At 54.2% G+C, this 123,491-nt stretch overlaps 2 protein-coding genes and 1 long non-coding RNA gene across 15 annotated transcripts; 1 reads left to right on the top strand and 2 right to left on the bottom strand.

Moving 5' to 3' along the window:
* The first annotated feature begins 7,792 nt into the window (after positions 1-7,792).
* On the top strand, positions 7,793-19,008 carry LOC123479131 (uncharacterized). Of its 2 annotated transcripts, none has more exons than XR_008426369.1 (4): positions 7,793-7,847; positions 16,195-16,314; positions 17,381-17,545; positions 18,873-19,008. It is a non-coding gene; the product is annotated as an uncharacterized lncRNA (long non-coding RNA). The 2 variants fall into 2 exon arrangements; XR_006654657.2 differs by having other exon boundaries at positions 7,824-7,877.
* Positions 19,009-19,208: 200 nt separating this feature from the next.
* Positions 19,209-81,740, bottom strand: AHDC1 (AT-hook DNA binding motif containing 1). 7 transcript variants are annotated; one of them, XM_053920397.1, is made up of 8 exons: positions 81,722-81,740; positions 80,951-81,045; positions 68,276-68,390; positions 39,980-40,157; positions 34,742-34,853; positions 34,559-34,596; positions 29,252-34,168; positions 19,209-19,455 (listed from the first exon to the last, which is right to left on the bottom strand). In XM_053920397.1, the coding sequence occupies exon 7, from the start codon at positions 34,092-34,094 to the stop codon at positions 29,295-29,297; it is 4,800 nt and encodes a 1,599-aa protein (XP_053776372.1). In that variant the 5' UTR covers positions 34,095-34,168; positions 34,559-34,596; positions 34,742-34,853; positions 39,980-40,157; positions 68,276-68,390; positions 80,951-81,045; positions 81,722-81,740; the 3' UTR covers positions 19,209-19,455; positions 29,252-29,294. The 7 variants fall into 7 exon arrangements, with proteins under 7 accessions (XP_053776372.1, XP_053776371.1, XP_053776370.1 ...); XM_053920396.1 differs by having other exon boundaries at positions 80,951-81,048; XM_053920395.1 differs by lacking the exon at positions 81,722-81,740 and adding an exon at positions 81,284-81,688.
* A 7,628-nt stretch (positions 81,741-89,368) lies between these two features.
* FGR (FGR proto-oncogene, Src family tyrosine kinase) lies at positions 89,369-108,399 on the bottom strand. 6 transcript variants are annotated; one of them, XM_024554753.3, is made up of 13 exons: positions 108,207-108,399; positions 100,796-100,858; positions 99,569-99,798; positions 98,973-99,075; positions 98,088-98,186; positions 94,726-94,829; positions 94,293-94,442; positions 93,556-93,711; positions 93,286-93,465; positions 92,642-92,718; positions 92,243-92,396; positions 90,306-90,437; positions 89,369-90,196 (listed from the first exon to the last, which is right to left on the bottom strand). In XM_024554753.3, exons 3-13 carry the CDS (start codon positions 99,786-99,788, stop codon positions 89,988-89,990), a joined length of 1,584 nt encoding a protein of 527 aa, XP_024410521.1. In that variant the 5' UTR covers positions 99,789-99,798; positions 100,796-100,858; positions 108,207-108,399; the 3' UTR covers positions 89,369-89,987. The 6 variants fall into 6 exon arrangements, with proteins under 6 accessions (XP_024410521.1, XP_045046922.1, XP_053777389.1 ...); XM_045190987.2 differs by having other exon boundaries at positions 99,569-99,801; XM_053921414.2 differs by lacking the exon at positions 108,207-108,399 and adding an exon at positions 108,016-108,036 and having other exon boundaries at positions 99,569-99,801.
* Between the last annotated feature and the right edge of the window lie 15,092 nt (positions 108,400-123,491).

The raw sequence follows: 123,491 nt of genomic DNA on the forward strand, positions 1-123,491 counted from the left end.
TATACTGTAACTCTGTGAGCTCAATGCTTGTGACTGCCTTTTTAAAAATCTTTTTACTGAAATATACATTCAGGAAAGTGTACACATCAAAATATTGTGTTGGCCAAAAAGTTTGTTTGGTTTTTTTTCCTTAAGATGGCTCCAGTAGTGCTTAGTTGTCTTTAACTTCATTTGAAACAATTTTGTTAGATTGCACTGTGACAGCTGTCATATCAGCATGCATTTAAAAAAACTTATCGAAATTGGTGAATTTTTGTGCAGCCATTTTCATATTGAAGATGGAAGAAAATATGCAACATTACTGGCATATTATGCTTTATTATTTCAAGAAAGGTAAAAATGCAGCTAAAACACACAAAAAAGGTTTGTGCAGTGTATGGAGAAGGTGCCGTGACTGATCAAACACATCAAAAGTGGTTTGTGAAGTTTTGTGCTGGAGATTTCTCCCTGGATGATGCTCCACGGTCCGGTAGACAAGTTGAAGTTGATCGTGATCAAATCGAGACATTGACTGAGAACAACCAACATTCTACCACAAGGGACATACTCAGAATATCCAAATCAATAGTCATTGGTGAAAATGAAAAATGTGTCTTTTAATTTACGGAAATAACTAAATGGACTTTTTGGCCAACCCAATATATAGCTTGGTGAATTTTCACAAACGGCACACACTCTGTAATGGTACCCAGATTAAGACAGAACATTGTGACACTGAACGTTTCCTATACCCAGAAGCCCCCTCATGTCCCTTCCCGCTATAGCTGTTCTTTCTTTTTTAACCCTTATATTTTCAGCACCCAGCACAGATATTATGAGGCTTTCCAAAAAGAAATCTTTGTTGAATAAATGAATTAGTTGGTGATGCTTAATTCTTTTTCAAAGAACTTGACGTGGAAACTAGTATCTCTAGCTCCAGTTCTGTGTGATCTTGAAGACACCCCTCCTGCTTTCTGGGTCTCAGTTTTCTTATCTATGAAATGGGGATGGATGGAGACAGGTTGGACTAATAATCTTGCAGATTTTCCGGATATGCCATTTGGGGCAGAATTAACCCCCAGGTTCTGACAGTACACTGTCAGGAACTCTTTTGGTCTCCTGCCTGATAAAGACGACCTGGGAGGATTAGAAACTGATCCATGTGGAGCATCAGACGCTGGGGCCCGAGAGTCAGAGGCCTGGGTTTGAGTCTTGGCCTGACCTCTGGGTGACCTTGAACAAATCTCTTCCCTTCCCTGGGCTTCCTGCGTCTCTTCACTTAAAAAGAGGCATAGGTTGACCTTGAGCATTTGAAGAACAGTGATGCTGGCTCTGGGCCTCTGAGCACCAAGGGTCAGTTCCTGGAGCACAGGCAACCCTGGCTCTGGGCTCCTCCCTGCCAGGCACTGTGAGGGGAGAGGGAAGCACACTATGTGATAACCGCCCTCGGGAAGGGAATTCAGTCTGGCCAGGGGGACCCAATGTTCAGCCAGGAACCAAATGGAAAATGGGCTGATGGTCCAAGTGATTCTCTGTGTGTGGGGCTGAAGGGAGAGGAGCTGGAGTGTTCCAAGTAGGGGTAGGAGACCTGGGGTGGGGGTGGGGGGAAGACAGAAATGGCTTCCTGGGGGAGAAGCCTTTGAAAATTGGCAGGGCAGCCTAGGGGCGCTTCCCAGAGATGGGAGGAGGCAGGAAGGAGGAAATTGGGTCCAGGTGACCACAGAGCAGCAACTTGGCCAGGGAGTAGGAGAGGCGGGGCTGGTGGGAGCTTGGTCAGCAGCCCCACAGCTGGGCCTTCAGGGAGAGGGGGGCTGCTGTCTCTGCTTTGGCCTGGGAAAGCACCATCTTCTCAGGCCACAGGCTGGGAAGGAGGGCATAGTTGCAAGCTCAGGCAGAGAGGCCTCTGTCTGAGCAGCCCCAGGGCCCTGCCTGGCTATCCTGGGGCTGCAGAAGGTGAGGAGCGGAGTCAAACTCCAGTGCCCCGGCTCCTTCTATGTGGCCCTTCCTCGGCTTAGATCACATTTCTGCCTCTTCCTGGCTTCACAACCAGGGGGCACTCAGAGCCCCCTTACTGATTCCCATTCCTTAGACAGATCAAGGCAGAGCGATCACTAGCCAAATCAAGGAAATGAGATGTAACTATGATAATAGTAACACACAGCAAACACTATAGTTAAAAGCTTGACTGCCAAGGTTCAATTCTCAGACCTGACACTTACGAGCCGTGTGAGCTTAGGCAAGTCCCTTAACCCTTCTGTGCCCTAGTTTCCTCATCTGAAAAGTGAGGTGATGATATTGGTTGCATCATGGGGTTGTGAGAATGAAGTAACAGATGCAAAGCGTGTGGATACGAAGCATGCCACTTCAGAGGCCATAAAAGGAACAAGTTTGGAGTCACTCCTCTAGTCCAGGCCTCAGTTTCTTCATCTCTAAAATACTGCTCATAATTCCTGCCTTCCGGGGCATTTGTGAAGATTAGTAAGGGCAAGCTGGTCCTGAATAAGAGTACATCAGAGGCCCTTCTCCTCTCCCATCCTCTCTCTGCCCCACCATCCGCAGGTTCAAGCTCTATTCACCCATCTCCAGAACAGAGCTGCCCCTTGGCCAGCTCTCAGGCCTAGGAATCCACACTGGCAGTGGGGTCTGGACTAGACAATGGCTCATTCAGGCCCCGGAAGCTAGTCCCTTGAAAGGGACTCTAGGATCTGAGTAACCAGACACAGTCTAGAAGAGATTGAAGGTGGGCGTTAGGTGGGCACGGCCTCCTGGCTTCTCTTACTCCTCACTTCACGGACAAGGGCCCAACAGAGCTGGGCTACAGTGGGCCCTCTGAAATGCAGGGGCTCCTGCCTCCCTGGTTGCCTGGGCCTCAGGGCTAAACTAAAAATAAATGACAAAGCCTGGCACAGTGCATAGCAGGCACTTGGGAGAGAGTAAGAATGGCTGCCATCCATTTTCTTCACCACAACTCTGAAAAGCAAATACTACTGAGCCAATTTAAAAGATGAAGAAACTGAAACTCAGAGAGGTAAAGTTGCTGGGGCTCACACAGCTCTATCTAAGGGCACAGCTGAGACTTGAAGCTGGATCCGATTCTGAAGGGGCTGCTAGCCAAGGGATGGGAATCTCAAGGTCGCCAGCGGGCGCTTGCTGGGGCTGGGCCAGGAGCCAGGTGCTGGGCTGGGCATGCTCTCTATCCCAGGCTGACGGCCAGAGCTACGCAAGGTAGAGGGGTTTACTTTACCTTCGGGGACCTGTCTGTGAGCCCATCTCACAACCCTCTAGCTGAAGTTGTTTAGTCATCCTGCACACATGTGCACACCCCTCCAGTGTGTGGAGCTATCTGCCGGGCCTTGGGGACCCTGGATGAGTCAGACTGACTACCTTTGGTAGTAACTGGGCCAGTCACGCTTCACCTTTCTGAGCCTCGGTTTCACACGGGTAAAACAGGGATGATGATACTTTCTTACAAGGTAGCCGCGAGGATTAAATATCATGAACATAAAATTCTTCTATAAAGTCTCGCACATAGGAAGGAAGAAGCATTCAGTGAATATTAGCTATCTGTAGTTAAGTGTAATGGGTGCATAGAGGAAAAACAGATTCTTCTTAGGGAGCAGGCGTCAGGTCCTTCTTAGAGAAGGGGGTGTCTATGCTGGTTCCTGGGGAATGAAGACTTCACCTGGAGAAGTGTGGGAAGGCCTTCCAGGAGGAATGTGGGAGGATATGACCTGTCTGGGTGTGGCTCGGCGGAGTCAGCTGGGAGGAGTGGTAGGAAATGAGGCTGGAAAGGCAGTTTCAAGGGCCTCAAGGGCCTGGCTGCCGAGTTTAGACTTTAAAGGGCTGGGGACAGAGCAGGACTTTAAGAGCTGGGCAGGGATGTGATTGTGCCTATTTTAGAAAGATGATTCTAACTGTAGCGTGGAGAGTGAACCGGAAGGGGAGAGACTGGATGTCGGGGAGAAGATCTGAGCATGCTCCCTGTGGGTTCAAGTCCCTCAGTGGCTCCCCACCAGCCCGCAGGTCAGGCTCTGACCTCTTACATCCTGTCCTGTCCTGCCTGCCCACAGGCCCTTTCCTCTCCACGGGACATCTTTGCCCTTCCTTTGTCCAGCCACTTCCTTGTCCTCCTTCAGGCCTCAGTTCGCCACACTTCCTCCTGGAAGCTTTTCTAGGCACCCCAGAGTAGGGGTATCTAGATTAGGTCCTCCTCTTCCTCCTTGGGACTGTGGACTTGCCTGTCTCCCTGACTGGACTGTGCCCAGGGCAGGGACAGTGTGGTCCTGCTCACTGCTGCATCCACAAGTCCCAGCAGAGCGCCCGACACACAGGCGGCATTCAGCCCATGAGCAGATGAAGGAATGAGGCAGCGTGTGAATGGGCAAACCTGTTGGGGCAGGTGTGACGCTCGGGATGAAAATATGGGGTCTGCAGTGGCAATGAGGGGAGCAAAGATGGTGAAGGACTGGCAGGACCAGGATTGAGGAGAGGTGAGCACGGCAGGAAAAGAAAGGGTTAGCGGCCACTCAGCGGTTTCTCCCTTGGATAAGCCCTGACCTTGAACCCAGCTAGGAAACATGGGTGGGGGTGGAGCTGGGGCAGGAGCAGAAGGCCAGGGCTGAAGCCTGGAATGCTCTTCCTCCCTCTCTCCCCACAAGTTGGTCCCCATCGTCTGTGACTCTGTCAAAATGTGGCCTCCTCAGAGAAGCCACGCGGACCACCCTCGGGAGGCTGGCCCCCACAAATTATTCTTTACCAACACACCCTTTCCATTTCCCTCCCAGCCTTCCTCACAAGTGTAATCATGTATCTGTTGATTTGTATTTTTACTTATTGTATATCTTCCTCACTGGATTGGAAGTTCCTCAAGGCAGGGATCTTGCTTGTTTTACCGACCGTATACACCTGTTGTACGAATGAGTGAACGGGTAAAGGAAGAAAGGATTTGAATGCCAGGATAAGGAATTTGACTCTTAGCCTCAAGGGAATGGGGAGCCATGGAAAGTTCTCGGGGAAGGCAGTGTCAGAATTCAGCTTGTGTTTTAGAAAGCTCACCCTGAGGGCTGTGTGGAAGATGGATTAGGAGGGAAGGCAGGAGGAATTGAGGAGCCACAGGGGGAGACAAAGACAGAGCACCTGGGGCCGGGCTTGGGAGCCCCCCTGCCTGTGGGAGCCCAGGGCTCCCTCCCTGTCCTCCCCCACCCCCGTTCAGGCCTGTTGTCTCTGAGCCCAGCGGCTGGCGGTGGGAAGAGCAGGGCTGGCAAAGCTGACACTCACTAATCACGGCCCTCACCCCGGAGCCTCACCGACTGTCTGGTCTCCATGGAGACACGGCAACCTCCGGCCACTTGTTAATGGCAGCTCAACAAGGCTGCAGCAACTGGGACGGGCCTGACCAGAGCGCCCCAATCCTGTACCACCTGTCCCCAGCCTAAGCCTTTGCAGCAAAACCCAGGGGGCGCCTGAGTTGGGGGACAGGACCAGAGGCCCAGTGGCTGGGAGGCTCCCCCAACCCCTCTGCAGCCCCGCCTCCTTTGGCACTGCCAAGAAGTCAGAGGGCAGAGACAGCCTCTGCTCTAGCTGACTCCTCCGCAGGGCTGCTGGGAAGCTGAGCTCATGCAGGTCACCCAGGCAGGGTCAAAGGGCTGGAGGGGGATGGTGAGGAGAGTGCGTGTGAGGGACCTGCCTGCATCCCACACACAAGAGGAATGGAGGGGAGGGCGCTTCGCCTGCTCTGACAACCCTCTGCTCTGCTTGCCCGAGGCAGGGACCCGATTGAGAACCATCTGTCCAGAACCTCTTCCCTAGTTTGCTGTCACTACATCTGAAATCTGAAATGCCACCATTAGCAATTCACTCCTTCAGGAGCCATGGTGGCATAGCACAAAAAACATGCGCTTTGCAGTCAGTCGGGCAGGCGTGGGTGGAAGGCCTGGCTCTGGCTCTCCCCCCTGAGTACTGATCTCTGTAGAAGGGATAGTAGCTGCACCTGCACAGATACACGTTCAAGCAGGCACACTGCACCGTGCTCACTCTGCCTTACCCTCGAAGCCTGAGCTCAACACCTGTGACTCCTCCTCCTGGAGGCCTTCTTCGCCCCCACAGGTGAGCCGGGTGCCTCTCCTGTAGTTCCCAGGACTGATCCCGCAGCATTCACCTCCCTGCTGATCCATCTCTCCCACATGTGTCCTCCCCACAGACTGCCCTGTAGGGTGGGGCAGAGTGAGCATAGGGAGAGGGAGAGGTAAAGGTTATGGAATAAACAAAGGAGATGGCTAGGGGGAGAGCCTTGCCCTTCCTTTTGTCCTCCCTCCTCGTGGGGTGCTAAGCCCCTAGAGCACTACTTGAGGGCCTATCTTCCCTACTTTCCATCATACCTTTGTCCATCTGTCTGTCTATCCGTCCATCCTGCAAACTCTCCCAGAGTGGGAACTCAAATAGGGCTTAGATGCAACCTCAACCTATAGGGGAGGAAGGGGCCAGATTCCCCTGTTCCAAATACCTGAGACACACGCATGGCCGGCTAGGGCCAGCAGGGACCTTGGTCTAGCTGTCTCCCCCATTGTGTTTCTCCTTGGTCACTCCCTAGGCAACTATCCAAGCTGAAAGGTCCCTTGGAAATGGTTTAGTCCAATCCACTGCAGCCAGATGAAGAAACCAAGGCCCAGAGAGGACTGTGGCTTGCCCAAGATCCCACAGCAGCTCTGTTTTGAGTTGACAATGTACCAATTATGTGGGCCTGCTTGGGAGGTGGCTTTTGGCTCTCTTGGCCCTGCTGACAGCTGTGTTCCCAGTGGCAGCTGGAATGCTGGTGGGAGGCCTGTCTGGCCTTTGCACCCTGACTCCCCAGGGCAGAACCAGGTGGCTCGGGTGGGGCCCAGGGCTGGGGGGTTGGGGGGGTCTCAGAGGGGCAGTCAGGGGGTGTGAGATGACTGGAAGATAGGGAGACAGCATTGATTTTAGAGATTAAATCAGAAGTCCTGAGTTCCTGTCCCAGCTCTGCCACGCACTTGCTGGGTAACGTTGGGTGCATCACTGACCTTTCTGAACCTTAGTTTTCTTATCTGTAAAATGGTGTAGCTTTGTAGAATGAAAACATTTTGTCAACAGTGACAGCTTACAGAGGTGAGGAGTTTTTACTTCTGGACAGAAAGGCTGAGTCTCTGAAAGGGGAAGGGACTAGCCCGAGGCAACAGAGTGAACCCACGTCTCCTTCTTATGAGTTCTTTGCTCTGAATTGATAAGAGCTTTGGAGGCTGGAAGAAGTGTCCAGCTCCAGACTGTTCACTTGCTGAAAGGGGAAATAGGGCCAGAGAGAGAAGGAGCAAGTGGCCCAAGGTCACCCGGTGAGTCTGGGACCAATGTGGGCCCAGAGCCCAGGCTGGGCACGAGGTCCCCCTGCCCAGCTGCCTTGCTTGCTCATTCAGCCCCTTTGGTTTTGTCTCCCCCAGTGAGTGGGCGCTGAGTGGGCCCAGCTTCCTTCCTGCTGTCCTGCTCGCCGTCTGCCACGTTGGCAGCCGCCCGCAGCCTTCTCGCCCCTGCTGCTGCTGCTGCTGCTGCTGCTGCTGCTGCGGCATCAGCCGAGACCAACCCGTGGAGAGTTTGCCCAGAAAAGCCAGGGCTGCTGGAGCAGGGGCTGGGCTGGCTGACTCTGCCAGATGGGAGGGAGCGGAGTGAGCCAGCGGGCAGAGGGAGGGAACAAGGGCTGAGCCAGCCCCTCACCTTCCCAGCCCTCCCCACTGAGGGAGGCAGAGGCTGGGGTTAGGAGCCTGCAGCTTGAGTGGCTGTGTGTGAGGTTCAGATAGCTGGGTCTGTTTTTGTGAGCCAGCACTCTTACGTGTGCAGGGAGGAGCATGTTGGGGCAATTTGTGAGTCTGCGTTTGCCTCAATGTGCAGAGGTGATGCTGTGTGTGTGTTAGTTTGTGCTGGTTTTTGCATACACAGGGGGCCACTGTGTGTTTGTGTAAGCACAGGGAAAGCTGTGTGTGTCCTGATTTTGAACACAGGCCTGTTTGTGCACTTGGAAGACGACTATTAGTGACAAGGAATCCAATCCGTATGTGCACAAAAGGGTCAGCGTCTGTGTTTGAGTTTGTGCACTCAGCTCACGCCTGGGTGTGTCGGGGCCCCTGTGGACTTGTCACTGGGTACAGGAGGGGAAGGATGTAACTGTGAACTGGGGCTCACCTCTGTGTGTGTCAAGGGACAGTGATTCTGTGCGCACAGGGAAATACTGCATGCAGCTGTATTTTACGCATGTCTCTGTGCCCAGGGGGACACTGTGTAACTGTGTGGGCTAGTGCACATGTCCAGGGCACGGGCACGCGGGGTCTCTGTACCCAGCAGACCTGGTGTTATCTCTGGCGACACAGGGGGTCACCCTGTGTGGCCGTCCGTGTATGCTTGGCTGTGTGCACAAGAGAACAGGCGGCACGGTGTTGTGTGCCTGTGATGCACCCGCACAGGGCGGTGGTGGGAGCGGTGGCGGCGGTGGCTGTGCTGTGCAGGGAGGCAATATGCTGCGGGTTTGCACTTGTTTCTCTGCATGGCACGGCCTGTGTGTGACTGCGTTTGTGCGTGTCTGTGTGCTGGAAACCGCGTGCTTGAGTCTGCGGTAAGCTGAGGGTAAGGAGTGGGAGTACATGGCTGTGTTTGTACTTGTCTGTGAGCTGGGGTCAGATGCGCTCCATGTGCTGCCGCCTGTGTGCACAGGTGGCCGCTGTGTCCAACCGTGTCTTTGTGTGTTTCGGGTCATCTGAATGTGCACAGGAGGAGGACATGGAGGGAGGATTTGAGTGCGTGCCTGTGCAGGCACCTTTAACGTGGCAAGTCTAAGAAATGTCGGCCTTCTTGGCAGCAAATCTGGGCTTGGTTCCACTGGGGGTGTCTGCAGAGAGGGGCTCTTAGAAGGGACGTGCTTGAACGAGACAGGAAGGGAAGGGGGGGCCAGCCCCAGCTTGGGGTTTCCAGGAGGGAAAGCCAGACATTGGAACTTGTCAACGCTACCTCCTTCCCCACCCCCACCTCCTGACTGCTGCCTCCCCTCCTGGCGCCTGAAAGCTGCTGGCAGCTGGACAGACAGAGAGACAGCGCACACACAGACCGGCTCATCGGCCCAGAGCCCGAATGTGAGCCCCTAAATACACAAGCCTGCACACCAAATGTCCAGAGAGGGCAAAGGACGTGGCTGAGCCTTGGGGAGCACATGCATTTATATGTGTTGGGGGGCAGGGGGTGTTAATGGCTTCTAGTGCAAGAGCTCAGGCCTAGAAGGAGGAGGAGGCTTCAGGAAGGGTGTGGGGGAGAAGAGAAACCTCAGGGAAGGGGGCTGTTACTGCTCTAATCAGACTCCCACGGCACTCAGGCCCCCTCCCTGATTATATAACAGCTGCAGTGTCTTTGAGAATCTCTGCCTCAGAAATCACTGACTGCAACTTCCTCTTTGTACAGAGCAGAAAAGAGGCCCAGAGAGGGACAGCAACTGGTTTGGGGTAGCACGCAGGACTGGAACATAGGGCTCCTTCTCCTAGTTCTGTCTGCTGTGCATGCTGCATGGGCCAGTCGGTCCTATTCTTCTCTTGGTTCATTCTTGGTTCAGCTCTTTCTCCCTCCCAGGTCTTCAGGATATGATAATAATCTCTTGCTTACCCCCCCACCCCCCGCCCCAAGTGACCTGTCTGTTTGCTCATTAGTCCATCTGTTTGTCACAAGGGTTCCAGTACTTTCTAGGGCAGACAACCCGGAAGAGGAGAGTTTGGTGCTGTGCCAAGGGCAACTGGGGAGGTGGGGGTGGGATGAGGAGATAGAGAAATAGAAGGAAAGGCTCCTGGCTGGTGTGGCTCAGTGGACTGAGTGCCGGACTGCAAACCAAATGGTCACCGGTTCGATCCCCAGTCAGGGCACATGCCTGGGTTTGGGCCAGTGCGGGGAACGTGAGAGGTAACCACACATTGATGTTTCTCCCCCTCTTTCTCTCTCCCTGCCCCTCTGTGTAAAAATATTTTAAAAAGAGAGAAGGAAAGGAACTCGAGGCGGGAGTGTGGAGGGGAGGAGAGGGAAGGGAGAGGCCTGGGGGAAGGCCTGGGAAGTACAGACTCTCCTTTGTCTCCACCTCCAGCCTGGGCACCAGGGGCAAAGTCTGAGCGCAGAAAGTCCTGCTTCTTGGGGTCTGGGTTAAGTACCTTAGGGTTTCTCCATGGCCTGGACTCAACCCTATAACCCTGGGGGGTTCTTGAGGACAGCATTCCGGGTGCTTGTGCGGTGTGCAGTGACCACACTCACCTAATGAGAAAGGGGAGAGGGGGCCGTGGGGGCAAAGGGTGAGTGTGACCCTTGGTAAGAAAGGGTTTGTGGCCTCTTTGGAGCATGGGAGTTGTATGTGGAATTGTGAGTGTTGTGCTAGGGCTCTGTGTACACCTATGAATGTGTGACAGTGTGACAAACAGGTTTGACTTCCCTGAAGGATGGGGACATATGCAGGAATGTGTACACATATGTGATAGGCAGAGTTGTGTGCACATGTGTGCGGAGTGGGAGTGCGGAGTGCATGAACCTGGGGGCTGTAATCATATAGTTATGTACAATGTGTGACTGGTATGTTTATATGTATCATTCGTTTTTTAAAGAAGGGAAGGGAGGGGGAAGGGAGGGGAGAGGGGAGGGAGGGGAGAAAGAGAGGGAGAGAAACATCAGTGTGTGGTTGCCTCTCGCATGACCCCTACTGAGGACCTGCCCCACAACTCAGGCATGTGCCCTGACCGGGAATCGAACCAGCTTTTGGTTCACAGGCAAGCACTCAGTCCCCTGAGCCACACCAGCCAGGGCACATCTGTGATGGTTTTGAGGTACACAGTGAATGTCTCTATGAGTCTTGACTGTGGGTTGTGTGTGCAGTTGTATTTGTGGGGCAGTGAATGTTAGGGAGCTGTTTAAAAGTGTGGTTGTATATTTTGGGGGATTGGCTTATATGCGTGATTCTTTGTTTATTTATTTTTTATTTATTGTCAAACCTCCCCTGCCAGAATGTAAACTCTTTAAGGGGTGGGATTTTTTTGTCTATTTTGCTCACAGTATCTTTAGTGTTTAGAATAGTGCTAACACAGTAGGCACTGAATCACATTTCTGGAATGAGTGATGAATGAGTGTGTGCATGCTTAGCTAGGTGTGGGAAGTGTTTCTTTTAAATGTATATGTATGAGTTGTGTGTACATGTATCTCGGTATGCGAATGGATACATTTTGTGTGTCCGGGTGTGTAAGGTTTTAGGCATAAGTGGCATGTGAACCAAGGGTGTGCACAGGTGCGTGCGTGTCTAGGTGTGAGACTGTGGACCTGAAGCCGTGCCACTATGTGGGCATTGGGAGCATTGGGGATGTGGCTGTGTGCGTGCACAGTTGTGTGTGCATGTGCAATGTGCATGGGGGCGGGAAGGCACTGTCGGCTTCTCCCAGCCTTCAGCACTCACTCAGCTTCACCCCAGGTCGCCTGCTGCGAAATGTCAGTGGCAGAGAAGCTAAAAATATCCCTCTCCTCCTCCTGCTCACTGCTTGGGCTGATGGGGCTGTGGGGCCCCAGCAGGCCCCTTGGGCCCTGGTGGGAGGAGGAACTGCTGGATGCGGGGCAGAGTGTGGGGTAAAGAGAAGGAGGCCCTCCTCGGCACACTCCCTCCCCCTTTTCTTTCGGGCTCCAAAGCCAGGCCCCAGGCTCACCTCTATCAGGAAGCCCTCAAGCAGCCACCAGGAGCTGCCACATGCTAGTGTACGCATGTGTGTCTGTCTGCGGTGTGCTGTGCTGCCAGGGAGGGAGATATGGCCCCCACCAGCCTGGGGTTCTTCTGGGCAGTGCCTCTTCTGCCAGTCCAGGGACTCTGGAGGACAGAGCCTCAGAGAGGGGGCTCCTGGGGATGGGCTGTATCTTTCTTCTCAGTCTGGGGACTCCCAGAAAAAGAGTCGGTGCTATTTCCTCCCTGAAACTGAGGGTCAGGGGTATAGCCCAGGCTGTACGGGCTCATCTGGCACCAGTCCTGGGGCCACTAGGGCTCTCTGACCCCATGGCACATCCGCTGCCGCTCAGAGCTTGTGGGCAGGGAGGAGTTTCAGCTCTGCCCACACCCTAGGCGGGCATGTGTTTGTTATGGGTATGCGTGTGGGTGTGGTGGGACATGTCAGGGCCCGTGGTCTTTCAGGGACCTCTTCACATGTTGGGGCTCCTGGGGGTGTCTCTGCCTATGTCAGGGGTGTCAGCCACTGCCTGCCTTGACCATGATGGGCAATCAATAAAAGTTTGGGGCGTTGTGTGTTTTTCTGTGTGCACGAGGGTGACTGCGTGTTGGTCTGGGTTTCTCCTTTTCACCATGCAGACCTGCAGACTCTAGCTGGGATGAGCTGTGTTCGTGGGAGAGCTGCTGGCACTGACACGTGGGCGGTTCTGTGTCCGTGTGTTTGAGTGTGTGTCTCTATCAGGTGATCAGTACCTGTGTGTCCTCTGTATCCAGAGGTTTGTGGGTGTGTCTGTGTTGGGGTTTCAATCACTTGACTACTGTATTTGTGAGTCTGTCAGCCTGAGGATCATTACACCGACAGGCATCTCTGTGCCTGCGTGTGTGCCTAAGTCAGTTGGATTTTTGTGAGTCTGTGTGTCCGTGAGCCCCTGTAAGTGTCGGTGCTCTCTGTGTGGCCCAAAATCTGTGCACAAGCTGGGCATCCCCTCCTCCGGTCCTCGCTTAGTCTCCCGCCATTTCAGTGTTGAAGGCCTCAGGTTGTGTCTGTGTGTATGTACATCAACTTTCTCCAGCACTAAAGCCTTCAGCTCTGAACTCCACCCTCCTACTCTCTCCTATTGGACTTGAGGTAGGAGCTGCAGCAGAGGGCAGGCAGGCACGAGCCCACCGCAGCTGGGTCCAGGGCCAGGCTGCCACCAGGGCCCTGCCTCAGCTTTCCTCCAAGCAAGCGCTAAGCCAGATCCTCAGTTACATGTAAACACCAGCTGTGTCAAGAAGGCGCAGCTTCTTCTAGGTCAACAGACAGCTGTGGGGTTGCTAGGCAACTGCCTGGCTCCCCCCCCATAAGGCCCCCCTCCCACTGTCTCTACCTGCAAACCCTCTGCTGGTTACCCCCACACCAGGGTACCGCTACTCCCCTCCATGACAGTAAAAACAGTGGGGCTGAGGGGGTGGGTGGTCAAATCTGCAGTGCAAGTGGGGTTCTGAGACTGGCATCAAGGTATGGGGAGGTGTTACCCCTTCTGATGCTACTGTCCCCCTCCCCTTAGGGCTCAGTGCACTTCTCCTCACTCTACCCCACCAATCACATTAGAGCAGAACCCAAGTGATGGTAGCTGATGCCCCCTCCCCTGTACTGGAGAGATGCAGCTGGCGATGTGGGTAGTAGTAGCGATTGGTCAAGTGCTCTGCCCCTTCCCAGCCTAGCCCAGGGAAGACAGACTGGAGGGCCCACTGGCAACAAAAGGGTTAAGTTTCCTTTATTTCCCCCCTCCCAGGGTAGCCACCCCCATTTCCAAAGCAGCACCTGTGCTCTCCGCTGCTGTGCCCTCTTGATGTCTGTGTCTAGGTTGGGCAGCCCTGCAGCGCCCCAGAATCTCAACCCAGCCGGGCCTGGGCCTTCTCTGTGGGCAGCCAGGGAGGCGAGGATTTTGCAGCCCTGCAGGCCTCCCGACCACTTCCAGGCCCCAGGCAACAGGCTCAGGCCCTCTGAGTGGAGTGTAGGAGACCAGCTGCGGCCTGGGTGACTTCGAAGTTGCTGGAGGAAGCAGTGGGAGGAGGCAGTCAGGTGGTAGGGGGGCAGCGCCCCTGACCGCCCCATTAGTATGCGGCCGCGCTTCACGCGCCATGGCAACCGCTCCCCCGCGCCTCGCATCAGGGCCGCCCCGGGGCGCAGTGCGCACCTCTCCTCCCACAGGTGGCGACACGCGCCGGTGGGCACGCAGGCACAGGCGTGCACACTTGGGGCGCCGGCGGGTGCCTGGGGGCAAGCTGGGGGCTTCCGGTATGCTGGGGCCTCTCCGCACCTCCCCCCCGCCCCGCCCTATGGGCGTGTCTCCCAGGTACTCCAGAGTGAGCCTCAGGGGGCGGGGGTGTACCTGAGGAGGTTCAGCCCGTGCCCAGGTGTGTCCCTCAGTGTGCCTGTCTCTGCTGTCCTTGAGGGTACTTGCCTATCTGTGCTTATGTTTGTGCCTCCTCATTCCTGAATGTACAGTTGTCTGTGCTCTCTTTGTGCCTGTATAAAGGTGTGTGTGTGTCTCCGTTTGCGTGGCCATGGCCCTGAGTTTCCTCTGGATGAATGCCCCAGGTGTGCTTGTACCTGGATGCGTAATCCTCAGTGTGCGCGTGTGCACCATCCCTTGGTGTCTGTATGTGACCCTCCCTGTCAGGCATCCGTGTGTTTCTGGGGACAGCTGCGTATTGCATTGTGTCTCTGTCCGTGTGTATGTCCCTGTGGCTCCCCGAGAACCCAACTCTCCATGTTGTTATGCCTTCCTGTGAGTGCCCTGAGTGTGTGTCCTGGAGTGTGGCTGTGTGTCCAGGGGCTGCTGGCTCTGTGTCCTCAGCTTCACTCCCTGCTGCCTGAGCAAGCTGACACCTGCTCCCTGAGCACTGGGCCCCCTCCCCCTACCTGGCAAGGACAAGGAAGGACACAGAGACAGAGGCAGACATGAAGGCAGAGACAGAGTCTTGGAGGAAATAGAGAGCCAAGTAGGCTGGAGAGCTAGTGACCCAGAGTCATGTGATGAGCCTTATAGTCCAAGACCCAGAAAAGAGACACGAAGATGCCAAGATCAGGACATTAGAGAGGGGAAGACCCAGAGTCACACAGAGAGCCAGAGCACCAAGTCCAAAACTGCTGAAACAGACCAGAGATCAAGACGTGGGTCCCTGGCCTCCTCTGTCTCTTTCCCTCCCTCCCTCCCACTCTAGTTTCCAGCCCTAGCTACGCCGCCTCCTCCTCCACATACCCACAGCAGCTCTCCAGGCCCTGCGGGTCTGTGCCCTGGGGCTGGATGGAACTCAGCCCCTTCCTCGCAGCAGGCGGTTGTGTGTGTGCGTGCATGCATGTGCCACCATCTGTGTGCTGCTCTGGGCTGGCGACTACCTTGCCAGCCCAGAGCAGCGCCCCCCCCCAACCCCCCGCCACTTCCCATATACTCATTCAAACCCAGAAACATTCCCTGGACCTCCCTGGTTCAAACAATTTGCACGCAGGGCCAGAAGGTCCACCACGTACATAGCCACACCAGCAAGTTCCACCTTCCTAAGCTCTCCCAGCTGGCCATTCACTCCTTGTGTTCTCCAGGGGGCTCCAAACCTGGGCTACCCACCGGGAGGGGCGGAGGACCAAGCTGGTCAATTCCATCAGCCTACACAATCAAAGGCATGCCCCGATCTCTTCTGTTTACAGTTGTATCCCACAGTGCCTGGAATCTTGTAAGTGCTTAAGAAGTATTTGTTAAATGAATGTGTTCAGTGTCACTCAGAATCCATAGTAATTTACAGCCTTCAGAGTGAAAAACACGAATTCATGCCATAATGTACACAGAAGAAGGCGTCTGATATACACCTAGGGCACCTTAAACATAGGTGTGCACACAGGTGCCTGCTTGTGTGCAAACACTCAGCACAGTAACTAGATTAGAGGTTCTCAACTTTGGCTGCACAGACCCACCTGGAGAGCTTTTAAAAATTCTGATGCAAAGACCCCACGCAGCTCAACAAAACCAGTCTGGTGTTTGGGTTTGAGCCCTGGCGTCACTGTTTACTGAGTGGTCTTCGTAAATCCTCTCTCTGCACTTGGGTCTTCTGTCTGTAAAATGGGGACAGTAGTCATTACACTAAAGCCTCACAGACTGCTGTGGAGACGGGGTGATTTTAGGTACGTTTGCGTATGTGAAGTGTTTATAGTATCTGGTCCATAGCATTATCATTATTTTCTATTTTCATGTCAATAATTTAAATGTTTATTATAGAATGAGTCCATTTTTGATGAATTTTATGAGAATTTTTTTCCTTTAAATTGTTATGAAAAGCAAGGGCTCCGTGTCAGATTCTGGGCCAACCTACTTCTGCTACTTTCCTTGTGATCTTGGACAAGTCTCTGAAGCTGTCTTTTCATTTGTAAATGAAGTGAATCTCTCTCTACCTCCAGGGTTGTTGTTGTTGTTTTTTAAATCCTCATCCAAAGGCACTTTTTTCATTGCTTTTAGAGAGAACGAGGAAGAGGGGGAGAGAAACATCCACAAGAGAGAGGACCATTGATCCGTTGCCTGCATGCGCCCCAACCAGGATTGCAGGCGCCCAGACTGCGGAACGAACTCATAACCTAGGTGTGTGCCCTGACCGGGAATTGAACCCTCAACCTAATGGTTACAGGATGATGCTCCAACCGACTGAATCACATAGGCCAAGGGCTCAACAATTGTTTTGAGGAATGAACACCTCTGGCAGCATTTAATACATGGTGGCAAAATCCAGATATCTAGGAGCTACGTGGCCTTGATACATTCTGGGATCACATGTGGGTCTGTGGTAAGAACAGATCACATAAGAGTACCACCTATTCCTTCTCCACCCACCTGGCAGTGTCTCTGCTGCCCGCTCCCCCCACAGCCTCAGGGCCCAAGAGCATAGAGAACCTTAAATCCCAAAGGCTGGGGCCCTTGGCCCTGACAGATCTCCCAAGTGTGTTCTCCAAAATACATCTTGGCCCTCCTTATCCCTTACTAAGCCACAGAACCCTGCCCTCCCTGAGCCAACATTCTCTCCTGGACCCCTCCTTTCAGGGAGCCCCGGGTCTCTTCACCAAGCCTGCCTCCCATCCCAGTAGCTGTAAGCCCTTCTCTGGGTTCCCATCCCTCTCCCGGTGCCCCTCTCTTTATAGTGAGTCCCCATCTCCCTTACAAAAAGCCCTCAAGTTAATGAGCCCCCTTGCTGGGCTATAATCCCCCATTTCCTTCATGGGTCTCCCCTCCCCACCCTCACTCCAATTCTGTGGCAGGCTACCCTTCACTGGCCTTCTTCTCCATCGCAAGTGGAGCCCTCAGTTCTGTCCTCCCACCCCCCACACCAGCATCCCTCATTATCCAGACTGCCTCACCTGGAGAGCCTCCCCAAGTCTCTTCTGCTTCCTCAGCAGCCACTGAACATTTTCTCCCTGCAGTGCATGAGATTCTTCAGGCTGAAAACAAGCTTCTGGCCTCCCCCCCCCCCCCAGTGGTTCCTGAGGTGCCACCCACCCCCTCCAACCAGCGTCCACCCTGCCCCAGACCTTGCCAAAGCTTTCTCCCCTCCCCAAACACTGTGTCTACTCCAAACAGACCTAACTATGTGTGGCTTCCGCCCCTGCCACCTCTCACATCTCCAGGCCTTTGATCATGCTCTCTCCTTCTGCAGGAACAAAACTTCCCTCCCCAACCTTCATGGGGTCCTACTGCTCCCTGCCCCCACTTCCAGCACCAAACCAGCTAGAGACTCGTGTTGGTGCCCTGACCATGCTGGAGGGTGAGAGCTGTCTGCATCTGATGCTTGGGGAATTCATGGAGGGGCCTCGTTTGGCAGGTGAGCCTTTACATCCAACACGGGCTGCGGTTTTGTTAACTGCCCCTATCTGAATCCTCCAGCCGCCTCTTTCAGACAGGGGTGTCCAGAAGGGGTAGTCTGTCACCCTCTCAGAGGGAGGGTTCCTTTGACTCACCCAAGGCCTGGACCTTGCTGGTTGTTGTCAGGCTGTGTTGAGCTGACCCTTGGGGTCTCCCTGAGCTTCAGCAGGGAGGGACCCAGAGAAACTACACTGGACCGAGTTTTAACATTTCAACATACAATGGATCTGCAGGGAAAGCTGCTTACTAAAGACCAGGGAGCTCAAGGTGGGCATTATTTGGTCAAGCAGCCAAGAGTTCCCCAAGGTCAGGGAGTAGGAAACAGCTCAGTCATTCCAGGTCCACCAGAAATAGGGACAGGATTGAGTTGTCTTTGGATTTCATGAAAGCTGGGAGGAAACCCAGACCCAGCACTTGGGGCTCAGGATGGACAGGGGAAAGCAGAGAAAGGTGTGTTGGGGCAAAAAGGAAGACATACAAACGGGGTCACTCTAGTCCTTGTGGGGAAGGGGGGTGTCCTACAAGGGCTGTTGGGCTTAGGATGGAGTATCTCAGACAGGTGTCCCTGAATCAAAGTAGAACGGGAGGACCCAGCGGCTGGGGAGACACACTAAAAACAAAGGGGCTAGAGTCAGAGACCCGAGATCTAGAGCGAAAGGAGGTGGGCTAGAAGTAGGGGATACCAGAGACTTGACTCCTAACAGGGTTCCTCAGGGAGCGGAAACTAGGACTTAGGGAGGAACAGGGGTCCTGGAGGCAGCTATCCCTGAGCTTTGAAAAGAATGGTGGTTCAGGGGCTGGGGAGACCTGGGGACTTGAAAAAGGGCCCAGAGCAAGGGAAACCCAGGACGTGGGATGGAAGACGGGCCTAAGTGAGGGGAGACCCAGGGCCTAGGGCAAAATGAAGAGCTAAGAGGCAGAACCCCTGTACCTGGGACCGAAAGACGAGATCAGGGACCAGGTGGCCCCTAAGGGGCAGGCTGGGAGCCAGAGGCAGGGAGACCCAGGGCCTGGAGGAATTGGGGTAGGGGGTCCAGTTGTGAAGGTGACTCAGGTCCCAGGCACAAGGGAAAACTCAGAGGAAGGGAACACATGTCAGTGTTTCAACTCCTCTGGGGACCCAGGGGCTGTGACGAAACCCTGGTGTGCCCCTTCCATTCCACCCACCCTCACTCACCCCCTTTCACAAGACACAACGTGTGTGTGTGTTTTTTTTTTTTTTTTTGCTTTTTTTTTTCATTTCTTTTTAATACAAACTTGGATCTTTGGGTGTGTCCTGCCAACAGAAAACAACAACAACAACAGAAGAGAAAACCCAAAAGAGTGAAAAATAAGAAAGGAAAAAAAAAAAAAGCTCCCGCAAGAGGTTCTTCTCCCTCCCCCCCACCATGCGAATTTGCACACCACGGGACCACAGCAGGTTTACAGAATGCAATATACAATCCACGATTTATAATAAAACAGTATATACAATAAATAGGATATTGTTCATTTTTGTCAAACGACCTGTAGATAAATTTCTCAGTGCATACTTGCAGGGCTCTGGACACCTCGAGGCCCCGCTTGCAACCTCTTGCACACGCTCGCTCTTTCGCTCGCTCTCTCTCTCTCTTTTTTTTGTCTTTTTCTAAAACTGTGTTTTGTTTTTAAGTTTTGTACATTTTTAAAAAGTATTTACAATTGCTGGTTTTGTGCAGAAAGGGCTCACCTTGGGCTTCTGCGTGGAGGAGATGGGCAGGGAGGGGTGGGGGGGAGAAGATGGGGCTGCAGGGGGTGCAGGTGGGGTGGGGTGGGTGGCAGAGGGGCAGGCGCTCCTGCCAGAGGACGATGTGGACGCTGGGAGGGGTCTTGGCGTTGGTTTTCTGAAAGCTGCAAAGAAACACAAGAGGCGAGGCAGAAGTCAGTGGCAGGCAGACACATTGAGTTCTGAGAACAGGGAGGTTAAGAGTGGGACCGCACCCAGTTCCTACCAGGATTCTGGGAGAAGCTAACCCCATTGTTCCTTCTCCCATAAAAGTTTAAACAGTCCCCCATGAGCCTCTGAACTGCTTCTGACTTTCTTTGAGCTCAGTTTTCCTCTCTGTAAATCAGTGTGTGGTCCAACACCCACCCCACTGAGAGGGGTAAAGGATGTGCCTGGCAAGGAGCTTGGGTTCCAGGCTGTGCAATTTGTTAAGAACTTGAACTCTATAGAGTCAGACACAGCTAAGTTCAAAAGCTAGCACCACCATTTAATAGCTCTATGACCTTGGGCAAGTCAGAGAATCTCTGTGAGCCTCAGTATACTCATCTATAAAAAGGGGTTAACACAACTATCCCAAAGGTTTGTTGGGAGAATTCAGTGGTTTAGGGCAGATAAAGTCTGGTACATAAATGAATAATAAATGACACTAATTACTACTCATTATTTTTGTAGGGCCTGGGCCAGCTAGGCTCTCCAACCTAGGCTGTTCTGAAGAATGACGTAATATAGAAGATGGGGCCTTAGCACAGCACAGGTGTGAACTGCAGCTTTAATTTCTTCTAAATCCAACCCTCTTTCCCCAGCCCCTACCAACGCCATTCTGTTCCTTAAGAGAGGTGAGGTGAGGAGGAAGTCTGTCTGAACAGAGGAATAAAGAAACTGCCTAACACAATTCATCTGTGTTTGGCTGCATCCCCTGCCTCCCTGAAGCTCAGGAACCCCCAAGTCCTCACTCCCTAGAATCACCAGACACTGGAAGTCTGAAGTACCCCCTTCCCCTGGGAGGCAGAATTATGTTTGCAGGGCCCTGGGGACCTTAGTTCCCTATCCAGACCCCAGGTTTGCTGGGATGAGCAGGAAGGCGCCCAGAAGGACAAGAATGGGCTTGGTCATTCTCAAGACATCCAGTCATTAGCTCGATCCTTTTCAGAGTTCTGGCCTCCTCTCAGGCCTCCCACACCTAGCAAGTGACCATCCCACCAGAACTCAGGGGCAGGGAGGGGGTGCTAAAACCACCTTCTAGGACTCCTCAGCAAGCCAGCCCACCATCCCCCACCCCTGCAGGAACTGGCAGCCACAGAAAGCCTTTCCTCCCTTGTCCTCTTCTTGGCTCCCATTTCCAGCAGGGCCACATTTAAATTCTGCTCAGCCTCAGCCGCTGTCTGCTGGGCGGTCAGCCCCAGGGACGACTTTCATCCTGAGGCTGGACTTGCCAGTACTCCCCCAAGGCCTGGGGACCCAAGTGGGTTTCGGGAAGGTGGGGACAGCACCCCCCCACCCCCGCCTCCGGTGTCTCAGCCCAGGTGGCAGGCAGAGGTGTGAGGGAGAGGGTGGGAGCTGCATCTCTGTTAAGCTGCCAGGTCTCCTACAGGTGACGGGAGGTTAGAACATTAGCCCTATAGGTCAGAGGTGCGCCCATTAGGGTGACAGCTCTACTGGGGTGATTGGTGGAAAAGCAACTCTTGTGGTAGGGGGTACGGTTGGGATGGATGTCACTTCTCCACAGGTAGAATTATAAACAGGAACAGCTGCAGAGATGAGCAAGGTATTTATTGGGGGCAAGACTATGGGACGTGGGGGGACAGGTTCGGCTGGAGGCACCTATCTGTAAGACGGTTTTATTACAGTTTAAGAACAGCTGCTAAGCTAAGGAACCTCCTGTTGGGGTGACAGGTATAATGTATTGGGGAGACAAGTGGGAGACTTACAATGGGCTGCTTCAAACCACTTAGCAAGTGAATTCTACCAAACCCCAGCCTTTCCTGCTCCCCCTAAGGGCCCCGGGGCAGGCTGGGAGCCTCCTCACAAATCCCTGTCACCCCCACCCCCTCTCAGCCCTTAGCCACTGCCAGTGACCCTCTCCAAGCCAGGTCTCCATGGTGATCTCAGCCCAGCAGGCAGCTCCTGCCAGAACCATTCCCATGGTGCCAGTGGCCAGGCAGCAGGGAGGCTTTCTCACCCTCTGCTAAGCCATCCCTGTCTCACCTTCCTCCTCCCACCGCCCTCCCCAGCTTTCATGACTTGGCCAGAATCTGGGGGATGATGGGGGATGGGGAGAGAATCAAACCCAGAGGTTCCTGAGCAGGGGAGAATGGACAGTGCTGTGGCTATGCAGAACCCTGACCTCGCCACGGTCTCCAGCGGTTTTTGTTCCACAAAAGGGAACCCAGGCTGACATGCCAGGTGGCCCAGGGCTGGGCGCTGGAGACAAAACAGAGAACTGCTAGGCCCTGCCCTTGAGGGGCTCACAGAGCAGAAAAGGAAACAAAGCGGAACCCAGACCAGGAAATTTCAATGCAGGGAGAGAGGACTGTGCCAAGGGAAGCCCTGGGGGCTCAGGGAGCACAGAGGGGCACCTGGCCCAGCCTTGGCGGGAGGGGCTGTGGCTCTTCTACCTGCTGCTGGGCACAGCATCCTGCATGTGCTGGGGTCGCATGTGCGCTGACTGTACGACCGTGAGGACAGCGAAGGCCAGTCTAAGTCCAGTCAGTGCGTCAGGGTCCAGCTCAGGCCCGGCACACCTCCTGGATGCCTCCTTAGACCACCCTGTTACCATAGCTACCAGTGCACTTGTCATCCCCTTCCCTGCTCCTCCAGGGCAGAGACCTGTGTGTGGCACCTCTGTATCCCCAACACCAGCATGCGCCTGGCGCCCCAGGACACCAGCCATTGTTCATGAGACTTAACCTTTTAATGCCTCCATAATAAGGACTGCAGAGCCACATGCTGCCGAGTCCCTGGGCTCCAGCGGTTTTACTGTCCGGGGTGCCAGGGCATTAAATGATCTCTGCCTGTCAGTGGGGCTGGCACTGGGGGGCACGGAGGGATAGCTGGGCAGGGACTCAAAAGTGCTGCAGATGGTGTACAAATCAGGTTGTCCAGAGAGAGCTGCTCTCGGCACAAAAGGAGCATTTTATTTTCCATGTTCATTTAAGCAACCAGCAGAGACATATTCACACCCACTAACTGCAGTCCATGAAGCTAAGCTCTAACCCCTACCTTCGAGTCACTGCCCTACAGAAGGGGGCCTTGACATTGAACAAGGCAGTAAACAGAAGGCTGAGAGAATACGTAGGGACTGAGACTATCTGCTGTGCGGCCTGGGACAAGTTCTTTCCCTTTCCAGCCTTTAGTTTCTACATAAAGTAAGGGGGTCAAGGTAACGGGAGAGATCTTCAGGCAAAGTGGTCAGAGACAAACCGCAGCTGCCCAAAGGCCAAAACCACCCCTCCGACACTTTCGGGCAAAGTCAGGCCAGTGAGCCCATCAGATGTGGAGAGGACACTGGTTCCCTTAGGGGCCAGACCACACCTGAGAGGTGGAGATGCACTGAAGGGTGAGGCTCCCAGCCGGGAACCGGCAGGGTATGGTTCCCCTCCCCATCCAGGGATATTTTTCTAAATCTCTACCCACCAGGCAGGTGCTTTTTAAACTCTAGCCTTCCCATTCATCCCCTCCTCAGGAGTCTTCCACCTCCTTCACTGCTGAGCATACAGGGATGCTATGGGGCCAGAGGTTTCACATCCATGGTCACCCACCAAGCCGTGTGACCTTGTGTCTGTCTCCCACTCTCGGAGCCTCATACTTCTTAACTGTCCCGGGAGGAGGGTCACCCATTAGCCCATACCCTCTCCAGCCTCCGCATAGGAGGTGCCTGTGCAGACAGGTGTTACCGACAGGTATGTGTTGGGATGGAAGTAGAGGCTGAGGAAAGAGCAAGAACAGTGGAACTGGGTGATCCCCGAGGGTCCTTCCCGGCTCTTCCATGCCGTGTTTCTCTGCCTGGGTGGCTGTGTCTTTGGGCGAGTCCCTCTGCTGGAGATCTCCAAAAGCCCAGTGAGCCCTGCTCCACTTTTAGGAGCATATCTGATGGGTAGGGGTAAGAGAAATCATCTACCCTTTCCCCAACGCGTACCCTGTCTTCTTACAATTTCCCCCTAGTCTACGTGCTGTTCTTTGACTCAAGGAGGAGGAAAAACAAAACCCTGACCCTGAAGTGCCCCAGGCGTGATGAAATACTGGGGAGATGGGGACAGTACACAGAGATGAGTAACCAGCCTAAAGGAGCTGATGGCATGGGGAGAACATTCCCAGGAAGGGCTGTCACGGATGCGTAAACGTTTGGAGATTAAATGGACCTGGGAAGGATCCTGGAATGCTTCTTGGAGGAGGTGATGTCTGAGTCTAAGATAGGAATTGACAGGTGGGAGATGGAGAGTGATAGGAAAGGGAAGCCCAGACCAGGGAACAGTTAAAGCAAAGGCACAGGGCACACCGAGGAAAGCCCCGGCTCCTTCTAGTCCAGAGCTGGAAAGGGAGGGTGTGAAAAGGAGGTCAGGGCCGAAAAAGAAGTCTTGAAACCCATAATACCAGCCTAGGAAGTTGGGCTTTGTTTTGAAGGGAAGGAGGCTGGAGAGGAGAGGATGTAATCAAAAGGTGTTAAACAATGAAGGCATGGGAGCAAATGTTTTAATCAATTCATTGAGTAAATATCTTGGGGGCCCGGACACCGTGCCCTGAAGAACAAGCATTTTGGTGGCCACAGTGGGGAGGGGGCGGGGAATGGACTCAGGCAGTGGGGACAGGTGTTGGGGCAGAGACCTGGAAGGCACTGGGTGCTCTGACCCAGGTGGCTGAGCTGGCACGACAACTTCTAAAGCCTCAAATTTGTTCAAGACCAATTTTCTGTCCCCAGGAAGTCCTTGCTGCCTGCCGTGCCTGTGGTTCAAGAGCGTGGTCCCTCGTATTTCTGGTGGGAGAGTTTCAGGCCCTCCCCTGGACAGTGATGCCCCTATGGAGGCTTTAAAAAAAAAAAAGCTTTTAAAAAAGATTTTACTTACTTACTTCTAGAGAGAGGCCAAGGGAGGGAGAAAGAGAGGAAGAGAAACATCAGTGTGCAAGAGACACAGTGATCGGCAGCCTCTCACATGTCCCACCTGAAGACCTGGCCGGTAACCCCAGCACATGTCCCCCAACTGGGAATCACACTGACGACCTTTTGGTTCGCAGGTGGCACTCTATCCACTGAGCTGCACCAGCCAGGGCTAATGAAATTTTTTAAAAAGATTTTATTTACTTGGAGGCTTTTAACGAACACCTATTTACAGGCCGCAAAATCCACGAAGGCAGGGCGCACTGCTTGTCTTGTTCTGTGGTACCCTCAGCACTAGCTGCGATGCCTGGCCCAGAAAGGTGGCTGGTTCGTGTGCACTGAATACAGAATTAACCTACTTCCTCCTGCCCTCCAGCACACACAGAGGGTACTGTGGCAGCAAAAGTTATGGTGACAAAGGTGGCAAATCCACCAGGGGAAAAATCGTGACCTATTACAAAGTCACAGGCAATCTTTTCCAGTCCATCTGCACTGAGAGAGGGCCGGTGTGGATAAGGGTGTGGCCAGGGTTTCTGGCTGACTTGGGTCCTGATGTGCCTTAGGCTTCAGGGTCCTTGGGGGAGGGGCCTGTAACTTACCTTGTCTCTGCCCCACCCACTCCAGGGAGGACTCAGCCTTAGTTGTTAAGGCAAAGACCTAGTTGGCATTTCACCTCCCACCAAAAGCCCCAAATCCACACTAGATACAAGATCCTTCCTAGGAAAGCAGCAAGTTGAGCAGGTGAAGGAGGCCTGGCTACAGTTTCGTGAGTAAGCAGGAAAGGGTCAGGCGCGTGTAACTTACCCAGACTGGGTCAGAGGGGAGGACTTTGGCCCTCCATTTACCAGCCACTGATTACGTGCTTACTAGGGGCTAGCGACTGGGCTAAGTGCTTTGCAGTCATCTCATTTAATTGTCTTAAGAGACACAGCAAGGTGATGTGACTCACCAGGTCACACAGCTGGTACGAGATGGAATCAGACTCTGCACAGAGACCTATCTGCACCCACAGGCATACTCTCAGCCCACCCCCTGCGGCCCTCCGTTTCAGGGCTTTGCTCCCTTGGGTTCTTCTTCCAGGGCTACAGGGATGTGGGAGAGAAGGAGCGTGAAAGGGCATGTTCATGGGGAGATGGATTTCCAGGAAATGAGGGCTCAGAACAAGAAGGCCTGGCCTGAAAATGGCTGCAAGAGAGGAAAGAGATAGAACTGGAGGGAGGACAGCCTCGGGGAATGAGGAGCCCAGAAGAGGCAGGGCAGGACTGGCTGACCCCTGACGTGAAGGCCTCTTGCTCAGAGCCAGAGGCAAGATCAAGTGACTTCTTGAGGTTTCAAGACAGAAGAGACAAAGCCCAGAGCAGCCGGGGCCTGGCCCAGGTCCGGGCATGCCTGCTGACCCTGGCTGGATGGTGGCCTTGGAAACTGCTTCCTGCTCTGGTCAGGCCCCAGCTGGTGTAACCTTGGAGGACCTGTGACATTTCTCTTGGCCTCAGGTCCAGGCCTGAGAGGGAACAGAGAGGAGAAGGGGACTCGAGATTCCTGAACACCTTGGAGGGCCCTCCCGACCCTCCCACCCTCTGCCTAGGGTCTGCAAGGGCCTATCTTCAGTCATGAGGGCCCAACATGGAGCCAGCCTGTCTGGCTCTGCTTTCCATCTAAGGGACTAGAGAAGATGTCTGCCTGGGCTCAGGTGCCCCCCACCCCCCACCTCTACCCCTTTCCTTCTCTGCCCTATTAGCTCAGCTCTCAGACCAGTCTGGTCCTGCATTCCCCACTCTAGCTCCTCTGAGCTTTCCTCTTTCAATTCCCACTGGGATATGACCTGTCCTTGTCCACGGTTCCCTCTGCCTGGAATGCCCTTCCCCCATTCTCCAGTGTCCAAATCCTGCCTATTCTTCAAGGTCAAGCTCAAATGCAGCTTCTTCCACAGAACCTCAAAATCCATTTAATATGTCAGATCCAGAAACAGTTGCAGGGAACATCCAACCAATCCGTCATTTTGCAGGTGGGGAATTGGGGGGGGGGGTGGAGAGGGAGCAGTGTGGCAGGGGACGTGAGGGACCCGACAGTACTGGGTTCAAATGCTGGCTCCACCACTTACTGACTGGACCCCCTGGGCAAGGTTCATAGTTGCACCTGTCTCCTCAACTCCGACTGGGGGCGGGGGCTCGCCTCCCAGAGGGTCCACGGTCTGCTGGTGAGTAACACATCACTGACCTCTCTGCTTAGGCCTTGTGTCGACAGTGACACTCTGCCAACTCTTTTTCCTCACCATTCTACTTCCCTACATCCCCCAATCTTCCTCACTCCCACAATGATTTTAATTGGTGCCCGGCACTGATGGGCTGTCTTAGATGAGGGACCTGGTGTGCCATCTTAAAGGGAGACAGCCCTACCACTGCCTGGGTCCAAGCCACCACTGGTGCCTGCCCGGACTACTGCAGCTGGTCCCCCTCCTTCACCACTTGCCCGGCTCCACTGTGACCCTTGGCATGTTCCAGCTGATGGCTCACCTCAGCGGTTCCCTACTTGTCTCGGAATAAAGTTCAAAATCCTGCCAATGCCCTGTATGATTCCGGCCCTGCCTGCCTCACCCCCTCACTCGGTGTTACTGCCTCTAAAGCGGAGCTCCTTCCTGCCTCGGGGCTTTCCCCGAGGCTGTTCCCTCTACCCAGAATGTTTTTCCCTCTCCCTCGCCCTTGATACCTTGAAACATAAGCCTGCTGCAGCCTCATGGCCCCCTAGCTCTTATTCCCTTTGAAGTCCTTCCTATGGTGATCTTTACCAAAGGCGCTGTGTCCTTCTGGTTACTATCTTCCCCTCTGAACTGGAAGCCCTCTGAGGCCCAGAACCTCATTTGTGGTATTCACTGTGGTGCTCCCACCTCATGCCTGGCACACACTGGGTGCTGGACAGACGTCTCTGGAATATCTGAATGCTTTGGTTTGAGGAGAGTGCTGTCAACTCTCAGCTTTGGGCGGGAAGCAGGGCCAGAATGTGGGGCTGGATGGTGTCCCAGTTCCTCCCGTGTTCAGGCCTCGCTGACGGTTCCATTATGTATCTCACTGAGCTGTGACCTGCCTGAACACCCAGCCCCCACACCTGTTTCTTTTCCCACCCAGAGCCTGGGAGGAACGGTTTTTTGGATTATTTCACATTTCTGATTATCCACAAGACATCTCCCCTCCAGTGAGAAGGATCAAGACTTTGACATTTTAAACCCTAAGCAGCTTCCCCCTGGCCTGCTTCAGATCTGTGGCTCTACTGCTTGCAGTGAGACGCATAGGGAATGGAAGGCCATTTTAATCTTGGCTTGGCTTCATTAGGAGGAAAAATATACTGCCACCGCCCCCCTCCCCCCAAAAAACCCCCTTTGGTCCACTGTCTATGTCATACAGAGTTGCAAGAGCCTAAGAGATTTATCAAAGTCTATTTACTGGAACAGATGAGGGAAACAGAGGCCAGAGTCAGGGGAGGGAGGATAAAAGCCTGGTCAAGGGCATATAACAAGTCGATGGCCAATTAGGGGAATGGTCCTTTTCTAGGCCTCCTGACTCCCAAGGAGCCCATCTCAGGCACCAAGGGAGCTGAGGTCAGGCAGAGAGTGGGTAAGAAGTTTCCGCTGACATGACTTTAGGACCCTGAGTCACCCTGGCCTTGAATGGCCTCCCCAGACCAGGACGGGGCTTTCCAGGAGCCCTGATGTTCCTTCTCCAGGAAGAGACACTCCCTGGAGGCTGCCGTGGCAGCAGAGGTGAAGAGGGAGGGGCTCAAGGCCCCCAGCCCACTCCAGCAACACCCACCACACCTGAGCCAATTCAGTGACAGGTCTGTTGGGCAACCTCATGGGCCAGCTGTGGCTGCATTTCTGGAGCAGGTTGTTTGTCAAGAAAACGATTTCTCCAACCATCTCCACTTTTACTATTTTGGGGGGCATTTTCCCTCTTTTGTTTCCCTTTTTTCTAAAACACAAAACCTTGAGAATATTAAAGAACTGTGACTCTAACTACTGAGGTCGCAGTGCCAAACAAAAACATCCAAGCATCTAGCAATAGTTAACTTAACTCTTAGAAACGCATTTGGCTTCAGGAAAGGGACTGGCTTTTTCCAGGCAGGAAACATCCTGCCTGGGGGCAGACCCACTGACACAGGCACAGCAGGATCCCAGGACCCCTTCTCCGCTCGTAGGTCCTTACGCCACATTCCCAACCACACTGAGCTGACCTCAGGCCAAAGATGTTGAAAAGAACCTTGGGGGGTACCGTGGGAGACCAGGAAAGATAACTCTGGGCGTTTCGTAAAGCCCTTGCAGAGTATATGACCAGACATACTGGCCACACCTTTAGCCTGGCCCTTGCCAGACTGCATCCTGGACTAAATGAAGCTCCTGGGGAAATGAAGGAGCCTGTCAGGGTCGGTACCCTGGATGGCAATTACACAACCTGCTTCCTCCTTCACAGAGCAATTCGAATGCCCTCCTTCACATAAGGTCAAGTGGTGACTGTTTCCGGGAATCTGGGGACTTAGGTGGTGCCTGTCCACGACTTAGCGTGAATGAGAGAAATAAATGCTTGATGAGCCAAACTAGATGAGACCGTCCAGTCTGTGGATCTCCAGCCATTTCAGTAACATCTCAGCCCCGTGCTGGGTTCCCCACCCAAGCAACCTATCTCCCTAAAACTGTTCCCAACATGTAATCCCAGACTCCTCCCTGAATATCCACTCCTTGTTTTCAGGTCCTCAATCTTGTCCTTAAATCCTTCCTGCTCATCGCTATCTACCTCCACCCCCCAGGCTTCTTCCCACTGAACCCACATCCCCAGACTCACCCAGGAACAAAACCTCGAGGTCCAGTCGGCACTTCAGTTGGCACTACAGGGAGGTGACGGTGAATGTGTCCTCGGGATGAGGTTCCGCCATGGGCCCCAGGAAGCCGCTCTTGGGGCCCCCACCCAGGCCAGGATGCGCCTGTGGCATAAAGCCAGGATACCTATAGGCAGTATCCTGCAGGGGCAGCAGCGAGTCCCTCGGCACAGGGGACAGGGTCAAGTCACTAAGGAGCGGGCAGCCATAGCCAGCAGTGGCTGCAGCAGGGCCACGAGGAGGGCCAGGTGGCCGGCCCATCTCCAGTGGCTCCTTGTCGGCCTTGGGCGTGGCTGGTGGGCTAGCCAGGTGTGGGGCACTGAGGCACGCAGCCTCCGTCCTGCCCAGGAAGTCAGCTAGCAGCCCTGTACCCACCTTGCCTTCATAGGGTGGGCTGCGCGCAGCTGAACCAGGTGGGTACCAATATGCCGTGCCCTTGCAGCTGGGGGAGTCGTAGTGGGGCTGGCCCAGCGGCAGGTCCCGGCAGCTCAGGTGGGCCTGCGCTGCAGCCGCATGGCCCAAGCTGGCCCCCTGGAGCCCATGCTTGAGGGACTCACAGGCAGCCAGCTTTGTGGGTGGCGGCCGCAGTTCTTCCTTGAAGCCCAGTGTGGGTGAGCAGGTGGGTGAATATGCCTTCTGCAGGCCAGCATCAAACACTGTGGGCGGGTGGGCCAGTGGTGGGAAATGCTTGCCATCCAGTTCAGGGGCACCCAGGCTGGGCGAATCGCAATGGAAACCTTGGCCAAAGGTGCCATCAGATGGCGTGGACGGGTTCATGGAGTAGGGCCCCATGAAGTCACAGGGGTCTCGCTCACCCACACCAAAGGCCCTTGACTGTGAGGGCAGTGGTGACATGCTGCTGTCCCCACTGTAGTAGTCCAGGCCAAGGTCTGGACTGTCCTGGAACAGCGGGTTGACTGGCTGCGGCTTGGGGATGAACTTGGCTTTGGCTGCTGCGCCGCCCCGTTCCTTCTTTGCTGAGCAGGCCCCACCACCCCGTCCCCCCCGTGGCTGCCGGGGCCCTGTGCTCCGTTTGGACGGGTAGCCTGAAGCAGTGGCTGAGGCGGATGAGGGGAAGCCCAGATGTGAGGCCTCGAACAGGTCGACCTTCTTCCGCCGTCCACGGCCTGGCTTGGAGCTGCTCTGGAAGAGGACACTCTGGTTCCAGTTGTAGCCAGGGGCAGATGACGCCTCATTCCAGTCCATCATGAGTTTCTCCAGGCTGGACAGGCTCGACTGGCCCTCGCTGCTGGAGGCCTCGCTGTTGGCACGCCTAAAACCGCCACCGACCGGCTGACTGAACTGGGTGCTGTCGGAGGACGACTCCGAGAAGGTCTCGGACACGGCCGTCTGCTGCTTCACCTTCTGTGGCGTGTAGTTGGAGATGTCCAGGATCACGTTGGGCTCGCTGACGTGGCAGTCGAAACCGGGATTGTAGAGCTGACTGAAGGCTTCTGAGGCCCAGTCCAGGCCTCCGTAGCCCTGCCGGAAAGGCCACTGAGATGCCCCCACAAACTGCCGACAGTTCTCTGGTGAGGGCTGGAAGGAGGAGGAGGAGGAGGAGGCAGCAGAGGCGGCAGAGGCTGTGGTGCCCTTGGGCACCATGTAGCCACCAGGCGAGACAGTGCTGGCCCGGCTGTCACAGCGCAGGGGTGTGGGGGCTGAACCAGAGAAGGCAGCCCCCTCGGAGCTGTTGAAGAAAGAGGCCTTGCTTGGTGGCAGGCAGGGGCCACCGGTAGGCGGTGGGGCATAGCCAGCGCTGTGGGCGCTGCTGGGTGAGGCAGGCAGGCTGTTGCCGCTGCCATAGGCAAAGCTGCAGTCCTTGCTATTAGCACAGTCCTGGCCCGTAAAGGGCTTTGCTGGGGCGAATACACTCTGTCCAGCCCCATAGCCACTGTACTGTGGGGTGTAGGTGTTGGCGGGCGGGTGGGTGGTAGGAGAACGGGCCACAGCTGAAGGGTGGGGAGCCAGCTTCGGAAAGGTCTCAGCAGCCCGGCAGTCTGAAGTGGCTGGGGTTATCCCGTAGCTCGCTGCCCGACCTGGTGGGAAGGTCTGGCGAGCGGGCAGGACAGACTGGAAGGAGGGGTCTGCCCCCGCCCCACTGCCGCCCACTGCCACCGGGCTGGCCTTGGCTCCCCGGCTGGGGAAGGTGGCCAGGCCCCGTTGGGCAGGCAGGGCGCTGGTGGGGGGCCCTGCATAGGTGCCCGATGCCTTGCGGGACTCGGGGCGTGAGGCCGAAAGGGCAAAGTCCAAGAGGTCGGAGGAGTCATCTGAATCAAGCAGGGAGCGAAAATAGCCAGTGAAGAGGTTTTGGCGCTCCTGGCTGAGCTCAGTCTGGCCAGCAGGTGTGCCGGTGCTGTAGTAGCTGCCACGGCCTGAAGCCCCACTCTCTAGCCCAGTGGAGGCAAAGGCCCGGGCCTCAGTCCCCTGGAACCCGCAGTTTCGGCCAGCTTGCCCGCCTGGGTGCCCATGGTGAGGGGCCCAGCCACCACCCTTGTCCCCAGCCCACTCGGCACCTGCCTCTCCGAAGCCTGGGCCACTGGGAACCTGCTCTGGGAACAGAGTCCCATTCTTCCGGGACCGCCTCTTGCGCTTGGGCTTCCCAGTCAAGGCATCCACCTCCCCCCGGCCCCGTTTGCGGGGATGTCCCAACTCTGTGAGGCCAGGGCCCCCCACCCCAGCAGCCGCCACTGCCACCACCTTCTTTTTCTTGCCAATGCCTTCAAAGAAGTCACTGAAGGAGCATCGGGCTGCCTTGGCCGCATGGCCCCCACCCCGGCCACCAAAACCGCCTGCTTTGCCACCACGCCGCCGGAAGCCCTGCACGCGGTGCAGGAAGTGGGAGATGCTCTGGGTATCAGGTGCCTGATGAACTGACTCAGGCTCACTGGGTGTCCAACAGCGGGGCGGTGAGCAGCGCCCAGCACACTGGCTCTGGCGGTTCAGGAAGGCCAGCTTGGCGAGGACGTCAGAGTACTCAGCCTTGCTGTCATTGGCATCTGCTGCGTAGGACGGTTGGGGAGATGCCAGCTTCTGCTTCCGCCGCCGCCGTTTCTTCACTTCCGGTATGGCCATGGTGGCCGCTGCCACAGTGGCTGCCTCGGCCGCCACCACAGCTGGCTCCTTGGGCTTGCCAGGACCCAGCAGCAGGTTCTTAGGAGGGCGGCCACGCTTCCGTTTGAGAATAATGGGCATCTCACCAGGTGGGAAGACCACCACCACATTCCGTCCATTGTTCTTCATCTTCAGCAGCGGAGTGGGCTCTGCAGATACACGCAAGCCCAGCTCCTTGCCCTCCACGCTCAGGCTACTGCTCAAGGACGACACCTTGTACGTGGTCTTGTTCCGCCGTCCCAGTGATACAGGGATCTTGGCCATCTTCACCACCATGCGCCGCACACCCCGGCACTTGCTTTTGCGAGTAGGAACCACTGGGGTCTGAGAAGATTCTGGCTCCAGCTCTGGGACTGGGCCTGGGCCTAGGCCTGGCAGGGCAGGAGGAGGTGGTGGAGGCGGTGGTGGTGGAGGCTCAGCCAGGGCGGCTGCCAGCCCTGTGGGCATAGGCAGGGGCAGCAGGCGGCCTTCGGGTCCAGTGTCTGCCTTACGCCCCCGACCGGCTTTTCGCCGGCGACACAGAATCTTTGGCCTATCAGTGCGCCGCAAGGCGTACTTGGGGAGACCCTCAGGCCCAGGGGGGCCATGGGGTGAGCACAAGTCCAGGCGCAAGGGCTCGGCGAGTGGGCAGGGCCCTAGGGACTGCTGGGGCTCCAGACGACGGCCAGGGACATCAAGCAATTTGGGCAGGGGGTCAAGTCCCTGAGGGTCAAGCAGCTGTGACTCCAGGGAGTCAGGAAGGGTATCCAGGGCCTGAAGAGCCAGGCTTGGCAGCCCCAGAGGATCAGCAAGAGGTTGCAGAGGCGGCAACTCCAAAGCTTCCCCAAGTGGCTCCAGTGCCTGTGGGTCCAGGAAGCGGGGCTGGGGGTCCAGGAGCTGAGGCTCTGGCTCAGGCGATGGTGGCTCAAGGGCCTGGGCCTCCAACAGCTGGGCCTCAGGGCAAGTAAGAGAGGCCAGCTCACTAAGGATGTCGGCGTCAGCGAGTTCTGAGTAATCAGGACCGTCTGGCTCAGGCTCTGGGGGCAGACCAGCGGCCGCAGCCGTGGCTGTGGGACTATGGCCTTGGCTGGGCTGAGGACTGTCCCTAGGCTCAGGCTCAGGCTCATAGAGGGGGTGGCCAGGCCGCTCGGACTTGGCGTGGGGGGTGGCCCGCTCCTCAGGGCTTCGGATGCTGTTGGCTAGACTGGGGGAAGAGAAGAAGCTATACTGCAGGTCGCCAGGGGGCGGAGCGGGTGGGCGGCTGAGCCGGAGCCCACCGCAGTCCAGGTGCACACCGCTGTGCTGCAGGTCCTGAGAGAGCCGAGTCAGGTCCTTCATGATGTCAATCAGCTGCACCACTGGACGCAGGTTCACCCGCCCGTTGTCCCAGCGACGTCGGGAGCTGCTGCCGTCTTCAGCAGGTGTGGGGCAGTGGGCCTGTGAGACTGGATGGGCTGTCCGAGGGGGCAGCGGGTTGTCCCCCTTGGCAAGGACTGGTGGGCGCCGGGTGCTGGGGTCCCGGCGTGGGGGTGGGCGTGGGTTCTCGGAGAAGGTGTGGGTGAAGGCCTTGTCAGGTGGGCTGGCGGGGGGCCGGGTGGGAAGCAGGGGCCGGGGGGTAGGGGGGCCGCTGGGATAGTACTTGGGCTCCCGGAGGTAGTCAGGAGAACTGCACACAGCACTGGAAGTCACCACCAGGCCCTGAGGCTTCACACGCATCCTGACCTTGTCCTCAGAGGGCCGCCGGGCGGGGCCGGGGCTGACATGAGGGTGCGAGAAGCCGGGACCAGGACCTAATGGGCAGGACAGGCAGGAGGTCTCTCACTGAAAACCGAAGTCCTCATAAGCTTTGCCTATCCTCGATGAGCCCCTGCACCTCTCTCTTAAGTCCCCTCCCCAAGTCCAATCCTCTTGTGGACCCCCAGATTTTCCCAAACCACCACATGCACCATAAACCCCTCACAGGCCCCAGTTCCACTTACTGACAGCTCACCCCCTTCTAGACCCTGACTATTTGCTCAAAGGGAACAGGACACCTGCCTCTGAGAGGGAAGGACATCAGCAGGGCAGGGCAACCACTCCAGATCCAACAGAAGGACAGGGCCAGGAAGTCCTATGAAGGGCCAGGCCTCCCTCCTTCTTGCCCCCACCCCCAGGGTTCTAGGGGAACCCCAGACACTCACCCTCGGCTCTGCCGCCTGGGCTGTCACACTGGAGATCTCTGTGGGCGACAAGACAGACAACAGGAGATCTGAATGGTCTGGGGCCACAGCGCAATCACTGCCCACCTGCCCACCGACCCAGTCTCTTCCACATGCCACCCGTGGCTCCCTCGATGCTCCCTCCAGCGCACACACCCGGCTGACCTGGGAGAGAGAGGGCCCCGGTGCCTGGGGGCGCTGCCAGTTGCTGGCTGTCAGCTGGGGGTGCTGTGGAACAACTTCGGCCTGGGCCCAGGCCTCAGGGTTTGGAAAGCGCCTGGAAAGGACCATCGCAGCTCAGGTTTAGTGAGCACCTACTGCGCACCAGGCACTGAGCTGGGAGCTGTCTTGGCATCGTTTCATTTAACTCTTCATCCCAATCCTGTGAGGTAGGGGCTATTAATAACCCCCCATTTTGCAGATGAAGAAATGGAGGCTCAGAGATGAACTAACATCATTTGTTCATATTATTTATGGGGTACCTATTTTGTATCAATACAAAGACTGGGTAGGCAAATATCGGATCATCAAAATACCTTACTTATTACTGGAATAAAAGCAGTACCAAAAAAGTGACAAGTGCCTGAGGTCGGAGGGTTAGCAATCATACCAGAGAGTCAACAACAACAGAAGCTCATACTTTGGGGGCCCTTTCTCTGTTGCCAAATACTGGCCTAAGCATTTCATACGACTTACCTCACCTAACGCCCTGCAAACCCCGGGTCAGTAGGGTTATCATCCCCACTTTCACAGGTGAGGAAACCATCCACTGGAAGGTTTTAAGCACCATGAGGGCAAGGGCTTCTGTCCTGTTCACTTCTGTGCCTGTCTCCCTCTCTGACCGCCCATCTGGCCCCCACTACACACTCTCAGAGCCCTATTTCCCCTTCACAATATTTATCGTGGCTGCAATCAATCCCTCGGATAACTGGCTCTTCGGTGTGTCCCCCTGGAACGTGGGCTCTTCAGGTGCAAGGACTGTGTTCATCTTGTTTACTGCTATGTCCCGAACCCCAGGGCCTCAGCTATGGATGCTATATAAATATTCACCAACTGACTCCCAGAGCTGGTCTGGGCACAGCTGGGATTTAGACCCAGGCGTGTCCAACTCTCCAGGGAGCCGGGGGACTCAGGGCCCTGGCTGATCCTAGGAGATGGGATCTTGGGGAGCAATGAGTGGAATGTGCCCTGACCACCATGATGAGGGTCTTAAAGACTGACCCTGCCCTGGCCGGTGTGCCTCGGTTGCAGTGTCATCCCATGCACCACCAGCAAGTTGGGTGTTCAATCCTCGGTAGGGGCAGGCATGGGAGGCAAGTGATCAATATTTCTCTCTCTCTCAAATATGCATGTACATACATAGATATAAGTATGTACGTATGTAAAAAAGGCTGACCCTGACCCTGCGTAGCATTTGGCCCTGACCTGATCCCTAGGGTCTACCTCTCAAGAGTCATGTGCAGACTCTCACTGGCTGCCACACTGCCTAGTGCTGTCACCCTACAGGAAGGCAGCAGAGCTGACCCGCAGTCAGGATGGTATGGGTAAGGACACTTCCCCATTCCTCTCTGTTGGGCGCTGATTTGCTGTCTACAAAGCACCTTCACACACAGGACCTGCTGAATCCTCAAAGCAACCTTGGAAGGCGTGGTTTATGATCCCTGAGTTTAGTTTACAGAGGAAACAGGCTCATAGCGATTGTGTAACTTGCCTGAAGTCACATAGCTGCTAAGTGACAGGATTCCTAATTCTGCCCTAAGTCCAAAGCCTCCTTCCACTCCCAACTCCTGCAAAGTCTCCTTCAGCCACTCCTGAAAGTGCTCCTTCTAGAGCTGTGGTCTAATTTAAGGCTGGGAGGAACCTTAAAATCATCTAACCCACTGGCTTCCAAACCCTGCGCTGGGAGAAGCTGTGTAACGTTCCAGATGCCCAGGCCCTCATCCAGGGGAGTCTGACTCATAGATGTGAAGGGACATCTGGGAATCTGTATTTTTTAATCAGCTCCCCCAGTGGGTACACCGTTCTAGCACCACCTCATGCCCCTCCCATTTTATGGATGAGGAAACTGAGACTGAAGAGGGAAAGAGATTTTCCCAAGGCATGGGAAGGGCCCTTCTGTTGCTCATCCAGGCAGAATGTCCCTCTGTCCACTGTCCTTCCCTTTCTGCAGGTCCCAGGCCTTAGCTATTCCTCATCATTGTCCCACTTACTGGATCACTCAGGGTTCTGCTCTCTCCCAGCCTAGCTCCTCGCAGGCCAGGCTAACTAGGCTCTCTCTGCTTCAAGAATCTCACCACTGCTCTTACAGGAAGGCCTGAGGGCAACACCCTCACAAAGGAGGGAAGGGGCTCAGACTCTGGAATCTCCAACTCTGCTCTCCAACAGTACGGTTGACCTCTGGCTCCTGAAGTCTTCCTAGAGATGGCTACCAGAAGCCACTATCCCTCCCTTACTGAGGGTGGTGCTTACCAAGCCTCCCCGCTCTGGAGACCTCCCACTTGGGGCCAGAGGCTGTCATCTTGGCAGAAAAGGAAAACCTCCTCTCCAGTGGTTGCTTCTGTTCCACCCACCCGTGAAGACCTTTGGGCATGTCCTCCTACCAGACCTCATGACTCTGTCCACTGCTGTCTCTTGCAGCCTCTCAGATCTGAGGGAAGCAGCTGGCTCTCTTCCCCACCACACCCAGGTGGTCATTTTCTTGGACCCATCCCAAGGGTCCCGTAGAACCCATGTCTGTGAACAAAGCCAAAAGGGTCCTTCTGTCCCTCTGTCTGCTTCTGGGTCAGTGTGTCTGAGCCCGCCCATGGGGACACCAGACAGCTGGGAGAGGGCCCCAACCTGCTGTGCACAGTGCCGGGAAGCGCCAGCCCACATCCTTGAGTCCCCAGCCCCACCCTCCTGGTGGCTGCGGCTGTGACCACCCCACCCCTTCCCCAGACTGCCTCCCCGCCCCCACCCACAGCCTCCCCAGGGGAGCCAGGCTACCAGGCCTAGCTCTCACTTCCGGCCTCATGACCCTCTCTCTCCAGCCTGCACACTCCCCCCAGCACCATTTCCCTCCCAGCCTGGACTGAAGGCCCAGGGATGTGCTCAACTGAAAAACACTGCATCGAAAGGGCCATTACTGCTGCCCTGAGACCCCCAGTGTCTCCCTTTAGGGCCTTTGTCTCCCAGGGTCTGTCCCCTCACGAACTAAGCATCACCCTCTCAATCTCCTCCTCTTCACCCCCCTCCCACCCACCTAATTATACTAAAGATCTTCTTCCAACCAGACTCCAGCCCAAAATCCTAACAAAAATAACAATGATGAAAAAATATTGGTAGCTGTCACTTATCTGGCATTTAAATGGAAGCACAGAAAGTTTAAGTTATGCCCTTAAGGACAAACAACCATGACACAGAAGAGCTGAAATCTTAAACTTAGGTTTGTCTAGCTCCTCTAAACCAAACTTCTTCACTGTCCACAGTCAGTCCCCTACCCTGCAGCCTCCTCCAACTGCTATAGTCCCAACCACAAGTTTTAATTTTTAACTTCTAATCTACCCCTAGTCAGCTTCTTCACCCACCCCTCCCACCCCAACCATCCCGGTGCACTACCCTCCCTCACCACTAGGTGTCCCCTCAGAGCCACCGATGCCCCCAAGGGGAGCAAGCCCCGCCCCACCCCCTGGAGCCAAGAGCCCCCGCCCCAGCACAGCACACCCCACTCCACCCTACCCCCAAGCCACACAGAGCTCCTTTGTGCAGCCCTCGCCCACCCCCTTCCTGCACAGAGTGGGGCACCTGGCAAGCAGGTCTGCCCTAGACCCGCCCCCTGCCAGCCCCCTGACCTGGGTGCCAGGTGTGCAGGCACCACAGCCAGCTCTGGCTGAACCCGAGGTTCACCCTGCTGGGTGGCCCTCCCTTCCTCCCTCCGAGGTCACTCAGGGACTGTGCTTCCCGCCCTGCTCCGCCCCCATCCCCTCCTGCCCTTGGCCCTTCCAGACTTCTGTCCTTGTCTTTCCCTCTGTCTCCCAGAGGACTCCCCTCCTCCAGCCCCACCAGGCCCTCCCTACAGCCTCTCACCCCCGCCCACCTCCTTCCCCTGAGAGCTCCTTGTTCCACCCCCCAACTCCCTGCCCAGGTCTGAAGAACTCCTCCTCCTGGAAAGTTGCTGCTGGAAAGGAAGTGACTTCAGCAATTTGGCCACAAGGCTGGGCACTGCTGAGCCCAGCTCAGCTGAAGGCCTGCTCAGCCCACCTCCAAAGCACAAATGGTGCCATTTGCACGCACCACTCCCAGCATGCACCCAGGACCCTGAACACATGCTTTCCCAGTGACACAGGGAGACCCCAATGTATACGCACCATACCATCCCAGGGTACCACCCCCCTCTCTCCAATGCACACTAGCACCCTGTACTCATACACCATCCAGCGTGGCAAACACAACACTCCAGTATTCCCACACGTGCCCAGGACACTCTGAATCCTGCACACTCATCACTCCAATGTACCACGTACACAGCCTTCTAACGTCCCCAGCCGGTCTACTTATAAAAGAATTCGTGCATACAGAAGCCTGCACACCTAAGGACAGAGCCCTACACACACCTGCTTGCACGCATGCCTGTGTGCTCACACACAAGATGCCCTATACTTGCAATGGGTACACATAGCCCAGCATCCTCCCACAGATGAACTTTCCCACCCTCACAATCCCAAGAGGCCCCACCCCCAGACCTCAGGCCCCAGGAATGCTCTTTTGGAAGCTGGGTGGGGTCCCCAGGCAGGCTGGGCTCTAGGGAGCTTCCTGGAGCCTGGAGGCTTCATGTGTCAGTTTAGGGAGTTGCGTCTGCAGGGCAGGGCAGGGCAGGGCAGTCCCACCTGGCCTCTGGCTCTTGAGCCTGGGTGGGCTAATCTGGGTCAGCAGCAGGGAGGCAGGCCCTGCCCCCTGCTTCACCTCATCCTAGTTGGGCAGCCTAGCATACCTGAACTACACAGTCCTCTCGGCACCTCACCTTGCCCCCCCAGCTCTTGCTTCCACAGATTTCAGTTCTGGGGGCTTGCAGCACACATCAGGCATGCTCTGGTTTCCCCCTTGACCCTGAGTTCTGCTCACTGTCACAAACTCTCTTTTCCCAGTCCTCTCAGGCCATCAAAGAGCAAGGAAGAGTCCCGAGACTAGGTGGCAGGACTCCGGGAAACTTGCTGTATACCCCTGGGCCTCAGTTCCCCTTTCCGGGTGAGGAGGAAGGAGTCTGAGTAAGTTGGGTTAATATATTTGGATTCTCTGAAGGGCCTCTTTTTGGCCTAAGGTGTCAGGGGGAAATCCCTGCTAGGATGGGGCAGTAACTCCCCCTGATGCTCACTTCCCAGGGGTGGCCGAAGCACAGACCTGGTTTCCCTGTCCACTGTTACCTACCTGAACAGGCTGTGCAGACAGGCCCAGCTCAGCAGGAAAGGCCAGTCTTCACCAGTGACCTCAGGGTGGTCTCTGCGGCAGCCTGAGAGTCGCCCCGAACCCGGGGCCCTCTACACGTACTTAGCTGGGTGGGCTCTGGGGTCCAGGCCAATGTGCAGACAGGCAGGCAAGCTCCCATCTGTGGAAGAAAAGAGTACCACAGGCGTAAGCACGGACACAGGATGCGCCAGAGAGGGGGACCAGGAGGCTGTCCAAGATGGGGTGCACTCTTGCATACAATTAAGTCAGCTCAAACCTCATTTCACTGGGGACATTGTGAACCTTGAAAACTCAGGTTTCTCTTGGGAAGCGGTATGTTGGTATATGTAGGTACACGCATGCATGAACATGCACACACAGCGTGGTGGAAAGCTGGCCTTTGGAGTCAAGACAGTCGTTGGCTCAGCCCTCTTGGGCAAATCAGTTAACCTCCGGCTCTCAGTTTTCTCACCTGTAAAATGGGAAGACCTTGTGAATGGGGAGGAGCACTCTGGAGAAACTATAGATGCTAAGAGCTTATTTATAATGCAGGTGTAAGAGGCTGTTCAAAGTGATGGTGCATGCAGATTTCCACAAGGGATGTATATGCAGCTGGCATTTACCCTTCTCTGTCAGCTGGTTCCGTCTCTTGTTTTCTTTAACAGCCATGGCCCTTCTGACTACCCTGCTGCTTCCTGCATGTTCGTCTGCCTCCTTGAGGTCTGTTCTGGAGTCCAGAGGGGGTCTGAGAACCAGGTCTCATGGACTCCTTACAGGTTCTAGTTGCCTGGGAATTTGCTGTGTGTTAAGAGATTCTGCCTGTATGAATGCACGCCTATGAGCGTTCAGTTGTCCAGGCAAATGCACCTGCATGTTGGTTCCTGGGTCTACTTAGCCTTATGTATGCTTCTCTGTGTATTTTTGTGTGTCTGTGCAGGTATATGTGTGCTTCAGAGTGTACATATATGGGATTGTGCTTGCTCAGCTGTGGTCTCTGTGTATGTGTTTGATGTGTACCTGGGTTCGGTGTCTTCGGTTATACACATGGGTGTGTGCGTCTGGGTCTATTCTGCTTTGTGTATGTGCAGCTGAGCCTGCGTTTGTACACCTGTGAGGACAGAGGTAAGAGTATGTGTGCCTATGTGTGACAAGGTGTGCCCACTGGTCAGCTATGGGTGTGCCTCTCTGCACACACTCTGCCTGGCTCTCTGCAGCCTACTGTCAGGAGCTGCACTGGCTTTTGCCGGTCTCACCACACGTGGGGGGTGGGGAGGGGGAGTGCAGGTGATCCTCCGCTGTCCCTGCAGTTCCCAATCTCCAGGGCTAGGACTGTAGGCACTGGTGTCACTGTGCATCAGTGTTGCCCATTTCCTACCTCTCCTGTCCTCTAGGCTTTCGGGGTCACGGTGTGATGGCGTGCCTGGTCAGTGTCCCTGTGGGTCTGCTTTGCCGCGGATCACTGTGTTTATGCAGTGTCCATGGATGTGTGCACTGTGTGACCTCGTCACACTGTGTGTCTGTAGGTCCTTGATGCCATGTCGTTGCATGTCTGTGCTAATAATATACCTCTGTCAACGCCAACATGTGAGCGAGCCTGTGTGCTGAAGTGTGCCTGTCAGACCAAGGGTGCCTTGGTATCTGTGTGGCACTTTCGTGCGACTCGTCAGCATGCGTGTGTGCATGTGAGAGACCCTTTGTGAGACAGTGTGCGTCTGTGTCGTTGTGTTTGTGTGCCTGCTTGCCTCCTCCCTATCTCCTGCTCGCTCTCTCGCTCTCGCTCTCGCTCTCTCTCTCTCTCTCTCTCTGTAGGAGCCAGACAGCTCCCCAAGCCTGGATTAGGGACAATTTATCCACAGGCAGAGAAGGAGAATTCCAACCTGCCAGAGCCTCCCTCCTCTGATCTATCCCCCCTTTCCCTGTGGTTGGGTGGGCACCGAAATGCAGCCCAGCAGCTCCCAAGCCCTCAGGGAGCCCCCACCTCTGCAGCTCCCCAGAGGCCTGAGGGCAGAAAAGATGGAACTCTGAGTGGCTCCAGACCCCTCCAAGGGGGGTGGACTGGCTGCCCCCCCCACCCAGGCCCCCACGGCTCAGCTCATCTTGGCCCTGTTCTCCTACATATGGTGGTGGCGGGGGGGGGGGGGGGAGTCTGCATGGGGTCTGTCTGGCCCTGGGGGCTGTGGGGAACCAAAAGAGCAAAGCTTCTCCCAGCCCCTCCACAACCTGATACTCCCCAACTGATAAAAGACAGTTTCCCCCAAACCCCTGACACTAAATGACTGGGGAACTTGTGATTGTGCCCACACAGGCTGGGGGAGCCACTGGGAGGCGGGGGACAGTGTGGTGGGGGGAATGCAGCGAAGGGGGAGCATGGGCTGAGCTGGGACTAAGGCTCCCTTCACGGTGCTCCGGGCGAAAGGCAGAATCACATGTTTCCCATTAGCTGCTCTGGCCTGCTTGTTCAGGGGGTGTTGGCTGGGGGAGATTTGTTCTGGTTGCAGACACCAGCCGAGACCACACAAGAGAGAGAGAGAGAGATTGAATGCCAGAAGGAGGAAGAGAAGGAGAGTGAGAGAGACACACAGAGACAGAGACATAAGAGACAGACAGTGACAGACAGAGGCTGTGAGAGACAGACACAAAAACAAAAGCGGAGAGGTGATGGGAGAGGCGAACAGAGATTGGGGGACAGGGACAGTGACAGGGAAATGACAGAGGCGGAGAGGCTAGTCAGAGGCTGAAGAGCTCGTTAGTGAGCACACAGTGTGAGTCAGGCCAGGTGGGACTGAGAGGGAGAGAGCCAGAGGGGATGGTGGCACTGGGGAGGCCAGCCTGACAGAGGGAAACCAGAGGGTGATGGAGGGAGACAGGGCCAGGATGCGCCAGGGAGAAGGGCTGGGCGAGGACGCTGTGTGGGCAGCAGCGGGGCCAGAAGGGCAGGGGGAGTGGGTGCGAACTCGGGCAGCCCAGCACAGACAGCAGTGTGGGCAGGGGGAAGTGAACCTCCAAGCTGGCTGGACGGGGGTGGCCAGCACGCCTGGGCCTCCGCCTCCTGACCCTCGAGCCTCGGAGAGATAACAGGCCCGAATAGTGCTGACTTGCGGTTCAGAAATCCAATATCCTCCGCTGCGCACTAATCGACTACCTGAGCTCCCGGCCCGCGCCGAGCTGCCCCGATTAATCCTGCGGCTCCACAGCCTTAATTAGTTTAACAGTTTCAGGGGCAGAAGAGGCAGGGAATAGGGTCCCCCAGGCCTAGGGGGACAGCCCCTCATGCACACCCTGCCTGGCGCCCCACCTCTCCAGTTACACCTGCCCCAGTCCCAGAGGCCCCATTGCACACTACCTGAAAAACACTGGGTCCTTCCTCCTGGGGCACAGTCCCCAGGGTTGGCACCTGGGTCAGAAGGTATAGGTCATGTGGGAATGAGGCCCCCCTCGACACAGACTTGTCCCTGTGCTCAGGGCCTGGAGAGCTTCTGCTGGCCGGCCCTTCGGCCCCTGCGGTCTCCCTGGGAAGGGCCCACCAACTGTCAGCTCCATACCACTGGGAAACATGTCTTCTCTTCAGGGTGAGGGACGAGCTCTGAAGTTACTGACAACCTCCCAACAGCATGAGATAATCACACGTGTCACTCCCCACAACAGCATGAGCTGCGCACACGGTGACATCTCACACATACCCGACAGTCGGAGAGACAGGCACGTGAGTGACTGTTCCCCTAACCTGTCACTTCCCACAAGGCGTAAGATGGGCGCATCTGATACCCCCAGACAGGAACACAGGCTGTGCCCCTCACGTCGATGTAACTAATGTGTGGCCAGGTACCCACACCCACTCACCGCATGCAGGTCTTTTCCGCCCGCCCCACACTGACAAGGCTCACCTTTTAGGTATGAGGAAGAAACAGCCCCCCCCACCCCCACCCCACAGGATATGCCAGGAACACAATCTTGTTCCTTCCCCTTGAGTCCCCCCTCCAGGATGGGACAGGTACACATGTTAACCCCTGACTGCTGTGGAGAGGTGGCAGCCCACTCCCAACCCTCCCCCAGCACTGCCAGCCTGGGTGGTGCTGTCCTCTGCCTGCAGAGGCGTCACAGCTCACAGGGCATGAATGTCACCCCAGCACTGCCAGAGCCAGGCACAGCCGCACGTTGCCCCAGTGACAAACACCACTGGCCCCAGGAGGAGGTGGAGGCGCATAGGGCTCTGGGTGTGACCTTGGTCCCTGGACACCAGGGGAGGAAGCACACTGGCGTCCCTCCTGGGTAAGCCAGTGTCAGGGTGGTGGGAAGAAGCCACCTGGGCACACAACCTGGAGATGCCAGCCCCCTCCCCAGGCTCCCACTCTCACCTCATTTCTAATTGAATGTAGTTGTTGTGTAGGGAGGGGGCACAATGAGCGGTCACTGAGGAGCAATTCCTGTAAGACTTCTTAGAGATTGGTGGAGGGGAGACAGGTAATGGGTTGCTGTCACCATGCCCTCAGGACGCAGGACTGAGGAGGGAGAGAGATGATAGCTTCAGACCCCCCACTGCTGCCAGGGGAGCCCCTCTTTCTTACCAAGGCCCCCTCCTCCAAATTCAGACCATACAGACTGACAAGGAGGCCAAAGTCCCGGGGCATGACTCACCCAGGGAACAAGCCCAGCCTGCTGGCCAGAGTGAGGGAGGCTGGGAGCCAAGGGGCCTGGGTTCAAGTCTGAGCTCCTCCCAGGCCAAGCTGAGTGACCCTGAAGCAGCAGCTCAGCCTCTGGCTTTGGAGTGGGGGGAAGGGGCAGTAGCCAGGGAAGTGCCAAGGTCTGAAAGCCAAGACTGGAGGCCAGCAAGTAGAGAACGAGAGGGCCACAGGAAAGAGGACATAGCCACCCATCCCTGGCTCCACAGCGTCCTCACCTTTCTGTACCTCGGTTTGCTAGTCTGTGAAGCGGGGATGATAATACCAGCCTCAAGAGACAATGTGGCATAAACTGGGCAGCTGCTCAAGAAATGGGAGCTTCTTATTGAAGAGGGGGGAACAGACAAAGAGAAGGCAGGAGACTTGTCCAAGCCACAGAGCAAGTTAGTATCAGCTGAGCTCAGCCTCCACCTCCTGGCTTCCCACTGGAGCTGTTTTTGTAAGACTGCTTGGAGTTCCATAATGTGTGTATGTGGGGGGTGTAAGGGGGGGAATCCTGGGGTGTTGTTGGATACAGAGCCGCTGAAGACCAAGGAAACTGAGAAGTCTGTCATACATCCCGACTTTTACCCTAAACCTCACTTGGCCCACCTTCAAATGCTGGACGAGAGAGACAGCCAGCCCACACCCTGGGTCCCCGTGGCCAACATCAGCAGCTGGTGCTTGGAAGGACTGGGGGATCCAGGATGTCTGTCCAGGGCCCTCTTGTTGTCTAGGAGTCCAGAGAGGGACTCCGCCTAGCCTGAGGTCACACAGCATGGCAGCCACAGAGACCAGAGCCCTGGCCAGGGACAGCTTCAGCTAGAGTCCCTGTAGCCCCTGGGGGTGGCTGGAGCTGGGGGACCCTGGGGAACTGAGCAAAACGTGGCGACAGATGGCCTGCTGAGGCAGCGGCGATCTGGGCGGCTGGCAGGCATGCTCGTTCCCGCGCAGGGAAACGGCTAATTTTAGCTGAGGCCTTGATGCCAGCTTTGTTCCCCCCACCCACCCACCGAGGGGGGCCCAGCATGCCTTGCGTGCAACCCGCCTCCCCCAGGCACCCCTACTCCCCCTCCTGGCCCCTTGGTAAGTAGTGCCAAGACCCCAGGGTCCTAGAACTTCTGCCTGACCAGGTTTCCTCACACCCAGAGGCAAGGGCTGAGCCCTGGAGCCCTGGCATCCCACCCCAGGGCCTGTTTCCCGTGACTCCAAGCTCATTCCTAGAAGAGGGGCTGCTGGGAGGAGGGCCAGAGGCCACTGCCCAGACTGGGAGGGAGGGCCTGGCTGCAGGGGCTGCCAGTCTTGGGGGGAGGTGGGGCACTGTCCTCCACCAGATACTTAAGGAGACAGGACCCTTATTCTACCCCTGCCCTGAGACCAACCAATTCTGTGCTGGAGTCCTCGTGGGGTTGGTGAGCAAGGGGGCAGGAGTCACTCTACTCTTTCCCTCTTCATAACTTTGACTTTGCTCCAGGTACTCAAAAGTACTTTAAAGAACTCAAAGACAGAGCAAGCATACCCCTGTGCCATTGAGGGAAACTGAGACACAACCTGAGATAGCCATCATTGTGGTAGGGGAGGAGACAAATCCCAGGAATCAGTGAGACCCTGACATGCTCTTCTTTTGAGTCCTTATACCTAGGGGGCTTCTTGGGCCAGCTCAGCCCTTAGAACCACCCTCTGCCCCTACCCAGAATGGCAGAAGGTAGACTAGGTTGATGGGGCCCATCTCCTGGAAGACTGGACAGGAGGCCTGGAGCCCTAGGTTCCTGTGCTCCACTCCCTATAGGCTCTTCGACCTCAGACCCTCTCCTCCCCATCTGAGATTCAACCACACCTGCCCAGTGGGTGCCAGGACACCTGGCCCCTACTTGAGAGGGGACTCCTTTGGGGTGACTCTGGAAAGCCCCCTCTCTCAGCTTGAATGGGGGGGGTGGTGGAGGCCCGTGAGGGAAACAACCAGGCGGGAAATAGAGGAAGAAGACTTGAGGGAAGTCCATATATTTGGAGAGAGAGAGCCAGGGAGAGGAGAAAGAGGGGGGGAGAAACCAAGGCAGAGAATCAGATTCAGGAAGATACTTGAAGAATGGGAGGGGGGGCAGTGGAGCAAGAGAAACAGGATAGGATGCGGCAGAAAGAGATGAAGAGGGGAAGGATGAGAGACAGAGAAACAGTCAGAAGGAGGGGAGAGGAAGACAAGAGAAAGAGAGAGAGAGAGTGCACGCGAGGGAGGATGAGGCAGAGACAAAAGACAGACAGAATGAGCAAGATACACACAGAGGGGAAGAGATGGAGAAGGAGCCTAACACAGACAGGGCAAGGCGCAGAGAACTGAAGACACCACAGGGAGCCAGAGACAGACAAGGGAGTGATACACCCAGAGACCAAGAGATAGAGAGGATGAGACCCACTCAGAGAGAACGGGGCGGGGAAAAAGGAAAAGACCCTAAGTGAGAGTGTGTGTGTGTGTGTGTGTGTATGTGTGTGTATGGGGGGGGCAGCAGTAGACAGACACATAGAGGGAGGGGCTATGAGGGGGAGAGTTGTCGCCAGAGCTTGGGGGGGGGGACAGAGGACAGAAATGGAATGTGGGTCTGGGCATGAGGCTCACAGATGCATCAGCTCCGGTTTCAGCTGGGGCAGTTGGCTGCTGGGGTGGGGAGAGGAAGGAACCAGGGAGGGGGTCCGTTGCCATGGCGGCGGGCGCGGCAGGGGCACAGTCTGCTGGCACTTGGAGTTCTGGGCATGGTAGGGGGCTGACTGAGGGGAAAGTGGGGGTGGGGTGATGATGTAGCCTCACCCCTGCCCTTCTGGCTCTACCAGGAAGAAAGTTTCCAGAGAGTGGATAGGAGACATTGGGAGCTGAGGGCTCTGGGCCCTGATCCACCACATGGTAGCTGCCAGTGGGGCACCACTTCCTAGGTAGCCTGTGGGCATCCCAGATTCCCACCCACGCCTCAGCCTGGCCCCTGGGGATTCTCCTTCTCTGTCCCCTCCAGTCTAGTTGAAGATCCAACACGCTGCAGCTGTGGCTGCTGCTGCTGTTTCTGCTTGCAGGGAAGCAGCAAGATTGTGAATTCAGAATCTGTAATCCTAACGCAGAGCCCAGGCCTACCGGGTGCCAGTTGCCAAGGCGACGGAGGGTCAGAGGGCAGCTCAGGGCGCCTGCTCCTCCAAGTCAGAATCCCAATTGTTAAAGCCCAAGAATAAACAGCTGAAGCGGCCATGGGGGTGCTGGGAGGGGGGCTGAGGTCTGCATCAGCTCAGTGTGGTGTTGTCAAGCGAGATGTCACTAATTGTCTGAAGGAACAGGCTGAGGCAGCTCTTAACTGCTTCTGTGCCACCGGAGACACCTTGGCTGCTTGGCTGCTTGGCCCCCATCCCCCAGGCCTCCCGGCATTCCACCAGGCCAGCTTGTTGGTAGGGGGTGTGCTTGCCCAGTACAATCCCTGCCTCCCTTGCACTGAACCCCCATATACTTTGGTTCCCAATACTCTTCCCTGCCCGACTTGGAACCTCCTACCTGCAGGCTAAGTCCTTATGTTCCTATAACCACTACCCCCCCAATTACTGGGCCGACAACACTCCTTGCAGCCCAGAACTGCCCCTTTGGCCCACAAAAGCCTTCTCACCTTCCCCAATATCTCCTCTCTGTAGTCCTCTTTTCCCTTCCCCCACTGCTCCTCCCAGAAGTCAGGGGTTCTGGTACAAGGTGTATGGATTGCAAAGGAAGATAGACTTTGGGTTCCTCTGATCTTTTTGGGGGAAGGGGAGCCTGTAGCATCATTCTGTGTAACCCCTACTCTAAGCCACACACAGGGACCAAAGAACTAAATGGCGCCAGGAAACCTGGTCTCTAGCTTTGATTGTTCTACCTACTTGCTGTGTGACCTCTGGTATAGCCTGTCTCCTCATCTATTACTACCCTAAACATTCAGTAGTGCCTCTTCTGAGCGAGGCCAGGTCTGGAACACCTGTCCAGAGGAAACTACTAATCCAGTGGGTGAGACAGGCTCGTAAGACAAGGGAGAAAGCAATCAAGAGATCCATCATCAGGTAAGATATTCCACGAAAAGCCAGGAGCAGGTGGTGCACAGTGAACTGCTCTGTGGGCGGAGCTGGTGGTAGTAGCTGTAGTGATACACTGCCACTGGCGCTACAGAGGGTCACTAAAAGGGCGTAGGTAACCAGGAAAGTGACTTGCGGGGGGGGGGGGGGGGGCAGTCCTGGAAGGCTCGCTGCAGAAATTGGTACCTGGCAAGAGTTGGACAGGTGGGCAAGAGGGCAGAGTATTCCAGGAGAGAGAAGGTCTTGTAAGGCTCTTCAAGAGGAGCTGAGCTCTAAGGTCTCAGGGCTGCTTGTTCAGCCCCTCCCAGGGCAGGAAGGGCGAGGCCTTCAACGGTCTCCCCACCCCATAGGCCGGCCTTGCCGCCTCCTCCACCCACTGCGCGGCTGGATGGCAGGAGAACCGTGCCTACAGGCAGCTGGCCGCCAGTGGGCAGAGCTCCCAAAGATTGGTAGTACCTGGGGTGATGTCACGAGGGGCGTGGTCAGAGTGTCGGGCACCCTGTCCCAGACCCCTGCCCTAAGACCAAAGCTCGGTCCCCGGGAGGGGGCGCTCAGCCTGCCTCTCAGGTAGCGGGCGGAGCTGGGGCACCGTCCATGGGCAGGGAGCTGGGCGTGGAAACAGGGGATCCCCCAGAGAGGGCCCAGCCCAGTCCGAGGCTGGACACGTACAAAAGGCAACTTGTTCTTTCTTGGGATGCCTGCGCCTTCTCAAACATACCTAACTACGGTCACACTCCAGGGACAGTTATACCTCCATGTGGCTGCACAAAACACGCTGGGCAAGGGGAGAGGAAAGAAGCAGCTGGCCCCAACCACCTCTTGTCACAGAGTCAACACCATTCACCTGACCCCATTTCACCCCAAGTGACCTGGATAATCCCACAGCCTCAGGCACAGCCCTGGGGACACTGACCCACTCACATTCTCACACCTACCCTCTCCCTCATCTATGGCTCACCAACTTCCTGCTCTGGAGCCAGACCAGCTTGAATGCAGCTCTACACTGCATGTGACCTTGGCATACAATGAAGTTCATTAAGGTTACTTTTTACCAAGCACTTATTCTATGCCAGTCCTTGCCCTTTATGGTGAATACCATTAGTCCCGTTTTGTGGTTGGGAATCTGAGGCTTAGGTTAAATACCTAAGGCAAAAGCAAGGATTTGAGCCAGGTCAAGCTTGACTTACCTCTGCCTCCCATCACGCCACCTTACACCCTGACACCCCATCGCACTTACAACCACAGGCAGCAAAGCCCTCTCAGAGTTGAGGTGTAATTCTCCACTCCAAACACATCTCAGTGTGACAGTCTAGTATCAGGCAGTTTCTTGCACTAATCAGTGTGTGTTGGGGGAGTCTCCTACCTCTAAGCTTTCGTCAGAATTATAAATGGGGCACAGAGTGAGAGCGGGTCCAGAACGGGCCACCTCTAACCTTTTCAGCAGGCTCACCTCTACCTCCTCTGACCCCAGGATGACAAAGCACTGACATACTGGCTGGGGCACCAGGCCTGCAACTCTCCCTGACCCCTTGGGGCAGGACCCTCTCCTAGCCCCCAACCCCTGCTGAGAACAGAAACAAACTTCTTCCTGGGGATGTCAAAGCACCTTTCCTGGGGGAGGTGGCTCTGTGATCCCCTGAGCCTGGCTAGGGAGAAGGATCCAATTACTCTTTCCCCAGCTGTGCCTGGACTCCTTGGGGCTGACCTTTCACCTCATCCAGGCCAGGACCCAAAAGGGGCAGGAGTCCAGCCCTCACCTCCTGTTAACCCTCTGCATTCCTCATCTTTCCATTCTAGGGCCCCTGCCAGGGCCCCAGCAGGTCTCAGGAAGCCCAGCCGGGCATGCCAACCTTTCCCCACCCTCCCATCCTGGGGTCCGGTTTCCAAGAGGGCTTTACAGAGTGCTCCTCCCTGCCCCCTGCCCAGGCTGCCCTGCCCTCCCAGGATCAGATACCTCCGCCCAAGCAGCTGAAAATGACCTGGGCTATTTTCGCTCTGGGATCGAGTTGCAAACTCCCCCTTGAGCTGGAAGCTTCCCACAGCCCTCCAGACTGTTGCCCCCCATTCCTCATCCCTCACCCAGAAACACTTAACAGGACAGGAGGGCTTTTACAGACCACTGACCTGAGCCCCTCGGATGGGGAGACTGAGGCCATGAGTCAGAAAAGGGCTGGGCAAAGAACCAGGTTTCCTGGGTCTCCGCCCAGGTCTCTCTCCTGTCTAGCACAGCCTGCTCTGTACCCTAGATCTCAGAGCCTCTGACCCAGCCAAAAACCCAGCCGACCTCCAAGCACCAGAAAGTCACACTGGAGGTTACCCACAAGTCTCTGTGCCACCCTGCGCGTCAGAAATCACTTCTAACCACACTCTTTGTTTAGAATCCGGACCAGGTCTATACCTGTATCACAACTATGTGGACCACAGGGACGTTTTGAAGGGAGCAAATGAGAGGAAAAACAAGGAGACTGTGGCCCAGAGGAATGGGAGGTGGATTCAGGCTTCCTGAACGGCCCCTAGTCCCAACTGCTCAGCACTCCCCCCTCCAATCCAACAAACCCAGCTCCTTCCAGGCCCCTGCCCCTCCACCTCAAGCTCCAGCCCTCCTGGGCAGGAATGTGACTGGTCAGGTCTGAGCTGACCACATGAGCGGCTGGCTATAAGGCAACAGACCTACCCCCCACCCTCCCATCCCCCCAGCCTGGGGGAGCTCACATACCAAGGCAAGGTGGGGGAAGGGGGGAGTGCTTTAACCCTTTGCAGACAGGCTTTTAGGGTGAAAAAGAGGGGTAATCTACTTCCAAAGGCCACTCCTATGAGTGCTGCCAGGTAGGGGAGAGCAGAAGGAATCTACTTCCAAAATGGGGTGGGTAGAGGTATTTGCCCCACAAGTCTGAGTTAAGAAAAATCAGACTTTGCCACACCAACTGTTTGATTTCATCTCCCATGCCACTCGGAAAAAGTCATGAGGTGGTAGTGCTGAGGGGAGAAGGAAAGAAGGCATCGTGAACCCCAACCTCAGGAGCCCCTAGTCTGATGGGAGAAATACAACCCTGCCCTGGGGAGTCTGACTGGGGAGCCCAGTCACACAGGCTGGGACAAAGAGCTGAGAGCAGAGAGAACATGGAGCCGCGCAGAAGTGGGAGGACGCCAAGGCAGGAGCAGAACGAGCCAGGTGGGGTCAGATCGGGCAGGCTTCCCAGAGGCCCCTCGGCCCACACCCCTCCCCCCAGGCTGTGGAATCTCGGGGGTCAGGGCTGAGGGACAGCCCCGCCCCCTGCTCCCCTCGGGCTCAGGAATTCCACCAACCAAGGGAGGGGGGCCTGCTTCGGCCTCAGTCCAAGTTGGCTCCCACTGGACCAGGAACTGCAGCTCTTCCTTAGCCCCCCCACCCCCACCCAAGCCGCGGGGCTGGCCCCCGTCCCCCTCGCTTCCCTTCCCCCTCCCTGGCTGGCACCGTGTGTGCCAGGAGCTGGCAGAAAACAAACCCGCCGGGGTGGGTTTGCAGGAGCGGGGTAACCTTGACACAGTTGCGGCAGTCGCTAATGGCAGACACACACTCCGCCTGTTCTGGGGGGACTGTTGCCGTTGCTAGGAAACCGGCAGCCGCGTGAATGGAAATGGGTCAGTAAACCTGGGGAGAGATAGTGTGACACTCGAACCACTGCAGCTGCTCCAGCCCACACCGAAATCCCTCCTCTTCAATATTTATCACTCCCGCCTGGGTCCTCAGCTTCTTCACTAGCCTGGCCCTCAGGCCCCCCCAAGGCTCGACAGGGGAGGGGGAGAGAGATGGGGGTTGCTTATCCGCTCCTTGGTGTGTGTGGGGGGGGACCCAGGCGGGATGGAACTGGTTCTGGAGGAGATTGAACAGGAAACAGAGTCTAATCCCATGGTGGGTAAGGGGTTAAAAGGTCAATTCACGCCTGTTCCTGGCTTAGGCACCGTGGTAAAATTACTGCGAGTGTGAACAGACTTGCCTCCCGGCTTGCCTACCTGGGAAGAGACTGATTAAGGTCAGGAGACCTCCCTTCCAGTGTGTAAGCAATGGAGGGGGGAAGAGGCACCCGAAACATGGCCAGGATTCACTCACAGCCTGAATCATCCTCCCTTACAACCCGCAATTCCAATGTGGTAGCCCAAGGCTTCCTAATAGCCAGAACTGATGCCCCTGGTGCAACCTGATGCACCCCAGATGGACAGAAGCTGCCCCTGCCTTACAATACCATCCTGTGTGGACACATGCACCCACAACAGCCACTCACTGTTCAGAAAAACTTGACAAACACCCTGACACAGACACCCCCACGACACAACGTTGACAGCTGCAGTTCAGAACAGTGAGGCTCAGCTCAACACCTACAACAAGCAGACAAACCTAAGCACAGGCGAGAACGCACCGTGTCAGACAGTGCTGAACCTTCCACCGTGCTTGCCAGCCCGCCCTAAACCAGGGCCTGGTTCTCTGGTTCATCAATATTTTTTTTCTCCCCCCCTCCCACTGCCAGCCTCCTTGTCTTGCACACACCCCAATATACTGCTCCTGTGGATCGCTCTTTTGGACACACCAACTAGCTAGCTGCCTGTGCACCACACCCCCCCCATTCCCTGGAGGCTGACTGGTCACTGACACACACATTCCCCTCCCCTAGAAGCCAGGAGCCTCACTGCCCCGCCTGAGACACAAGCTCTTGTTCTTAGGCACAGGCCTCTCTACTGACGACAGGGACCCTGGGATTTAGCAGTACCACCCGCTTGAGTGATCTGCCCCCTCTACCCACCACAACCTCCACCAGTACGCCTAAAGGGTATGTCTTGGGAAGGGAGGCACTACAGCCTTGGAGTGGGGGTGGGGGGATACCTCAACAGGAATCTCCCAGCTGACTCGGTTCTGTGTGCTCCCATCTCCTAGGATACATCAGTCAACACAGGCTCAGAGTCTGTCAGAGCTGGAAGGTGCCTTAGGGAGTCACTAATCCAGCCTCCTGTGCTATGCAGGAGGAAACTAAGGCCCAGAGAGGGGAAGAGGCCAGCCCAGAGTCACACAGCCCAACTGCTGCTTCCTGCTCCTGACCAGAGCCCTCTAGGGGTTAGAGAGAAAGTGGGGGAGGGGGATACAGTCAGCCCAGGAAGGGTTCCCTTAAGCAGGAGGTGGGACTGGATTCACTGTAGTCTGTAGTACTAAAGAGAAGTTTGTCAGTAATGTGGGCACCTGGCAGCCTTGGACCTAGGCCACATAAATTTGCTCAAATATGGACTTTGCCAAAATGATCTGGTGGACACTCATCCCCACCCCGCTTCCATGCCAAGACCCCAGAGAGCTGTCTCCCCAAACCACAGGTCCAGGAGACTGCTCAGATCCCAGGCCTTGAATACAAATTTTAGGGAATCCTTGCCTTGTTATTCAAATAGATCTCCCAGGCCTCTGGGATATATGTGAAAGAGGTTTTATGTTAGAAAGTTTTTATTTCAACTCCATTTTGCAGAAAAACAAATTGAGGCTCACAGAGGTGGGCAGTTTGCTCAAGTTCACACAGACAACAAATGGAGCCTTGAGTCCCTTCCAGTACACAAGGAAGGCCAATCCAACAGGAAACAAGGAGAACTAGTGGTGGAGGGGGTTTGCAGTTGGGTGGGAGTTGGCCCAGGCCCAAAATCCTGGGCTGAGGGGGAGCCAACAGGCATGTGAATTCAAATATGGGTGTCTGGGTCCCACCCCTACCCACTCTAACAGTGGTGGAGTGAAAGGTCGGCAGAGAGATGGGAGGGAGAGGAAGCAGAATTCCATCAGCTTCTCAGCCAGCCTGGGCCATACCCCAGGGAGCTAGGCCAGGGCTGCCCCAACTTTCCCCAGCCCAGAGCTCTTGCCAACCCCTGCCTCCACCCCCACTGGAACAGCAGAAGGAGCATTATAAGTAGACCCGGCCCCCTTCCTGGGCCTCAGTTTCCCCATCGGTACTAAGAGCTAGCCTTGCTGGAAGGACCCTTCAAAGGCCTTCCTGCTGTACTAAGAGCTAGCATAGCAGGAAGGCCTTCCAAGGGTCCTTCCAGTTTTAACACAGCTTGGTGACTGGTCCTAGTCCTACCCTAAATCCACAGCACAAATTCTGAAGCCTCTCCCCTAGTCTGAAGCTAGCAGAAAAGCACCAAGATTAAATATGTGTTTAATGAATGAAACACTCGAGAAAACCATCTTTCAATCCTCACAGCCTAAATGAGGCACTACTTACCCTTGGAAGCCAAATTTCACAGAGTTGTTGTAGGGGAAGAGGATTTAGATACTTTGATGCCTCTGAATGGGGCTGTATGTTACAAAGGGGCCCTTCACTTCCCACCCTTACTATGTGCTAACTGCTTTAAATGTTGTGCAACTTTATGCCCCACAACAAGGCTACAGCCTACCTACTATTACCTAGTTTTTCAGATGAGCAAAGGGACTATGGAGTGAAAGGTCTTGCTCAAGGCCACACAGCCAGTGAGTGGCAGAGAAAGGACTCCAACTGTACCTATAACTACCTACTGGTTTTGTTTTAACATGGTGAGGGTGTGCTGGGTTGGGGCAGGAAATGAGGTTGAGCTGGGGCCATTGGCAAGGGGAGAGACTGGGTCCACCCAAGGTGAGGGAGGTGCCTACTGAGTTGCCAAAAGGTTCATCAGTTTGCAGAGCACCAAATGGTACTGAACTAGCAAAGCTGAGGGCAAGCATCCATTCCCCTCCCCCTCAAAGGACAGGGTAGAACTCTTTTCCCTTCCCCAACCCACAGTGCCAAGAGTGAGCCCTGAGAAGTCACTTACCTACTCCCCTGGATCTCAGGGCTCCAGTGAAAAGAAGCCCCTCCCTCCCGGAAGCCCTTTTCTGGATTTCAGGACCTGCAAGGGGCCGAGCCACCCCCAAAAGAACGCTGCAGCAACCGTCGGAAAAATTGTTCAGGGTTTTTTTCCGGCACTTTGCGCTGCCACCGGCTCCGTAGTTGCCGGGGTAAGGGTGAGGGGTTATTGGGAGAAGACTGGCTTAACTCCTAACTAGAGGCCCTGAGATGCCTCTTGCTCAAGCAGGAGGCTTTCTCTGGTCCGTTGGCCCAGCCTTTTTCGGGCCTGAAAGGTCCGCCCAGAGTTTTCCCACCACCGCCTCTCCGGCTACCTGGCAGGCCTGTGTTGCCCCCTGATCCCTGCCACCCCCGCCCCCCTCCCAAATGAGGCCGCCGAGCTTCTGACTCCTGGAGGAGGTGACGGGCGAGAGAGGGAAACCAGGCGGCTGGGGGAGGGGCGCGCCTGCACCTGGCCTCACTCCGCCACCGGGACTGGGAGGGCGGGACTGGACCCCCGCCAGACCCAAAAAGAGCGGCACGAGAGGGGAGGTGTGCCTCCTCCTCTCCAGCAGTCTGGGGGCAGATAACAAGCTCTACCCCCACAACTCTCGCCGCCAAGGCGCCCCCTAGGGCCGGGCTTTGAGGCACCCCTTCCTGAACTGCGCGCTCAGCCCGCTCCCCCGAACGACCGCGCTCTCCAGCTGCAGGAAATTCCAGAAGCTCTCCATCATCCCGGCGCAGCGCGCAGCCCGGGCTGCCAAGGCTCCCCGAAGGAGAGCCACATGCCGGCCGGCCGCGCAGCCCGCCCTCGGTCCCCCCCCACCCCCGCCTTCTATCCCGGCCGGGCAGCCACATCGGGCAGGGCGGGGGCCCAGCCGGCCCGAGCCCCGGGCCGGCGGAATGCGTGGCAGCCCCTGTCGGGGGCTATTTTGAGCGGGAGGGGAGCGGCTCAGCCTCGGTGTTTTCGGCTTTTTCCTGGCCCCTGGCCCGCCACCATCCCGGGCCCTCGGCTGCCCGTGGAGTGGGGGTGGGAGGGTCACGTGGCGGGGCGAAGGGTGGCGGCGGCAGCGGGTGTGGGGGGGTACTCCGCGACCCGGCCCGGGCCCAGGAGGTGCCCAGCGGCGGTCCGGACCTACGCTCTCGGCTAAGGCCTGGCGGCTGGATTATTAATAGCGCGTCTGGCTCAGGCTGCGGCTACAGGGCGCCCGCTACCTGCACGCCCCTCCTCCGGGGAGCACAGGCGGCCAGGGCACTCCCTCCCCAGCGACGGACTCAGGCCTCACTGGATAGCGCCATGGTGCACCAGTGGCCAATCACCGGCCTCGATTTCCTCACCTGTAAATTGGAGTAAATCGGAAAAGAGCTCTCTGGCTTATATGGTGGGTACCGAATAAAGGTTTGGCTTGCTGTGTGTCTCTCTCTCCTTAAGCAAAATGCCTTCCTTTTGGGGGCTATTTATAAAATGAGGGGGTCTGAGAGGACTCTCCGGGGGAAGAATCCCTTACATTTGAACAAGGCATTTTCATTTACAACCCTTTTGAGCTTAGCGACTACCCAGTGGTAACAGCCACCACTGAACACTTGATTGTAAGGTTCCCATTAAGTAGGTAATATCCCCTTTTTCCTGATGAGGAAACTGAGGCTCGGGAAGATTAAGTGACCTGCCAAAGGCTACAATGGCAGAGGCCAGAGTCATAAACTCTGATTGCAGGGTCTGAGTTAACCACTGAACCATACTGTGCTCTGAGACGAGCAGGACAAGCTCTGCCTCCCTTTTATAGAGGAGGAAACAGGCTCAAAGTGTGATTTGTCCAAAGTTACCTTTGGCCAGTTAGCGGCAGAGCATCCCACACAGAGCTCCGACTCACCATCTAATGCCCTGCTGCAGCTAATGAGGGCATGATTAGGTCCTAGAAATGGGCACATAGGCTCTATCCCCATGGGCACCCAGCTGTGTTCAGGGCCCTAGAAATCACACTCTGCTCCCAAGGGTACAGCCCAGACTCCTAGGCCCCCAGGTTCACTAATCCACCAAATTCCAGACACAGCCCAGCCTCGGCCATAAGGGTAGGGGGCATCTAGGGGTGAGGGAAAATGGCTTGCAGGGGTAACAGCCCAGGACAGGGACTGGAGTTGCTTCCTGCCCCCACCCCCAGGCAAGGAAGCACAAAGGTTGGCAGGCCCCCCACTCCTCCCCGGAAACCTGGCAGTTTATTTCTGTCTCTGGGCCCCCTGTTTCCACAGAGTCAGTCCAGGAAGGCTGGCAGCAGCTGGCTTGGAGGGGTGGAGCTCCTGCTCTCTCAAGGGTCCAGCTGCTGCCCTGCCCCAACCCCACGTGCCAGGCCAGACTAGACTCCAGAGTCAGAGGTGACTAAGAGTATATAACCTCTGGTGTGTCCAACTCTATTTATTCCACATCACTCTGGCTCATGACTCCCCTGGACCCTGGTCCCAAAGAAAAGCCTGCTTCTAAACCTGGGCTGCCCAATATGGTAGAAATTAGCTATTGAGCACTGGAAATGTGGCTAGTTGGAATTGGATCGTGCCATATGTATTAAAATATACACCAGATTTTGAAGTCTAAATATGAAAAAGGTAAAATATCTCATTAATAATTTTTATAATTATATGTTGAAATTCTAATAATTTGGAATATATTGAGTTAGATAAGATATATTAACATTAATTCACTTATTTCTTTTTACTTTGTTTAATGTAGCTACTAGGAAATTTAGACTACATACATGGCTCCCATTACACTTCTGTTGGAAAGTGTTGTTCTAAATCATAGGGTGCTCTGGCTTACAACCAAGACTTTGCCTGCTCTAGATCAATATTTCTGTGGCTTCAGCTCATCAACTTCCTCATATCCAGACCACAGCCTATGTGTGGGTCTCCATCTCAACACCCCACCCCGCCTCATCCCACCCCAGCTTTCTGTGAATTGAGGCTCAGCCAGAGATGAGGGCTTATATGCTTTAAAGCACCGTCTTCTAGTACATTTCTTGTTCAACAATTCCCTATTATCTAGATCCCAATGAGAGTGCAACTCTAGATCACCTTCCATATTATCCAGCCTGACCCCCCCAACCTTGTTTGCTTAGAGATCACTGATTAGTCAGATGTGAGATCTAGATACCCTCAGGAGGAATAAGCTTCTAGGTCAGGGGCTGGCAAACTACGGCCCAAGGGCCAAATCCAGCCTGTGTCCGTTTTTATAACTCAAGTTTCACTGGAATGCAGCCATGCTCATCCCTGTATGCATCATCTATGACTGCTTTCAAGGCACAATGGCAGAGTTGGGTACTCACGACAGAGATCCTATGGTCTACAGAGCCTGAAATTTTCATGGACTTTTTACAGAAAGTTTGCCCACCCATTCTAGAGGACCAACTAGTCCAAGCCAGTATGAATGTAGGTTCCAGCCCAAGACTATGGCTTAGTCTAATCTAGATTACCTCCTGCAAGATGGGATTGCTGACCAGGATCTGAACCACAGCTCAACACGTGCGCCACGCTGCTTGAGTTCCACATTCTGCTCTGATCTCAAAAAACCGGACCCAATACTCTCATCTGGGATGGAAAGAATGTCTCCATTTCCCAATTCCCCTAGAGAGATCAAGGCCCATTGGCCCTACTCAGTGGCCTTGGGAAGGGGGAGGGATGGTGGATTCCAGAGACAGCTCTGGAGGCTAAGCCAAAGAGTCAGGGGTAAGCTCTTCCCTGCCAAGGGTGCAGAACACAATCAGGCCAAGTAGACAGAGTAGCCCCACACTCCACCCCTTCCCATCAGGCTACAGAGCAGGTCACTTAGCTGGGGGTCATGTGGGATAGTTAACCAAACCACCCAAAAGCTAGACCAAAGGGCTCCCAATGGAATCTTTACCTCTGACCACCTGAAGCCTATCACCTCAGGAATGAGTGGCACCACTTTCCCCCTCGTTTACCTCTGGCTCTGCTTTTTCATGGCTTTCTTTGAAAATCCTCCCACATCTGCCTCCCTCCCTTGCCATTTCTCCTTCCTCTAGCCTAGAAATTTTAGCCTTAACCTTAGCGGTTAAGATCTTGGGGGCCAGGCTTCCATTCCAGTTCTGACTGTGGGCAAGTCACTCCACCTCTCTCGGCTTTCTCAGTTTCCTCATCTGTGAAACAGAATAAAAATAGTGGTACCTACCTCACAGGGTCGTTACATGGTCGAGATCATGATGTATGTCCCTTTGCCCAGCACCTGGCCCATAATAAGCATGAAAGGCGAGTTGCTATTTTTATTACTAACGGTAACCTAGCATGGTTCCACAGATGGACGCCGGCAGGTTTGTAAACCTCACAATATTTTAATCAAAACCTGTTTTTGTATTTTTCTGAAGAGAAGGCGCATGGCTCTCATCTTCTCAAAATGATTCCTTAGCCCAAATGGTTAAAAAAAGGCTGCAGGGGGTGGGGGGCTTTAGTTCAATCTACACAAGGAAACAGAGGCACACACTGGGGACAGGACTAGCCCAGGGCCCCACAGGAAACACGAGGCAGCCCTGAGGCCACTGTCTCCAAGGCCTCCCTCTTTCCACTAGGCCAAGCTGTCTCTCCAATCTGACTTCATCACTTCCCACCTGCTCAGCAGCGAAGCCCCCCACAGTGGGCTCCCCGCCTCCGAATGCCCCCACTGGCCCCTCCGCCTCATGCCAGATTCATCTTCCCCCAACCTCATTCTCATGACACTGTGTCCCTGCTCCAAAACCTTTAATAGCTCCCTACTGCTGACGACAACATCAAGGCTGAGGTCTTTAGCCTGACATTCAAGAGCCTTCACGGCCAGCTCTGGCTCCCGCCAACCTCCTCACTGTTCCCTCTTGTCTGGTCAGTAGAGCTGACTTCTTCCTCTCTTCTCTCCCCCTCCCTACAGTCTCCATACCACCCACACAATCACTCAGTTCTGGACAGAATCTGCCCCTTTGCTCAATCACACAGTGTCTCAGGCCCAGCTTGCTTCCCCCGCTCTGCCCTCAGGGTTGCCCCGGGGTCCAGCCACTCTCGGGACTCACCCTGATCAGGCCATGCCTGGGTATGCTGACTGTATGCAGCTCCGGCTCCAGGAAGCAGGCGTCTGGCCCTGTTCTCCAGCCCAGCGCCATCCCTTGACATTGACCCACCTTAGCCACTGCCCATATGCTCTCTGGTGAGCCTCTCTCCTTCCGTCCCCTAGACTTTCAGGAACACTCCCCTCATCGCAGGGAGAGAGCTGGGACAGCACTGCCCTCGGAGTCATGGCTCCTGGGTAGACTCGTCTCGCTGAGCCCTAAAGTCCTCATCTATGTAACGGGGACAGCAACACCTATATCTCATGTGAGTCTCCTGAAGGACAAATGTCCTATAGACGGGAAGGTACTTTTTCTTCTTAAACTTGCTATACAAATAATACTAACAGTAGCCTCCATTTATAAGTTTATTTAAAATTGCAACAACCCTACAACCTTGGCACTCCCTAAGCCCTTACCCTGTTTTACTTTTCTTCTTGGTACTTATCAGCATCTAACAAATCAAATATTTTACTTTTGTGTTTAGCATGTTTCATCCTCTAAGTGTAAGCTCCTTGAGGGCAGGGATTTTAATCTACTTTGGTCTCTGTTGTGCGCCCTACAAAAGTGCCTGTGCGCACTTGGTAGTTGAGGAATGAATGAATGAGTCAAGTGCTTACTGTGTGCCCAGCACTATGTTAAGTAAATACTTCTCACAGATCATCTCATCTTAGGAGACAGGTAGTTTCATTACCCTCGTTTTGAAAACGAGGCCTTGAGTTCCACAGGCTTGCCCTCATCACCCAGTAGGAGGCAGCCTGGCTAGGATTTGACTCCATGACCCGCCCTCTTGAACTCTATGCTCTGTCCAGATGAGGGGGTTATTTCTATTTCTACATAGGCTAAGCCTTTTGCATCTGTCACCCTCCCTGTCTCCCCGGGGCTGTTACACTACCTATGCCCCTGAGGCCACCAGCCCTCCCAACCCACATTCTCTCTCAGCCATTTCCTCCCACTTCTCAGCCATAAACCAAGATGTTCATGTTCACCTCGGGCCTTTGCTGATGCTCTGTGCTCTGCCTGGAATGCACTGACACCAGCATCTCTTTCAACTCTACCCATTTCTCAAGACCCACCTCTTCCAGGAAGCTTTGCCTCCAGTCTTTACTTGCTCCCTGTCCTGACCTCATGACTTGTTTACTGCTGGGAAAACCCACTAGGAGAGAACAGGCTGGCTTGGTCTATACCCTCATTGTTTCCTGAATCTGGAGGCCTTGCTCACCTCCATCCGTTGCCTGGCCAGGTCTCTCCCTCCTTCCTCTGTTGAATCACTGCTCCCACCTTATGCCATCTCTCAATCAGGTTTAAAGCTCTGTGATTAAGAGCCTGGCTTCTGAGTCTCTCGCGCTCCATCCCTCCCCCTTGCCCAACCTCCCCACACACTAGCTGTGTTTCTTTGGGCATGTCACTACACCTCTCTGAACCTGTTTCCCATCTGCACAGTGGGGATAATATGAGCACCTGTCTCATGAACGAACGTGCCTGGCATACAGTAAGCACTCAAAAAATATCAAACTGTTACGTCAGCCTGCTCTCCTCCTCCTCCCCAGGCAGCCCCCTCCTCCAGAATATAGCTGATGAGGATAAGATTGCTACCACGTACTGGCCACCTAATATCTGAAGCAAGGAGAAAAATGTCTGGCACCCTGTTCAATATTGCTTGCTGAATAAATACAATAACCAGTTCAATCCTCACAACACTCTATGAGGAAGGGCACTATTATTACGCCCATTTTACAGACAAGGAAATCAAGGCCCAGAGAGGGTGTATAACTCATGGTGGTTGGAACCTGAACCCAAGCGGTCTGACTCTAAAGCTGAGACTTTCATTGCCATCCTCGTCTTCACTATTCCCACCTTGCCCTGCTCCAACGCCACCCCCCAGGCCGAGACGCTTTCTTTCTCCAGAGGCTGGACTCTAGCATCTAGAGGACTGCTCACTGGGCCTCCGCTCCAGAGCTCAGGTGCTTCACATCTGATCTCACTGGAACCTCACCAGGCCCTGTGGATTCAGTGCCACACTATTTTCCCTTGACAGGTGAGGAAACTGAGCCTAAGAGAGCAGTCAAGTAACTAAGGTCACACAGAATTCAAATCCCAAACCCTTCCAACTGCGTCGTGTTTTGTGACATTTTTCTCCCATTGTCTTAGACAATTGTTGATAACTTTTTCACACACATCTGTCTTATACAACTATTGATAACTGTTCACACACATCTACCGTATAGGCAGCAAGCTCTCTGAGGGGCAGTCTGAGTCCAACCCTTCCATGTGACCCCACAGTGGCGGCATGGGCCGTGCTCCTCCAGTGAGGCTTCCTAATGGCTGATCTGCACCTGCCAGCCAGGCACACCTTGACACTCACCGGCTCCCTGCCACAAAGCAGGCCTTCACTTGTGGGCCGAATCTCCCCAATTAGACTTGGGATTGGCAAGGGCAGGGCTGGATCTCCCCTTCAACCTAGAGGCTCCCCAACAATGCCCTATCTCCCAGGAACTCAGGGCTCCCATCTCCCACTTAGAGCACTAAGGAGGCAGGATAACCTGGTGGTTCAGAACAAGTACTCTGAATCCCAGTGTTCCAAGTTCAAAGGCTAGCTCCGCCAGGTACTGGCTGTGTGACCTTGCCCAAGTCCCAAGGCTTATCCCTAAGCCTCATTATTCTGATATGTAAAACGAGGGTGACAATGATAGGATTGTTATGATGATTGAGTATCTATAGATTTAGATGACTATCTGGGACATGGTAAATGCTATGTCAGTGTTTGTTAAATAGATAAAAGTAGGCTTCCACCTGGCCACGGAAGGAAGGGTCCCCCTGGTAGGGTACAGTGCAAGTGACAAAGCAAGGCCCAGTTCCAAACAGACAACTGAAGACACATAGGGAAATGGAAACAGGTGGTGGAGATCTCACATTCAGGAAGCCCCTTGTGGCAGGGACCCACTCCTCCCCTCCCCACATCCTCCAGAGCCAGAGGACCCCATTTCCTGGCTACATCAGTGTTTTGATCTAATACTTTAACCCTAATCCCCAAGCTGCTTCCCCTCCTCTCCTTCCAACTGTTAACTCATCCCACACAGGCAGACAGATTACTGCGGGAATCCAGGCCCTGCCTCTCTTAGTTGCTGTGTGACCTTGGGCAAGTCACTTAGCCTGTCTGAGCCTCGCCTCCTCATCTCTAGAAGGGATACTCCACCCTGGAGGTCTGTCCTAGAAATCGATAACTGAAATCATGCCTATAGATGTGTTCACAGGTGCTTGGACATAGTAGTGTACCACAGGCCTGACCACATGGATAGGTTTGCTCTTTGGGCAATGGGGTAGGGAAGGGGGCTGCCATTAAAAACTGACCCCCTACTTTAAAAGTTTTCCCAACAGCCCCTAAGCAATGCTTAGGTTACAAGCCAAGCTCCTTGTCCTTTAAACCACCACCCGACATTAAAATCTTGATTACTGGGGAGTAGGCAGGGGCCGCACGGTCAGGCGACCCTTCACCAAGGGGCTGCATCTGAGGCCCTGAGGCAGGCGCAGTGGGAGGGGGAAAGCAGGAGGGACCACAAGTGAGGAAGGAAAAGGCCCCTTGGAGGCGAACCAGGGACAGTGGAGAAGACCCCTGCGTTGAGAGGGGAAAAGAGGAAGAGGGACGTGTCCCTAAGACCCTTCCTCTCTGCCACAGCTAACTCAGCAGTCACCTGGCCTGGCCTTCCGCCCCTCCGAAAAGAATGAGGAGCCGGCAGCAGCAAGTTACCATAGACGATTACCCGCCCTTAATTAATTAAAATAAACAGCAAATTAAATACAGCAAAATTAAAATAGAACAGGAAATTAATTCTCTACCAGCCCCACCTCACAGGTGAGATGCTTAAAGGGCCCCGTGCAGCCAGGATCCAGGGCAGCTGGGGGGTCACCAGAACCTGGCTTATACCACAGCACCAGGCAACCTCAAATATCAGCGGCAGAGCCCCGCTACCCACAGGCATTCACCTGGCTATGCCACCCCAAGATCAGCCTCCTGGCTCCTTAACCCCAGGGCAGGCCAAGCCCTGGGTTACACTCCTGAACCCAAGCCCTGCTCCTTGGTCGGTGGGCAGGAAGGGTTCTGACACCCTCTGGGCCAGGAGGTTGCCTTCTCTTCTGCGTCCCCTCTGGGGCTTGGAGTCAGATCCTGGCAAAGACCCCTTCCTTCCCTGCTGAGTGCCTGGCCCACATTTAGAGCACCCAAAATTTATCTCAGGGGGACCCCTCACTTTGCTCTTTCCTCTTCCTCAGAATGCTCAGGAAGAAAGCACTGCCGAGGCCCTGAATCCCAGGCCAGAATTGCCCAGAGGCAGGCGGACAACCCTTAGGACATGATACACAATTCCCTCCTGTACAAGACTAGCTGCCTCACCACACTGATGGCGGAGCTGAGGCCAAGGAGGGCCAAGCCATTTGTTTGCCACCATCTAACTGTTTAGTGGCGGAGCCTGCAGCAGAATCTCTAATGGGCATGTTCCATGTAGCCACCAAAACGTGCCAGTTCAGGTCTGTGCTGACACCCCACGCAGCCTGGCTCCCAAGGCCTCGCGTCCATAATCCCATCCCATGGCCCCCCTTCTTAGGTCCCGCACAAGAGCCAGATTAGACTCCTCAACCTGCCCTTCGGCTCTTGTTTACATGCCTCCCTCTATCTGAAGCTCCTTCCCCCACCTCTGCCTGCCAAGGTGGACCAGACTCTTCAGTATCCGACTCAATGGACCACGGTGAGCCAGCACTCAGTAGGTGCTCAGTAAACCTCCTCGTCTATGTCCCCTGTGTCCTACTGGTAACTGACAATTGGCTATCATTTATGAAGCATTTCCTGTAAGCCGGGCTCCTGCACTGTCCCATCCTCACATGAGGGACCCAGCTCAAAGAGTGTATGGGACTCGTCGTGACTCCTTCCAGGGTCACAGTTCTGGAACTGGAACTCCACCAGTCCTTGCTTCTAAATGAATCTCTTCTCCGTCCTGCTTGCCTCTTCTAGGTCAGACCAGCATTATCTCCCGTCTGTACTACTAAAGCCTCTCAACTAGCCTCCCTGCCTTCATTCTCTCCCCACCCTATCCTGTCACTGAAGACGTCCCATGACTCCTTGTGGCCCACTGGACAAAACCCAGACCTCTGAGCATGGCATCTAAACCCTGGGACATCAGGCCTCTGTTTACTCTGCAGCTCCTCTTCTAGTGTCTGTACATCACCCCATCTTCCCACCATACGTATCAATCGATAGTTTGATTCATTTCCAGGCTTTGCACATGCTGTTTCCTCTGCCTGGAACACCTTTCCCACATTTTCCTACACATTCTTCAATATCCAGTATCAAAGATTACCTTGCAACCTACTCATACTGGACAAGCAACAAGCAAAACTGGTCACAAAATTGAGAGCTGCATGAAGGAGGGACCTGAGTCACCCACTGTACCCCTAATGCTTAACACAAAGTCAGTGCTCGATCAACATTTGTTGAATGAATAAGTGCATGTTCCACACATAACTGTTGACTAACAGAGAGTGGACAAGGCCGCAGCGGGCAGGGGTGGAGGCGGAGGGGAGAGGCCGAGGCCAGGAAGGCCGAGGACGCAATGGGAGCAGTGACAGACGCTGTCAGGGCTGCTCTGCATTGGAGCTGTACTTCTGGCAGAGGGAGTGTTTGTGAGAGACAGAGGAAGAAAAGCGATGGTGTGAGGGAGGCTCTCAGTGTGTGTGCGCACACATACGTGTGAGCAAGTGGTGAGGATGTGTGTGGGGGAGCGTGTGTGCGTGCTGCATTTGGGAATGAGTGAGAGAGAGAAGGTGAGAAGCACGGGAAGGGGTATGTACGTGCGTGGGGGGTTCTGTGTGAGATGCGGGTGTGGAGGGCCTGTGTATACTACTTGTGTGTGGGTCCGTGTAAGAAAAGGTAAGGGTGTGTGCCATGGAGACTGTGTGTGTGCGTGCTGGAGGCCGTACATATCTACTTGGGAGGGGTGACTGAGAAGGACAACAAGGGGACACCTGAGGGAGTGTGTGAGCAAGAAATCGTTAAATGGGGGGGCAGTGCTAGGAGCATGCACAGAGGGAGATGGTGTGCCTGGGACAGTGTCCAGTGGGGAGGGCAAGGTAAGAAACGTCAGGGCTCTGCTGAGGGTGTGGTTGCCACAGCCTCGGCCACGGGCCCAGTGCCAAAGGTGGGGGCTGGCCCTGGGCCCAGGGTGGGGGGCTCTGACTGAGCAGAAGATTCCTCAGATTTCTCTCTGGAGCCACAGGCACCGTATTATCATATCCCCGGGCAGGAAGGTCGAGGAGGAAGCCCAGATGTGTGTGTGCCTTACATCTGTCCACAGCAAAACCTCTGGGCATTTATTTGTCTTTGTCTGTGTCTGGGAGTGCACGTCTGTGCTTGTGTGCGCACTGCCGGCTGTGTGTTGTGTCTGTGCCTGCCTTTGTCTCTGTATGTATCTGGGCCTTTGTCTCAGTGTGTGTGGCTGTTGGTCTATGCCTGTCTACATGGCTGTGTCTGGATTTGTGTGTGTCTAAGTGTATCTGTGTCTAAGGGGTACCGTATGTCCTTGATCTGTGCATGTCTAAGCGGGCGGCAAGCAGCCCCCTGGAATGCCTGTCTGTATCCGTGTGTCCCTGCGGCCTTCGTGTAAGACAGGGAATGTTGAGCTTTAGAGGCTGTGGGCCTAGATCTCAATGTATCGAAGTGTGAGTATGTGCCTGTGTCTCTGTATGTGCGGCTTTGCCATGTGTTGTAGCATGAAGACACTTATCTGTGACTGTGGGATACACGTCTGTGAGACCAAGGATACGTGTGTGTCTGTGTGCCTGAGCGTGTGCGTATGTGTATGCATGTGTTGGGTGTGAGAGTGTGAGGGGTTTGTCACAGACTGGTGAGCAAGTTAATCTCAGACTCCGTGACACGTGGAATAAAATCACGCTCCCATAATGGGATCATTCGTCTTCCTGTCCAAGTAGAGAACCAACTCTTCACCCTCTGCCCTGGGGGAGCCAGAGGGGCCAGGGCCAGGCACCAGCCCCCGCCCAGGTCCCCTCTGCCCTCAGCACCCCACCCATACCCCTCCTCTGCTGCACTAGAACCATTCTGCCTCCAGAGTGCCCTGGTGCCCACTGCAGGCTGGGCAGGGCTCCAGGACATGTGACCAAGCCTTAGAGGCCTGTCTTAGGCCCCCCAGCCCCACCCACTGCTGAGGAGGGCCCTGCCCCAGTTGGGAGGGGGGTACAGGAAGGAATCTCTGGGCCCCTCCTCCTCCCGGAGGGGAGGGATGAGCTGCAGGCCCAGCCGGGATTTTCCATCTCTCAGCAACAAGATTCCTGGTGAGCAGGCTGCAGGGTTTGGCAGAACGCCTGCTGGAGACCCGCCCTCACCCGCCAGGACGCCTGGGTCCCCAGGGCCAGGCAGCAGTCAGTTCCCTGGGGAGCTGGGAGGGCCCCAGAATTCTAGCCTGCTGCTGCCCAGGCCTGTGGGAAAGCCAAACCCTTCCAGGCTCCTGCTTTCAAACAAAGATGGCTCCCCAACCCCCCAGGCAAATCACTACCCTTCCTCTGGCCTCCCCCCGCCTGAGCCTTTGCTTCAGAAATTCATCACAGGCCAGCACCACCCACTACCCGCGTGAACCTCAGCACACACCCAGCCTGGGTTCTAGACCTCACCTCTGGGTTTGGGGGCTCCCAAGGCCAGGGCTGTGCTTCTCTCAGACTGGGGCTTCTGAAGACAGGGCCATGTGTCCTGCAGCTGCGCAATCCCTCTTGGTCTCAGTGCTCCTTCCTGAATGAGCGGATAGGTACCAGGAGAGAATTTCAAACCCCAGGTTGAGGAAACGCAGGCACTGAAGCCCTCTGCCCTACCTACCACCATGAATCAGAGGCCAAAGCCAGTAAGTAGTCTGGTCTTACAAGGTCTCTATCCTGCCCAACTGCAGTGGCTGCAACTCCTCCTCCCTCATAGGGTGCAATCTCAGAGGCGGGCAAGCATCAGTTGGAGGGAAAGAGGAATGGGCAGGGGACTCCCTCAACCCCAGCTTTGGATGAGCAGCTAGAGAGCAGGTTTGGTAAGAGATTAGGGTTCAGGAGGAGGAAAACTGAGATGTTTCAAGATTTATGAACTTAATCCTTCTCCCTGAAACTCCTCTCCAAGCCCCCCAGCACCAGCTTGGTCCCTCCAGGGTCGTGTTGTAGCCCCAGGCCAATATCATGGTCCTAACCCATCCATCAGCTCTAGCCAGTAAGTTCCCACCCCAGCGAATTCCGAAAGGAGGGGCTCAACTGATACTAGGAGCCCCAACTGATGGTGAGGGGGCGTGGTCCTAAAGAGGTAGCCAACAGCCCCCTGCACCCTCCCAGGAGCTGGAAGCTCACAACCTCCAGGGAAGAAGCTAGGCTGGTGGGTGGGGCCAAGGAGAAGGTACCTCCCAGCCCTGGTACCACACCCAGTCCCACCCTTTCAACAGGCCAGGAGACCTGGAATCCCATGGGGCCCTACAGCTCACACGGTGTGTGACCTTGGGCGGTTGCTGCTCCCCTCCAGGCCTCAGCCTCCCCACCCCGCACAAAGCAGGAAGTGGCTCAGAAATCCCAGGTGTCCCCCCCTTCAGCTCAGCTCCCTCAGCACTAAGCCCTGCCTTCTTTCCAGTACAGGGGTGTCACCCAGAATCTGGGCCAGATGAGGTCAGGCTGCAGCAGCTACCTGGAGGAATCCCTGAAGCCACCCAAGTCAGAACTGAAGAGCCTGTGGTGCTTACCCCTTTGCTATGCACCTATTTTCCAGAAGAGTGAAACTGAAGCCCTGAGAAAGTACCTGGGTCTGGACCAAGGCTTCAGTTTTATTGGTGGTTGAAAGTAGAAAGATCTGAAAAACCTGGATTAAAATCCCTGCTGCACCAGAAACTTGTTATGTGAGGTCCCTTGCCTTCTCTCAGCCTCTGATTCCTCATCTGTAAAATGGGTAACAGTGCCTGCCTCCTGCAACTGTTAAGCTGAAATGAGAAAATGCGTGTACGAGCTGGGCACAGTGCAGCAGGCGCTTGCACAATGGTAGTTATCACAACTGTGGGTAGTGCTAATATAAACCCAAGTGGCTGGAGTAAAGGGGAGGATGGCTCATCCTCCAGCCAGATCAGGACCCCCAGGGCCTCAGCCCAGGAGGGCCAGCCAAATTCCTCGAAGCCCCCAGCTGTCTCCCCTATTCATTAAAGGACTCTCATTAGTGAGCCTGGGCACCTGCCCCTCCTCACATAATAAGCCTCATTAGTATCTTAGCCCCAAGCTCTCTGCCCAGAGTCTATGCATGTACACACGCATGAGGGTGGGAGGGGGCTGCAACAGGCCACCAGCCAGGAGACAGCATCCTCGCCAACCACACCCCCTGCCTGTCATCAGCAGGGCCCATCACCCAGCTTGTCACCTGCCTGCCTTGCACCCGCACCACCTGTCACCCACCCAGCTCTTCACCCACCCAGCCCATCACCTGCACCACCTGTCACCACCCAGCCTGTCACCAGAGCTGCCTGACAGGCATCTGGGTGGGGGGCAGAAGATGGGGAGGAGAAGACCACAGGGGTGTGGAGCTGGGGGCCCCAGAGACCCTGTAGGACCCCCACTTCAGCTCGGCATCCTGCAGCATCGCCATGGCAACCTCTCAGCCGCAACCACTTTCCCAAACATCCCCCGCCCCCCCCCCAAGCCCTGCTCTTAGCTGAGCTGAGGCTGAGAAGAGCCTGAGTGACAGCAGAATGGGGCAGGAAGAGGTTCATCAGCTGGTTGGCCTTGGCCATCCTTCCCTCTTTGGACTCGGTTACTCCATCTGCAAAATGGAGGGGCTAGAATGGGTGAGGTCCCTGCAAAGCAGGCCATCCTTCTCCAGTGTGGATTTGCCAAGCCAGGTGCCAGTTAACCTGTGAGAGCTGGGACGCTGAACAAAAGGATAGGGGATTCTGGGTCCTTCCACACTCCTTTGCCCCTGGCCCACCCCAGAGAGGCTGAGCCTCTGGCCCAAGCTCACACAGCAAAAGAGGAAGAGTAGGCTGGAAGGGAAGGGGCTCCGCCACAGGTCTGTCAGCTGGAGACACCACACAGAGTGACCCAAGGTGACCAGGGACTGAGTTGGCCCCCACCTCCAAGCTGCATTATTTATAAAACCCAGAGCTTGGAGCTGAGCAACAGCTGCAGGGCTGCCCCTCCAGGGGCACGTGCCAACGTGGAGCAGAGAAGACAAGGTGCCTCCTCGGTGAAGGCCCCTGGGGTCCCTGGCTCCCTCCACAGCTGGCTGGGGCAGGGGCTGAGGTGGAAGAGGGGTAGCAGCAGCCCATCCTTCCTCTCCCGCCCCGTCCTCTCCACTCCTCCAGCCAGGCGATAGGATTACTTCTGCATGACTGCCTGCTCCACGGGGTTCCAGAGACCCTCCTGCCTGCAGCAATCTTTAAAATTCCTCCAGCCCAACCTGGCTCCCCGCTCCCTTTCTCACTCCCTTTCTCCCAGCAGTGAATGCTCTAGCGTCTACTGCAGTGTGCCTGCCGCCACTGCCACTACCAAGCAGGCTAGGGCCCAGGTCCCAACCCATCCTCAAGGTGCAGCCTAGCATCCTTCAGAACCCTCTGAGGCCCAGACCCTGGCCTGTCCCCTCTGGCCCCTGGTGCTGGTCCAGTCCCACAGAGAATGGCTCAGACTGGGGTCAGGTGTGCCAGCTGTGCCAATGTGGATGGGCACATATGTGCAATCACACTTGGTGGATCTTGGCATGCCCGCCCATGTCCTCTGCTGCCAGAACCTGGCTGCCCCCACCTCAGCTCTGACCAACCCTCCCCTACCTCACCAATCCCTGCTACCCCTGGAGTGGGCAGACAGCTGGGCCAGGCCAGCGCCTGTGGCTCCCCAGGGCACAAGAGGCAGGCAGGAGATCGATCCACTGAATTTTTCAAGGCTCTAATGGAGCCTGCATCCTAGGACTTGGGGCCTGGGACACAGGGGATGTCTCAGGGACCCCTCCCTCAGCCTTGCAGTTGCTTTATCTGTCAGGTCTTAGGGGTCAGGGGAACCTTCCTAGGAGCCTTCCTTCAGCAGCAAATGAGGTACGAGGGGCCCCTGGGAAAGATATGGTACTGGGGAGGCTGTGAGCAACACCCAGAGGCCCCCCCAGTCTCTCCAGCCCTTAATGCGGGCAGAAGCAGCTCAGCCTCTAAATCACTCCCCTCATGCTGCCCTCTGAGGCGGATTCTGTGCATCTGTAATTAGGGGGTGGAACAGATGGTGGAGATTCCGTTTAGAATCATGCGTCTAGTAAAGTAACCTTCGCTGTCGGAACTGACTCCCAGGGAGACCAAGCCCCAAGCCTGGGTGGGGGTGGGGGGGCAGGGTGGGGAGTATGTCAAACCAACACCTTCACCATCTCTTTCCCTGAAGCCCATGGCCCAATGTCCCTCTCAGGTGAGCCAAGGAGGGGGGAATTTGGCAAGCACCTGAGAAAGCTGGGAGTAAATCCCCTTGTACCCCCCACCCAATACATGCCAGAACCAGGGCAGAGCTGGGTACTCTTGGCTGAGAGACCAGAGTGACCAGGCGCCAAGAGCCCCCAAAGAGGCCCCAATCCCTCAAAGCCCAGGCCAAGGTGCCCAGAGCACAGGGTCTTGGGTGGGGCGGCTCTGAACCAGATGTACAGCCTCACTCTCCAGGAATGAAAGGCCCGGGGCAGTGAAGGGGGTGGAGATGCCTCCTCAGGCAGAGGAAGCTCTGGGAAGTGGGGGAGGTCTGGGAAGCAGAGAAAGAGAGAGAACACACAAGAGTGAGCAAGAGTGTGAGCAAAGGCTAAGGCTGTCTGGGCGGGGGCCTGGGGAGAACAAGGTGGGCTGGGGGAGCAGTGGGGGAGAGTGCTGGGTGGGGGATGCCGGGATGTGTGAGGACAGGAGTGAGGGCTGCAGACACTGGGAGGCGGGGTGTGTGATGGGGTGAGGTGGGGGTGCAAGGAGGGCAGGGGATAGCTACTCCTGAGCTCTAAGGGGTGGACGGGGCGCAGGGCTGTGACTGAACCGCGGCTGTCTGTGCGTGTGTGTGCGGAGTCGGTGTTTGGAGAGAGCTGTGTGTGGGCTGTCCCTGGGCTCTTAGATAGCTGAGGAAAGTTCTGGAGCTGGAGCTTGTTGGAGATGTACAAAGGACTGCCTTTTTGAGGAGGTGTTGGGTCTGGATGGGGAGAACAGGGGTGTGTGTGTGTGTGTGTGTGTGCGCGGGGGCCTGGGAAAGCAGAAGAAACTGGAGGGATGTTATCTGTTTAGAGATATACCAGGACTGAAGCTATCTGTGTCCTATGTTTGTGGTGACTGGCATGGCTACAGTGGGTGTCCTCATTTCAGGGGGTGTCAAGACAATGCACCTATATATACCTATGTATACAGGAAGCTGTGTGTTTGGAAAGGTGTAGGGGGCTGGACAGATGTGTTAGGGGAGGTGCTGGCTGCAGCTGGAGAAGATGCTGGGGCTCCAGGGAGAGTGTGTGCTAGGGAGGTGTTGGGCCTGAGAGTCTGCGTGTGTGCAAAGCGCTGGGGCTGTAGTGCAGTCCTGGGTGTAACTGGGGAGGCGCCGGAGAGGGAACTGACGTGTGAGGGTGTGGTGGAAGCTGTGTGTGTGTACACTGGGGTGTTTGGGGGTGTGTCGTGGGTCATTAAATGGTTTTGGTAAAGTATTAGGGTTGAAAATACGTGGTGGTTGTATGTTTAGGTGTGTGTTCGAGCTGTATGTGATATAGGGCAGCTGAATGCCAGGAAGGTGTTTGTAGGTGGAGTGACTAGGTGTTTGTGGAGGTGTTGGGATTGTGTGTTTGTAGGTGGAATGGCTGTGTTTGGGGGTATTGGAGCTGTGTGTGGGAGCAGTTTTGTATATTTAGGAGGTGGTAGGGACTGTAGTTGGGTCCCTGTGCCCAGACAGGTGGGTGACCCTCTGGGGAAATGAAGGCCAGAGTCCTGGACTCTGCTTAAGGGCCCATCTAGGGGCTGCCGGCCCACCTCCAGACCCTGTGTGGGGGTGTCCAGGAAAGCAGTCCATCTGTCTGAGCCTGTGCCCAGGCCCAGGAGCAGCCGCCTCCTCGCTCCCTGGGGGCCGGCAGCAGATCCTAGCCCACCCATCTGCCTTCAGATGGTTGAGGCAGGAGCCTCCACAAAGCTGCCTGGAAGGCGTCAAGTGTGTTTGAAGAGCCATGGGCTGGGAGTGGGGGAACTGCACAGCAAACGGTCCTCGTGCAGGCTCCTTTGAAAACCACTGACGCCAGGAGAGAGGAAGAGGGAGGACAGGGGCGGGTCTGTCTGTCCTTGTGCATCTGTGTGGGTCAGTGCCCAACTGTGAGCCTTGGAGCCCCTTCGCATGTGTTTGCGCCGATGGCCTCTGTTCAAGCAGCATTTGGCCTTGGAAGGCAGCCCTCCAACCCAGGCTACACGCTCACAGCCTCACACAGGCAGCTACCCCCTCATATATGCACACCACCTACACCCACGCACAAATACCCCACACACCTTCACATCCACGTAACACTGAGCCCTCACACCCCGGCAGCTCACCCCCAGTGCCCTGTACCTTCACGTATGTATACCCATTACACGTCCCCACACTGAAAAACCAGGCAGTCACACACCTGCCACATATACATGCATCCACACATACATATCCACGCACTCCACACACCTTGGATCCCGTCACGCCCATGCGCCTCCCCCATGCACTAGGTCTCCTTCTCACATACACCGTAACAGACACTCTCCACGCCTTGCATCTGTGCCCATGGGTACATGCTGTATGTGCACACTGGCCTCAGCAACTCTCAGCTCTTTCACACCGTGCAACCCACCATCCAATTCATCTGTGCCCAGGCCCAGCCCTGCAACTTCCCAGGAGGGCTCCGACCGCCTGGGGCCCCCTGGCACCCTCCCATGCCAGCTGGGTCAGAGTGAGGGGGTATGCCAACCCCACCCCCACTGCTCCCTGGGAACCCTGATCTTCATGTCTAGAGTCTTCTCTCTGCTCTGGTGACTGCCACTGCATGTGTGAAAGTGGAACTGTGTGTGTCAACGTACCCTAAGACCCCATGGCGAAGTCTGTGTCACCACCTGCATGGGTAAGGAAGCACAGGTTCGTGTTCACTAGTTAGGTTTGTGAGATTCGAAATGAGTGTGGAAATGGAGATTTGTGTATCAAAAATTGTGTGTGTGTGTGTGTGTGTGTGTGAGAGAGAGAGAAGCAAGGACTGTGGACAGGTGTGGGTGTGGGGGGTGCATTTATACAAGGAAACACACACCCAGTGAATAGTGAGTGTGGGACGCTATTTTCCAAAAGCCCACAGGTATATACATCTGTGAGTAGAGGTCAGGGCTGGGAGAGCCTCTCTCAGCAGCTCCCTCCCCTGCAAAAAAGAACAGGGAGGAGGGGGTCTCTGGGCTGCCGCTTCTCTCTGTCTCCCTGACCTCTTTAGCAGCTGGAAACTGAGCTGGGGGTGGAAGGAATGGGGACTTGGCTGGCCTAGGGGTTTGGGGAGGGAAGCAGGAGAAAACACCTTCCAGATTCTCATCAAATCCCCGTTTGTGGTTTGCAGCCTCAAGTCTCTCCTCTCCCTCCGTCTGGGTTTCCCACTTTTCTTCATCTCTTCTTGTCTCTCTCTCCCCATATCCCTTTTCCCTTCTGGGTCACCTGGTTGCCCTTCTTGGATCGCCCTCTCTCCAAGTTTCTGTCTGTTTCTCTCTCCCGAAGCCCTTCCATTTTTCTGACTCTTCTCTCTGCCAGCACCTATGTCTGTCCGTCTCTCCCTGTACTGGTCCATCTGTCCGTCTCTCTCCGTCTGCCTGTGTGTGGGTGTCTCTGTCCATCTGTTCCACCACCCATCTGTCTGGTTGTCTGTTGTGAGTGGGGGTGTCCACTCACTACCAAGGCACCCTCCTCCAGGTCAGCAAAGGTCTCTCCTGGCTCAGGGTGTGGGGAAGGGGTGCAGAGCTGCAGCTTCTGGAAGCTTCAGTAGCAGCTGGGCTGAGCTGGGAGTTAGGGCCAGCCAGCTGCAAAAGTGGCCCCTCCCCTGGGCTCTCAGGCCAAGGACCCCGGAGCAGAAAGAGGAGAGAAAGGAGGGCCTCACTGCAGCTGAGCCTGTGTTATGTGTGTACAGGAGGAGGCGGGGGAGGGGGGGGCCTCACTTTACCCTCACTTTGCCATTCCTCCCCAAAGCCAGGCCCTGCAGGATAGGGATCCCTAGCGTTCACCTTCCTTACTCCCTAGCCAATCGAACAGTGGCAGAGGGATGTCAGACCTTGGGGAAGGAGGGACTGGGAGCTTTAGCTACCAGTCAGTTGTGGAGGGTGGGGGGTTCCTCCCATACTCCCTTTCTAGGCAGTCCCTGGGGATCTCTCTAGTTCTGGTCCCAGCTCCAGGCATGAGAGGCCACACAGGCAGGTCTTACCAGCTCCCCACAGGGGCTCTTCCCACCCCCCAACTTCTCCAGGGCCTCTGATTCATAGGGATGTGGGGCAATCACATGACTGTCACCCCCTGGTCCAAGTGGAAGGTAGTTCTGGACACGTGGGGACTTTGGCCTGGTCTAAGCACTGGCCATCCTGAGAGGCCCCAGACAGCCCACCTACATCACCAGATCAGCACCCCACACACTCACTCATACACACAGACTGCACCCCAACACTCGTGGCCAGCCACCAGCTCAGAGGGTTCAACAGGGGCCTACCCTAGGACCTTGTGCCCCGTCCCGCACCAATGGCAGCTCCAACAGTACTCCCAGCACAAAGCCAGCAGCTGGCGACAGCATCCCTTAACACCCTCCCAGGATGCTGTGCCCCTACCCCCCTCCCAGGAAAGCTCAAGGTCCAAATACCACAATGGATGGAGAAACTGAGGAAGGGATGGGAGTACAGTCATTCCCCCTGAAACCCTAGAGTGGGATCAAAAATGAGGAGTAATAGGGAAAGAAAGGGACACTGCAGAGATAAAATCTGGCTCCCTCCTGACCTGCCACGGGCGAAGTCCATATTGGCGGCACCCTCTGCACAGCACAGGCCTGCCGCTGGGCCGGGGCCAGGGGCGGGCTCCCTCCCTCCAGAGCTCTCCTTGCCCCTGGCTGGGCCCCCTCCCTCTCCTTGCTTCAGAGCAGCCCTCCCAGCCCTCTCCCTCCCAGCGCTGGCTCTCTCATCTTCAGCTCTTGGAAGCCTGACTCACTGTTTCCCCTCCTCTCTCCCCTCCCTCCCTCTCTCCCCACAGAGGCGCCTCCCCCTCCCCTGGGGGGGCTCTGGCCACAAGGGTGCCTGCCTGCTCCTCTCCCCAGGCTCCAGCCCCCCTCTGAGCCCAGGAGGCCCCCTGCAGCTGTTCCAACTCTCTAGCTATGGAGAGGTGGAGCGGCAAAGAGTCTGGGTCCCAGGCCTGGCCCTGCCAAGTGTCTGCGATATTGGGCAAGTGGCTCCCCTCTCTGGACTTGGTTTCTGCCTGTCGAACAAGGGAGGGGGGCCCAACTGGATGACGGACCCTGGCATCTCTAAGATTCTAACGTTCCCTACTTTTAAAACCCTGGTTGCCTCCTCGCATAGAGCACCCACAACCTGTGGGGCATGGAACCTGCCTCAGGCCACGCCCCCCAGATCCAAAGAAGAGCTGTTCTGTCCGCAGACCTTCAGAGAAGGCAGAGGGGGGACGCTGCCCGGGGGCAGAACCATGAATCTAGTGGCCCCTGGAATCCGTGCCCCCCGCCATTCTCCCTCCTGCTGTGGGAATCTTTCTCTCTCTCTCTCCCACCTGTCCTCCTCCCTTCTTTCCAGAGACATTTGCTTGTCTCTCCTCCAAAACAATCCCAGCATTTTATCTTGGGTGAGGCCCTCAGTGCCTGCTCATTTGGGGCTGTGGTGTGGGGAGTGACACGTGCCTAGGCCTTCTGGGTCACCTGGCCTCCACCTCCCCCACCTCCTGGGGCTGTGATCCTGGCTCTCCTTGCCTGCTTTCTCTCTCATCCCTTCGTCACTGGCTCGTGTCACCATCTTTCCCTCTCTCCACTCAGCAAACGGCTGTCTGGGTCTCTTTCCTCCCCACCTCCCCCATTTTCGCCCAGCTTTCTCCCTGGGGGGGCCCATCTGCTGACATTAGCAACAACGTTACCCATGCTCCCTCCTGCAGTCCCCAGCTCCACCCCACCCTAGCTTCCGCTTCCAGGCTCTGTCCCAAGAGACCCAAGGGACCCAGGGACAGAGGTGGGCTCCATCCCATGGTAGTGAGCCTGCTTGACCTTACTCAACCAGACCAGAAGGGCTTGGGCATCTGTACAAAGGCATGGCAACCCCTGGTCTTGGATGGCTGGCTGGCATGAGACACAGAGTAGTCCACAAACCAAAAAAGAAAAAAGAAAAGGTGACCTGGGAGTAGCAAGGGGGCAGGGAATCAAGGAGGTCAGGTTAGCCTGGAGGTAGCCCCTGTCCAACGGCAAACAGAGTCAAAAGGAGGGAGTGGCCCCAAGTCAGTGTTTCAGGCAGATCTGAGAACAAGCAATGTCCTTCTGGGGCTCTGCCAGTCTACAGCAGCCCCCCCCCCAATGTCCCCTGGTTTCTGTCATGGACAGTTTGCCCCTCAATCCTCCAGCACAGCCACAACAATCAGGTGGGCGATCCCACCCCTTAATCTCCTTTAGTATCCAAGTGCAAACTCCCCATCCCCTTAACTCTGCAGGGGTTCCAGAAGCCTTCCTGCCAAGATCTAGGCAGGTGGAGTGGGGAGAACAAAGCCCCCCAACTCCAAAGATTCCTCACCAAAGGCCCCTTAAAAGCTGGGGAGCAATGCAAAATAATCCTGGAACCCACATACCCCCAAACTAAGAAGCTACGCTGTCCATCCACAGTACCTGGGGGCGGGGGGTGGGGGGGTGGCTGGGGCTCCCTGCGCCCTGACCCTATTTCAGACCCCCCAGCCCAGCAACCATAATAAACAGCAAACTCTTTTTCTTTATGACACCAAATTTCTCCAAGCCCAACAGTTCCTTCCATCAATACCTCAGCCATAGATCACATTAAAAACTCACAGAGGGCAACTTAAACACATCACATTTGTTTCTCTCTATATTATTTCAAAAGTAACGGCATTAAAAATGGATTTTACTACAGAAAATAAATATCAGCACGTGGCCCGGGAGCCTAGGCAGGGGGGAAGAGCCCACCCAGAGAATGTCCCTGAGGACTTGGGCACGGCTTAGGCACTGACCAAAAAGGTGGCTGAGAGGCCAGATTACACATTGGGGTGTGGGGGTTTGCCTGGGGAGGGGGCGATGCCTGCCTACCTGGGCACCTGCTCCAATGTCAGACCAAGAGAGATTAGAGTCCTGGGTTGGACTGGCGCTCATTGGTCCCTGCAAAGCTCATGCCCTCACTGATCTCTGCAACCTCTGAAGGGTGGGAGCTCTGGGGCAAGAAGTTCACCAGTCTCTGAGGGTTACTCTAACTATTGACACAGTAGAAGAAAAAAATGAATTTAACTTACTATCCAGTTTGATTTTCCATTACTATAAAAATAAATATACATCTGCTCAAAGGAGGGAGACAGCAAGCAGCGTGCACATGCCACCTGGGGGGTCCCCCACAACTCACTGCCACAACCCAGCCTCCCCCCGAAAGCACGGGCTGGGGGGTAGGCAGACTGGTAATCTTTCACTTCCAGCCCCAGCTCACAAAGCTGCACACGCGGGGCCACACAGTGCAGGAACGAGCCAACAATAGAAACACCCCCAATGCTCCTGGCAGGACTCTGTCCAGGCCCGGGCACATGCCCCCGCCCGCTAGTGGCAGCAGTGGACAAAATGTGGCCACCCTGACTGGGAGGCAAAGCTTGTCCTCACACCCTGAGCTCTGCCCAGGGAGCTGGGGCCAAGTCCCGCCTGACACCAACTGGTCCGGCGGGAACCGCCTGCCCAGCCAGACAGGCACAGGCCCCCCAAGGGTCCCTCCTTGTGCTCAGGGACCAGGCTGGTGCAGCCCAGCCCTGCCTCCCAGGGTGACGCCTGGGCCCAAATTCAGCTGGCCCTGCCAGTCAGGCACTGGTGCAGAACTGAGGGCACCAGGCTCAGCCCCTCCCAGCCCAGCTTCAGGGCCCCCAAGCTAGAAGGGAGGAGGGACTCCCCACCCCTCCACATCTGGCCCTGGCCCCCAGGGTCTGCGGTAGAGAATTCCCGCCCCCGCTTCTCTCTCTCTCTCTCCCTCCCTCCTCCCTCCCCGTGCCCGCTGCCGCCTCAGGGACAGCCCCAGCTCCCGCCTCCGGCCAGCAAGGCCCACATCCTTCCTCCCTCAGCTGGCCCCTTCGCCTGGCAGGAGGCTGGGGGGTCAGGCTGCTGGGGAACCCCTCCAGCTCCCATCAGTCCTCATCCCCAGCCCCCAAACTCTGGGTTGCTATCCCTTTTCCTGTAGAACAGGAAACAAGGTTATTTCCTAGACTCAGAGCCAGCCCCCTGCCCCTCTGGCTCTGCCTGGGGACCAGGACCCTGCAGGGGAAGGCGCTCTCAGCCAGAAAGCAGAGGGATTCAGCAATTCACCCCTAGCTACCAGCCCAGGGGGCTGACAGCTGTCACTCAGCACCCCACCCCCTGGGGAAGAGGGGACCGAGTCAATCAGAGCCCCAGAGGAAACACATTGATAGGTGATTATTTATTTATTTATGCAAAAGTGAGCCGACTTTGTTCGCCAGGTAACCGGGCACGCGGCCCAACCCCTCCGGCCTCGGCCGCCCCCAAATCCCTCCTCCACCCTACACCCCCTCCGGGTCATTAGGTCCCCGCCCCTCAACTCCCAGAGCACCAGCGGAACCTTGGGATTTGGGGATTGGAGGGAGGGGCTCCTCCCTCCGCAGTCTCCCCCTTTCCCAGCGCCGTTCCTAAAATCCAGCCTTGTTCTCCGCTCCCACGGTCCCCCCTACATTCCCCCCCCACCACATTCTCAGCAAGCTGGAGAGCAAATTGCAGTTTTAAATCCAAAGACGGAGGGAGGGGGAAGGAGGAGGGGGCGCGCGGCAGCGCTGGGCGCGCACCTCGCCCCCGAGCCGGGGGAGCCGCGGGGCGGCCAGGAAACCCGAGAACCCCCCCTCCCCGCCCCCCCTCTCGTCCACCTCCCCCTCCCCCTTCCCGGCACTGCCTGCCAGGCTTCGAGCCGAGCCCAGCCGAGCCGCGGGCCCCGGTGGAAACAAAGACCGATCGCACCGCGGGCACCGCAGCCACGGGGTCCGGCTGACCGGACCGGGGCGCGCGGAGGGGGCGCGGGCCCCCCCTGGCGCGCTGCACAAAAGAACCCGGCCAACCGGTCCCCAGCGGGGGTCTAGGGCTAGGGAGGAGGCGCCACTCACCGGAGTGCTGAGCTGCCGGCTCCGTGGGTCCGAGCCAGGCAAGGGGCTTTGGGGGGCGTCTGTCTTCCGGCGGCGGCAGCGACGCGGGCGCCCGGCTGCTGGAGAGAGGAGTCGTGAGGGAGCCCTGAGCCGCCCGCTGTTGCTGACAGCATGGCTCGCGCCTCGGCTCACATTCTCCTCCGCTAACTCCGCTGGACACGGCCACCCGTTCCCGCGGCGCCCCCCACCTCGATCACTCCTTCGCTCTCTGAGCCCTCCACGTAACCCCCCTCCCGCCGCGTACACACTCTCACAGTCCTGGACACCCCCGCCCCCACCCCCCCAATTGCAAACCTGGGAGGGAACGCGCCCCGCGTAGTCCTCCTCCTGCTCCTCCTCCTCCGCCCTCCTCCCTCCCGTTCTCTCTGGCTGTCTGTCTGTCTCTCCGACTGTCTCTGCCTCTCTCGCTCTCTGCCTTTCTCTGCTCTCAGAGCTGGGTGGGAAAAGGAAATGAGGACAGAAAGCAGACGCTGGCTTCGGGTGGTGGTAGCTGGATTCCCTCTCTCTCCCTCCCCCTCCTCCCCTCCCTCCTCCTGCCTTCTGCTCTCTCCGCTGCGAGAGGGACTGAGCGCAGCCTGGCGGGTGGCTCGCTCTGCCCGCCCGCCCGCCTGTCTGTCTGTCTGGTCTGCCTCGCTCGCTCCACTCCCTCCCTCCGTCTCTCGCCCTCGCCCTGCCTGCCTGCCTCTCTCCGTCTCCGCCGCCGCCGCCGCTGCCTCTGCGAGCTCGCCTTACCTTCGCCGCTCACCATCCGGAACCCCAGGGGGGAGCGCGCGCGCAGCACGCCGGGACTTGTAGTCCCCGCCCCAGCAGCTCCGCGCGCGGAGCGGGCGGGGCCGCGCGGCTGCTCCGACGGCGCGGCTGGGATCCCGCAGCGCTCCTGCGCCCTAATCCCTGCGGCGGGGTCGCGTCCTCGTTTACCTAGGGGTGCTGGTTTTCTTCAAGGATTAGGAACGTTTCCCAAGTTTCTTGTCCCAAGCAAGGGGCTCTGGCTCGAGGGAGGTTGCGGGTGGGAGCGAAGGGGCGGGGTCTAAGAATGGAATGAAAGTTCAGTAGGGGATCAAGGGATTAGCCAGACCTGAGACTTTCTGGGTCGTCCCAATTAAATGGAAGAGGAAGAGATGAGAAAGGAGGATAAGCTCTGTGAATTTGGGGACGTTCTCCCTCTGAAACGGTGTCTTACTGAGTAAAGCGCAAGAGCTTGTGCAGGAGGGATGTTCCAGAAAACTCAAAAGCCCACCACCAGCGCCTCCTCCTCATTCAGCGACCCCGTCTAAAGTTGAGCTCGGGGTTTAGCTTCCCCTTCCACCCCAACTCCTAGTTTTCCTAGAAGTCCAAGGGCGGCAAGGGCACAAAAGTCCTGGGAAATCCACAGATAGCGCGAGCTTGCGCCCGCCTGCGCTCACACATGTGCAAGTGCACACGCATACACTTCCAGAATTCGACTGAGCGTTTTCCTTGGGTCAGGAAGCAAGATTCAAATTCAACAGTTAAAAGCTCCTGCTGCGGCCAGGGGGCTGGGCTCAGCACTTTCACCTACCTCCTCTTCAGGTCACATCTGTTATCCAGCCCCTAGCTCCTAGCTCCGGGCCCCCTGCCTGGCCCATCCCCACAGATGGGAATGTGCACTGCCAGTGCCTGGTTACCAAGGGGAGGTAGCTGGATAGCCCAGGAAGAACTGCTGCTGCTGCCATTTACTGGACAACACAGGGCCCTTGAGTCCTGCAAAGACCTGGTGAAATGGTGCTGTTAGCATTTCTAAAGATGAGGGCACAGTTAGGCCCAGGCCTCCCAATTAGGAAGTGGTAGAGCAAAGCCTACTGCTTAACCTCTGAACCATGCAGGAATTTGTGACTCCCCAAGGCCTCTCTCTGATCTCCCCCCAGTGTCTGTGTGTGGCTCACAGAGGACACAGAGATGAATAACGTATGGTCGCTGTCCTGTCCTCAGTGTCTACCAACACCAGCTCTAACTGGTCCTGAGCTAGTCCCACTTCATCTGTGTGTCTGACGTTTCTTTGCCCATGTCAGCTTTGTCTGTTTTGCCCCATGTTTGAAGTTCCTCCAGCACTACCTTTGTCCTTGGTTCCCCTGTTTCTGACTCTTCCTTTGGCCCTGTGGGGTAAGGCAGGGTAATGGCCAGCGTGTGACAAAGGCACGTGGTGACATTTTGCCAATGCAGCTTCCTTTCACCACCTTCCCTATACCTCCATCTCTTCCAAGCTCCTCTTCTAGGAAGGTCTGGAATCCCTAGATGGCAAGAGGAGGGATCTGGGTAGGGGCACTTTTTATTGGCCCTTGGAGAGGGGAGTAGCAACAGCAGTGGGAGAGGTCCAGGGCTCTAAATGTTACACCTATTGCTCTGGCATCCTGGCATGGCCAGCTGGACAGGCCCCTTTTGGGGAGCAGCTTCTCCTTGAAGGCATACCTTCGGTTTGCAAATGTATGCATTGAATGGGAAGTCTTATAAGGTCAGATATTAATGAAGGCAGTGGTTAAAGTTGTTCCTTTGCAGCCCTTTGCAAAGGGGCCCTTTGCAGCAACAAAGTCTGAGTCTAAAGTTATCACAAATAGATGAGGCTTTAGCATTTTGCCCTAGTTGGTCCCCCACGGGACAGATTTTAACATTGGGCAGGATAAAAGAAGCCCAGATTCCCCTTTCTTTTAGCTCCTCTCACATCTACATCCTTAACTATTAGTCTCTGCATGAAGACCCCAGCCAGTCTGAACCAAGTTTTGGGACGGAATTGGATGGGGTAGTGCAGGATGGCTTCAGGGAGATAGGGAGCCTCAGGGGGATTGGGATGAAGAGGAGTTTGGGAAAGGCACAGGAGGGGACAGGTTAAGTGATGAGGTGCAGAAAGCAAGGCTAGTAGAGTCCATGGCTCCACAGGGATAGAATAGAAGTTAGGTAGGGTTTTTCAAGCATGCCCCTCCCAACCCAGGCTGCTTCAGCTGTCCCCTCCCCAGAGAGAGTGTGCTGTTAACCACCAAGGTGTTGGGCAGTGCTAGAAATCAAGTTTTACAGGGTTTCACAGTCATCTGGGGGCTGGTCTTGCTCTTGGAGCCTCTCCAAATTGTTTTGAAGGGGGGGTCCCCCCAGTCAAACTCAAGCTGAGTTTTCCTGTGGGCTGCTGCTGCCACCTAGTGTCTAGTCTTCATGTTAGCCTTGGCAGCCACAGTCTAAAAGAGTTAGGGTTAGTTACCCAGTCCTTAAAAACAGTGTGGGAGTCACCACCCTCTGCTACCCAGGGAAGCTGCTGTAAGCTCCCTGAGAAAGTAGACTTGAAGGAGGGGGCCCAGGTCCTGGAATAGCCTGCATCATCCCTTTCCGGGCTCAGCTCATTCTAACCACTTTTGTTTCAATGTAAGCAGAAGGTGGTACAGCTAGATCCTGGGAAATAGAGGTGAGAATCTAGAAATAAAGCTGTTGGGGCCTCAGGGTTTGGAGGCCATGTGGAATAGGAACCAGATATACCAGGTTCTGATTCTACTTTTACTTGTATATCCTTAACCCTGAGTGTCTGTTTCCATATGTATAAAGAGAAGAGTAATCCCTTCCCTGTGTTGCAGGCAGTGTTTGTAAAAGACTTACTGAGCACATAGATGTGAAAGCACTTCGAAAACTGGCAAGGGCATGTTGAGGGGTTATTGAGTCGTGTAATAATAACGACAATAACTGAGAAGTCACAGCAGGCTGGAGCCAGGCCCCTGGGGCTCATGGAAAGGGCAAAATAAAGTAAGCCTTAGGCAGAGATGGGCACTGCCTCCCTGGCTACAGAAGTTCTGGGGCAGGACCCCTCTTGGAGTTCTCTCAGGAAGTGTGTAGTTTGCTAGAGAGGAGTTTATTCCAGTTCACAGAAGGGGAAACTGAGTCCAAAAGAGGTTAAGGACCTATTCTAAGCCACTGAGCTACAGATCCAGGAAAAGAAGCCCATTGGACTGGAGCCACCATGGCCTTGGTTTTTCCCTCCTCTGGATGAGAACAGCTCGGAGCTGGGGCCCAAGAGACCATGGAAGCAGAAAGCCCCTCCTCATTGTGGTACAGTGGGAACTAAGGCCCCCCAGGCCCCCATTATCCCTCCTCCTCTGCTGGCCCCTCTTCATCCCCCCTCCCTACAAGTCCTCCCACATTCCTCCAGGCAACAGGAAACCCCAGCTGCAGCCCAGACTTCAAACAGCTCCTCCCTCTGGGCAGGGGGTGTGGGAGGAGAGGCCAGAGGCCAGAGGGCAAGGGTCAGCTTTGTTCCTGCCGGAGGTGATGGGGGACCCTGGGGGAGACAGGGGGCAGGGTAGGACCCTTGTGTGTGTGAGTGTGTGTGTGTGTGAGGTGGGGGGAGAGAATTCCCGTGCGTCCATCAGGGTATGTGGGGTTCTGTCAGCTCCTTGGTTTCCTTTCGACTTGTGAACCTGGACTATGTGTGTGAGTGCACATCAGAGCGTGTTTGTTTATCTGTTGGTGCTCAGCCTGGGATCCCCCGGACATGTCTGTTGGGGTCACCGTGTGCCGGGTTCACACGCCTGCTCAAAGCTATGTATCCTATGAGTGTGACCTGGTGTGGCTCTTTGTATCCAAGAGGGGTGTCCCTTTCCCACTTCTTCCCCTCCCATTCTTCTGTCGCATTGGTCACCAGAACTTTCCATCTGGAAAGTGAATCTGACTTTGTTACTCCCCCGGTCAAAACCCTTCAGGGCTTCCAATGGCCCCCAAACTTAGAATCTTAGCCTGCCTGCGTGGCAGACAAGACTCGTGACTACCTTACCATCTCCACCTTTAGCCTCCAATTTTTCACTCCAGTCACACCTACCTAGTTGGTCCTATCTGCACGGTCCCATTCGAGTCTGGAATGCCCTTCTCGTTTCTCTATCAAGCAAAACTTTTACTCCTTTTGCAAGTCTCTGGTGAAGTAACACCTACATTGAGAAGCTTCCAGACTTCCCCATGCCCAACTGAGTTAGGACCCTTCCCTGTTCACCCACATTTTCTGCCGGGGTCTGTCCCCTTCATCCTCATTACCGTTACTGTGAGCTCTGAGAGCAGGAACTCTTAAGCCCTCCTATCCCAGAGGAGTTTCCTGCAGTTTTAAAATGTAGTACCCAGAGTGACAACTAGAGGGCGGATGGACACCTCTGCAGGACAGCCAGGTTGTGGGGTGTGTGCTTGTGTAAAGGGTGAAAGGGAGGATTTGATACTGTACCTGGGAGAGAACTACTGGAGTGGATAGTGGGTCCACCCAGGTCAGTACTAGAACAGAGGGACCCAAGATGGACTCAGCCCCCAATAGGTTCTAGGCCCCCTAGATTTCTCTCTGACTTTTCTCTACAACTCAGGGGCCATACTCTTTGGCATTCCAACCCTCCTACCTCTTACCTCTGACCTTCCAACCTTCTTCCATGCCTCATCTGCACCCTCAACCCTCCCATACATAATTATTTGCACTTGCCTGACTTGACTTTGCTCTACCATACTTCTGGGCCTTTGCACATGCTTATTCCCTCAGTGGGGGATGATCTCACCCTCTGGCTGTTTCATCAGGCTTTTTTTTTTTTTCCCCCACATCCTCCAAGAAGTCTCCCTTGGCCTCCAGACTTGACCTTGCCCCTAAGTGCTGTAATTGTTTACTGGTCTGCCTCCTGGGCAGGACCAGCCTACAGGAGATAGTAAATATGTGCAAAATTAATAAATGACTTGGTTCTTTTACAGATACAATCCTCAGCATATACGGGGCTACCCCAGACCCCTCTCTGCCCCATGCCCTCCCTGGGCCTGACTCTAAGTTAGTATCATCCTTTCCCATGCTACTCCTTCAAAAAAGGAATGTGATATAGCAGGACACATGAGACTTTGAAGTCACACAAACCTGGGTTCAGATCCTGACTCTACCAGCCAGCTGTATGACCTTGGGTGAGTGTCATAGCCTCTCGGAGTCTTTGTTTCCTCTTTTATGAAACGGGAATCATCACACTTCCGCACTGCCTCAGGAGGATCATATTAGATGATGCATGTGAAACACCTAGCGTTAGTCAATTAGGTGTCCTCCTCCCCCACCATGAACTCGGAAATAAAATTGCCCTCTGAGTCTTAAGCCAGTAAAATCCACATATCAGGAGAAGAGCCAGGTGGGGGAGTGAATGAGGCGAGAGATGGTTTTGTAAACGATTGAAGGGTTTTGTGAACAGTAGAAACCGCAATCAAGGTGACCCGCCTGTAATCTCAGGGAGGCAAGGCGAGGATGTGATTGAAATTGAGAAAACAGGGGCCTAATCAATTGCATTGTGCTCTATCTGAAGGGAACAGAAGGATGCACAGAAAAGGGGGTGCAATGGAGAATTTATTCAGCTGCCCCAGAGGGAGGGATAGGGAACCAGTAGATACAGGGATTCCAGGCTCAGTAGGCTCTGGTCTCTGCTGAGCAATAAGGGCCCCACAAACTCCACGTGGTTCATGGCCCTGCTGAGCCTTCATTTTAACTCAGTGGGCATCCAGGTACGAGGCAGAGAGTCCCGTCAGGCAGACAAAAATATTTTGGTCCCAGGGAAAGACTATAGAGACTAAGAGCACTGATTCTGGAGTCAGAGGGTCTGGTTCAAGTCCCCACTCTGCCAGTTATGTCTTATAACCTATTTACTTCATTGTGCCTCAGTTTTCCTATTAGTAAACTGAAGATACAGTAGTCTTTTCCTCATGGGGTTCTGTGAAGATTAAATGGCAGCATGCACTTAGCAGGATACCTAGTATAGAGTAAATAATTTGTAAAAGGCAGTAATAAAGAGAGCTAGCCTATATGGAGCCTTTTATTGCCATCTCACAGATGAGGAAATTGAAGCTTGGGGAGGTTAATAACTTGCACAAAATCACACAGCTGAGTGGTGGAGGCAAGATTAATACCAGGCAGTACAGCTCTAGAGCTGTGCTCTTATCTGCTTACTCCATGGCAGATAGGAACACTGGGACTCTGGCTTATACATCAGGCTCTTGTGAGTTTGATTGGCTGGAGACCATGGCCCTCAAGAAGACTTGGTACCTGAAAGTTTGAGTGTGCAGAGCCAAGGCTTCCTGTGACCCCCTCTCGAAGGAGCCACTTGGCTGTTCCCCCATCTCATTGCTCCCATTCAGCAACCCCTAGCATAGGAGCTCTCAATCTGCATTGGCCACCTCGTCCCCTTTCTTTTAGGTCACTCTACGTGGGTTTCCAGGGGGATTTTTCTACCAAAATCTAGAGGGAGAAGGATCTTCCAAACATCAACCTGGGGCAGATGTGATTCTTCCTAAAGCCCAGAGACAGTGAGGTCTATTAGAAAGATCATGGGCCTTGGTGTGAGACCAGGGTTCAAATCCCCTTTCTGTCACATATAGCTGTGTGACCCCTGAGTCTGTTTTCTAATTCTAGAACCAGACTCAGAACTAGATTAAATGGTTGTAAACATACCTGGCATTCAGCAAACACTTAATAAATGAGTTATTATTTTTATTTCTCTCCAGCCTGACTGTGAACTCCTCCAGGATAGGGACTGGTCTTGTTCATATTTGTGTTCCTGAGGTCCTGCCTGGCAAAGGGCCCTTCACAGAGTGAATGCTCAGCAGTTGTTTGCCAACTGCAGCAGTGATTCCCAGCTCCCATCCTCTGTCCCTGTCCACCCCCTTGGTAAGTCCGGGGGTCAACAACTTCCTGATGGGAGATGTGGGCGTCCTTATTCCCTGTTCCCCTTGTTTCCACATAGAGGCACATCAGCTGTTAAAGTGTCTCAAAGGGGGACCCAGCGTGGCAGAATTCCTCACTGCACAGGTGCGTGGCTGGTTGCTTAGCACCTCCAGTCCCTGCCCACTCCATGACAGTAGGAGGTCCTAGCCGTTGTGACAAAAAAGAAAAGAAAACAAAACAAAACCTGTCTCCAAACCTCTCCAAAAGCCCCCTAGGGGACAGAGCTGTCAAATGAAATCAGAAGAGCTACACTAACTCTCAGTTCCACCCTCTGTCTTCTTTTGGGGGAGCTGCAGAGGATCCACTATAATCTTCCCCCTTTGCACCTTTTGGGGGAGGTCTGCTGCTGTGCCTGTGATGAAGAGTGTATCTGTAGAAATCAAGTAAATAATTAGTAAACCCGCTGCACACAGGTTGAAAGTCACATTAGTAATGAAGGGGACATTTTGATCTCCCATTGCCTGTCTTCTGTATCCATCTTTCCACTCATCCCAAACTTACGTAGGGGCAAGCAGGACTTTTGAGTCCCAAAACACCCCTTGGGTACCCTATGCTTAGTAGGCATTAGGGCACGCTCTCACATTCCCTTCTTCCCAGCAGCCGAATCACCCCACTCACCTCCCACTGACCACCGCCTCTCCCAAAAGAAGGAATTTTCATGGCTCAAGAACTCATGCTGTCATTTTTTCTTATTTACAAAATCAATAAACACACATGTTTATTAACAGAGAGGGGGTGAACCCTCAACGACCCTCCCCCTAAGTCTTGGCCTTGGACTCCAGTCCTGAACTATAGGGTACACCCAGAAGGAAAGGGATCCAGCAAAGTCTTTCCCTCTCTTTGTAACTTATAGACAAAAGAGAATTGAGTGGGAAGTGAGTTCTGGGGTCCTGGACCAAGGTGGGTTGACAGGGTAGGAATTGGAGGATGGTGGGGGGTAAGTGAGGGAAAGGATGTACAGTTTTATAAATAACTAGACAAGGCCTCAAGGCCTGAGCATTTCTTTTTTTTGCGGGGGGGGGGGGGGAGCGGGACTAGGGATACTAGAGCGGTGTAGGGTCCTAATTTGGAAAGAGAGAAATAATACCTTGGGCTAAACTGGGTGAGGGATGATCTCTGAGCCTCAATTTGCCCATCCTTAAAATGAGTGGGTTGCCCTCAACAGCATCAGATCAGCCTGCTTGCTCTGACACGCTAGGACTCTATAGGGTTCTAAGCCTGGGGTCTTTGGGACCAGAGCCCTGGGGATTGAAAGGAGCTGGTGGGTACCCCTAGAGAGGTGGCAGAGGGCCAGACAGGTTATGTCTGATCCCCAGGCTGGTACTGGGGTTCTGTGGAGGTGAAATAGTCTTCTAGGAAGGACTGCAGGTACTCGAAGGTCGGCCTTTCCTCTGGGTCCAGACGCCAGGTCTGCAACATGATCTCATACAGGGATGCTGGGCAGCCCAGGGGGCATGGCATGTGGTAGCCATGCTCCACCTGTTCCAACACTTCCCGGTTATTCATGCCTGGAGAGTGGGGCTCCATCAGTCAAGGGGTCTAGACCCTCCCAAAGAAGCAGCCAGGAGGAAGTCCTTCCCCATGACCACCCTTCCACCTCCCCACTCCCCAGCAAACCTGGGTAAGGGACTCGGCCCTTGCTGATGAGTTCAGTGAGTAGGATTCCAAAGGACCACACATCTGACTTGATGGTGAATCTGCCATAAAGGGCAGCCTCTGGCGCTGTCCACTTGATAGGGAACTTGGCCCCTGGACAGATGGGAGGAGAAGGGAAAGATAATGAGGAGTCCCTGAGAACAGCTGGATTAAAAGAATGGTGTCTTTAGTATCGAGAACCCAGAGCACAGAGGTCTCTGGGTGTAACAGAAAGGGCCCTCCAGAATCTAGCCAGCACATTGTCTAATAACATATGTCTAGTACTGTATGTCTAGTATAGTGCTGGGCACGTAATGAAACATTGTAATAATTCTCATAATAATAACATCTAACACTTGCATAATGAGTCTTCACTTAATGTCTTTAATAGGTGCTTGGAAAGTGTGACTTTAAGTGAAACAACATATAACAAAACCAAATTTTACCTAGGCTAATAATTGATAAAAAAAAATAAGAGTTAAGTTCTTGTGGCATATTTCTGGCCACAAAAATATCACCAAACTTCTAAATAAAGACCCCAAATACTTCTAATATTAAACATTGAAATACGTGTGAGTTGTACATTCATTTAAGAAAGATAAATAAGCCCTAACCAGTGTGGCTCAGTTGGTGGGAATGTCGTCCCATAAACCAAAAGGTCATGGGTTTGATTCCTAATCAGGGCACATGCCTGGGTTGCAGGTTCGGTCCCCGGTTGGGGTGCATGTGAGAGGCAACTGATGGATGTTTCTTTCTCACATCGATGTTTCCCTATTTCTGTCCCTCCCTTCTTCTCTCTCCAAAATCAATAAGCATGTCCTCGGGTAAGGATGAAAAAAAGAAAGAAAGAAAAGTGAATAAAAATGCGTAAGATAATTATTTTCCAGCTGCTTGTTCCATTTCAGGGTTGAGGGTGACCAGAGCCTCTGCTGGCAGGCACCTGAGCGCCAAATCAAGACCCACCCTGAGGAGGATGCCTGTCCATTGCGGGGCACACTCATGCACACTCAGACAGGGATGATGTAGACATGCGCACTCACCTCACGTGCACAGCTTTGGGGTGAGGGAGAAAGCCAGAGGACCTGGAGAAAATCCATGAAGACATGGAGAGAACATGCAAATTCCACACAGACAGTGGCCCAGCGGGAGTCAGTTTTTTTTTCTCATCCATGTTACAATGAAATGACACTGAACAAATTGACATTATTCAAGGACCTGCTGTATAGACTTTACTACATGCCAAGCACTGTCCTAAGTGATTTACCTGCATTAACTCATTTAAACCTTACCAAAACCCCACGAGATACATGCTATTGAATTATTATCCCCTTGTACAGATGAGGAAAAGGAGGCACACTACACAGCTTACAGGTGGTTAAGATTCATAGCCAGGCATTCTGGCTACAGAGTTCATGCTATTATATTTATTGTCTTTCTTTTCTTACTAATTCTTATTTATTAATTTGAGAGAGAGGAAGGAAGGGAGAGAGAGAGATACCTATTTGTTGTTCTACTTATTTACGTGTGCATTGGTTGACTCTTGTATGTACCCTGACCGGGGATCAAACCCCCAACCTTGACATATCAGGATGACGCTCTAGCCAACTAAGTCACCTGGCCAGGGCCTATGCTTATTGTCTTTCACTTGAGAATTATAAGAGTACCTGGCACATAGTAGGTGCTTGATAAATATTTGTTGGCTTACTGTTGTCTGAATATTTTCATTTTATAGATGAGAAAAGATAGCTCACAGAAGTTAAGTGACTTGCCCAAGGCCACATGGCTGGTAACTGGACGGGCTTGGATTTGAACCCAGAGTTGCCTCTTACACTACATCAGGATAAGAGTGTCCCAGATGGTCTGGGTTGGGGAAGGGTTCCAGAGTATGTGAGACCCCAAGGTGGGATGAAGCAGGGCACCTTGCCGGGGGTGGTACTCATCATCCTCAATGAGACGGGCCAGCCCGAAGTCGGCGATCTTGCACACCAGCCGCTCCCCCACAAGGATGTTGGCTGCCCTCAGGTCACGGTGGATGTAGTTCATGCGCTCCACGTAGGCCATGCCCTCAGCTATCTGGGGCCAAGATATGGAGAGATGGGAACAGCATGGCTATGTGACTCAACATTTGAAAAACCAACTTTCCAAACGAGGACACTGAGGCTCAGAGACAGCCAGTTCCTGCCTCAGTTTGCACAGCTGATGCAGTGGGTGGGGCTGCGGGTACAGGGCTAGGCTAAAAGTTTAAGGGCTCCAGGAGGCATTTGTGGAAGGTTAATAGGAGAGGGGTCTGAGAAATGAAGGCTGCTGCCCCAGTTTACCTGGGCTGCCATGTCCACCAACTGGGGCAAACTCAAATCCTGGCCGTCTTGGTCCTTGAGGAACTCCAGCAAGCTACCTGGGGAGAAGAACCCAGAAAATCAGCAGCAACACCTACCCCCACTTATAGGTCAGCCTTGTCTCCCTTGGCTCTGCCCCTATCCAGAACCCGTCTCCTATAGCCTGGTCCCTTGCTCCCAGCCCTCTCATTTAGATCTGCCGCCAGGTAGGATCCTGCCAGCTACCTCAGCCCTTCACACATCTCGCCCAGGCCCGCTCCCACAGACACCCTGCCCCTGCCCACATCTTTTCTCTCCCTATATGCCCTCTCCGTCCGCCCAACCTGAACCACTCAACCTCTGCCCCAGACCCTTCCTCATCCCAGATCCCGCCTTCACTTGCCCAAGCCCCAATCACCAGCTGATCACAACCACCTGGGGTTCTGCCCTCAGACCCCACCTTGTCAATCCTGGCCCAGACCCCACACCCAGCACTCACGTGGTTTCACTTCTCTGTAGCTTCACTCGGGTTCTGCCCATCCTGCTTCCTCCCATCACAGATCGCCACCCAAGTCCCTCCCCCCGCGACGCCTTAACTTCGTCCCAAATCCTGACCCCCTAGACTCCGTTCCCAGAACGCTCCTCACCGTAGCACATGAACTCCGTCACAATGTATATGGGCTCCTCTGACACCACAGCGTACAGCTGCACCAGCTTGTCATGTCGCAGCAACTTCATGATCTGCGCCTCTTCCAGGAAGGCCTTGGGGGACATGGTGCCCGGCTTCAGCGTCTTCACTGCCACCTTCGTGCTGCCGTTCCATGTGCCTGCCGGGCACCCATGGCTGGTCAGGACAGCTTCCCTGCCAGCCCAAGCCCTCCCCCCGGCCCCAGCTCCGGCCCCTGGGACCTCCATACCCAGCCACACATCCCCAAAGCAGCCGGTGCCCAGCCGGCGCTCAAGCGTGATGGAACTGCGGCTGATCTCCCAGGCGTCCTTGGCCAGGCCCAGCGTTTGTGGCTTCATGGTGGTGCAGGCTGCAGTGAGCAGGTAGCACAGCCCGTCGTTCACCTCTGGGGAGCGGGGTGTCAGAGGTCACAGTCGGACCAGGATAGCCCACACATTCCCCATCCCACCCAGCCTCCAAGATCAGTTATAAGGAACTAGGCCACAGGTGAGGTCACAGGCCAGGGCATGGCCCCAAGAGGGTAAGGCGATCCCTTGTAAGGACTGGGGGACTTCCCATAGGAGGTGGCCTCCAGCTGGGCCTCCAAAGATAAGGTGGGATTCTGACAGGTGGACATGGAGTTGAGGATTCCCCACAAAGTTGTAGACATGCGACCCTCATCCTTCCATGGGCCTCTTGTCTTTCTAACCAACCAAAGCAGAAACCTGAGAATGCTTCCCACCTTCCCCTTAATCTCAGAACCCATCCTCCAAGTCAATCCTATCCTGCCTTCTACTCAGTTCAGACATAGGGGGCGCCATTTCCATACAACGAACAGCCTCAGCCCTCACGCCTGTTTTCCTCTGGAATCCTACAGAGCAGCGTCCTGGGTGAGAGAGACCAGATTGGGTTCCAGTCCTGGGCCTGGGTCTCAGCGGGTTGGGTCAGAAATCTGCAGCACAAGCCGTCCCAAGGGCACGCCCTCACCCATGTAGTGCTGTACCAGCTCCTGCACCGAGTCAAACTGGGCCCGCGCGGTGATGTAGTAGCCACCCGTGTCCAACTTTCGGATCTTGTAATGCTTCACATGATCGCCTCTGGCCTGGTCCCAATCCTTGATGGACAATGAGTAGGCACCTGTGGGGCAGGGTCACCTTCGGGCCTGCTTTCCTCCTCGCTCCCAGTCTGGAAGCCGGGAGAGGCCCCAAAGGCTCTGAGGTTGAACGGCTATATCCCTTGAACCCAGTCCTAGTTTTAGCTCTGCCCCTCCACCCCTCCTCCCTTCAGTCTTGGCCTTGACCCAAGCCCCACCCGCCACTCCTAGCCCCACCCCCCCGGGTTTAGCTCCACTGACTGCTTCTAGCCCCACACTAATGGCTAGGCTGTCCCAGCCTGGGGCCAGCCACCGCACAGCCCCCACCTTTGGTGGTCTCACTCTCCCGGATGAGAAAGGCTCCCCGGGGGTTGCCGGGGGAGAGCAGCTGCCTCTCGGAATCCTTCCTCCCGATCTTTCCAAAGTACCACCTGTTGGGAAGGGCCAGCAAGAGTCAGGTACACGCCCAGTTCAACCCCCAAGTCAGCCTCCTGGGAAAAGTCACCTCACAAGCCAAGATTCAATGTCCTCCCCCACAAAAGGGGGCTCATACACTTGCTTCACAGCCTGGGTGTGAGGATCACAGAAAGGGGGAATTAGAACACTCGGCTCGTAGTAGGTGCCCCAAAAAGGTTAGGCTTTTCCTCTCCGCTCTCTGGGTTTCTCTTGAATTAAAATTGCTAGAACCCCAGTCACCAGTGACCTCATCAGGGTGCCCCCGTCTATTAGTCAATGTCATGGTTGCTCCTCCATGAGTTCATTTTATAGATGAGGAACTGAGACTGGGGGGAAGGGAAGTGACCTCCCTGCCAAGCCTGCAGCGAACTCTACTTGAAACCCTTTGTGGCCCACCCTCGTTCTTTTCAGGCCAGCGCAGGCAACTGCTCAGATCCCTCTCCCCACACCCACCCGCAAACCCTTTCCTCCTCTGGCTTCCAGAACAACACTTTCCAGCTTCTCGTCCCCTCCTTCTCACTGCCCCCGCCTGGTTCCTATTGCGGCCTTTCCTCCATTCTCTTAAATTTGGACGTTGTTCTAAGTCTCAGCTTCAACCTCAGGCCTCAAGCATTCCTGCTGTCTCTTGAATATTCTTCCTTGGACTGAATTGTAGCCTCAAAGCAACTGTTAAAGTAGACTGGAGAGAGGAAGTGACCACAGGTGCCGCAGAAGAATCAGACATCAGTGCTCTCCCTCTCTGGAGCTCACTCTCGCCTTTCCCTTCCCCTTCTTCCTGCCCCTGGGTGGAGTTACCTTTGCCTTCTCTCTTCCTAAGTTCCAGGGCCCTACTTCTGCCTCTGTAACTTGTTTCCTGAGCCAACACAGCCCAGCTGGCTCACTTCTACTACCTCTGTAACTTTCTAAATGGACTTTCTTACAATTTGGGGGGGGTGGGGAAATCAGATGTCATTCAGTCACTAAATTGGCCCATGACCATTTTGGGCTCAGTTAAAAGGAGCATAGTTTTCAAATCAAGGGAGGTGGCAGTCTCAGTGAATTCTGAAATTGTCATCCCATACCTGGGTACTAGGTGCATTTTGGGGAACAGGGGAAGGTATTGGCAATACCTGGAGTGTCCAGGAGGGTAGGCAGGATGGGGAAGAAAGAGCTATTATAGGACAGTGTAGACAAGACATGTTTCCAAGTTTTTTCAAAGCCTGTCCCCACCCCCCACCCATGACATGAGCTACTTCGTTAATAATCAATGTAATAATAACAGCATTTATTATGTGTCAAGCTCTGCTTAATACATACATGTGTTCATTTAATTCTTATAACAACACTGTGAGGTAAGTACTATTATTAACCACCATTTACAGATGAGGAAATTGAGATATCTCAGTGGTTAAGCAACTTGCCCAAGGCCACAAGCTCTTAAGATGTGTTGCTAGAAAAGGAACCCAAGCTGTCTGCTCTAGGGCCTGCACTCTTAACCACCACACTATTCTTAACAGCCACCCTGCACTAAGTGTCTCTCAGAGCTTTCTGACACTGCCCCCAAGGTGTGGACACAAGCATAAACCCCACAAAGCTCTCATTTTCTGCATCATCACCCCTCCTCTCCTCCATGCCTTCCACCACCCTCTGCAGATGAAGTCCTCACCCCACTCAAGCTCTGGACCCTGTCTACTCCCTTCTGCTCAGAGATACCTCTCCCCCACCAACCAGCCTCCATCTGCAGCTTCTCCATCCCAGCAACCCCCACCTATGCCTACGTTTCTTCCTTTCCCAAAGGAAACCGTCAAAAGTCCTCTCTTGCCATCGACATTCTGTTATCGCTCTCATCTTCCTTTCACTTGAAAAAGCACTTCACTCTCGGGTCTCTACTTCCTCACCTCCTACTCCCTCCCAGGCTCTGCTGTCTGGCCCCCACCCACTCAATCAGGCAGATCTCTCACAAAGGTCACCCCCACTGCCAAATCCAGTGGAAGCCTCTGATACTTCCTCTCTTGTTCCCTGAAACCTCTCCTCCGCCCTCTTGCCTGATCTGACATGGCCTGGCCTGGTTTTCCAGTGGCAAATTCTCTTTTGAGGGCAGCTTTTTTCAAAGTTGGGTTCTAGAACCAATCTCTCTCACATTCCTCCCTCTTGCCTCACCCCCTGTGCATCTTTAACTATTATCTCCATTCTGAAGAGTCCCAAATTTCCACCCCAGCCCAGGTGTGCCAGAGGCGAGGGCTATAGCAAATTAAGAGCCTTGGTGCCAATGGGGAGCAGCTGCCCCTTCCTCTGGGCTAATTCGGGACATGGCCTGGCATGAGCTGGGCACCTCTCACACAAAGCACAACCTAACCCACTCGCTGGTTGTCTCCTCCACCTGGGCGTTCCTATCCGTGAACATTAACCCAACAAGTCTCTCCTAGGAGCTGACCTGCTCCTGTGTTCCTCATGCTAGCAAATGGCGCCATCACCCACCCAACACCTCAAGAAGACTTTGGGGCACCCTGGATTCCTCCCACTCCTTGTACTCCAGTGGCGAATCAGCCACCAAGTCCTGCTGACTCTCACTCTGCAGTCTCTCCCATCTTTCTTTGTCCCATATATATGTATATGTGAGGATACATAAAAAAATGTACAAGCCTCGGTTTCCTCATCTGTAAAACGGAGACAATAGTAATATCAATAGCGTTATTATGAGAAGTAAATGAATAAGGGCAGGTAAAGTACCTGCAGTAGTTTCTCAAGGACATGAATGGACTCTGTGAGTAATTCCCTGCCTCCTTAATAGAATTAATTCTAAATAATACCCCCTTGCATTTGTTTAGCACTTTGCAATTTTTTAAAGCCCATACACTGTTGTTGTCACTGAGAGACAATCTGTATAACGCTTAGCAAATGCAACCAGATGATCTGGGTTTAAATACCAGCTCCACCTACTTACTGGATATTGTTGGGCAGGATATTTCATTTCTCTGTGCCTTAAGTTTCCTCATTTGTAAAACAATAATACTAGTCCCCAATTCCATGAATACCCATAAAGCACTTTGGATAGTGCCTAGCACATAGCACCTGCTAGATAAGTATCATCTACTGTTATTATCATCATTATTATCTTCTTTTATCCTCACAATGGCCTTACAGAATTATAGATAAGGATACAGAGTGGAGCTGTGACTTGCCCAAGAGGTGACCTTGAGTCTGGACTCCAGAATACTGTTCGTAGGGCTGGTCTCCCCTCAACCCTTACTCACTCTTCAGCCTGGATGGAGTCCACTGGGGCCACATAGTTGCTGGGAATGTAGCCAGTTTGTCCTGAGCTGAGGGACCGAGCCTCCCACCAGTCACCTTCGCTGTAGGCACAGAACATAGGGTGTCAGCAGCAACCCAGCCCCTGGGGCACCTTGGAGCCAGGCAGGGCCACACAAAGAATCAGTTGGGGACTGGCCCTGCCAACCCCTTATCTTGGACACACACACCCCATGGCTTTTGTCTGTTTTAACCCTAGTCACTACAGCTGTCCCAGGAGACCGTTCCCTAGAGAAGGAATGTGTTTGGGAACATCTGGGCCTTCTGACTCCCTCCTCTGGCTCCTCGGCTGGGCTGGGGTTCGGGTAGGCCGTGGACAGCTAACTAGGTCACTTCCCTACTGAACCCCACCCTCAATTGCTACATATTTCCTTCTGGATAAAACCCAGACTCTCGACACGGCTAAAAAAGCCCTGCAGATCTGCTCCCGCCCACCTCTGCTCTCTCTGCTCGGCAGGCACCTCATGCTTTTCGACCCATCTAAACTGAACCACTTGGTGGTTTCCAGAAGTCATCATTTATTCTCATTCTCTCTCTCTTCCTCTTTTCTCACCTCCTTCAATGTCTGTTCATTTCTCTAGGCTCAGCTTAGAAATCAACTCCTCCAGGGGGCCTGCCCTGATCACCCTACCCTGGAGACCGTGTTTGCTGTTATCTCTGTGCCCACAGGTCCTCATGCTCCCCTCAAGCCGTGGCAATCACCCACGGTCATTATCGTCATGATCTGTGTCTCCAACTCGGCTGGAGCTTTCTGAGGATGGGGACTGGGCAGATTTCCTCTCTGGGTCCTCCTCCCAGTCGAGGCCACGCTGAGCGGCCTGGGCACTCACGTGTTGTTCAGGATGTGGAACTTCTCGCCCTTGGTGAAGGTGAGGTCTTCTTCAGTCCGGGCCTCATAGTCATACAGGGCGACGAACAGGGTCACCCCAATCCCTGCAGAGTCAGGGCTACTCAGCAGGGTAAGGCACAAGATGGGGGGGTCCCAAGGGGACTGCACCCCTCGAGTCCTGTTCCCCAGCCAGGAACTGTGCCTCCTCACTGCTGTGCCCTTCTTCCCAAAGACCTCTGGAGTCCCATGGATTTCCAAGTTGGGCTTCACAGCTTGGCCCCCCTTGGAGTCAAGACACACACCTCCAAGCCCATCCCTCACAACCTGGGGAGTCTCCAGGTCACCAACTCCTCTTCTTCCCCACCAAGAAGAATTCCCAATTGCATGTCATCAGGGTCCCTCTCTCAGAATGGGACAGAGCTGTGTCTCCCCCTCAGACTGGGGTTTCTGAGGTAGGGCTGTATGTTTGCCCCCAGAGCGCATGCTGAAAGCAGGGCTGTGTCTCCCCCTGCCACACTGGAGGCTCCTAAGGACAAGTCCTTACCCTCCCTTCTCCCAGGGCCCAGGGAGTGCCTGCCTCCAGCCTACTGGACTCACCTGAGATGCCCCTGACGGTGCCCCCATCGAGGAAGGCGGGGCTGGTGGGCTGAGCACAGAAGTTGTTATAGTTGGGGATCTGGACAAAGGAGGACGCAGGCCGGGTCTGAGTAGGGTCAGGGCCATAGCGGTCTGCGGCCCCGTAGCTCTTGAATTCCCCTTCCAGGCCAGCATCCTCCTTGGGCCCCAGCTCCGACTTCTTGCAGAACACACAGCCCATTCCAGGCGTCCTGCTAGAGAAGGAGGCATGCTCACTCGGGGGCCCCGGCCACATATGCATGTGTGTGTGGGCGTACACGCACAGACCGCCAGGCCCAGCTGCCTAGCTGGTGACTCTGACCCAAGCCTGCAGCTTTTCCTCTCAGGTCTGGAGTAGGGGGGCCTTCCTAGTGAGGGGTAAAGGTGGGGCAGGGCTACCGTTGGATCTACCTATCAGCTGCCTTGGTGTTTGGAGAGAGCATGCATATCCTCAGTGGGGCTGGTTTTCTGCTTCCAAATGTTGCTGGGCTTATTCCTATATTTTTGCTTCCTATTCCTTAAATATGTTATATTTCTGAGACTCCTTCAGAGTGCTTGTGTGTGTCTTTTGTGTGTCTCTAAGTATTGGTGAGTTTGTTTGTGGGTATGTGTCTCTGTGTGTATGTGCAGCCTTTTGTGAATGTGAGTGTCCATGCATGTAAAAGCATGTACATATCTGTGTATGTGATGGCTCTGTGTGTGCTCATTTCTTACGAGTGTGTATGTATATATGTGTTTCTGTGCAAGTGTGTGTGTGTGCCTGTGTGTATTCCTGCACATACAGGTCTGTGTGAGGAGGTGCCTCTGTGTCTGTGTATCATCATGTGCTTGTCTGTGTGTGTGCTCTGTGGAAGGTGTGAATGTCTCTGTGCATATGTGTGTCTCTCCATGTATGTGCATGTTATGTATGGATGTGTGGTTGTGAGTGAATGTGTGTGAGGGCTGTGTGCCTGCACCTGGAGATTCCCTGCAGAGGGGGATCAAGGCCATTTCCTGTCGTGGGTCCAGCCTCTGGCCTCTCAAACTGCCTCATTCTGGCTCCCCCATCTGTTACCTAGCAACAGGGCCCTTGTAAGAGGAGGGGTCTGTGAGGAGTTGTGGGACCCAGGAAGGCCACCCCAACCCAAGTTCCCAACCCTCAAAGCTGATGACTCCTGGGGAAGTGTTCCTACATATGCGAAGCCCTCAGACCCCACTCTTCTCACTCACCCCTCAGGCCCCTGCTCCTCTGTCAGTGGGGCTGCGGCATGGTCATTGGGAGGGGCCGGAGACCTGAGAGCGAGACAGAAGGACATAGAAGATGCAGGTTCTGCCAATGTTCCTGCAGGCCAGCTGCTAGCTCCTGCCCTCTTCAGGAGGCCAGAAGGCCTGGGCTCTGTCCTGGCGTGACTTCTGCCTTCATGTTCCTTCCCACCGTCCCTGGCGCACTTACACATTCACCCTCACATGGGACACACGCCCACACTGACTCTGTCATGTCAGCCTGACACACCGCCACACCACCACAGACAGCAATACACACACCGGCAACAGTCACACACCAACCTTCACAGCACACACCCACATGAGTGTGCTAAACACCACCACCACACACCAACACAAACTCACACACAAGCCCAAGCTCTGAAGTGTAGTAGCGTGTATGCACATGTGTACATGCACATGCACGGGATGCCTCTTGAAAAACAGACTGGCACACTCACGGTTTAGTGTAAGATCCGTTTCTCTAACTGGATTTCTATCAAGCCATGCTCTACCCATTCTTGGGGGGGCTGCTAGTCACTGTCTCCTAAAAACATTGTCTCCTTCCTTTGGAAGCGACCTCTGCTCCCAGCCACCCAGGGCTATGTCTGGTGGCCAAGTAAAGGGAGACACCTACCTCCAGAGCTTGCTTCTATCCCCACATCAGGGAAAGGCCCAGGTCAGGAACCAGAGCAGCCAGGATCCCCTGGAGAGCCCACCAATGTGCCTAGCCTTTCCCAGTAACTGTGTCCCCTGAGCAACGAGCTGACAGGTCATTGAGCAAGGGCTCCCCACGCCCCACCAGAAACTCCCGTTGCAACACTCGGAGAGGAACTGCTGGGGAGAGCTCAGTTTCCTAAGACATGAGAGGCAAGGAGAGTTGCAGAGTGGGGCCACCCCAGAAAACACTGATTTCCCCAGAGGAGCCCCAGGGCCCCTGCCTTTCCTTTCTTTCTGTTTTTTTAAAAGGTTTTATTTATTTAGTTTTAGAGAGAAGGGAAGGGAGAAAGAGAAACATCGATGCACAAGAGATAGATAGATCGATGGGTTGACTCTCACAACCCCCCCCCCCCAACTGGGGACCTGGCTCGCAACTCAGGCATGTGCCCTGACCAGGAATCTAACTGTTTACATTTTGTTTCGCAGGCTGGTGCTCAATCCACTGAGCCACACCAGCCAGGGCTGCCTTGCCTTTCTTGAACCCCAAGTCCAGTTTCTCTTATGGATAACTTCCTCCTCTTGTCTCTGGGTCCTGCCTCTCCTACCAGTCCTACCAAGCACCACTCACCTCTTCCTCTTCCAGGAAGCCTTCCTGGATCCACTAGGTCCAGCACCAGGTCCAGCTGCCTAGCCGATGACTCTGTCACATCAGTGCCCGGACCTTCGCCTTAGTCCCACCAGCCCCTCTCACCCTTCACTGTAACTGTTCTCCTGTGTAAGGGGGGGCTGACACTCATGTGGTGAACTGTGAGGCGGGCTGTGGTTAGAAACCTAAAAAAAGCCCATTTATCAAGGCATTGCAGAGATCTTCACCTCAGGACCCCTCCCCTAGGGCAAAACACTGTGTTTGAAAGTCGTCAGGAGGTTTGCAGGGCTAGATGCAGGGAGAGAATGGAGGTGGGAGTGGCATTCAGGGGTTTCAGGCCCTGAGGGGACAGATGAGGGTAATATGAAAACAAGGATTACAGGACAAGGATAGGGGTCTTCTCACATGAAGACACATGTGTATCTCAAATGGCACACGGTCTATACCCAGGAACACACAGCTGCCACACTCTTGGACACACACATTACTTCAGCTACACACAGCACCTCACTCAAAGCCTCTGAGCTCCGCTGTATAGAGTCTCTCTCTCTCTCTCTCTCACAAACACACACACACACAAACACCAGATTCACAGATACGTACATCTTCAAGGATACCCACACCCCCGTATACACACCTCCAGCCCTCACCCACCCACACAAAGTCTCTCCAGAAGAATAGCATATTCAGAATCTATGGCGCTTACTGTGTGCCAGATGCTGCATTCAACATTTTACATATATTATCTCATTTGATTCTCATAACAACCCTATGAGGTATTTTTATTATCGATAAGGCAACTGAGGCACAGAGAGGTTTAGAAACTTGCCCAAGGTGACACTGTTGATACATCCTGGCGTTCGGTTCCAGGATGAGAGCCACTTCTTTCCATTGTCTGGTCACAGACACGGATAATTACAGCCATTCCTACAAACATGCACAGATGCACGGAGCCCCCGCAGGGACACGCAGCCCTCCCAGATGGCGGACCCACACAGAGCTCCCTTCTATAACAGATACAAATTTATACAACCTCTTGGGTCCCCACATAGATACAATGTTGCCACTAAGGTACATATTTCCACAATGTTTTTAAATCAGCCTAAGAGGAGCCCCAGGTTCTGCATGCCTGGAATGGGGTGGGGTTCAGAAAACTGTCAGCTATTGAGGAGGAGGCAGAGGGCTCTGTGGGCTGAGGACAAGCTGTGGCAGGTCTGATACTATGGGCAGCAGGGTCAGCTCTCAGGGCTTTGCATTCTAGACCTAATGGGGACCAGAGTCGAGGGCTTGGCCTGGCCCTCTGAACACCAGTATGTTGAGGGGGCTGGGGGATGTGGGGTGAGGATGTGGGGCACAGGGTATGGCATCCACATGGCCCAAGGCAGTGAGGGGGCTACGCTCATTTGACCACGTGACCACGCTCATTTGGCTTTGTCAGAGGAATGAGGCAGGGAGAGATAAGAAAAGAAAAGGCAGAGACAGAGATGGAGAGATACGGGGAGACATAAGTGCAGAGAGAGACAAAGAGAAACCCAGTGTGATATGCTGGTATGCTGACTCTGAAAAGGAAAAAAGGCCCTGATTTGTAGCATTTTCTGATTTCCATGGTGTAAATATTCCCACCATGGCTGATTTCAGGCTACCGAAGTGACTTCCTGAACACTGGGCTGGAAAGAGATTCGCAGAATCAGCTCCCCAGAGCCAGCACTACTAGCTGGCTCCAGCGCTTCACTGCCAGAAAGAAACAAAGAGAAAGAGAGACAAAAATGAGAAGTAGAGACAGAAACAGGAAAAGAGAAATGATGAGAGTCAGAAAGAGAACTAAAGAAGAAAAGAAAAGAGGCCCTAGCTGGTGTGGCTCAGTGGATTGAGTGCCAGCCTGAGAACCAGTTGGTTGCAGGTTTGACTCCCAGTCTAGGGCACATGCCTGGGTTGCAGGCCAGGTCCCTGGGGACCTGGGAGAGGCAACCACACATTGACGTTTCTCTCCCTCTCTTTCTCCCCTCCTTCCCCTCTCTAAAATAAATAAATAAATAAAATCTTTCTTAAAAGAAGAAAAGAGAGAGGGAGCTTTGGAAAGTAATTTGACTTCTTAGAAATCTGGGAGGCAATAACACTTAGTTTAAAAATGCTAATTTACTGAATACCTATTCAGTGCCTGGTATTGATGCAAGCAATTCCCATGCACGATCTCATTTAGAGGCCCTATGAAGTAAGTGGGTTTTATTAGTACCCGTATTTTACAGGTAGGGACTTGACCCTGTTCATGAACATGCCTCTTGAACACCTAGTTGACAGGAGTAAGCTACTAGAGGCTCATCTGGGTCAAAATCAGGTTGTAGCCCTGACTGGTGGTATGGCTCAGCTGGTTGAGCATTATCCCACAAAGCAAAGGTCACCAGTTCAATTCCCGATCAGGGCACATGCCTGGGTTGCGGGGCCCAGTCCCTGGTTGGAGCGTGGGTGAGAGGCAACCGGTTGATGTTTCTCTCCCTCTCTTTCCCCCTCCCTTCTCTGTCTCTAAAATTAAATAAAATCTTTTAAAAGAAGTCAGGTTGTGGAGTCAGAGCTGAGGTCAACCCTGGACCATAGTGCTCTGGCCTTCAACATCTCCTCTCCGAGGCTCTACCCACCTGGAGCCCTGGCTGAATGACATAAGCCCCCTGAACCTCAATTTTTGCACCTGTAATTCTGTGCAGTTTTGGGGAAGGCTTAAGAAGATGTGGCTCTTGCCCAGTGTACAGTGGCGAAGGGATCCTGAGAACCACAAGCATCGTAGCTAGAACGGCCCCCCAGGGACCACGAATCAACTCACCCCCATCTTGTGTGCAGGGTGGAAATAACTTGCTCAAGGTCAAATAGCCAGATGGGGGATTCAAAGCCAGGGCTATTAATTCAGGTCCAGAGTGCTGTTCCTGGCACCGTGGCTGTGTTCTCCAAAGACTGTGCAGGGTAACGTCCTATTTCCCACCCGGCTCCTGGGCAACTGAACACATCATTCCCTGCCATATCGTATGGCAGCTGGCCACCCAGCAGGGAGCCTGACTCCCTCCCACCCCTACTCCTGGACACAGGAGCCCTAGGCCCACACATTCTTTCTTGAGGCCACACTTCGCAAAGCCCTGACGTAGACCCAGGATGTCCTGTTCCCCACTAACCCCTGCCAAGCATATGTAGGATCTGGAGACAGGTTTTGGAGGAAGTTCTATCCGCCCTGCCAACTAGCTTGAGACATTGGGCAAGTGAGTTTACCTTCCTGAGCTGCAGTTTCTCTAAAAAATAGGAATAGAAATAGCTACCTCAAGAGGCTGCTTCTGAGTATTCAATGTGGGCAAGCCCCTGAAAGCACCTCCAGAGCTGAGGGAGGAGCACTGGCAGGGCTGAGAAGAAAGAGAAGTTCCCAGGGTGAGGTGAGAGGGCTGAGCTGGCCCAGCTGCCTAGGGGATTTCACCAACAGGGAACTGGGGCTTTGGGCAGCCTCAGGAAACCACCACCCTGCAAGAGTTCCGGCTTCTCCTCAGGGCTCTGAACTGTCCACGGGAAGGCCGGGGCTGGAGGAGCAGGGGTCAAATCTCAGTGCTGCGTCACCCCACTGTCACAGTCACCAAGACCTGAGCCCCCCTCCCCTCACTGAAGGCTTTCATCCCTGGCCGAGACCTTCCACCCCTCACCGAGCTCCACTGCCCACGGTGAGCCCTGACCTCCTTCACAGAGGCCTGCGCTTTTCATTGCATCTCCAACCAACTCACACCAGCCTTTCTTGAGGCCTTGCCGTCCTCCACCCCTGAACACCCAGGGACATAGAAGATGTGCCTTAATCTGGCGTTACTACCCTGATGTGGGGGGGAGGGGAGGGTAAGGGTGGGAGCAGGGGAGGAGGAAGGGGACCTCTTTGTCTGTTACACTAGCTTTATGGTCCTGAGGGTGTCAGCTGAAGTTTCTTCACTTCCTGTGGGTAAAAGGTTTTTCACCTATTGCTAGAAATACACCCACCAGCCTCTAAAGCAGGGGTCTTTAGGAACTCCAGATTCTTGGGATATGTGAAGCAGGGGTGGTCTGGGGGGTGGGGTGGGGCTGAAGGAATAGGAGTTCACAGTCAACATTGTGTCCAGACAGGAAGCCCCCTCTCCAGGTCCCACCTTAGGCCAGCCAGAAGGGCCCTGGCTCCCACTTCCCCAGCTCTGGGGCCCCCCTACCCAGCCTCTCAAGGTCTGGCCACTTCCTTTCCACAGCAGCCCCAGGTAGCTGCAGAGAACACCCAAACACCCACACATATGCTTACATGCTGATGCTCATTCACTCAAAGCCCAAACCCTAGTTACAAATACTCTCACACCCTCATAGCCACTGGGATCAGGAGCCAGCCACGAAGCCCATGGAGCCCAGGCCTCCTTCTACCACGCCCCCTCCACCCACTCAAGAGGGGCTCCCTGGGCTTTGGTGGGGATGAGGGGGGAACTCAGGCCTCAGCTCTGGCTACTTCCTTCATGATGTCAGGGACAAGACGCCCTGGGCTCTGGGTCCCTACCACTGGCCCCGTCAGTCACTGACTCCCAAATCCCCATCTTCCCATCTGTGAAGTGGAAACAGAGCCCTGTTTTCCACAACCACCATAGAGGGAAGGAGGCCACAGGACTCCGGACACTGGGTGTGGCACAAGGGGGGTCAAAGACAGATTCCAAACTTGTTGACTTTCCCAGTATGGACCCTCAACAGATCACAAACATTTATTTATTGATTAGACGTCAACTGTGTGCTGGTCCCTGCAGGCCCCGTCAGGCTTTCTGGTGCTCCTAAGTGCTTTGAAAAGGGGAAGGGTAGGCTCTCCAGATCAGTGATAAACAACTCCTAACCTCTCCAGCACACTTAGCAAAAACCGCTTTCTGCACCTGATTCCCCTGACTTGGGATGTGATGGGAGGTGGGGGCTGGAGAGGGGCAGAGATGATTTTCCCCCATAATTCAAATGAGGAAAGTGAGCCCCATAACCAGCCTAAAGTCACACAGCAATCAAGAGCTCAGTCTGGTCAAGTCCCAGAAACTACAGATCGCCCACCCCAGGATCCCTAAACGCTGATCATCATCGCTTTACTCCTCTGTCTGGCCGCCCCCCAAATGGGAGGGAAGCAGGGACCAAAGTAGGCTTCTGTGAGGCAACGCGCTACAGCAGCCAAGCAGAGCGGGGCTCTGCTTCTCCGCCCAATTGTTGCCATGGAGACAGCCCCTCCCCGCAATCGCGGTCAAAGGCAGGATTTCCGTCGGGGCGGCCAGCAATTCCCGGATCCCGAGAAGAACGTGGACCGAGACCGCCACTGCGGGCAGAGGGGGCACCCGGGAGGCCCAGCCCCGCCGAGGGCGGGGACTTCCCCAGGAAGCCGCGACCCACACCTCTAGTGCCTGGAAGGAGTGTCCCTCACATCCCCCGACCCGCCCACCCGTGCGGGGCAGGAGGGTCTCGGGTGTTGATGGGCGAGTCTCCGCTCCCTTCTGTGCTTTAGGCTTCGCCCCCGACGTCTGCCGATTCCAGATAGGGGACTTAAGAGACGCCCGGAATTGCACCCGCATTCTGCATCCTCCAGAAGTGGTTCCCCTGGACCCCCTTCCAGCAAACTGCCTCCCCTGATCCTCCCGGACCCCCCACCTGGTGCCCTAACCCCGACCCTGCAGCTTCTCCCCAAACCCTCCCCCACTTTCAAGGTCCCCTCAGTTTCTCCCCCAGCCCCTTTCGGAGGTCCACTTAATTCCTCTCCCCCGACCCCGCCTTCTTCCCAAAATCTATCAAGATCCCTGCACAGGTTCCCTCCGTTTCCCCCACCAGGTGTTTCTAGGGGATCTGCTTTCCTCATGGCCCCTCCCGCCTCCCCACATCTTATCAGTCTTACTCTCCGGGTCTCCTAGTTTTCCTCCTTAGGTCCTTTTCTAGGTGCGGCCACCCCCGGCCCTCAACGCCCTCAGCTGCCCTCCCTCCCTGAGTTCAGGCTTACCTCCCCCTCCCCGCCCCCAGCCCTTCCTCTCCAGCGGGCGGGGGCGGGGCACCGCGCTGCCCCTCCAGCCCCACCCGACGACTGCCTACCTGGTCCCAGCAGAGGCCGCTTCTGGCGGACCCCAGGGTGAGTCGGCGGGGCTCCCAGCGGCCAAGAGTGCCTACGTGAGGGGAAGGGGAAGCAGAGAACTGGGGTGCTGCCCGCCTCTGACCACTGCCGGCTCTGGGCAGGGAGGAGGAAGCCGTCTTGGACTTCTCTTATTGCAGCCACAGCGGCGCGACGGCGGTGGCGGCAGGGAGAACTTACAGTCACGCCCCAGCCCCAAGCCAGCTGCCTGTGGCGGGGAGGGGCCCTCAAATCACAGGCCCGCCCGCCCCCACTTCCCACCTTCCCTGGATTACCCGGGGTCGGCTGTCCCAGCCCTGTCCCTGCACCCCAGCTGCTCTCTGCAGACCTGAACCTCCAGCACAGCCTTTCCCAGGGCCCCTTCCAAAGCACCTGCTCTTTTAGAATCATTGCATTTGAAGTGAAGAGGGGCTTTTCTCTGTCACTGAAACCTTCCTCCACTCCTTTTGCAGCCTGGAAAACTGAGGATCAGATGGGGACAGGCCTTACCCAAATCTCACAGCCAGTTGACCTCAGGCTGCTGTCACCAGAGCCACTGTGGATCCAGTCACCGAGCTTTGCCATCCTCAGGGGCTGGGCACTGTGTCCCCAGTGCCCAGCTCCTGAGGATTTCTGACAGTGGGGGGCTGCAGTAGATCCTTCCCCTGGGAAACTGTTTTCAAAGGAATCACCCCCTGGGCACCCTCCCCCACACACTCAAATTTTAGAAAAATTGAGTATCACCCTCCATCACAGTTACAGCCTTTCCAACTAGCAGGGATCCCTGGCCCCTCTCCACCCGCGGTTCCATCCCTGCCTCCAGCCAGTGTTACTTCTTCAGCCTTAAACCAAGGACCAGGCAAATCCCTGTCTGAGGAAGAAGAGATGGGCGGGAGAGGGCTGTGTGGTGTAGGAGTAGGTGTGTTGGGATATAGCAGGGAGGCAGGGAGGCCGTGTAAGTACAGATGTGTGTGTGTGTGCATCACACACGACTGTGGTCAATGAACACGACTGCAATTTGGAATCAATGACTAGGACGCATTATGCGGGTGTGAATAGGAATGTGTGTGAATGCCTGTGTGTGTGCATATGTATGCACTTGTGCATGCATTCAGGTGTGCCCCACTGTGATTGCTGGGTGGCCGAGTACAGTGAGATGCAGGTGAGAATGCTTTTCTCCTAGGAAAATGAGAGGAGGGCTGGGATGGAAGATGCAAGGGAAGAGGTGGAGGTGGAGGTGGAGGTGCAAGGATGTGGGAAGGGTGGCCTCGCCCTGGCTGGGCACCGTCACCTCCACCATCAAGCACTTCTTGATTGGCCATTGGTCCAGGTGTTCAGTTAACAAAGAAACGTGTATTATTGCCTGTCAGAAGCCAGGCAATGGCTTCTGGGAACCCAGAGATGAAGGAGACTTATCCCTGTCCCTGGGAGGGTCCCACAATCTACCAGGCTCTCTCTGTCATCCTTTTAAGTTCTGGCTCCTCAGGAGGCCTTCCCTGTTTGCCACTCCCACCCCCAGCAGAACGCTCAGAACCTCCCTCCTGGTGACCACGGGCTCTCAGGGTGTGGGGAGTGGGGCATGTTTTCTCCAGGACAGAGACTGGGTCTGGCTCTTGTCCATGCCCCCAGCGCCCGTGCAGGGTCTGGCACAGAGTCGCAGGCTCTCTGGGCATAGAAATACATCAACTATTCAGGAACAAAGGAATTAACATGTAAACAAATGAAAATCCAATGAAAAACTAAATAATCAAATGTAAGAATAAGAAATGATGAAGAAATTCGAGAACTGATGACTAAATAGGCAAATGAACAGAGAAATAAAACTGCTTCTGCTTTTCAAATACAAATTGGACCAAACTGCTTAAAATCTCTCATGGCTTACTTCCCACTTTGCTTATATAATGCAAATAAAATAAAATAAAATAAAAATAAAGAATAATAAAATCCAAACACCTTGCCATGGCCCCCCAGGCCAAGTGCCCCTGGGCCCTGCCCACCTCTCCAGTTCCAGTGGGCCATCTGCCTCTTCAGCCACCAGAATCCTTTTCAGTTCCTAGAATACATTGAATTTTTGCCTCAGGGTCTTCTCACATGCTGTTCCCTCTTCCTAAGATAATCTTTTTCTTGCTCTTAAAAGTGCTGGCTCCTTTCTGTCCTTTACCTGAAGTGCTGCCTCCTCTGACCACCTCATCGAAGGAAGTCCCCTCATTTTTGCTCTTGGCACCCAGTTTGTCTCCTTCGTGGTAGTTGTCACAATCTAGAACTGGGTATTTCTCGGTTCATTGTTTATTGTCTCTGGATCTCTCTGACCTCAAGAGATACCTGGCATCACTCAGGACAGAGACTCTATGACTCTTATTTATCCATTTAGAATAACCTGGTGTGGCTCAGTTGGTTGGAGCGTTGTCCTATAAATCAAAAGGTTGCGCGTTTGATTCCTGGTCCGGGCACATACCCAGGTTGTGGGTTTGATCCCCAGTCATTTTAACCTTTCTGTGCCTCAGTTCCCTCACCTGTTAAATGGGAACAATTTTAGACCCCACTTCACAGGAATCCTGGGAGAAACAATGAGCTGTTAGACCAGTGCTTAGCACCTAGTGAGTGCCATGTAAGTGTTTGCTATTATACATTCATTCGATCAAACCTCAAGCCTTCCCCGTCACCACTCTGTAACAGGCTGTGTGCTGGGGCTCAGGTAGGAATCAGGTCCAGTCCTTGTCCTCTATGGGGCACTTGCTCCCTATGTACAGGAAACAGTAGGCACAGGGCAAAGAGGCCACAGAATGGGCCTGCTAGAATCCCCCGCCATCCTTTCAGCCCCCATGCACACATGCTCCTTTAAATCAATTTTGAAAACTGATACTAAAACCAAAAATCAAAGCCCAGGAAGCCGGCTGAGATCTCCCACCCATCTCCCATCTAGCCATCACTCTCTTGGTCTCACTTCTGTTTTTAATCAGCTTAGATTCTGTTGTCATTCCTGATAGTCCTCCTTTGCAAAGACACGGCACTGCTTGCCTCCCTCTCCCTGTGGTGTACTTGCCTGCAAAGCCAGAGGCCTGCTGCCATCCAACCAGCCACCTTCTCTGGGCATGGAGGAGAAGACTACCTGCCAGGCAGACAGGGTCACAACTCCCAGCCTCAAAAGGACAGTAATCCTCCAGGGCAGTTTCTTAGTAAGCTGGCCCTGTGTATCTGCCCAGATGACCTGTTCACACCCTTTCTTCTGTCCCCCAGCTTCCCACCTCTTCCCCATCTCCACTTGCACTCCACATCCTTTCACCTTCTGTGGACCTCACATCTTCTGCAGCCCCCCCTCCGGCACCATGTATGGCTCTCTCTCCATAGAATTATTATTTCAGCATACAAACAGGTTCTAGAAATTTTCATTTAAAAGGAAAAAACAAAAACCTTCCCCTAGAGAATGAAGCATCTCTCCTGCCTTTTAGAGAGGAACTGCAGTTCACTTATTATCTAGTTGATGAGGAAAAGCTTTTTTGTTGTTGCTGTTGTTTTGTAGAAAAATGCCAGCTAACCCATGAGAAGTAACATGAGAGCTAGAAAAACTCCATTTTACAGCCCCAATTAGAGCATTGATTTAGGCAAGAATCATCAGTGGATCTGTCAGCTTGACCTGCTATAACAAAATACCACAGACTGGGTGGTATTTTGGGCTCAAACAACAAACATTTATTCCTCACAGTTCTGGAGGCTAGAAACCCAAGATCAAGGTCTGGTAGGTTTGGTTTCTGGTGAGCACACTCTGCCTGCCCTGTCGAAAATGCCTTTTCCATGTGTCTTCAGGTGGCAGAGAGAAAACCAACTCTCTGATGTCTCTTCTTATAAGGACACCTGTCTGATTAGATTAGAGCCCCACCCATAAGGTTTTATTTAATCTTAATTCCTTCCATAAACTGCTCAATCTCCAAATACAGTCACATGGGGAGTTAGGCCTTCAAAATACCAATGTGGCAGGGAGGGGTGGGGGGACACATTTCAGTGCATAACTGATGCCAAAACCACTAGTCGAAAGGTTTTAAAGAGCAGAATGTTCAGCCAGTGCTGAAGGAGCACTGCACAGCCGACCTGGCGTTCGTAAAGAGGATCTCTCCTTTCCAGCAGAGAGGTCTGGTGGGCACCCCACACCTGGTGTCGGCAAGCTGTGGGTCAGCTGCGGCCCTCGGCCTGTTTCCATGCAGCCTGTGAGCCAAGAATGGTTTTCACATTGCTGAATGGTTCAAAGCATCAAAGGAAGCATAGTGTTGAGTGACATATGAAAATTACATTAAATCCAAATCTCAATGTCCATGAAGTTGTACTGAAACACAGCCACACTCCATTTACATATTGCAAATGGCTGCTGTCATGCTACAATGACAGAGCCAAGTAGTTGCAACACAGACCATATGATCCGAAAAGCCAAAAATATTTACTTCCTGGTCCTTTACAGAAAAGGTTTGCCAACCCATGCTTTCGAGCTACCCTCCAGTGACAAGAGATAGAGGGTTCAGAGGATAAGGTAAATGACACCATGAGGGAACCTTCAGATTCACCTATAATGTGGAGCATTCTAAAAGAAAGCCGGCCAGGTCACTTTAAAACGCTGGTGTCATTTAACAAATAAAAGGCAGAGTGAAGGTGACTCTGCTATGTTAAAAGAAAACAGAGACATCACCACCAAATGTGATGTGTAAACCTTGGTTAGATAATTTTTTGGGAAAAAAACCCAGCTATCATTGTGCATATTAGTCAATGTGTTTTTCTCTCTCCCGTCTAGACTTTCAACTCTTCTGGGCAGTTGGTTTTGTTACTCAATCTACCCAGCACCTTGCAAGTGCCTGGCACCTAGTAGGTGCTTGAAAGGTGCTGGTTGCAGACAGGAATGAAAGAAGGAATAAACGTTGCTTCGGGGAGAGGGTTGACTTCCCAGAGGAGGTTTTGATGATTAAATAGGAGACTGCCCACAGGTGAGACCTCTGGTAGAGATTAACCTTCCCCTCCCCCCTCCCCCTTTCTGTCCTCCTACCCCTCGGAGGCTCTGGGGCCAGGGATGACTCTCATTCTGAGGTCCCAGCCAGCAGAGCTCTGACCAGCAGGTGGAGACTCGGGCAGGCAGAATTTCAGCTCAGAACAGGAAGAACTACAATCATCAGAACAAATCAGCAGCAGAATGGTTGGTCTCAGGAAGTGCCAGGGGGAGCAAGTGGAGGCCACAAGGACTGACCTCAGTATGGGCAGGAAGTGGGCCTCCATGGTGATGTGCATCGCAAGTCCCACCCCAGGTCTTTGCCCAGAGGTTCCCCAACCTAGTGGCTTTTTTTTTTTTTGGTCTAGGCTCAGCCTTCCAGGCTAGAAGTATTTTCTCTGAACCTTGAGTAGTTTTTGTCTGTACCACTAGGGGGTCTTCGTCAGGCTTTGCCTGTTAGGGGCAGGCAAGACTTCACCTGGGTAAGAGGCAGGGCCTCTGATTGGTGTGTGACATTAAGCAGGTGTCTGCCTCTCTCTGGGTCTCTGTTTCCTGATCTGTATGAGGACAGGGTCAGACAAGATGCCCTATGAGGCCTGTCCAACCTCCAGATGTCTTGCTTGGAGTCCAGTTCTTTTGTCCTCTGTTGGATTTGGGACTCCTGGAGGACAGAGTTGGGACAGGGTTGGTCCTTGCCGGGACCCCGAAAAACAGACCTGGCTCATCTCCCCAAAGCACAGGAACTGGGGATGGGAGGTAGAGGTGGAAGAAGATTGTAACAATACTCTGACATCTTTCCTTTGTCAAAGTCAGCGTGGTTTAAATACAGGCCTCGAAGGTTACTAGCTGTGTTATCTTAGGCAAGTGACTTAACAACTCTAGGCTTTAGTTTCCACATCAGTGAAACAAGAAGAGTAATATTTGTCCCCCAGGATGGGGAGTAAAGGAAATGTTGGCTTTGAAAGTACCTTGCACATAATAGGCATACAAAAAGTTGCCAGGAGTCAGGGAAGGAGGTCAGATCAGGAGTTTTATAATCTTTCCCACCACTACTGCAAACATTAGTCCCTTCACCCTCCTAAGCTGATTGATGCAGGGAGAAATAATAAAATATGTCTACATCTCAAGCAAACCTGGCACACAGTAAGCACTTAATAAATATTTGTCCAGTGAAAGATTCACTCTATAACCACTCTCTCCTTTGAGACTTGAAGAAAACTGATAAGGGGCAAGATAAGGGCTATTACTCTGTTTCAAAGTAAAGACTGAAACTCAGAGAGGGAAAGTGATTTGTCTAAAGTAACACAGCAGAGCTGGGCTAGAAACTTAGTTCCCTTTTGCTTGCAGAACCCATAATTAAGATACCCTACCATGAAGCTACCTTGCGGTCAGGGACTTACACTCACCCTCACATAACAGTGACCCAGTGTGTGGCACTTGGACAAGCAAAAACCAGGGCAGGTTGCCTCCACCCAAACCATTCTCAGAGACCTAGCTCCGCTCCCTGGTGACCCAGAGGCCCTGATGGGTCACTGTGTTCCTCGGACAGAGGCAGCTCGGCTTTGGCCTGGCTGCCCTTTCATCCTCAGACCCGTGGTGCAACAGGACAGGGTCTCAGAGCAGGACAGTGGGGAAACCGGCTGCGTGCTGGGGCTGGCTGGCTGACTGAGCCTGTAGGACTGCCTCTGGGTGGCTGACCCAGCCAAGGGCTCACAACAAGTCACCTGGCAGCCAGGGGTATGCCATCCTTCAGGACTTGGGTGCCCTCAACCTTTGGGTACTACTACCATGTTTCTGGTTAGTGGGGATCTAGTCCTGGGGACAGGGAGAAGGCATCTAGTGGGGGACTCTGCTTGGCTGGGAGTACCATGAGAAAGCCCATGGGGTCATCTCACAGCCTCCTCCCACCAGAGGTGTTGATGCTCCTCTGCACTGATGTCCGGGAGCTGTCTGAGGCCCAGGGGCACATGGGAACCCATGGGAGCCAGGTTAGGAGTCTGTCTTTCCATCCCTGCGGGGCGGGGCATTGCAGGAGTGCTGGAGAATCAGTGTGAGGCTGGAGGATTTTCACTGGGGGTGGAGAACTATCACATGAGTGAGGGTGGGAGTATTAAAGTGGGGTGCAGAGTATTATGGGTGTGGTCATATTTCAAGGGGCCTGGAGTGTTAAAGCTGGAGCACACACTTGAGAGCTGAGCTGGAATTTAACAGTGGGGTGGAGTTTCACAGCAGGGGCTGGAATGCCCAGAGCTGGTTGGAGTAGTATACAGTGTGGGCTACAGAATTCGCTGAAGGCCTGGTTATTTCAGAAGAGAGACTGGGATGTTATGGAAGGAGGGAGGCTTTCTGAGGGAGGCTGGATTATTTCAGAGGGAATGGGATTACTTCTGGAGTGGGGGGAGCTGGAGTCTTTTTACAGGGGGGCGCTGAACTATTTCGGAGGTGAGTGAGAATGGTGGTGGGATGGCATGGTCCTCAGAGGCTGCCCAGAGAGCCCCCCTTTAGCCCCGAGTCTTCAGGCCAAGGATTCTGGGGTTCCTGCTTTCTCCTGCCCCCAGGGCAGGTGGTCATCCTCCAGGAAAACCATAAGCAGTCCTTCAATATGGGCTAGAAGGTGATGCTGGTGAACATGGCCTTGGGGGCCAATGGCTTCTGTTGCTACAAAGGAGAAGCCAGTCCTGGTGAAGCATCCTGCCTGAGTTCTGGGGCTTCCAGATAAAGGTCAGATCAACTTGGCCATCCCCCTGCTTTTGGGCAGGACTCCCTTCCCTTGCTCAGCTGCCCTCTCCCAAGAATGGAACTCCCAGGTAAAGGAGGGAGCATTGCTGGGCACAGATCCCTCTGCTTCCAGGGGTCTCTTTGCAGCCTACCTGCAGTCCCTCCTGCTTTGGCGAGGGGTGGGGGCTTGCTTATTTCCTGAGTAGGGGAGCTCTGGTGGGGAGGGGAACTTACTCTGCTTCAGTGGTCCGTGGTATCTCCTGCAGCCTGTGTGATCTGAGGCCCTTGGGGGCCAGGAGTGCTCAGTGGTGGAGAGGGTGTCAGCAGATGGTGGGTGGAAGAGCATGTGGCAACTCTGGGTGGCCTCGGGCCCCCAGGGGACAGCTCCTGTTTGCACCACCATGCGTAGCTTTAGCTACCTATGGGGCTGTCACTTCAGCAAGTACCAGCTGAACTATGCCAGCTTCTCCAGCTCCTGTCCACTCGACGTGTTCCACCTTCCAACATGTGAGGACCCCAGCAGCTCACTCCACATAGGACAGAGCCCCAGACACCCTCCCTGCCAGAACACCGACGCTTCTGCCAACCGTGTCCACACCCCACCTATACGCCCTGAGCAGTGAAGTGGCACAATGCTGTGGTTTCTCACTCAGTGTCATGCCGGGGCCAGTGTCTCCCCTCTCTGACTGAACTGCGTATCCATCAGACTGGAGACTATCCGCTCGCTTCCCTCCCCCAGCAGACGGGATGCCTGGGAATGGAGAGACCCTGGGTGGGGACAGCAGTCCCCCAGGCCTTGTCAATATGGGTGGAGGGAACACAAATATTGTCTCTGAGACAGCTAGGTCAGTCTAGCCTGGCATATGTCCAGGCCTGGAAGCCCTACCAGAGGAGGGAAAGAAGGAAAGGAGGAGGGAACATGCTTTTTTTTTTTTTTTTTAAAGAATTTATTTATTTAATTTTAGACAGAGGGGAAGAAAGGGAAAAAGAGAGGGAGAGAAACATCGATGTGTGAGAGAAACATCAGTTGCTCTCACACGCCCCCAACTGGGGACCTAGCCTGCAGCCCAGGCATGCGCCCTGATAGAGAATTGAACTGGTGAACTTTTGCTTTTCGGGATGATGGCCAACCCACTGACCCACACCAGTCAGGGCGGGAACATCCTTTACTGAACACTTACTGTGTGCCAGGCCCTATTCTAGATGTTCTACATTTATTATCTCCCTGTGAAATAGAGACATTCTTCCTGTTACAGGGATAGGGGAACAGGCCAGAGGGCTCCAGACTTGCCCAAGTTCACACAGCTAGTGAGTGAGTGAACAAGCTGGGGCTGGGCCCAGGGTCTGCCTGACCTGACTAACACCACCTTCTCTGCCTAACCCTGACATGGGCTACTGGGCGACTCTGACTATCTTTCTGCAGTCTGGGTGACCTTGGACAAATACTAAGCCTCGGTCTCTTCATCTGTAAAATGGGTACAATAATAAAATTGGTGTTATATGATGAACAGAGATAGGAAGCTACAGGTCCCCCTCGCTGTGGATGAAATGCCTCTGCAATCTCAGGTGGGCCGGGACTGGCACTCCTCCTACACAGGGCTCAGCACCTTGAATTTGCCATCTGTCCTCTTCCTGCATCCTCACAACCATCCTGCCCCCTCAGGTGATGATCCCCACTCTTTGGGGAAGGGAACTGAGGTTCAGAGTGGGGAGGGCTTGTCCAAGGTCACACTGGAAGAGCCTGGCAGAGGCGAGATTAGAAGGCAGGGCCTGCTGGCCCAACCCCAAGTCCTTATTCCTGTCCCACCTTGTTTTTAGGCATTAGTCCCCATCCTAAATCCTGTCTTCTCCCTGGCAGGAACAGAGAGGGTGTGCCTTCCCCAAGGCTACCCAGCAGGGCAGCAGGCAAGTGGGGTCCCATCTCTACCTTGTCCCCAAATACTTTGTTGCTTGGATTTAACTTCATAAACATCCATTTTTATATCTGCCTTTCCCACTGCACCCTTGAGAGCCTGGCCCAGAGCTGACATCTCTATGTTGATTAAGTTGGCATCTCTGTGCTGATTAAGTTTATTGAGTATTTACAATGAGCCATGTATGCTAAGGGCTTTTTATACAGTTAGTTCATTTAATCTTCACAATGGCCATATAAGTAGGGTACTATTGGCCCATTTTACAGACAGGGAAAGAGAGATTAGAGAGTGTAAGAGCGCAAAATAGGTGCTGGCACATAGTAGTCACATAGTAGGTGCTCCTGACTTTTACTCTTGAAGGCTGAATGAATGGAAGGATGAATTAAGAAGGGAGATGTGGGAACAAGGTGGTCAAGGTCCTCATCCAGGTTCATTAACTACCACAATACTTCCCACCACATTTTGTGCCCGGCCCCCAACAACCTGAGGGACCACAGTCCTACGGGGTCTGCTGAGATCCTCCGAGCTAAATAAAGGAGAAATCTTTCCTGCCAAGCAGTTGGTCAGCATGGCCCTATCTGAGAGCCTGGACTGGAGACTCCATGGTGAGGGCCCATCCCCAAGTCCCTGACCACCGACACAAGCTGACAGAAAGAATTAGCCAACTACTCTCAGCGGCCCTGTGGAACTAAGAGAAAATGCATTTATTATTGTAGCAAGAATGATTTCAGTTAGACTGAAGAAGGGACTTGCTGACAGAGAGGAGGAACAAGCTTGTAATTCCTTACCAGAGTCAGAAAATAATACACAGCTCCCTGTGGTAATTCCACAAGCTGAGCTCTGGGAAAGCAAGGAGCCAGAGTGAGGCAGAACCGCAGTTCCCACAGTTCCTGCACAGGGGAACCATTGTCTAATGCAGGAGACATGTCATATCCCAGGTCAACAGTTGAATATAAAGGCCACTTGGAGAGGAGAGAGAAGAACTGGGTGAGAAAAGGGGTCCTGAGAGAAGGCACCCTCATGGCTGCATGAGAGGTGGGGGTGGGGTAAGGAGAGAGTGAAGATGCTCAAGGCAAGGGAAGGAAGGGGAAAGGAGCCCTCTCCTGTGTGCCAGGCACCAGGCTAAGCAGCTTGCGTTTAATGTCTCATTTCCCCTCTCATTCAACAGATATTTACTGAATGTGCCAGGTCCTGTGCTAAGCACTGTGGATACAGCTGTGAACAAAGCAGGCACAGTCCCTCCCCTCTTGGAACTCAGAAGTGGGAGGAGACAATAGATAGGTCAAGGGGATACAGGCTTTGAAGAAAAGTAAGGCAGGGGAAGGGATAGAGCCTGTGGTAATTGAGCTGCTTCTTTTCCTTCCTTCCTTCCTTCCTTCCTTCCTTCCTCCCTTCCTCCCTTCCTCCCTTCCTCCCTTCCTCCCTTCCTCCCTTCCTCCCTCCCTTCCTTTCTTTTTAGGTGAGAGATGGCATCTCTGTAGCCGTAACTTTGAGCAGAGACCTTCATGAAGTGAGGAAATAGCCGGTGCAAAGGCCCTGAGGTGGGAGTATGCCTGGCAGCCTCTCTGAGCAGTTAGGCTGCCTGTGAGGCTAGAGGGGAGCGAGTGAGGGGAGAGGAACTGAGAGCTGCGGAGAGGGATGCTCACCTCCTGGTGGGTGTTTGTCAGACACAGTAAGGAACACTTGATTTTGTTATAAATATGATGCGAAACCACTGGAGGGTTTTGAGCAGGGCAGTAATATGATTTGTGTTGTAAAATAATTTTTAATTTAATTTTTAAATAGATAGTGCATTTATATGGTTCAGAAAGAAACACATATAAAAAGCCTGGAGATTGCAAAGGCTCATCGAAGTCTTGTTCCCATCTGCCCCTCATCTCCTTATCCCTTCCCTTCTGCCAACCACATGTATTAGATTCTATTCTTATTTGTATTTTTTTAATTTATGAATTGATTTTAGAGAGAGTAGGGAAGGGAAGGAGAGAGAGAGACAGAGAGAAACATGGATTTATTTGTTGGCCCACTTGTTTATGCATTCATTGGTTGCCTCTTGTATGTGCCCTGACCAGAGATTGAACCCTCACCCTTGGTGTATTGGGATAACGTTCTAACTAACTGAGCCACCCACCCAGCCAGGGCCACATGTATTAGTTTCATGGTTGTTCTTCCAAGATTTTTTAATGCAAACACAAGCATATGTTTAATTAACATTTATGTAGCACTTACTATGCATCAGGCATTATTCTAAATTACTGAAAAGGTTAACTCATTTAATCCTTATAACCTCAACCCTATAAGGTGAGTACGATTATCCCTATTTTATGGATGAGGAAACTAGGGCACAGAGAGGCTAAATAAGTTGCCCAAGATTGCACAGTTTCTAAGTAGCTGTATCAGATTCCTAGGGGTGCCATAACAAATTACCACAACCTGGGTGGTTTCAAACAACAAAAATTTATTCTCTCACGGTTCTAGAGAAGTCCAAAATTGGAGAGTGGGCAGGGTTTGTTCCTTTAAGAGGCTCTTGGGAGAATCTGTTCCATGCCGGTCTCCTAGATTCAGGTGGTTGCCAGCAACCCTTGGCATTCCTGGGTTTGCAGATGCACCACTCCAATCTCTGCCTCTGTCTTCACACGACATTCTCTACTATGTGTCTGTCTCTGGGACCAAATCTTTCTCTTTTTGTAAGGACACCGGTTGTATTGGATTTAGGGCTCACCTAATCAGGTATGATCTCATATAAACTTGACTGTATCTCCAAAGACCCTATTTCCAAGTAAGGTCACATCAACAGGTTCCAGATAGACATGAATTTTGAGGGGACTCTATATAACTCTGTACAGTACCAGAATGTGTATTTGAACTCAGGCAGTCGGGCTTCTGAGTTTGTGCTCTTAATCACTGGTTATGTTACCATCAGTAAGATTATGAATATATGAATATATTATTAATATATATACCCCCCTTTTCCTACAAAAGGTGAAATCATATATGCTGCTCTGCAAGTTGCTTTTTAAAAAGAAAAAGATTTTATTTATTTATTTTTAGACAGAGGGGAAGGGAAGGAGAAGGAGAGGGAGAGAAATATTAATGTTTGGTTGCCTCCCACGTGTTCCCCACCAGGGACCTGGCCCACAACCCAGACCTGCACCCCAACTGGAACCAAACTGGTGATCCCCCAGTTCACAGTCCCGCACTCAATCCACTGAGCCACACCAGCCAGGGCTGCATGTTGCTTTTTAAACTTAAAATCCCTCACAGAACTTTCCCAATCAGGACACACACATCTACGCCATTCTTTTTCATAGTTGCATAGTATTCCATTTACTGGCCAAACTGTGCTTTACCTAACCTAACCTCTTGTTAATGGACAGTTGAGTTCTTTCCAGTCTTTCTATTGCAAACAGTGCTTCAGAGCACAACTTTGTACATACCTCATTCTGCACTTGTGCAAGAATATATGAAGTGTAAACTCCCAGAAGTAGGATATCTGGGTGCTCTGATTATTTTGATAGCTTTTGCCAAAATGCCCTTTTTGGGGACCTATGCCAATTTATATTTGCATGGGTGAGAGCACTCTGGGAGGACATGTGTGAGAATACTGTTTTTTTTTTTTTACAGAAATGCCCACAGAATATATTATTAAACTTTTGGATATTTTGTCAGACTGGTGAGAAATGATACCCCGGAGTGGTTCTCACGATTTTCATTTCTTTTGAGTGACTTTCAATGCCTTTCCTATGCTTAGAAGACACTTGTACTTGCTTTTCTGGAGATGGTCAGTTCATATCCTAGGCCTGTTTCTATTAGATTGTTGGTCCTTTTCATGAATTTCCAGGTCTCTTTTTCCTTTTTAGATTTTATTTATTCATTTCCAGAGAAAGGGGAAGGGAGGGAGAAAGGAGAGAAACATCAATGTGTGGTTGCCTCTTGAGCACCCCCTACTGGGGACCCAGCCTGCAACTCAAGCTTATGCCCTGACTGGGAATCAAACCTGTGACTCTTTGATTCACAGGCCAGTGCTCAATCCACTGAGCCACACCAGCCAGAGGGAATATCCAGGTCTTTTTAATAATTTCTTTGTAGATGACCCTTTATCTGTGATCTAAATTGCCAATGTTTTCCTCTAGTTTGTCATTTGTCTTTTGACTTTATAGTGTTTTCCAATGCAAAATTTTTTGATTTTTATGTAGTTAGTTGACTTTATCAGTCTTTTTAAATGAATTTTTAGCTTTTGAGTCATGATTAGACTTTTGCCACTATGAGATTATAGACTCTCCCATGTTTTTTTCTAGTGCTTTTCTGGTTTTATTTTTATTTTTATTTTTATTTTTTAACATTTCAGTCTTTGATTCCTTTTGGAGCTTATCCTGGTACTCAATGGGAAGAGTTCTAATTTTTCCCCCAAGCTGGCTACCTAGTTGTCCTAATACTGTTTTATTAGAGAGTCTATTCTCCGCTTTGAGATGCCACCTTTATCAAATCTATCAAACACAAAATCTGTACAATTGAGTCTATTTCTGGAATTCTATTCCAGTCCATTGGTCTGTTTGTCTCTTTCTGCACCCAAATCAAGTTGTTTTAATTATTGTGGCTTTAAATATGATTATATATAGTAGTAAGGTGATTAATGTTGCCTTTTCTTTTTTTGATTTCTTTGTATTCCTCTCTCTCTCTTTTTTCCTGAGGGGTGGGAAACCTTAGGAGTCTCATGGGATTTCTACCACTGCAGGGGAACAGACAAATAATTATATGTCACTTGGTAGTGCTAAGAAAAAAATAATAAAGCAGATAAAAGGACAGAAGGCAAGAAGGGAGTAGGATTTAGATGCGCAGCTGGGAAGGGCCCTGGATAAGGTGGAGAAGCCTGAGTGAAGGGAGGAAGGCCACGTGGATACCTGGAGGAAGACATTCCCAGCAGCACCAAAGGCAAATGCAAAGGCCTGAGGCAGGAGCATGCTTGGCATGTTGAAAAACAGCAAGGCAGCCGGTGCAGCTGGAATGGCGTGTTCAGAGGGGAGAGTGGGAGGCGATCAGGTAGATCATGCAGGTCACAGCAAGGACACTGGCTTTTCCTTTGAGACATGGGAGGGGATTGAGCAGAAGAGTGACACGTTCTGACCTCCGTTTTAACAAGATGGCTCACGCTGCAGTGCGCAGAGCAGGCTGTACCTTACCGGTGAGGGCAGCGGCAGGGAAGGCCACAGGATTGGGGGTGGGTAAATAAATTGTAACTTGGTTTCCTTTGTCTGTCTCCCTGCAAAACTGTGAGTTTTGCAAGGACAGGCACTGAGCTTATTTGGCTATATATGCACAGAATAGGCATGGATAAACATTTGTGGGAGGAAAAGGGAGGGAGAACAGACAGGAAGAGGCAGGGGAGGCAGAGTCCCCTGGGGAATGGCTCTGCAAAGGCCACAGATAGTAGAGGGATCAGACGTGATGAGAGCACAGCACAGAGGGTGGAGAGGGGCTGAAGCTGGGGAAACTGAGCCCCCTAACTCAGTGCCCACCTTACTCAGGATCTGTGACCCCCATCAAAGACTAGGCTGCAGTTTACGCTGGAGTCCTGCCCCCACGGGGACCCTGGAGGGGGCCTCTTTTCTCCAAGGTGAGAGGTTTCAAGGGTGAGGTGGCAAGGGAGAAAGAGCCGCTTTTCTGAATTCTGGCAC

Source organism: Desmodus rotundus, chromosome 3 (assembly GCF_022682495.2).
Source record: "Desmodus rotundus isolate HL8 chromosome 3, HLdesRot8A.1, whole genome shotgun sequence".
Classification (NCBI taxonomy): domain Eukaryota; kingdom Metazoa; phylum Chordata; class Mammalia; order Chiroptera; family Phyllostomidae; genus Desmodus; species Desmodus rotundus.

Excerpts from the sequence above, each read along its gene's own strand:
- AHDC1 (XM_053920397.1), bottom strand. The coding sequence starts at position 34,094 with ATGCGTGTGAAGCCTCAGGGCCTGGTGGTGACTTCCAGTGCTGTGTGC.
- FGR (XM_024554753.3), bottom strand. The coding sequence starts at position 99,788 with ATGGGCTGTGTGTTCTGCAAGAAGTCGGAGCTGGGGCCCAAGGAGGAT. Across the intron at positions 98,187-98,972 it reads TTCCACATCCTGAACAACAC|CGAAGGTGACTGGTGGGAGG; the intron begins GTGAGTGCCCAG and ends CTGTGCCTACAG. Across the intron at positions 90,197-90,305 it reads GGGCCGAGTCCCTTACCCAG|GCATGAATAACCGGGAAGTG; the intron begins GTTTGCTGGGGA and ends CCCACTCTCCAG.